Source organism: Pongo abelii, chromosome 1 (genome assembly GCF_028885655.2).
Source record: "Pongo abelii isolate AG06213 chromosome 1, NHGRI_mPonAbe1-v2.0_pri, whole genome shotgun sequence".
In the NCBI taxonomy this organism is placed as follows: Eukaryota; Metazoa; Chordata; class Mammalia; order Primates; family Hominidae; genus Pongo; species Pongo abelii.
In genome coordinates, this window is record NC_071985.2 from 18,310,932 (window position 1) to 18,455,110 (window position 144,179).

Genomic DNA, 144,179 nt, shown 5'->3' on the forward strand with positions numbered 1-144,179 from the left:
CCCTTAACACTTACAGGCTCCATCTGGTGGTCAACGGTCCTCTCTGTCCTGTGGCTATTTTGAGATGTTACTCCAATTAATTTTTTCTAATCTTTGGATTCTTCTGTTTAACTAGCTGTGCTGGTTTCACAGTCCTTGGGGACAAATTACAAAAGGCTCTTCATAACCCACATTTACATGACTTCCTAGTGTCACTGTAAAGCCCCCACTGCTGAGCCTCGCCCAGGTGTCTATGTACTTTCAGGCCCTGCACACCCCCCGACACACTCTCCACCCTCTAATTCAGCATGTGTTCTTGTTCTCTCCAGCAGGGATATTGGAAAGTTCCTTTCCTTTCCACTTCCTCTCCAAAGCCCTCCCAACTTCAAATGCTGCAATAGGTGTTGCTACTCTGTACTGCCCGAGCACCCTAACCCCACCTCTTCATTGCACTGCACTGTGATTCTCTACTCATACTTCCAAATCCAGCACTGCCCAGTAAGCTTCAAGGGGACCATGTCTTATTCACCCCTGTAACCACAGGGTCTGCCACAGAGATAGCAGGTGCTCAGTAAGTATGTGTGGCATGAATACTAGTGAAAGAACAAATGAATGAAACAGGGAGAGTGGAAAGGGGAGAGGTGTTATTTGTTTTTAATTACAGCTTTATTCAGATGTAATTTACCCTTGCAAAGTCTATAACTCAGTGGTTTTCATTATCATTTATTTTTGGATCATCCAATTTTAAAGATTACCTTAATTATTGAATTGAAAATTTACAAAAACTTGGTTTATTCTGAAAGACTTTATTAAAAGCGTTTCTATTATAAGAACACAAAATATTTTAAGCCAGTAACAACATTTAAATTAAAAAGATATAAACATGTCAAAGGAATGAAACCTAGATGTTTTATTATGTGTGAACTATGAGCGCTTACCTGGGCTTGTGTATAACGTATAAACCTTCCACCTGTTGCATGTCATTCAGTCTCTGCAGCAACATTCCTTGTGTCCATGTGGGTGTTTCTATGTGTGACTGTGAATATCTGTATGTAAATGGCTTGTCTCTTGGGTGCATTTGTGGGCGTGGGTATCCACTGCTATTATCATTGCTTTCTTTTTCAGAAAGTGTTTCCAATGTTTGCTTCATTTTACTCAACAGAAATGAGGAGGTTGGTTTATATTTCATGTCTTTTCTCTTTCAGATACAGCTGGTCATGCCACAGACAGTAAAGAAGAATAAAACTGTGAAAAATAAAGGATGTATTTAGAATGACACATTCTGCTGAAAATGAAATGGACAGACACTTACTAGGGCAGGCCCTGAGTTAAGGTGGATACAAAGGAACCAAAGGCATGCCTCTCCCAGCACCAGACTTCTGAACAGGCTGGGAGAGTGAGGCATAAACACATGAAATTTTAATACCAGACAGACATAGATAAGTATAAAACATGAGATAATAAAAAACAGGGTAATGGCTTTCAAGTGATTCAAGATATGTGACCTTATTTTCCTAACTATAAATTATAATTGACTGTCAGACAAGCAGATGCACTTATGAAAAGTAGAAACCAAAGATCTGACCCTGGGGCAATGTCAGAAGTTCTTGGGCACGTGACTGCTGTAGGTGTTAAGCTGAGCACTAGGAGGTCAACGGAAAAAGTAAGCACTGCAAACCGGAGTTTTTGGGAAGTCTTCACTTATTCCATGGAGAGGCAAAGCTGACCGTATCTGGTTAGGTGGAGACAAGGGCCCTGCAGGACCTAAGGAGAGCACAAGGCAAATTTGGAGAAGAGAGGACCTGTGGTGGATGTGGAACTTAAGTAGGAACATGCCTGGGGAGAAGAATGAGGATGATGACATTATGGAGGGCCACACTAATGCTCAGAGAAAACTAAAGACATTCTTCAGAAAGACACAAGAAACTCCTATGTCAGCAATCAGAAATTATGGAAAAATTCAGAAGGCCCCCAGGAATGGTGCTCCATGAAGACTTACATGGCAGCAATATGGGTTGCAGGCTGGTTTGGAGGTGTTAGAACCTTTAGGCAGGAGAGGGTGAGGTGTGGGTGAAAAGAGATGAGGAGCATTTCAAGAGAAACGCTATCAGAAAAGGACTCTGCTTCAACAGGAGAGTGCAGGTGACACCGAATTCCATATCAGACCCGTGGACACTTGAGGTAATGGCAGGACCGTCCTGGTAGGAGGCAGGGGACCTGGCAGAGAGGGGAAGCTGGAGGTATGAGGCCTGGAAGGAAAGTGCACAGTTATGTGCCCAGTGAAGGGAAGGAAGAGGGCTGAGGACAGAATCCTGGCACAGGCAAAGAAGTCAGTGAAGAAAGATCTAACGGGAAGGGACTCGGTGGCCTGTTTCAGGAGGAGCCAAGAGCCAGAGGTTTCTGGAGCAGAACTAAGGGAGGAGGAGGACTCAGAAAACAAGCAGGAATTGGCTTCCTTGTGTATTTTTTTGTTTTTGAGACAGGATCTTGTTCTGTCACCTAGGCTAGAGTGCAGTGGCACAATCACAGCTCACTGCAGCCTTAACTTCATGGGCTCAAGCAATCATCCTACCTCAGCTTCCTGAGTAGCTGGGAGTACAGGTGTATGCCACCATGCCCAGCTATTGTTTTTTTTTTTTTTTTTTTTCCTGTAAAGATGGGGTCTCACTATGTTGCCCAGGCTGGTCTTGATCTCCTGGGCTCAAGCCATCTTCCTGACTTGGCCTTCCAAAGTGCTGGGATTACAGACATGAGCCACTGTGCCCTGCTCTCCTTGTGAATTTTAGGAGCATAGGTTCAAGAGACTCTGGGTGAAAGTATGTTTTACAAAGAGGAAAGGTAGTGAAGAAACAGGGGAAGCAGGCTTACTTACATCAACTGTTCTGGAATGAAGAGCTGTGCATGTACATAGGCAGAGGGGAGAGAGCTGCTATACAGGAGAGAGGATCAATGAAGCAGCGATATGTCTGAAGACCCAAAAAGGAGGATTAGCTGGGCATGAAGAGAGATTGAGGCAACGGAGTGGAGGATGGCGTGTTAGGACAGGCAGAGAAGCTTTCAGCCGCTACTTGCAAGGAGGATGTAACAGCGAGGAGGGAGAGACCAAAGCGCGCCTCAACTCTCCCTGACGGGGGTCTGCGTCCCTCTGCTCCAGTGTTTTCCTCACTCTCTGGCCCAGCCTTCCAGGATCCTGCCTAAGGTCCTGCTTCCTAACACAGAGGCTGCCATCCACAGTCTGGTTGTGACTGGAGGGAGGGGAACACCCACAGGTCAGAAACAGCCCCAGAGAGGAAGCTGAGCACAACATGAGATAGGAAGGAGAGAAAGAGGAAAGGAGGAAGACCGAAGAGGAACTGACGTGAAGAGGGAAGCTTAAGGAACTTGCAAAGGTCTCAATTCTCAGCAAAGTCAGAGCAGACAAAGGGGACGACCAGAACAAAACAATCGAGGTATGGCCCTCTGATGGGAGGGTCACTGGAGGTGACTATGAAGGCACAGGAGCAGCATGACATCTTCTGAGGTTCTGTGCACTGGCAGAGGTGGCTGCTCAGGAAACACTGCGAGGCTCTCTAGGAGACAGGTGGCAAGACTCACCCAAACAGCCTTAGCAAAGCGTGTATGATGGAAGGCAAAAGGCTGATGGATGTCAAGGTACTAACAGAGAAGAGCACAACACAGCCTATAGGTTCTAGGTGTGGTTAAAAAAGAGGCAAGGCAGGTCAGAAGTAGAGGAAAGTGAGAGGTCAAGAGACTAGAGGTGAGATAGGCAGCAAAAAGCTGGCATGGGGGAAGGGAGGGTGGAGAATGGTTGGGAAGGGTAGGAGACAGTTTTAGAGTCTGCAATCCTAGTAGAATGGGTGGGAGTGGAGGTGTTAGAAAAATTGTGAGGATAGGACCCTAGAAGCAACAAAAACATGGATGTTGATGTCCCAGAGGGTGACAAAAGGAAGTAAAGACCCCTGGGGGCCATGTAGTAAAGTCCTCGAGGAAGATGAGGGTGACCTAGAGGCAGTTAGATGCTAGAGAATGGGTTATGTAAGGGCACCGACTTCTTCTACAATGATATCTGTCTAATTTGAGAAGGCTACATGTCTGAATGCATGAACACTACATGCTTTCAGTACCTCTTCAGGAGTCCTGAGATTTATAGATGGCACAATCACTTCCAACATCCCATTCCATACTCTGGAAGAAGTAGACCATGATGCTTTCCAGCAGTAAGCCACTCAACACAGCCAAGAAGGAGAGCTTACGGTTGATGTTTAGGGTCACTGGAAACGAGAAGGCAGCCAATAAGTTCAGAATTAATGAAACGATATTGACATGTAAATTTTGGGGTAGTATGAATTGTTTTGTAAAGCTGTTTTTAGAAAAATCAATGTTTGTTCTTATTAATCTATGCTGTTACCTTCTCCCACTTTTCCATCTACACGTTTTTAGAGAACCAAAGCCTCTGCTTACAACAAAACACTGAGCCCCTCCTCCTCATATCAAGCGGCAGATTCTCGTGAATATCAAAGGAGAAAACAAAAAATTCCAAGGCTATAAGAGAATAACGACAACAACAACAAAATGATACTTTCAGTATCACAGTTTGCAAGATGACAAGCATTCTGATAAAAAGTATCAGGTAATAAGTTCATTTAAAATAGGACTTCGGCCAGGCACAGTGGCTCGTGCCTGTTCCCAGCACTTTGGGAGGCCAAGGTGGGCAGACTGCTCGAGCCCAGGAGTTCAAGACCAGGCTGGCAACATGTCGAAACCCTGTCTCCACAAAAATTTAGCAGGGTGTGGTGGCATATACCTGTGGCCAGCTTTTCAGGAGGCTGAGGTGGGAGGATCACTTGAGCTCAGGAAGTAGAGGCTGTAGTGAGCTCTGATCATATCACTGCACTGTAGCCTGAGTGGCAGAGTGACACCCTATCTCAAAAAAATAAATAAAATAAAAATAAATAAAATAGCACTGTGTACAATATATGGGAAAAATGAAGACACACAGGGCTGCTCTTCCCGGTATAGTAGAAATTGTCCTGGATTGAGAGGCAGATACTCAGCATTCTCTCCTGACTTGATAACTGCCCAGCCATGTAACTAAGGACAAGTCACTTAACCCTCAGGGCCCCAGGAGCTCATTCATAAAATCAAATAATGGCTGTTCTACTAACCTCACAGGACAGAGATGATGCATATGAGAGCATTTTGAAAACTATAAAGTACTATGTGGGTAAATGTAACAAACACTGAGTACCTGCTATGTATAAGGTGCTATAGAAGTGTTAGGTATTATTACTATGTGATGAAGAATTCCAGTGTTCAACAGGTTATATAAAAACTGCACCCCAGAAACAAGGCTTTAAGCTTTTTATGGGTTGAAAGCTGAGAAGGCAGAATAAACACATAAACATACCTCTAATTGCCTGGAAATTTGATGTAAGAACAAATACTTTAATGAGTTTGAGGCACAGAGGTGTGTAGTCATGTTCCCAAATGACAGCTGGAATCAGCAAGAGTTTTCCGTAGCTAGATAATAATAGTGCTTTCAGCAGCAAAATGAAGTTGGACTTTTTTTTCGCCGTCATGGGCCGTTCTACCCACAGGAAGGTAAAAATGCCAATAAAATAGGCAGTTTGTTCTAAAGAAGAAATGGAAAATAAAAGTATGAATGTCCCAATCCAAAATATATCCCCTTAAAAACAAATAAACCACCATTCTAAAATACAGCTTATCAGCTGACTTCATAAGAAATACTTTCTCAAGATCACAATCTCTTTTTCTTCTTCTTTTTGTTTTTTGTTTTTTTAAATAAACCCCTGGCTTTTGTATCAGATCCTGCTGGTATAATTTCAGAAACATTATCCACTGAAGAAAAAGTAACTCCATTAGAATTGTAATCATCAACTTTCTGAAGTTCCTTGAAGGAAGGAAGATTCTGCTTAAACATCTTCAGTGTAAGAGATCTCCAAAGAATAAAACAGGAGAATGGAGGCTTTTCAGTCTGAAAGATGGGACCTATCCTAAGAATGGGATAACACAGGAAGACATTTTTCTTTGTGCATTCTTCCGTTACTTAAGTGCCTATTATCCACATGATTTTTTAATATTGTTAACTGAGACTTCCTTTACTCATTTTAACAACATTTTAAAATGCAATTCCTTACACTTCCAGAAAGTATTCATATGACAGAGTCCAGATCAGCAGCAGCAATAGTTCCACTGTGTCCTACAGTCAGAACACAGCACAATCTGTTCAGCTTCTATTAACTAGGAATTTAACATCTCTTTTAACTGTGCTGTAATTTTTATTAGGATTGTTAGTCATCTGATTACCCAACTGTATCCATTCTGAGTGGCCAGTCCCTCATTTTATTTTTTCCCATATAAGCTATGTTATTAGCAGTTTAGGTTTCTGCAGAATCAGGTTTCTCTGGACACACGTATTATATTACAGCAGAAACAACTATCCTCTTTTTTAAACTTAATAAAGCCAAACTAAAGAGGTTCCAAATGTAGGTGATTAGGATCAATAAAAATAATTTAGGGGCCGGGCACGGTGGCTCATGCCTGTAATCCCAGCACTTTGGGAGGCCGAGGTGGGCGGATCACAAGGTCAGGAGATCGAGATCATCCTGGCTAACACGGTGAAACCCCATCTCTACTAAAAATACACAAAACAATTAGCCGGGCGTGGTGGCAGGCGCCTGTAGTCCCAGCTACTCGGGAGGCTGACGCAGGAGAATGGTGTGAACCCGGGAGTCAGAGCTTGCAGTGAGCCGAGATTGCCCACTGCACTCCAGCCTGGGCGACAGAGCGAGACTCCGTCTCAAAAAAAAAAAAAAAAATTAGGATGGTTAACCTCCATGAAATATGATGTACTCTTCAAGGGAGACATGCTATCTCCCTTCAAAATAACTAAAAGGCTTGTCAGCTACAAGAATCTACTCAGGTAGATTGTAAAGCTTGGATTTTGGATAGAAATAATAATAAATAATTCCTTGAATGAATAAATAGTGAATGAACAGCAAATAACAAGAACCATCTAACAATGGTGGGTTGACTCCTGTCACTGGAGACACTCAAAGCTACAACATCTCTCAGGAATCTACACAGAAAGATTTCTTGCACCAGACAGGCTAGACTAGATAACCTCCGCATCTTTAAAATTTAGGATTTACGAGATTATGGAACTACACCAGCCCTCAGGCTCTCATCAATCAGGTCAGTTCAGAAGGAGCTGCTACCTACCTATAGAATACTCCAGTGTGGAAAACACTGAAGGGGGTCAGGAGACTTTCCAGTCTTAGCGCTGATAGTGACCCACTGTGAGACTTCGGGAAAATCTATGCATCTATGTTTCTGCAGCTATAGATGGGGGAACCCCTAACCTACCTACCTCAGAGGATGACTGTGAAAATTAAATAATTCCTGTAAAAGCAGTTTTTAAATTATAAAATGCTTTATTTATGTAAGATATTCTTTTATTTTTTTCAGACAGAGTCTGTCTTTGTCATCCACGCAAGAGTGCCGTGGCATGAACATGACTCACTGCAGCTTTGACCTCCTGGGCTCAAGCGATCCTCCTGTCTCTGCCCCTCAAGTAGCTGGGACTACAGGCACATGACACCATGCCCAGCTAATTTTTGTATTTTTTGTAAAGACAGAATATTGCCATGTTGCCCAGGCTGGTTTCCAACTTCTGAGCTCAAGTAATCCACCTGTCTTGGCCTCCCAAAGTGCTGGGATTACAGGCGTGAGGTACCATGCCCGGCCAAGATATTCTTTTGGACTATATAGTCTAATTAGGGATTAGACTAAGACACATAAAAAAGTTAAGTAATAGTAGAAAGGAACTTCTGATTAAGCATCAAAATATCTACTACAGAGTAGCTGCTATAGGAATTCCAACCCATTTAAAAACAAGCCTGGTTTTTAATAGTATATACAAAATATGGACATATAACAGTTTATCTTTGGAAATTTTAAGAAGGGCCAGGAGCAGTGGCTGATGCCTGCAGTCTTAGCACTTTGGGAGGCCCATATGGGAGGACTGTTTGAGCCCAGGAGTTCAAGACCAACCTAGGCAACAGAGTAAGATACTGCCTTTACATAAATTTTTTTTTTTAAATTAGCCAGGCACAGTAGCATGTACCTGTAGTCCCAGCTACTCAGCAGACGGAGGCAGGGGGATCCCTTGAGCCCAGGAGCTCCAGGCTGCAGTGAGCTATGACTGTGCCACTGCACTCTAGTCTCGGTGACAGAGCAAGACCTTCACTCTTAAAAAAATAAAAATTAAAAAAAAATTTTAAGAGGCTTTGCTTTAAAGTTTAAAATCATATTAGGTTCTAGTTCTTGGGCTAGATGATGTGCTCAAGGATGTTTTTAGTAGTATTATGTTTCATCAGATAAAAAGGTTAACATATTCTTTTGTATATTTCAAATATTTTAAATTGTTGCAAAGTCCAAATTGTATACAAAATTATCGATAGACTGGACATCATGGCAGTTAAGCTGTCATAAGCCTTAGTAATTACTTAATAATGGAGGCGGAGATTTTTCTATGTATTTTCCATGGATATATCTCTAGCACCTAAAGTAGTAACTGGCACCTAATAAGTATTTAAAAATATTTCTTAAGGGAATGAATAATAATGAATAGTGAATGAATAATCACCGAGTGTAACTGATGGTGACTTGCTCAAGTTAGAGTGCGTGGATGAATGTATGCAATCATTCATTCAATCAGCTGAGCAAATATTTATTAAGCACCTGGGCCAGGCACCTAAGTGCTTGAGCTACAACCGTGACTAACACAAAGAGCCCTGACCTCATTCAGTTGATATGTTAGTGGGGAAAGGCACTAACAAAAGATAACTTCTGTGATACGTTAAATGGTAAGTACCATAAGAAAAACAAAGTAGAGCCGGAACAGGAGATCAGGAGTGTCAGGGGAGGTGGTAGTGCTGATCAGGGTACACTTCATTGAGAAAGTGTCATTTTAGCCAACTCTTGAGGGGTATGCAGGAGTCAGACATCTGGGCATCAGGGGGACAGGCATTCCAGGCACAGGAAGAGCCACTTCAGAGGCCTTAAGGTGGAAGCTCATCCAGTGTTTCTGAAGCAAGTTAACTAGATGGGGAGGGTCAGAGTAGACATGGGAGATGACAGCTGTGGATAAAATGAGAGATGTAGTGGGAGGGGCAGATTCCAGTACAAGGCCTGCTGTAAAGACTTCAGCTTGCACTCTGAGTGAAACGGGGAGCTACTGTGTTCTAGCACAACAGTGACATGATCTGATTTGGTTGAAAAGGACTACTCTGTGTTGCGTGCAAATACACAGTTGGAGAACTGGGCTAGCAAACAAGGAGGCTACTGTAGTCATGCCGGTGAAGGATGAGGGTGGCCTGCAACAGGGTGGCAGGCCTGGAGGGAATGGAGAGTAGTAGTAGTATAATAGTAGAAGTGTGGCTGGGCGCAGTGGCTCATGCCTGTAATCCCAGCACTTTGGGAGGCAGAGGCGGGCGGATCATGAGGTCAAAGTTCGAGACCAGGCTGACCAACATGGTGAAGCCCTGTCTCTACTAAAAATACAAAAATTAGCTAGGCATGGTGGTGCGTGCCTGTAATCCCAGCTACTTGGGAGGCTAAGGCAGGAGAATTGCTTGAACCCAGGAGGCAGAGGTTGCAGTGAGTCAAGACCGCACCACTGCACTCTAGCCTGGGCAACAGAGTGAGACTGTCTCAAAAAAAAAAAAAAAAAAAAAAAGTAGAACTACTTTGAAGGTGGAGCCAATGGGATTTCCTGATGACCTGACTATGGGGTATCAAAGAGGCATCAGGGATGACTGCAAGGCTTTCTGGTTAATGCAACTAAAAGAATGGAGTTACAACCGAGAAGGGGAAGGCTGTGGTAGAGGCAGAGAGATGAGGAGCTTAATTATGGGTATGGTGATTTATTAGATATCCAAGTGGTGATGTTGAGAAGGCAGATGGATACAGAGTCTGGAGGTCTGGAGAAAGGTCTAGATTAGAGATGGACATTTGAGAGTTCTCAGCAGACAGGTTACATGACCAAGAGAGCGAGAGCAGATAGAGAAAAAAAGAGGACAAAAGAAGACACACAGCCCAGAAATGTGATATTGGAGTGGACTGGAGACTTAGTATTATTAAAGTAAGATTTCATTATAATCAAAGAGTTGAGAAGCAGAGAAGCATGGAACTAGCAATAAAATAGTCACAGAAATTAGCTCAACACAATTCTGACAATAGGAGAACAATAACTTATGAAGTGAAATTCTGAAAAGCACTTCCTGAACTTAAGGAATTTTGAGGAGTAGCCAAATTCCCTGCATGCGCTCAGATAAGTAACAAGTAACAAAAAATACCAAACCCTATTAAATACACTGCATTAGTATAATGCAATTAGTACAATACATTGGGTAATGTCTGGCAATTACCTCTATTAATAAAGATAGGACCTAGCTAACTTTCAGACTGGATAATCAAAACTTAAACATTAAGAATTTTATTGGCCAGGCACAGTGGCTCACACCTGTAATCCCAGCACTTTGGGAGGCTGAAGTGGGAGGACTGCTTGAGCCCAGGAGTTCAAGACCAGCCTGGGCAACACGGAAAGACCCCCCCCATCTCAACAAAAAATACAAAAATTAGCTGGAGGTGGTGCATAGTGTGGTGGTGCATACCTGTGGTTCCAGCTACCTGGGGGGCCGAGGCAGGAGGCTTGCTTGAGCCCAGGAGTTCAGGGCTGCAGTTAGCTGTGACTGTGCCACTGCACTCCAGCCTAGGCAACAGAGTGAGACCCTGTCTTAAAAAATATATAATAATAAAAATAAAAGAATTTTATCAACAATTTTGTGCTTCAAACTATTTTATGAAACTTTCTAATCCGATAAGCATAACTATTTCTATACCATATATGTGGTAACAAATTTTTAAAAAGCAGGTGATTCAAACACACTCACTTCGTAGGTTAGTAGTGGTAGAGCTGAAAATTTCATCTTAAGTCCCGTATTAACTAGCTCTTCTTACCGACGATTAAGACTACATGTCTTAGTTTTAACCAGATTAGTTAAGTAAGAATAGTTAACTAAGAATGGAAAGCGTGGCATCTCCTTACCTAAAGCAGCAATCGCAAACATTCTATAGAAATCCCATTCCTTAGCATATCTGATCAAGTCGTCAGGGGCAGTATTCTGGTTGGAATCTTGAAGCTGCCACCACCTCAGGTATGCTTCACAAAGCAAACAAAATATGCAGAGTTTTCCATGGATCTGATAGTCAAAGACATTGCCATTCAATTAGGTAAGGAAACAGTTGCACTAATTTCAACAGGCACAGAGTATTTGTGGCATCCCACCTAGTCACTTTTCAGATTCAGAACTGCCCAATTAAGTGGCTAATTGTAGTCATTTTGTAATCAGTGAGTTTTAATCAGCAATGTCCATCAGAAGTACATGGGGAGATTTTTTTCAAAATTTAAATGTCTCAGCCCCGGTCCTGATTCAGAATCTTCATAGTACAACATAGACATCCATATTTTGAAACAGTTCTGGGGGGATTCTAATGTGCACCCCTAGTTAAGAATCACTGCTTTAAATAATAGTTCACCTTTCATTATACATTTTTGACTTCTGTCCTTTACACAGAATCAAGCAAAAAATTTATGTGATTCATGTATATGTGGGAACAGCAATAAGAGAACAGATTTAATCTGAAGATTCCATGATATTGAATAAGAAACTATTAGTCTGAACATCAATTTTAAAAAAATATCTCCGGCTGGATGAATATGACTCAATATATTAAAAGAGAACAATTAAAACCTGGAAGTTCTTAAGAGTCTGAAATTTTGGCTAAAATAAAAAATACTAGGCAACAGAAATTGGCTTTTTTCTATGTATTCCTCCTTCAGATTGAACTTTCTCCATCAATATAAAGTGAGGAAGAGGCTGGGCACAGTGTCTCATGCCTGTAATCCCAATACTCTAGGAAGCTGAGGTGGGAGGATCACTTGAGGTCAAGAGTTCCAGACTAGCCTGGTCAACATGGTGAAACCTCACCTCTACTACAAATACAAAAATTAGCTGGGCATGGTAATGCGTGCCTGTAATCCCAGCTACTTGAGAGGCTGAGGCAGGAGAATCACCTGAACCCAGGAGGTGGAGACTACAGTGAGCCGAGATCATACCACTACACTCCAGCCTGGGTGACAGAGCAAGATTCCATCTCAAAAATAAATAAATAAATAAATAAAATAACGGGACACCCAGTTAAATTTGAGTTTCACATACACCATGAATAAATTTTTATTGTATAAGTATGTTCCGTGCAATATTTGGGACATTCTTATACTAAAAAATTAATTCATGGTATATATGAAACTCAAATTTAATTGACTGTCTTGTATCTTATCTGTCAACTCTACCCAAACTATTAAAGAGTTCACAATTCAATAAACTAAAAGTTTATTTTGAAAAATTCAATTTTATAAATCAGGACTTTGAATAAACTGAATGTTATTTACCTTATACATTCCTTTAATAGCAAAGTATAAAATGCAATAAATTATGTTTTTTAAAAAATTTCTCTTTTAATGTTTGCTTACCTCATTTAGGTATAATTCTTTCCCTACCTGGATATGTCTAATTGTATTCTGTTAAAAACCAGTGATGATTGTTTCAATTTATTAGCAGGTAATTCAGATTATGGCTTGTCAGTTTCCTGCCAGTGACCACATTCTTAAACACTCACTAAGCATTGTGCACATTTTAAAATCTACATCTATTATTTCCAGAAACTTCCAGATATGTTGCAATAAAAGACCCACTCTCCCATTACAATTTCTTTTCCTCTTTTATAATATTCTTTACTTCTGTTTAAAATTCTTATTATTCTTTTAAAATGCAACAGCATCAAATAAACTTAAAAAATAAAATTATCACAACTTACATTTATTTGAGTATTGAAAAGAATATGTCTGTAGGCCTGAGCTTTGCACAATATAGCATTAATCAAGATGATAACAGGATCATACTCGATATATTTGTCTACAGGTTTCTGGCAGGATTTCTGAAATAATGCAAGATAATATTAGAACAAGCAAATGTATACTTTCTGAAATCCTCAAGGATTTCAAAACAGCAGAGTCTATTTTGGACACATATAGCAATATGGCCATATTAGCAATTATTTATATAAACTTCCATTCAGATACAAAATGTTCATCTATATAAGAAAGGGTTTCAGAAAGGACTAAATATAATCTTCTAGGCTAGGAATATTAATATTTTAACCTCATATTCAAGAAGCTAAAAATATATCTAATTTAAAGACTGAGTTTAGGCAGGAAAGTATTCCAGAAGATTTTACTTTCAATCTATAGAGACTCTATGTCCAATTCCACATTCAATTTGTAGGAATTATTATAAAATAAATATATTTATAATGCACTTTCATTGATAAATTGTTGCCTCTTGGCTAGATGCCCCTGACTTTATGGTTCTTGGCACATGATTTGGAGAAAAGTACTCAGCAGTTACCTTGTCCCCAGAACTACTGAGAGCTGCAAGTAGGTGAAGAATGGGGCATGATCCCAAAGATCCTAAGGTGGCCAATAACAGGGGAAGCCTGGGTTTTTCTCCAGTAACATCAAGGATATGGAAAGAAAATGGTCTTTCTCTGCTAGAGTAGCGACAATGGAGATGGCTGGGCTGTGTAAGGAACTGGGCTGTGCAGCCTAGCTCTAGGTTCCAAAATCAAGGCTCCCTTGGCTCTTAGCAATTCACATTAAATGGCTTTATTCCCCCCTGAAGGGTCACCAATTTAGAGTTCAGATTCTCTAGACACATGTGACTATAATGTTACCAAATTCCAACATCATTAGAACATAAAAAATGCAGGTATACACAAAAAAGCTCATTAGAAATGTGACCTCTAAAGCAGTACTATTCACAAAGTTGCATCAATGCTACTATGCACTTTATAAAACTACAGCAGTCCTCCCTGAAAGCCACAGTTTTGCTTTCTGCAGTTTGTAACCCGAGGTCAACAGCATTCTGAAAATATTATATGGAAAAATCCAGAAATAAGTTTTAAATTGCATGCTGTCCTGCTCCACTGTCCGGGATGTGAATCATCCCTTTGTCTAGTGTGTCCACATTGCAGATGCTCCCCGCCTGTTAGTCATCTAGTCGCTGTCCAGGTTAACAGGATTGAGGATTGCAGTACTGCAGTGCTTGTGGTTCAAGTCACCCTTCTTTGACTTAATAATAGCCCCAAAGCACGAGAGTAGTGATGCTGGCAATTTTACAGCCAAAGAGAAGCTGTAAAATGCTTTAAGTGAAAAGGTGAAAGTTCTCGACTGATAAGGAAAAACCAATCTTATGCTGAGGTTAAGATCTACGGTAAGTGTGATGTTCCCCTTCTAAAACCTAAAGTATAATAATAATAATAATAATAATAATAAAAGAAAAAAAATAAGCCAAAAAAAAAAAAAAAGATCTACAGTAAGAATGAATCTTCTACCTGTGCAACTGTAAAGAAAAGAAATTGTGCTAGTTTTGCTGTGGCATTTCAAACTGCAAAAATTAAGGCCACAGTATGTGAGAAGTGCTAAGATGGAAAAGGCAGGGCCAGGTGCCATGGTTCACATCTGTAATACCAGCACTTTGGGAGTCCGAGGTGAGAGGATCGCTTAAAGCCAGAAGTTTGAGCCCATCCTGGGCAACAAAGCAAGACCCTGTCTCGGTCTCTCTCTCAAAAAAAAAAAAAAAAAAAAAAAAAAAGATAGGAAAAGTATTACATTTGCGGGTGCAAGGCATGAACAGAAACGTGTTCCAACTGATGGTAATTGGTTTCCATACTATCTGTGGTTTCAGGCACTCACTGTGGGTCCTGGAACGTATCCCCCAAAAAGAATGGGGACTACTGGAATGGCTACAATTCAAACGCATAACATTTGGAAACTTTGAGATGATAAAATAGAAGAGTTGCGAGTATAAAAACATTCTAGGCTGGCCTTTTAATTACATTAAAGTGGTGGAAGAAAAATGAAGTGCACTGAAGAATACTGACCCTGCAATTCAAATGTAATAAAACATTGGATGTGTTCCCAATTTAAATAGCTTCTCCACTTCATTTGTGTCATTACAAGAATAGGTATGTTTTCCAGTTACCGAGTGATCCAATGAAGGGAGATGTGCTGTTACCTCAAACTTAAATGTGCTTAATCAGGGCCAGGTGTGGTGGCTCACGCCCATAATCCCAGCACTTTGGGAGTCCGAGGCAGGTGGATCACGAGGTCAGGAGATCGAGACCATCCTGGCTAACATGGAGAAACCCCATCTCCACTAAAAAAAAAAAAAAAAAAAAAATTAGGAGGGTGTGGTGGTGGGTGCCTGTAGTCCCAGCTACTCGGGAGGCTGAGGCAGGAGAATGGGGCGTGAACCCAGGAGGCGGAGCTTGCAGTGAGCTGAGTTCACGCCACTGCACTCCAGCCTGGGCAACAGAGCGAGATTCCGTCTCAAAAAAAAAAAAAAAATCTGCTTAATCAAACTGAGGCATAAGGAGTTAATGTTTTTGCAGTTCTTTACCTGAGCAGGGAGTAAGCCAGAATCGAAACAGAAGCCCCAAAATCAGAAATTCCATGTCCATGACAAAGAGCTGTTTGATAGGTCTCCCTTGGCTACTCACATGGAACACATCTCCTTCCTTTCTACATGCAAGACTGGGACACCAGAGAGGCTGCTTCATGTTAAAATGGAAACCCTAAGAAGTCAGGGGTCCTCTCTCTGTCCTTTAAATATTCTCTAAAACCCGTTTTTGGACAGCATCACAAGTCTAAGGCTGGGGATCTGCACAATACTTGGAAGGAGGCAGGCAGAAACCAGCACCAGGAGACACAGCAGCTGTTATTCCTTTTGCATTTATTTGTTTGACAAATGTCTTTGGAGTGGCTATTACATGTATAACAATCGCTCTCTTTTCTTGGCCATTTTATGGACCAGGAACTTCCAAGGTGCTAGATATTCACCTTCAGCCACAGTTTCTATCCTCAAGGACCTAACAGTTTAGAAGCAGAAGACAAACATGCCTCTATGATATGGTCTGATGACCAGTCATCAGACTATGTAACATCCAACGGCTACGACCGGATAAGCACAGGGTGATATGAAATCAAACAGAGGAGGCAGCTTCTGGTAGTATGTGATATGCTATGTGCTTTGCCCATTTCCCTTCTTAGCATTCGGCATGTTTTATAAATGCTGAGAAGTCATTAAAGTTTGCTGGTTCCCTCTCAGTCAGTTTGAAATGCCTAACCTTGTTTTCACTCTAACTCGTTACTTTGAATTTTGTCCTGCTTGTCTCTTCAATCACCTAGCCTTGCTTCTCATGTAAATAAGACTCTCTCTAGCTGGGAAGGCCGGACAAACTCCAATTGACCCCTTAATTTACAAGACACTAAGGGCTCCTTACCCAACCCCCTTCCGTAAGGAGTTGGCCTGGGTAAACAGATCCTCAGCATTTCAAGAGAGCCCAATGAACTTATAAGGTACTAACACCAACAATGTAGGAAGTTCCCAGGATTTTTCTCAAAGAGATAACAACATAAAACCTTGAATTCGTGTCCGGCATAGACCCTATATCTAATTATAATGAAAGATTTAGAACCTTGCACCTGGTACCGTTGCTCTTCTTGTAACCATTTGTCTTTTAAGTTATCTCTCTGTAACCATTTTGCTTCTTTTGATTCTTGCATGTTTTTACTTCTGTAGAACTATTGCATTTGAGTCCCCCTCCCCTTCCTAAACCTAGGTATACAAGTTAATCAAGCCCCTTCCTCGGGGCCGAGAGAATTTTGAGCATTAGCCGTCTCTTTGGCCGCCGGCTTAATAAAGGACTCTTAATTCGTCTCAAAGTGTGGCGTTCTCTCTAACACCCCTGGGCACAACAAGTTTACACCTCACTTTCCTTGTTCTCCCTCTATTATTTGCTTTTCCCTTAAGTGCTGCTTGCAACTTCCTTTCCCTCTGCCTTCACCTTGAATGTGAAGAGGAAAACTACACACACACACACACACACACACACACACACACACACACACACACGAAACAAACAAATGTAGACATCCCAAAACAGACCACTGGGAGTTGTATTTATTCAATTTAGTATATATGTTTCTTTTCTTTTCTTTCCTTTTTGAGACAAGGTCTCACTCTGTCGCCTAGGCCTGGAGTGCAGTGGCGGGATCTTGTCTCACTACAGCCTCTGCCTCCCGGGCTCAAGCGATTCTCCCACCTCAACCTCCTGAGTAGTTGGGGCTACAGGCGCGTGCAACCATGCCCAGCTGATTTTTGTAGTTTAGTATAGATGGGTGGGGGGCAGGGGGTGGTCTCACCACGTTGCCCAGGCTGGTCTTGAACTGACCTCAACTGATCTGCGATTTAGCCTCCCACAGTGCTGGGATTACAGGTGTGAATCATCATGCCTGCCCAGATTTAGCAACTATGTTTCTTATGTTTCTTATTTTGGCAAAATTGTTTCATTTACTACTTTACAGGCAAGTATCCTGAAAAGAGAAAAATCTTCCTCTAAAGAACCCCTACAACACAAGGACCAAGCATACTCTGGGAATTCAGGCTGCTTCCACCACCTGTCTAAACATGGATATGACTTCCTGTGTCCTGCTGTGTTCTCCAACGCCTAATGAATCAGATATCTTTTAGAATATAAATCGGCCAAACCAATTTTTTTCTTAAATATTCCTGCTGTTTCCTTCCTGTCATCTCTAGGAGCATTCCCTTCCCTTCTTTAAGTCTTTAAGCTCCTCAAGGGTAGGGCTGTGTCTTATTCATCTTTGCATCTAGGATCCCAAGGGTGGGAGCCGAATGCTGTAGTGCTGAAGGAAATGGAAACTTAGGAGACTCCTACAGGAGTTTTGTTTTGTTAACATAATAATGAATTTATTAAATATCTGTGCACTTAAAATAAGCCAAGCCCTATAGCAAATAAAAAGTACTGTATCTTTTTTTTTTTTTTTTGAGACGGAGTCTCACTCTGTCGTCCAGGCTGGAGTGCAGTGGCGCAATCTCAGCTTCACTGCAACCTCCGCCTCCCGGGTTCAAACGATTCTCCTGCCTCAGCCTGCCGAGTAGCTGGGATTACAAGAGTTCGCCACCAAGCCCGGCTAATTTTTGTATTTTTAGAGAGATGGGGTTTCACCGTGTTGGTCAGGCTGGTCTTGGACTCCTGACCTCGTGATCCGCCTGCCTTGGCCTCCCAAAGTACTGGGATTACAGGCATAAACCACCGTGCTCGGCCGAAAGTACTGTATCTTTAAGCATACTTATAATAAATTGTGAAGAGCTGAAGCAGCAGGATTGGCTAAAAGCAAGGGACACATGATGTATTAGAGGAAAGTCAGAGAAACACAGAAAGGCAAGCTGGGAGGAATGGCAGTGAAGAAACAAGCAGAGCAAAAGGCAAGGAGATTGGGATGAAAAATACAGGTGGGCGATCAGGCTGAGGACCTTGCTGACTCCAAGTTTGGCAGGGAAGAGACCAAAGTATATATGAGTAACCACTTAGAAACTCTGGAGATTATGTCACAACACATGGTCTAATGTCTAAAAACTTCTTACTTTTTGTATCTCAGAGGTTGGAGAGCCTTTACAATAATTCATCGCTTCATGGTTTAATTTTTAGTCTGGCATCAACAAAATGATTTTCCCTGAGTCGTGCTATTATGGCCTAAAGTTTAGTATGCATTAGCATGATAGCGACAAGGCCATTAGACACTCCGTCTCATTATGGAATGACTGTGGACAATAACGAATCCATAAAGTACTGTGCCACCATTCAATATTCCAAATATAACTCCAAAGTCCATCTCTTGGGAGAAAGAGTATGACGTTAGGGAACAAAGTGGAGGGGGGAAGTGAATGTTGACCTAAACAGCTATCCAATAATTATTTTGCCTTTCCATAAACAAAATAAACACCTGTTGTTCAGCAAAGGGATTTTGTTAGCTTAATGCCAACAAAAAGAGACTTTTTGTATTATTAAAGACTACTAACTAAAATGCATATACAAATACCAGCTTTTCTTCAGACCATATTCAGTTATGTGGTTATCATCTTCCAAATGGACCATTTAATTGGACCAGTCCAAAAGTTATTAAGTTTAGACCACATATAAGATCTTGTTCTCTTCCTCCTACCTGGATGGCCAAGCATATGCTAATCTAAAAACCTGGAAGTGATACATTTATTCAACAGATATTTACTGAGTGGCTACTAAATGTCAGTCGCTGTTCTGGGTGATACAGATACATTAATGGATAAAACAGACAGAATGTCTGTCCTTGTGTAGCTTACTTTCCAGTAGGAGAAGACACACAACATTAAGTCAATTATAAACAAGATTACAAGAAGATAGGTGCTATAGAGAAAGATAAAGCTGGGAAGCACATCATACTTTTCAATAGGGTAGTCAGAGTAGACTCTCTGAGATGTTTGAAGGAGGTAAGGGAATTAGTCATGCAGATACCTGATAGAAGAGTGCTCCACGCATTGTGCAAAGGCCTTGAGGAAGGAACCTGCCTGGTTTGAGAAACACCAGGAGGCCAGTGGGACTGCTGTAAAATAAAGAAGGGAAAGAGTAGCAGGAGACTCTACAGGGTCTTATAAGCCAGTTCAGGGATATGGGCTTTAACTCTGAGATGGAAAATCATCAGAAAGTTTTGGTCAAAGAGATGATATGATCTAAATTACATTTTTAAAGGATCAGTCCCTGGCTACTCTGTGGAGAGAAGACTGAAGAGGTGCAAGGATGATGTAGGGAGACCAGATAGGAGTTACAACAATAGTTCAGGTAGACATGATGGTGGCTTGGATGAGGATTGTAGCAGCAGGAGTAGTGAGTAGTAGATCCTGAACATAATTTGAAGACAGAACAGGATTTGCTGAATAACTGAATATGGGATGTGAGAGGAAGAGTAGAAAAGTAGAAATAGGGATGACACCAAGGTTTCTTGGTCTTAGGAGTTAAAATGGTAAAGTTGCCACTAACTGTGATGGGTATATTTGAGCTGTCTATTGAAATCCAAGTGGAGAAGTCAAGTAGGTAGTTGGACATTTAAGTCTGGAGTTCAGGGAAGAGGTTCAGGGTAGAAATAGAAATTTGGAAATTGTCAAAATTTTGACGGTATTTAAAGCCATGAGACAGAATGAGGTCTTCAAGGGAAAGCATGCAGACAGAAGGAGGCACGATGACTATGCCTTGGAATACACCATGATTAAGAGGTAAGGGAGGTGAAGCAAAAGCAGAAAGGAGATTGAGGGGTAATAGCCAGTGAAGTAAGAAGACAAAAGGAAGAGCACTGAATCCTGGGAAGCGCACACAGCATTTCAAGGAGGAAGAAGTAATGAGGTAAAATGCTGCTGATCATTAACTGAGAATCGACTACTGGATTTAGCAAAGTGGAAGTGGTGATCTTAACAAGAACAGTTTCTAATGAAATGCGGGTGGGAACGTGACTAAAGCAGGTTCAAGAGAAACTAGGAAAGGAAATAGTACAAACACACCTTAGAAGGTCTGCTTTCTAATTAAGAAGAAAAAGAGCAGAAGCTAAAGGGGGAAGTGGCAGCAAGTGTATTTTGTTGGTGGTGTTGGTTTTTTTTTTTTTTTTTTTTTTTTGATGGAAGAAGTAACAGTATGCATGCTGGTGGGAATGATCCAGCAGAAGGCAGAAGACAGTACAGTAAAGAAATAACAAATGCTAGTATTGGGTTTATGTTGTTGCAAACCTGGTGGAAGTTCTCTTCTGTTTTCACAGTGGCTCATGCCTGTAACTCCAGCACTTTGGGAGGCCGAGGTGGGTGGATCATTTGAGGTCAGGAGTTCGAGACCAGCCTGGTCAACATGGTGAAACCTGGTCTCTACTAAAAATATAAAAATTAGCCCAGCGTGGTGGTGTGGGCCTGTAATCCCAGCTACTTGGGAGGCTGAGGAAGGAGAATCGCTTGAACTCAGGAGGCAGAGGTTGTAGTGAGCTGAGATTGCCCCACCGCACTCCAGCCTGGGTGACAGAGGGAAACTCTATCTCAAAAAAAAAAAAAAAAAAAAAAAAAGAAAGAAAGAAAGAAAAAAAAACCCGAAATAAGATTGCCAGAAATCATGAAAGGCTTACATGAGGTTAATGGTCACAAATTTGTTTTCCCCCAGCAACGTGCTGCTGCATGGGTACAGGGACAAGACCAGGCAATATGTTGGATTTAACAAGGGTTGACATTTTGACAAAGGAGGGAAAGCATTTGAGAGAGGAACAGGAAATTGAGGGTGTATGCACCAGAACGTTATGTGGCTGACAGATTATATAGGTATACACTCAGTTTGTCAATTCTCTTGTATATTACTACAGACCATAATTTACTAAAGAGATTAGAAAATCACAAGATCTGAAATGGGACAAAAATGTACTGTCTATTCTGTGACAGGTTCTTTGCTAATTAATACCCCCAAAGAACCTCCAACTTTGTAGACTCTTTAAACATAAGATTATTCTCTCTGCCGTAAAATAAAGAAGGGAAAGAGTAGCAGGAGACTCCATAGGGCCTTATAAGCCAGTTCAGGGATTCGGGCCTTAACTCTGAAATGGAAAATCATCAGAAAGTTCAAGGTATTCTACGAACACCTTGAAATGAGAATTTTTACTTCCTCACTTTTGGGTTTTGTACCACCAACGTCTAGCATAGTGCTTTGTACACAGTAGACATCCAATAACGACAATTGATGAAACCTTTAAAAGGCATCGTAGGTGAATTCAACATGGGTTGTGGAGGGTAAGGATGGTACCATCTCTCTGTCAAAGGGAGAAGAGCTAGAAGGAAGTAGCTTTGGCATGAACCAAAATGTCAACCTAATTGATCTTTAAATTTCTCTGCAAAATGCTCACATCTACCTCTGTGTGTCGGTCCGGTCCGTTCTCCGGCTTAGGTCATATCACCCAAATACGCCCCAGTATGAGAAAAGCGCCGTCGAGTAGCTGAGTTCTCTATCAGTACAGATATTCATGCAAAGACCCCGGGCGGGAATGTCAACTACCGAACTAAAGACTGTATCAGAGGACCCTGCTCCTCGCGGTCCCCAAATCCCGCCGCGCCATTTTCTTCTCAAGGACACCCCACACCTGACAACTCACACAGATGGTTATCTTCAGCACACCGTGGTTATAGTCTCGGTACAACTCTTTGGCCTCCTGGTTGCATTCGATGCACCTGTACTGGCAGGAGGCCGAGGCAGCAGTAGGAGTCGCTGCCACCCCATCCACGTTCCCCTTCCCCTGCTGCAGCCCGCTCCGGCCGCCGTTGCCCATTTCCACTCAACTGCAGTTTAGAGTTTCCGATTCTGTGGCGAGTAAGTCGTCAGACGCCAGACCGGAAGACTTGCGCCGCGCGGGGCTTATTGGGATTCGTAGTCCCAGCACCGGCAAGGCGGCCCGGGGCTGGCCGAGCTGGGACTACCATTCCCAGCACACAATGCTTCTCCCCCTTGCCCCGCCCCCTTACACGGTCCACCTGCCCGCAGTGGGTTACAGGCGGGGAGGCCTGAGAGCCGGGCAAGGGCTGTCGCACATGCGCCTTGAGGGAAGATGGCACCTGCAGGCTGCTGCTACTGCTGCTGCTTCTGGGGCGGCGCTGTGGCCGCCGCGGGCGCCGCCCGGCGTGTCCTGCTGCTGCTGCTGCTGCTGCTGCTGGGGGTTCTGTCCGCCGGGCCGCGGCCGGGCGCCCTGGCCACCGAGCACTACTCACCGCTCTCCCTGCTCAAGCAGGAGCTGCAGCACCGGCAGCAGCAGGAGGCCCCGGCGGGCGGCGGCGGCTGCAGCCCGCAGTCCGGGGACTGGGGGGACCAGTACTCTGCCGAGTGCGGCGGTGAGTGGGCGGCGGCGGGCGTCCGAGTCGGCTGGGGCGGCGGGGCGGCGGGGCTGGGGTCCCGGGCCGGGGTACGGGCCGCCCGGGCCTCACGCCTCCGGCTGCGGCGCGCGATCCACGGGAGCCGGCTCAGCCAGGGGTCCTGTCGGGCAGCTTCCCGCCGCTGCCACCCACGCCGCCGCGCGCCCTCCTGCAGCCGCCTTTGGGCAGGGCGGCGAGTCGAGAAATGAGCTGACAGCGTGCTCCTGGGGCCAGGGCGGCCTCTCCTGAGTCTGAAGCAGCTGTTGGAAGGGTGGCGGAGGAGATGGCAGGTGGCCCGGGGCAGCCCTGTTCCCGCCGCCGGCCTCCCGAGGATGCCGAGGGGGCGAGGGAGGGGCGGGCGGACAAGCAACCAGCTCGGTGGCTGGCGGAGCCCGCCCCCGGAGGGAGACGCCTGGCCCATCTTAGGCCTGGAAATCAGGCTTCCTGACCTCCCGGGTTAATGTCTCGTATAAAACAGTTCCTAAAAATTCGACCCCTGGAATGGAAAAAAAGAGCAAGCCCATCTTATCTGCTCGTTGACATCTTGCTTCCAGTTGTTTAAGATTAACCTGCGATCTGTCAGGTGTCTCTCAGAGGGAAAAAAGGCCCCTGCAGGCCTTGAGCCTGTGTGTCAGTGCCGTGTGTGTATTGGAGCTACGCCAGCTCATTCATTAAGAATGGGCGCTATTGGCTTCAGTTTAATAAATCATAGCAGATGTCTCTGGGACAAAATACATGTGTACTTTTTTTTGTTTTGAAATTCTGTCGTGGGTCTTTTTACCCATCGATCCCCTCCCTTTCTCTTTCCCCCTTCTCTATGTGAGTTCCCTTATGGCTTGCTTTGGGAAGGGCCTGGGTCTACCAGGTAACCCACTAGGAGATGGTTGCTTTTAAGACTTGGCAGCGGTTTTCTTTGGCATTGTGTACCTGGGAAAACAATACTTTTTTTTTTTTAGTTGAGATGAGACGTCAAGATTAGCACAATCTGATTTCCTTTTAGCACAATCTGACTTCCTTGAGGAAGTGTCACTCACTGAGAGGTTTGTGACTTTTTTATTTTGCGGTAGGCCTTAGCTGGTAACAGCGTAAGTAACACGGCCAGCCTTGCACGGTGGAAAAAGAATGGCGTTTACTTACCTCTGTCACTTTCTGTATCTCTGAGCAAGTGAATTATCTGTCTTTGTAAAATGCCTCCTCTGTAGGTGGAAAACACTGTTCACCTAATTGTGGGGTTTTATTTTCCTCACGAGGGTGCTGTGAGGGAAATGAGAAGTAGCTGACATATATTGAGTGCTTGCTGTATGCCAGGTGCTGTTATAAGTGCTTTAGGTCTATGAGCCTAGTATATTAGTCTATCAGAAAAACAATAACCACCTCATTAGATGGTGACTCATTTTCTCAGATGAGCAAACTGAAACATAGTGAAATTGTCATCTTCTTGAGATGACACAGCTGCCAAAGGAGGAACCCATGTAGTCGGGCTCCAGACAAAACCTTTGTCTTAACTATTAAGTGGTTGTAGGTAGGCAAACCACATCTGTAGTATTTACTTGCATATGGTGCGTGTTGGGTAAATTTTCCTTTCTCCTTTGCTCACGTGGTGCTCACTGGCTAAAGGAGCCCCAGCGTTTAGACAGTAGAAGGTATGTATTGATTAATGTTATGAAATCTATTGGTATCATTGATGTTGGTGGCTCATTTGATTCTTTGGCATCAGGCTAACCACCAGTATTTAAGAACCCTTGTTCAAGCCAGCTCTGACTTGTATTACGATTTTTCCCTGGAGGATGAACACTGTATCATGAAGCTTTAAATATAATTTATTTAGATGTTTCTACCTTCTTTTTGTCTCTCCCATGTAGTACTTATTTTTTCTAGCTTGGGATTTAAAATGTACTGTTGCAAATGAACGACCTGAGTCTTTCAGATCACCTCCCCTGGCTTTGTGAGTAGCTACCAACAGGTGCTAAAGGCAGGCAGCTGCCGCTGTGGTCACCCAAGAAGTCATTTCCAGAATCAACTACTTGGAGCTCCAGCTGTTTCCCTCAGCTTTCCTGGCTGCAGTATGCGACAAAAGCCAACTCTGTTGTTGTAGGGGCTACTGAAATACTTCTCATTTCTCCCTCTTCGCCCTGGACAACTATGTAGAAGCTGGACCCTATGAAACCTGCTTCATTTCTTCTCTGTCCTAGGATGTGGGGATGAATTCAGGATTTACAACTAACCATGTCATAGCCTAAGGGGCAGCTGATGCTCTGTATCCGGAGACCCATTTGAGCAACATTAGGGTCTAGACAAATGTCAGGATCCAGAACTAGTCAGTTCTTCAGAATCATACAGACTTGGCTTTACTAAGCATTGATCATGCCATCGTCTCTTGCTTGCCTGTCCAGCCACAAACCTGTTCATATCAATCCAGCACATATACTGAGGACAAACACAGCAGCACAACCACTTTTCAGAATCTTTCCCACAGCTTTCAGGTTCAAATGGCTGAGCTGATGCCTGCTTGGGTCTAAATTTAAATCTGCATACCTTCTTACAAGCAGTATATGTATTCCCTTGAGACAGAACCACCAGTGATTGTACATACAAGGACAGTGGCTGGTGGGAGCCCACCAATCCAAAGACAACACACTGGCAATGGCTGGCCCAGCTATGCACACCACCATCACATGGAATCCATGTCCCAAGGAACAGCCTAATGCTCAGTGGGCTGAGCCCCATCCAGATCTACTGCAGAAGTGACAGGCGTGGATGCCCCTCTGGTGCCATATGTTTCAGCCTGAGCTTTGCATGTTTCCTGATCCCGCCTTAATATTTTCTACTCCACATTTTTACATTTTACCTTTTTGATATTTTATTTATTTTTACCTTTTTACTTGAAAAGCATATAACCACAAACTTGTCTTCTCTCTTTGTTTACTTGTAGAGAAAATAATATTATTTTAAAAAAATGAACACTGTATTGTACATATTTTAAAAATAAAAGTAAATTTCCTGTTGCCAAAGCCCTATCTTTAATTTGTAACTGTCGGAGGAAATGATGAACAGAAGTATTTTTCCAATTCTTTCCTCACTTTTTTAGTTATATCATCATAAACACTCTGCAATCTTTTTTAATCCTTTTGATACTGAAGTAGGTGCTGTTGTTTTTTCTATTTTTTTAGAGATAGAGTCTTGCTCTGTTGCCCAGGAGGTAGTTCAGTGGTGCTATCATAGCTCACTGCAGCCTTGAATTCCTGGTTTGAAGCCATCGTCCTGCCTCAGCTTCCCAAGTAGCTAGGACCACAGACATGTGCCACCATGCCCAGCTGTTTTTTTTTTTTCTGTAGAGACAGGGTCTGGCTACGTTGCCCAGGCTGGTCAAACTCCTGGACTCAAGCAGTACTTCCACCTCAGCCTCCCAAAGTGTTGGGATTACAGACGTGAGCCACCGTGCCTGGCCAATGCTGTTTTTAATCCCCATTTTACAAACTGAGACAGAGAAGTTAAGGTTATACAGTAAAGAGTAGAGCCAGGATTTGAACCTGACCTGACCATTTGTGTGTTATCTTCAGTAATTGTTGCATATTAGTATAATTTCTTACTAATATTAATGATAAAGTCCTATACCTTCAAGCTTTGTTGAAAGTTATATTCTTGGCCGGGCGCAGTGGCTCACGCCTGTAATCCCAGCACTTTGGGAGGCCGAGGTGGGCGGATCACCTGAGGTCGGGAGTTCAAGACCACCCTGGTCAACATGGTGAAACCCCGTCTCTACTAAAAATACAAAAATTAGCCAGGTGTGATGGTGGGTACCTGTAATTCCAGCTACTTGGGAGGCTGAGGTACGAGAATTGCTTGAACCTGGGAGGTGGAGGTCGTAGTGAGGTGAGACTGTGCCACTGCACTTCAGCCTGGGCAAAACAGTGAGACTCTGTCTCAAAAAAAAAAAAAAAAAAAAAAAAAGAAAGTTATATTCTTAAATCACTGTTAGAATTTTGAATTTTGTCTTTGACTACAAATACAAGGATGCTTCACTGAACCTAGTGTTTAGAACTGCAGGGCTAGAATAGGTCTGTTCTTTCATTGAAAAACTATTTGTATACCTGCTAGATGCTACTTAGTATTCTGGACCCTGGTGATGCAGCACAGCTGACTGAATTCCTAGTGTGGATCCTGTGTCTTGGTGACGGAAGAAATAAGTACAGTTACATACCATTTAACAATAGGATATGTTTTGAGAAATGTGTCGTTAGGCGATTTCATCATGGTGTAAACATCAAAGAGTGTATGTACTTAAACAGACCTAGATGGAATAGCCCATTACACACCTTGGTTGTATGGTATAGCCTATTGCTTCTAGGCTACAGACCTGTAGCATGTTACTGTACTCAATACTGTAGGCAGTTGTAACATAGTGACAAGTGTTTGTGTATCTCAATACAGAAACTGTACAGTAAAAATATGGTATTACCGTCTGATGGGACCATTCTCATATATATGTGGTCCATCATTGGCCGAATCATTATGTAGCACATGACTCTATATTGTAGAGCCCCGTAATACATGCCTTGAAAATAAAGCAGTGTGAGAGGATAGAGAGCAGTGTGGCATAAAGAGCAGTGAGAGGATAAAGAGCAGTACTTTAAGAGGTGGCCCGGGATGGCTTCTGGTAAGGAGACATTTGAACTGAGACTTGAATAGAGTGAGATTTGGAGAGATCTTAGAAATGTCTTAATTTAACACTCTATAGATCTGCTAAATTAAGGTCTTGTGAAATTGAACTTGTTCATTGATTTAAAAATTCAGGTTCTCTGCTCTTCTTTTTTTTTTTTTTGAGATGGAGTCTCGCCCTGTCACCCAGGCTGGAGTGCAATGGCATGATCTCGGCTCACTGCAACCTCCGCCTCCCAGGTTCAAGCGATTCTCCTGCCTCAGCCTCCCAAGTAGCTGGAATTACAGGCGCCTGCCACCAAGCCTAATTTTTTGTATTTTTAGTAGAGACAGGGTTTCACCATGTTGGCCAGGCTGGTCTCGAACTCCTGACCTTGTGATCCGCCCACCTCGGCCTCCCAGAGTGCTGGGATTACAGGCGTGAGCCACCACGCCCGGCCCCTCTGCTCTTCTTACCAAAGCTAAACTGCATCTCTTTCAAATCATGTATTAAATTATATATTTATACTCTTTACAGACAGTATAAGGTGTATTTTATGGTTCAAGTGTATGCATTTCTAGAAGTTGTTTTAAAAATACTTTTGTTTTCTCCTCTTGCCTTGAAAATGTAGTAGTAGCAAGAACAGGGAGTTTGTGTGAATCTTTTTTTCCAATGCCTTCAGCCTTTTTTCACTGCTCTTGAGTGATGCAGCCCTGTACTCGATGTCTTAATTTTCTTTAGTTTGTTGAAATCAATGAACCCAGAATTTCATTTATTTTATTTTTCCACAGTTCTTTATGGGAAAAGGCATTTAGAATCTGTCTGTCCAATTTTGGAATTGTGAACTGCCAGAAAAATAAGGAAGTAGCTATGAACCTAGCTCTGTGTTTTTGACAAAATTGGTGACACTGAGATTGTCCACGTATATGGTAGCTTCCTTAATTAAGGAATTGGCCATTTAAATACATGAAGTCAGTCTTTTTGCTCACAGCACATAGATCACTGCTGTGCCTAGAGGTGGCAGAGAATCAATAGAAGGAAACATAATATGAGAGCTATTTCCTTTTTTGCTCTATGAGGAAGTTAAGAACCACATTTTGTGCTCAGTCATAGCAACTGTGGTAACCATTACTGTGAGTGTATCTGGTCAATCCTTTCATCTCCTGGCCCTGATTTTCTGTGTTTGTCATCATACTTAGTTTCATAGCAGACCTCTTCATATCTTGTTTTTCAAGGCATACCTGAGTAAATTTGCCAGTGCAAAGTCGCTGTGCTCAGAGACTAAGGCACAGAGTGATGAAGAGATTGTGATCTTGCCACATCCTGGCCCCTCTGGCATTGCCAGAGGGTGTTTCCCTTTTGCTCACTGAACAGCATCTTTCAGCAAATCCTCTGGTTTAGAAGTAGCATTTTATAGCATAAGCCCTATGACGATGGCAGCCTGTGATTCGCTTTTTCACGTATATCTGTTGTCATTAAGAATTACATCTACCTTTTAAAAGATCTACACACTGCTAAACCTGTTCAACTTCAGGTGATAAGGGTTAATTATTATTTTTTAATCTCTGGGTGGAGGCAGAAGTGGTGTGACTTGGGTTTTAGAACCTACCTGGAGCATGACTGTAGGAAAGTCAAGGCTCTTCAATGTGCACCACTCAGTGTATAGACAGCTTAGCTTCACTGCACTCATAAATACTTGACTGACTTTTAAACCTTCTCCCTTTCACAATGAGTTGTTTTAAAGAGGTCATTTTGTTTGGGCTCATCTTATCTTGCAGATAGAATAAATACACGATTTATCAAAGTAGCAGAATTTTAATACTTTTAACTTTGGGTGAATGCTTTCCAGCATTTTCCTTTTCTTATGTTTTGGTTTTACTTTTTAATCAAAATACAACATATATACAGGAAAGTGCATATGTCCTAAGTGTAGATAGCTCAATACATTTTCATAAGCTGAACAACTTATGTAATCAGAAAGAAGTGAAATCAATAGCTGTCTGTTTTTAAGATTGCCAGTAGTCTCATTCCATGCTAACCCTAGTTTCATTTGGGAAATGTTTTGTCTGATTTAGGGTCCAGCACCATGCAGTGGACTTACACTGCACATGTGCTGGCATTCTTTCCATAGACTCTCACTCAGGAATCAGTTGGTGCATCTCAGGACCACCTCTACACGAGAAGACCAGTTGTCTTCTCTTGCAACTCTTCCCTGCTGGTGTTTGCAGTGTTCTCAGTGACTCTGTGTTCCCTTGTCACTAATCTTTTCATGTCAGTGCCTAGCTCTGTTTCAGCATTCCCTGTGGAGTTGATGTTGTCTGCCAGTATGTGTGGGCTTATGAGAAAGTTTTTAGCTCTTAAAAGTATGTGTCACTTTGAGCATCTAATGCATCTTCAATCTAGTTTATAACCTTATGCTAAGTAACTGGCCTTTGTGGGGAAGGCCTGTTTTGTTGGTTAAGGCATCCTTCTTCTGTTCTGTTCCATGTAATTTGCTACTGTGCCTGTTTTTCCATCCTGTGCAGTGAATTCCTTTTCTTTTGATTCTTTACATGTGTTTATATTTGTATGTGGGTTAAGATACCTTTGATCTGATTACATTCAAGCTTTGTTAAAAAAAAAAACAAAAAATTTCTGTCTCTTTAAGATGGCTTTTGTGGATCCTTAGTTCCTGTGGATTAATTATATGTTTACTTTATAATTTAATAATCAGCAGGCAGTCTCTATTTTCAGTTTGCTTTACGATAACACATCTCAGGTACCAATGAATATTTCTTTTCATTAAATGAAGCATATAAATTCTTCAGAGCATTTTTCCTGTTATTACACTCTAAAAGGAATTTACCACTTGGGACCATATTTCGGGGCCATTGAGCAATGCAGTATACGATGTTAACTGTGGTTGTCTTTTTTTTTTTTTTGAGATGGAGTCTTGCTCTGTTGCCCAGGCTGGAGTGCAATGGTGCAATCTCGGCTCACTGCAAGCTCTGCCTCCCGGGTCCATGCCATTCTCCTGCCTCAGCCTCCCGAGTAGCTGGGACTACAGGCGCCCGCCACCACGCCCGGCTAATTTTTTTGTATTTTTAGTGGAGACGGGGTTCCACCATGTTAGTCAGGATGGTCTTGATCTCCTGACCTCATGATCCGCCTGCCTCGGCCTCCCAAAGTGCTGGCATTATAGGCGTGAGCCACCGCGCCTGGCCACCTGTGGTTGTCTTATAAGTGCAGAAATTGATAAAAGCAAAAGGCACTACAAGTTGATACCACATAGCCACCTGGCCTTCAGGTAGTTCTTTCAGCCACAAGAATTCTGTCTTCTCTTCCCAGGTTTACCCTATACTTGGGGTTAGGATTGTCAATAAATATCTGGCACTCTACTTTTAAGTTGTAGCCCATCCAAGGGAAAAGCCCAGTCATCCTTATTTTCAAGTAGCTCAGTGTGCCGTCTATCATAACTAGGTGGTCGAGTGATGAGTGCTACCGAGCAGCTGTTGATTTCCTTATAAATTGGCCATGGGTTTGCTGCTTATAAGCTTTCAGTCAGTTTTCTCACACACATGGATGTGTGAGAAATACATGCTACTGCCAATGCCACCTTCTCTCCTTCCTTGGAGGTGATGACTGTCATCTTATTTGACTAAGAAGCAGTGAGAAAACAACTTCCTTGCTCCCCACCACCCCAGCTACTGGCCTGCCCGCAGATGGACTGGTAGATTTTGCCTTCTGTCCTGTTGTGGTGGATGAGTGGCCGGTGCCTCTGCCTAGTTCAGCTCTCTGTTCACTGGCTCTCATTTCCTCTTGTCTTCCGTCAGCATACAGATGGTCTTAATAAAACTACCATCCTGAAAATACAAGCAACTAAGATGACCACACATCCCTCCAGCTACTGCCCCATCCCTCTGCCTTCTTTTACAGCAGAATTCCTCAAAGGAGATGTTCATATGGACTGCTTCCACCACTCCACTCTCTCTTGGACCTTCTATGGTTAGCTTTTGTCCTTGTCAATGTGCTGAAACTGCTCTTCTTAAGGTCAGTTGTGTGTGAGATTTAGGAGGAGAGGAAAGAAGTTTCAAGACACTGCTATACCTAAACTGTTCATTACTAGGACCCGGCATTGGCAGAAGGAGTTGTGACAAATGTACCATGTTCTTCATTGCTGTGGCAAGACCTGGCTGTGCTATGTCTTTGTTTTGTGACCTTAAACATGTTCATTAACATTGAGTTTATTTCCCCATGTGTACAGTGGGCACAGTGTGCCTTGTACCTACCTTGGAGGATGGAGAATCAAAAGAAATAAGGTTTGTGAAGGCATTTGGAAGCTGGGAAGTACTGTGAAGGCCAAGATAAGCTTAAAGAAAGTAGGTAGAAAAATTTAACAAAAAAACACTGCGATTTTAGCCTATAAGCCTATACTAACATTTAACAATCCTTTTCTGTGCACAGGGCTTTATACCCTTTATTCTTTACAGTAGCCCTGTGAAGGTATCTGGGGGTGGTTATTTCTATTTTACAGATGAAGGAGCTGAGGCTAAGACGTACTAAAGGACTTGCTCTAAGTCAAACAGTCAGGGAAGCATCTAATCTGGGTTAGTCTGACTCCATAGCCCTGCCTTGAGCCACTGTTATATTGCCTTCAAACTAATTAATTAAGTTTGACGTCAGAGAAATACTAGAATTAAATATAAGACCTAGTTCTTTGAAAATACTGCTTAAGATTAGACAGTTATCTAGCAAGCCTAATCAAGAAAAATGAGAAGAAACAAGTAATTGGCTTGAGGAATAAGCAAGTATAATAAATATGAAAATCATTACAATAACTATGTCCAGCTTTATGGCCCAGATGTAGAACCTTTCAAAGAAATGGATAGTTCTTTTAACAAAAGATAAATTGCTAAGTTGATTCTCCCACTATCTCTTAAATACTCATCTTCACCAGGTCAACTCTTCTCTTATTAAATGTAAGCTTCTTAAGCTTTCTTTTTCTTTTCTTTTTTTTTTTTTTTGAGATGGAGTCTCGCTTTGTCATCCAGGCTGGAGTGCAGCGGCGCAATCTCGGCTCACTGCAAGCTTCGCCTCCCGGGTTCACGCCATTCTCCTGCCTCAGCCTCTCGAATAGCTGGGACTACAGGCGCCCGCCACCGCAACCGGCTAGGTTTTTGTATTTTTAGTAGAGACGGGGTTTCACCGTGGTCTCGATCTCCTGACCTCGTGATCCGCCTGCCTCGGCCTCCCAAAGTGCTGGGATTACAGGCGTGAGCCACCACGCCCAGCCCCCTAAGCTTTCTTATTGTACTTATAGTACTATAAGTACTTATAGATTGTACTTATAGTCTCAGCTTATCATCCACTATAAGTTAATGATTATCAAATCATCACATCCATATCTGTAGCATTTACCTTTCTCCGGACTTTCTTAACTACATGCTAGAGAGCTTCCAGCGTAATCACTTGACTCAAACCCAAAGTTAGCTCTTGAGTTCCCTCTAAAATCTCTCTTCCTCTTAAACTCCTTGTTTCCGTTGATGGCACCACTTCTTCCCTCATTGCACAAACTGGAAACCTGTGTCTTTTCCCTCTTTCTGTGCCTAATTCTTCCTCAAGGCCCTCTCCTTTTTACTTGCTGTATCCTTTAGACCGTGATCCTCTATTTCAACCCGATGGCTGCTGCCTCCATTCAGACTTTGCTCATTTTAACTGGCCATGGCCTCCCACCTGCCCCTTGCTCTACTTGCCCCTTCTCTCCTTAGACACCTGTTAGTGATGTCGCCTCCTGCTTAAACCCATCCTGCCTTCTTAGTTTGATGCTAAGAAGAAAGGGAATAAATGAACTAGATACTGAACTTGAGCTGTGAGAAGAGGTAATAAGGGAAATTAGAAGGCCTAATACAGCAAAACTGGTATAAATGAATTAGAAATAGAGCAGCAGTGGAATTGAGAAATAGACCTGAGTTGTTTTTTTAAAAAAAGAATGATTAAGAAGTTCTGGAGGTCTGTTTCACATCAGTGTGCATATACCTAATACTGCTGAACCATACAACCTAAAAATGGCTAAGGCGGTTGCTTTTATGTGATGTGTGTTTTTTTTTTAACCACAATAAAACAAAAAGGCTCCCCCACCACCACAGGAAAACAAATTCTTAAGTGATAAAAAAAGAAGAATAAAATAGATAAGCCTGATGAGGCGACTACAGAAAGAGGGAGCAGGTGCAAGTGTCAGTTGTGAATGAGAGGCATGCGCAGAGCTCTAGAGGCCATGAGAACTTAAGAGACAACTGTGCAGAAATCTCTGCTAAGACATTAAACTCTGAAGCAGTGAAGAAATGTCCGGAGATGATGTAGAAGAACAAGATAGAATTCTGTGACGCATTTTCACACAGTTTCTATAGTAATCGGCACTAACTTTACTTGTACGACGTAAGCAAGGAAGAAAACTAATGCTTTTCCTATCCAAGGAAATTTATACTATTTAAGTACAGCTGGTTGGGCTGTAATTATTTATTATATTAAGTAGTTATCCTTTAATATAATCATTTATGATAGTAAAGTAATTAAAGCCATAGTGAGTTAAATATTTTAAGATCGAAGAACAAATTTAACCTCCTGTTCCAAACAACTATAGTTATAACTCTAGCAACTATTTTTTTATTGCAACCTTAGAAGATACATACATAGTTATAAAGATTTTAAGTAAAATATAGCAAGCAATTAAAAGAATAATCTACCTCAATCAGAGTTTGTTTTAGAAGTACACAGATGGTTCAACTTGAAAAAATTAAATTAATTTGTTTATAGGCCAAAGGAGAAAAATCGTAGAAACATCTTAAATAAATTTCAAAAGGTGCTTGATAAAGGTCAGCAAGCCCTCCTGATTTAAAGTTTCTGGTAAAAAAAAAAAAAAAGAATAGGAAAATACTTCTTTTATATGGTGAAGTACATCAGTCTCAACCCATAGCCGACACAGAGCAGCTTTCCACTAGATGTTGATAAATGTTAGGTGAAAAAGTTTTATCATCAAAAGTTGATGAAATCTCAGTTATTAAATGAAGTATTAATGTCAGGAATAAGCAGGGGTGCCTGTTAATCACTGGTGTTATTGAGCACTTTTTGGAAGTTTCACCTAGTATAATAAGATGCTAAATGAATATAAATATTTTAAAAGACCTTGATAAAATTACATGCAGATAATACAGTTACCAGCTGACTAAATGGAGACATTAATAGGGCTGTAAAGAGTTCAGTAATGTGGGCAGATAAAATATTCAGCACTAGGCAGTTAGACAAAGGATTTACCATGTGCTGGTATTTCTGTCTGACTGCTCTGCTGGTGCCATAGCCTCCCATGGTGAAATCCTTAACTTCCCTCAGGTCCCCGTTCACTTATTCATGGCTAAGAGCACAGACTCCAGAACCAGACTGCCTGGGTTCAGATCCTCCCTCCACTGCTTTGCTAGAGGGTAGCCTCAGGAAGATTACTGCAGGTTCCTCGGGCTCATTTTCCTCATCTTTGAAATGGGGATTCGAAGGTTGCCTGTACACGGTAACTATGTGTTAGCTGATGTTATTCACGTCCTCAGGAAACTGACCAGGCCACATCTTCTGACTGTGCTGTCATATGTAGCTCTCACACTATTGTTGGTTTACGTTTCTTTGTGTACTTTGCTATCAGTTTTCCCACAGGGAACTATAATCTTTGTGTAGAAGAAGAGTCGTTTCTGGTTTTGCTCAATAGAGGCTAACACAGTGATGGGAACATAGTAGATGCTCAACAAATATGTATTGAATCAATGGTTATCAACCCAATTTAAAAAATCACATGTAAATCCTATATAAAATTTATGAAGTTTCACATAGTTTAATAAAATATTTAAATAAAGAGATCAAATTTTATAAAGAAGTATTTCTTCTCCTATTAATCTACAATTTTAATGCCATCCTAACACAAATAGAGAGATTTTTTTGTTTTGGAACTTAAAAAACTGACTGAAGTTTATCTGAAGAAAGAATGTTTATACAAATAGCCAAGAAAGTTTTGGAATAAAATTGATAATGGCTTTGCTTTACACATTTGCTTTAAAATGTATGTATTGTGAATCAAAATATCACCCTCTACCCCATATGTACAATTATTATGTATCAATTTAAAATACTAAAAACCAAAAAACATTTATTTATTGTGAGTCTACAATAATTGAAACAATGTGATACTGAAATCAAAACAAACATCATTATAAGGGATTAGAAAGTGTGGAAACAAAAGTTTCTTATAGAAAACTAAAAATTTATTTTAAAAATATTAAATGAAAAGTGATGTATAATCCTACCAAGTTTAAGTAATTAGGAGAAAATTTAAGTCAGGTGCAGTGATTCATGCCTGTAATCCTAGTACTTTGGGAGGTTGAGGCGAGAGGATTACTTGAGTCCAGGTGTTCGAGACCATTCTGGGCAATACAGTGAGACCCTGTCTCCACAAAAAATAAAAATGAAAAATTAGCCAGGTATGGTGGTGCACGCCTGTGTTCCCAGCTACTAGGGATGCTGAGGTCAATGCTGCAGTTAGCCGAGATCGTGCCACTGCACTCTAGTCTGGGTGTCAGAGTGAGCTATTGTAAACAGTGCTGCAGCAAATATAGGATTGCAGATATCTCTTCCATATACTGATTTCCTGTCTTTTGGGTATGTACCCAGCAGTGGGATTGCTGGATCATGTGGTAGCTCAATTTTTAGTTTTTTGAGGAACCTCCAAACTGTTCTCTATCGTGGTTCTGCTAATTTACATTCCCACGGCAGTGTACAAAGGTTCCCCTTTCTCCATATCCTCACCAGCATTTGTTATTGCCTGTCTTTTGCATATACACCATTTTAACTGGGGTGAGATGATATCTCATTGTAGTTTTGATTTGCACTTTTTGATGATCAATGATGTTGAGCACCTTTTCATATGCCTGTTTGCCTTTTGTATGTCTTTTTTTAAGAAATGTCTGTTCAAATCTTTCCCCATTTTTTGGTTGGATTATTAGATTTTTTCCAATAGAGTTGTTTGTGCTCCTTATATATTCTGGTTACTAATCGCTTGTCAGAGGGGTAGTTTGCAAATATTTTATCTGATTCTGTGGGTTGTCTCTTCACTTTGTTGCTTGTATCTTTTGCTGTGGGGAAGCTTTTTAACTTGACATGATCCCATTTGTCCTTGTTTGCTTTGGTTGCCTGTATTTGTGGGTGTTACTCAAGAGATCTTTGCCCAGATGAATATCATGGAGAGCTTCCCCAATGTTTTCTTGTAGTAGTTTCATAGTTTGAGTTCTTGGATTTAAGTCTTTAATCCATTTAGATTTCATTTTATATATGGTGAGAGATAGGAGTCTAGTTTCATTCTTTTGCATATGGATATTCAGTTTTCCCAGCACCATTTATTGAAAAGACTGCCTTCCCCAGTGTGTATTCTTGGCACCTTTGTCAAAAATGAGTTCACTGTAGGCGTGTGGATTTGTTTCTGGGTTCTCTATTTTGTTCCATTAGTCTGTGTGTCTGTTTTTATGCCAGTACCATGCTGTTTTGGTTACTATAGCTGGATTTAAATAATCTTAAAGATTTCCTTTAAAAGCAAGTATAGAAACAGATCCTAATGTCTATAATGTATTTTAAAGGTGGCATTCAAATTGATAATTTAACAAGTGGTGCTGGGACAACTGGCTAACCATTTGGAAAATAGATAATTAGGAATTTTTTTCAATATCTTATGCAAGGATAGGTTTAGATGACTTAAAAATGAGCAAAGGATATAAGTGATTTACAAAAGGGGAGATACAAATGGCCAATAAACCAAAAGTTTAACTTTATTAGTGCTATGTTCAGATTGGGAAAGATTAAAAAGAATGTCAGTACTCTGGAGGGAAATGGACCTTCTCAAGCTTCTAGTACGAATGAAATTGTTATTATATGCTAGGAAGGAAATTGGGGAAATATATATGAAAAATATTAAACTTGTGCACACCCTTTGACTTGGCAATTTTATTTGTTGGAATCTATCGTAAGTGGGTACATTTTCAAAAATATAGGTCAAGAATACTTACTGAAATACTGTTCGTATTAAGAAAAAAGTAGGGACATCCTAAGTATCCAGTGATAAAAGTATGGTTAAATGCAGCCTTTTAAAATTATGTAGGTGTATATTTATTGAAACTGAAATGGGTTGCACAAAGGAGAGGGATTGTTAGAATAAGGCCAGGTATACACATTGCTTAGCCCAGTGCCTGGCATATAGTAAGTTCTCAAATCTTAGCTTAGAAAAGGCAGGAGAAGCAGGTTATAAATGTGTATGTTTCCAAAATATCTTTCATTGAGTCATTATTCTCTAACCATCTGCCAGGAACCATTACTATCTTCATTCTTATGGGACTAAAGCCTTTCTCTGGGGTTCAGATCAGACTTTCTGCAGTCTGACTCCTCACCTTCCAAACTCATACTTTTTCTTTTCCAACACAAACTCCCTGCTCTAGCCAGGGAGTAGGAGTCTCCTCGCTGCCCTTTGCGTTTCCTTGCCTTTGTACCTTTGCGTGTACCACTCATCGTCCTATCTGGAATACTCCTTCCCTTTCTCTGCCCCAGTCTAAATCCATCCATTGTTTTTTCATTTATTTATTTATTTATTTATTTATTTATTTATTTTGAGACAGGGTCTTACTCTGTCATCCAGACTGGAGTGCAGTGGTATGATCATGGTTCACTGCAGCTTCCACCTCCTGGACTCAGGTGATCTTCCCACCTTAGCCTCTGGGTAGCTGGGACTACAGGCATGTACTACCACACCCAGCTAATTTTTTCTTTTGTAGAGATGGTGTTTTGCCACAATGCCCAGGAAGGTCTCAAACTCCTGGGCTCAAGGGACTGGCCTGCCTCAGCCTCCCAAAGTGCTGGGATTTCAAGCGTGAGTCACCGCACTCAGCCTCCAACCATTCTTTTAAACCCTGCTTATGCCTTGTGAAATTTAACATTGCAGCTTCAGTAATTGTTCGCCCCAGGGCTTCTTTTGCCATATCATGTCTTGTTTCTTGTTGTTAAGACGTACAACACGTGAGAATTTAGCTAAATTATACGTTCTTTGAGGACACAGACTGATTTTGATATAATTTATTCTCTCCCTCAGATGGTTCCTTGAACATAATTTAATGCTCTTTAATGACTGCTGAATTAGAACATATCTTTTTTTGCAATAATCTATCAAGGTGAGATGTTTTAATATAAAATTAACCATTTTAGAGCAAACAGTTCAGTGGCATTCACCATGTGCAACCACCCCAAGTTGTTTTCAACACTCCAAAATAAAACCCCTTACCCATTAAGCAGTTTCTCCCTATTCCCTCCTTCCCCTATCCCCGGCAATCACCAATCTGCGTTTTGTCTCTATGGATTCACCTATCCTGGACATTTCATATAGATGGAGTCATATGATAAGTGACCCTTTGTGTCTGGCTTCTTCCATTTAGCATAATGTTTTGGAAGTTCTTCCACGTTGCAGTGTGTATCACTAGTTCATTTTTTTATAAATGAATAGTATTCTACTCTGTATACACCACAATTTGTTTATTCATTCGTCTGTTGATGGACACTTGGACCGTTTCTCCCTTTTGGCTACTGTGATTAGGGCTACTATGAACATGTATATACAATACTTGTTTGAGTCTCTTTTCAATTTTGGGGGTATATACCTAGGAGAAGAATTGCTGCATCATATGGAAATTCTGATTCACTTTTTAAGGAACTGTTTTCCATAACTGGTGTATCATTTTACATTCCCACCAGCAATGCACAAGGGTTCCAATTTTTCTACATTCTTGCTACCGCTTGTTATTTTCTGCTTTTTGGTTATAGCCATCCTAGTGTGTATGTGTGAAGAGGTACCTTATTGTGGTTTGATTTACATTTCCCTAAGTAGTAATTAGTAATGATGTTGAGCAACTTTTCATGTGCTCAATGGCCTATACATGTCCTTTGCCTGTTTTTAAAATTGTGTTGTCTTAGTTGGGTTGTAAGAGTTATTTATATATTTTGCATGCTGGACTCAGTGTGTATCGTTTTTTTTTTGAGTCAGAGTTTTGCTCTTGTTGCCCGGGCTGGAGTGCAATGGCGCAGTCTCGGCTCACTGCAACCTCTGCCTCCCGGGTTCAAGCGATTCTCCTGCCTCAACCTCCCAAGTAGCTGGGATTACAGGCACCTGCCACCATGCCTGGCTAATTTTTGTATTTTAGTAGACACAGGGTTTCGCCATGTTGGCCAGGCTGGTCTCGAACTCCTGACCTTAGGTGATCCACCCACCTTGACCTCCCAAAGTGCTAGGATTACAGGTGTGAGCCACCACGCCTGGCCTAGGGTGTATCTTTTAACATTTAAGTCTCCCTGGTTTGACTTATTCTCCCTTTTGTGATTTTTTTTTTTTTAATCTGTGGCAAATGCTGCCCCATAGATGTTCAACTGAAGGATCTCAACAACAATATTAGTTCCACATGTGTCCTGAGACAAGCATTGTACTAGTACTCTTCCTGCCCTGTTGCCTTTAGATAAGTTACAACCTATTTAAACCTCATTTAACCATCCAGGAAGCTCACTGGCTTTGCTCATTTGAGAATGGTGGTGAGGACCATCACTAATGGTTGTGCAAGATACTTGCAAACTGTAAAACATTACCCAATTATAAAGGTAGGATACAGGTTGCTACTTCTATTTTTTGTTTTCTAGAGACAGGGTCTCACTGTTTGAGACCCAGGCTGGTTGGTTTGCTGTTGCCCAGGCTGGTCTTGAACTCCTTGCCTCAAGCAAGCCTCCCGAGTTGCTGGGATTACAGGTGTGAGACACTGTGCCCAGCTGGTTGCCACTTTTAGTGTTATTCACACCTGTTCTTATTTTGGTTCTGTGGAGTCTAAAAATTCTAATTCATAGTTAAGCACCTAAGAGCATAAATTAAGGTGTAGAGAATAACAAAGAATGCTTGCCTTTCAGAGTCATCCTTTTTGAACTTCCATGACTCAGACTGCGAACCAAAGGGATCATCACCCTGTGACTCCTTGCTTTCCCTCAACACTGAAAAGATTCTGGTATGTATCTTCTCTCTGTGTTCTGTTTTTGTAACCCGAAGCCCAGTGATAATAGTTCCAAAAAGTGGAAGTCGCCTCTGTCAACTAGAAGTTGGGCCTGGTTGAGTCTACATGCATAGTATCCTCGTCTGGTATTTTGTCACATTGAATTATGACTTATGAATTGGATGGTTGATTATTCTGGACATAGAACTTTTAATTTGCAAGTGTCAAGAAGTAAAGGGGACATTATAGTTAAACCTTATTTCTAGCGGCCTTGTGTATTTGGAGGTATAGTAGACTCTTATTTTTCCAACCTTTGCATATGTGGGTATCTTTTGTATCTGTGTTTTCTATCAGTACCAACTAAACTATACCGTGGACCTCTCCATTTCAGGGGTGAATACTTGATGGTAGCTAATGTTTGCGTCTGCCTATCCATGTTAGTGCATCTCCTCCTCCAGCCTGGCTGCCTCAAGGGGGATGGGTCTTCTTTTTGTTCACACTTAACTCTATGAAACTGATTGTTCTTTCCGTGTCCAAGTTTAATATATTTTTTCTCCAGGCCTTTTCCTTCAACATCTGCATAGATACTCTTTGCATCTTCAGTTTAAAATTTCCTTTTAAGATACTCTTTTTTTTTTTTCAAACAAAGCCTTGCCTTTTCATATGAGAACTACTGAAGATGGATTGAAACTGCAAACTAGAGAATGATCGTCTGCTTTTACCTAACTCGCTGCGTAGTAATCAACTTGATATAGGGAAAACTCTTGAATTAGACTTGCCCAAAACCGAAGGGGCTGTCTTGTAAAGCAGTGAGTTGGTCATCTCTGAAAGTGTTTAAGTAGAAGTTGGATAATCCCATCTTGTATAGGCAGTTAGATTGTTAGAGTTATGAAAGTCTTCTTACTGAGAGTAGTTAAAATATGTTCTACTAGTTGCATTTTCAGTTTAAGCTAGCGCTAGCTAGTGACCTATGGGATAAAGTTCATTAGTCTTGGCCTTTCCTTTTCCCGAAGTTGAAATATGGGACTTAGACTATTCATTTATTGATCCATTCTCCAGATATTTATTTTGCACCTATTATGTGCCAGGCATTGCACTAGGTGATTATTAGGAATACAGCAATAAGCTAGATAGTGTTGGTCTCTGCATTATGTACCAGGCATTGTACTAGGTGAGTATTGGGAATCCAGCAGCAAGCCAGATAGCGTTGGTCTCTGCACCATGACTTCTATAGTCATCAACCAAATCATTATGCAAATAAACATAAAAGTGTGATTGTACACATCATATGAAGGAATAGCAAAGGGTCAACATAAACTCCCTTTATTTAGGGGTATCAGGCAACACAGCTTTCAGGAACTGAAGTGTAAGCAGGGATGAGAAAGTTGGATTGAAATTAGTCTACTAGTGATGTTGAGCTGTGTGTTCAAACTTACTTGAGCATAGCTTCTCAACTCTGTCCAGAGGAGATACTATAGATGCAGTATTAGAACTAGGAAAGGGTCTTTTTAATCAAGAATTTGATTTGTTGTTTGGCTGGGCATGGTAGCTCACGCCTGTAATCCCAGCACTTTGGGAGGCCAAGGCAGGTGGATCACCTGAGGTCGGGAGTTCAAGACCAGCCTGACCAACATGGAGAAACCCCGTCTCTACTAAAAAATACAAAATTAGCAGGGGTGGTGGCGCATACCTGTAATCCCAGCTACTTGGGAGGCTAAGGTAGGAGAATCGCTTGAACCCGGGTGGCGGAGGTTGTGGTGAGCCAAGATCGTGCCATTGCACTCAAGCCTGGGCAAAAAGAGCGAAACTTTGTCTCAAAAAAAAAAAAAAAGAATTTGATTTGTTTGTACTGTACTTCTCCTGCCCACTTTCTAGTGAATACAAACAACTTAAAATCAAATATATTCTTCAGTGTGCTCTTGAGGTTGCTTAGTAAATGATTTCTTCTTTTTGTAGAATTTCATTTCTGTCCTCGTCCCCATATCTTTTTGCAGAAAGGCTTGGCAAATGGTAGACTCTCCTCAAATATGAAATAAAGCAATATTTACAGACTCTTTTTCTTGCCTCTAAGCAATTTACTTGCTTTTTTTTCCAGCTTCACTGAGGTGTAATTGACAAATAAAAATTATATATTTACAATGTACAATGTGATTTTATATACATATATATTGTGAAACGGTTGCCACAATCAAGCCATCTAAGCAATTATTTATTTATTTTTGAGACAGAGTCTCACTGTTTTGCCCAGGCTGGGGGTACAGTGGCACAATCAGGGCTCCCTGCAGCCTCGACCTCCTGGGCTCAAGCCGTCCTCCTGCCTCAGCCCTGACCAAGTAGCTGGGGCTATTGGTGTACATCACCATGTCCAGCTAATTTTTTTGAACTTTAGTAGAGACGAAGTCTCACTGTGTTACCCAGGCTGATCTCGAAATTCCGGAGCTCAAGTGATCTTCCTGCCTTGGTCTCCCAAAGTGCTGGAATTAAAGGCGTGAGCCACCATGCCCCGTCTATCTAAGCAATTTATTAAGGAGAAAAATCTTTTGCATCTGTGAACTTGTCTGTAAACATTCGACAAAGAGGAAGGGCTCATGTTCTGGTCACACCCAGCTGTGTAACATCAGTAACACCCTTACACATTGTTAAATCTGCCACATCTTGAAGCTTTACCAGGTTCCAGGTGTGGAAGCTCCCAGCTGCATAGCAAAACTAGAAGGAGCTGATAAGAGTTTCCCTCTCGTCATCAAGGTTCTACTGAAAGCCATAAAGTGTAAAACATTCCCACAATAGTGGCATTTTCTTGCTTCCACTTAAATCAAATGTAGCCTTAATTTTAATTTTTTAAAATACAGATTTTAATACAAGTTTTCCTTCATTTGTCATAGCTAAAATGTATGGTTTTTTTTTTCTTTTTTTTTTTCTTTTCCCAGAGCCAGGCCAAGTCAATTGCAGAACAGAAGAGATTCCCGTTTGCCACTGATAATGACAGCACAAATGAAGAGTTAGGTAAGACTTGAATCTGGTAATATTCCTGTAATATTTGCCTCAAATTTTTGGTTAGATGCATAGCAGGAAGACAGGATGGTAAGGAGTAGAGAGACTGGCTTTGCCAATTTGAGCTGTTTGATCTTGCATGGAGCATTCAGCCCTTGTGACGTTCCATTTATTATATGTCAAAAAAAAAAAAAGATTTGGATGGAATAATCTATTCCAACTCTCCATTTCTATGGAAATTAATAATTATGGTAATGAGCTCTTATGAGCTGTTCCGATTCAGTAAAAGATTATTTGTGTGCTGTCATCAGATGTGAGTAATGAAGAAGTGAAAGCAGACTACCTACTTTTCTGTATAGTGAAATAGCTATGTTTAAGTTATTTTACTCATGAGGCTAGTCAGTTATTTTTGGGTCTAAGAATGTGGGTGTAGAAAAATTGAATTCATTCGTATCTGCACGAGTCACATAGTTTGGTGTGTTCATTGCATGTTTTAAAACAGACTGGTTTTGTCAGTGTCAGATATGCACTGGGCGTGTTTCCCTCACTGTCTAGTGAGTTTACATTTGAAGAAGTGGAGACAAAATTGAATACAGGGCTGAGCAGTGCTACTGGGCAAACTATTGAAGCACATGTTCTCGCATGGGGCCCAGTCGCCAAAGCACCTGCAGGAATTCTTCTCTATCTAATTTATGCATAATTATTTTATCCTTACCATGGTCATATACGTTTGATATTAAGACTAAGTGCTCCTTATTTTGGCTTCTTTCCTGTTAGTGCAGGGTCTTGCTCTGTGGCCCAGGCTGGAGTGCAGTGGCACAATCATAGCTCACTACAGCCTTAAACTGGGCTCGAATGATCTTCTTGCCTCGGACTCCTGAGTAGGTAGGATTACAGGTACACAGCACCGTGCCTGGCTAATTTTTTAAAATTTTTTTGTAGAGACCAGCACTCACCATGTTGCCCAGGCTGGTATCAAACTCTTGGGCTCTAGGGATCCTCCTGCCTTGGCCTCCCAGGGTGCTATTTTGAAAATGCTGATTACTTTATGGTGATATTCTTTGTGGAGGCTTTGAGGACTGCCCTTTAAGGCATCAGATCTGGTCTTTTCTGAAGTCCTTGGATTCTACTTAGAGTAGTATTTATTTATTGAATAATGAGTTCAGAGCCTGATATGTGCCAGGTCTGTTTTGTTCTCCAAGAATAATCCTAGTAGACCCTGGGGTAGTGTAGGCCCTGAGCTGGCCTACGATCTTTTGTAGCCAGTATTTTTTCTTGAAAAAATGACATCTGTGAACGTATACGTTGCTCAGAGATGTGGGGTTGCTGGTGAGTAGAGATTTCTGAGAGAAGTCCAGTTATACCAGCTTTTCCTTTATGTCTTTAGACTCCTACAACAAAATTTAGATCCTAATAGTTATTTGTATTTGCACAAGATTTGGATTATGATTATTCTTTTATTAATGGATACTTCTGCATTTTGTTCACAAAATGTTGAGCTGTAGGTGGAGGGATTTGAAAACTGCATTTCATTTTAAGTGGAATTCAGTCACTTAGATGTGGACAGCCATCTAAATATGTTTCTAAAATACAAAATTTATCTCTAAAAATCATATTTGTTTTTATGGCTCATTGATTGATTTGTTCATTCAACAGATATTTACTGATTATGGGATAATAAATAGGAAATAAAAATTTAGATTTGAAAGGAAACTTTAAGAAAGTTTTCTACAGGCTTATTAAGTAAGACCCAGACAGTTATGAGAAGTGACTGAGGTCCCCATGATCACACAGCTGGTGAGTGGCAGAGCCAGAATCCGAGCTCAGATCTTGGCTTTCTGATCAATCGTCATCTTCCTGCATTCAAAAAAGTACAAGTTTATGTTTTTATCCGTGTTCATCTGACCATTAAGGAATTTCAGCCACTTGGCCATCCCTCCATTGCACAGTGGTTTGGGAACTGACTTGAATTTTCTCAGCGTACCGGGCTGCCCGGGAGGTTAGGCTCCGGAGCCAGGCAGCTTGCTGCCTTCCTCTCACTCACTGCTTATGGTCCTTGGACAGCTAGTTTAACCACTTTCTACTTTATTTCCTTGTCTGCAAAATGGGGTTAATAATTGTACCTACCTCATTGCAGTGGAGGAGCAAATGAGTTAATACTGGTAAAGGATATTACTATGCCTGGCACATATTAAGAATGCAATGCCTGTAGCCACTGTGATTCTTGCTGCTGTTTTTACTACTAATATTACTGCCCCCACCACCCCCGCCAAAACTAAAGGTATCATCTCGTTACCTGGAGGTTAGCTAACTGAATGGTATCTATTGTCAGCATTCTGAACATGAATTTGGGCTTAATTTATCTTTTCAAAGAAAGTAGGGCAAAAGGGCTCTCTTTTTATTTTGAAGAATGCCCCCAGAAGTGCTTATATTATTATGGTGTTCAATTTGAACTTTATTTTATTGATTTATGAATGTATTTTAAACTCTTCCTGCATTTCATTTCTGTTTCTGCTTTAATTTTTTACTCCTTTTTTTTTTTTTTTTTTTGAGACGGAGTCTCGCTCTGTCGCCCAGGCTGGAGTGCAGTGGCGCCATCTCGGCTCACTGTGAGCTCTGCCTCCTGGGTTCATGCCATTCTCCTGCCTCAGCCTCCCGAGTAGCTGGGACTACAGGCGCCTGCCACCACATCCGGCTAATTTTTTTTTTTTTGTATATTTAGTAGAGACAGGGTTTCACCGTGTTAGCCAGGATGGTCTCGATCTCCTGACCTTGTGATCCGCCCGCCTCAGCCTCCTAAAGTGCTGGGATTACAGGCATAAGCCACCACGCCCGGCCTATTTTTACTGCTTTTAACTGTCAGAAAATATAAGCTCTTAATGACAGTAAAAGTTTTCGTTGCCTATCTTCTTGAACACCTATTATGTCCTAAAGGATATTGCAGTAAAGCTTTACAGAAAAGCTTTTTTGCAAATAAATGTTATCAAAATAGTGATGTTGAGTGAGGAATAAAATGTTTTTCAGGGATTTTGGTGGGGCTAAGGGTTAAGCAGTCAGGGCAAATTTTATAGATGGTAATGTAATCTAGCATATTCAAACATTGGTTTTTGGATGGGTGGCAGAATTTAGTCAGAATATTGCTGTGTTTTCAGAGATTGTCCTGGCTCTAATTTCAAAATACCACTTTCCTAAACAATGTGACACAAAGTGGTTCATTTTTAGTGTATATTTTGAGCAGCGTTTTGACTATATTTTGAATGGAAGAAGTAGGAAAAAGACTGTCATTGCGTTATAGTGGTTTGTATTATCCACAGTTAAGCATTATGTTAATACATTTGAGTCCCTGTTTTTGTTCTTACTAGGTAATTTGCGGTAAATTCAGCACTCTCAGGAATTGAGATTTGTGATGCTATTTGGGTATTTCTCATAACATTCACAGTAAAAATCACATTGCCATGTTATGTGGACATTATTTAGGCTTATTACTAGCTTTTGTAATAGCTAGGAGACATCACAAAGGTTATTTGGGATTTGAAAATGAATGATGGCCTTAGAAAAAGATCAGTATCTCTTGTAGGCAGATATTTTATAGATGACTTTAACAATTTAAATCTAGATGGAATTGGAAGGCTGATTAGCAAGTGTGGAGTAGTGAAAGTAGAAGAATTCAATGACACCTTATTAACTTCTAGGTTTTCTTTAACTGCTTCCAGTGCTTGGAGCTGCCTTTGGAGATTTACCAAAGCATTCAGTTATTGATTCTAGTTAGAGCTACTTTATTCTTTCCTTTAATATTTTTGTATTTTGTTTCATAGCTATTGCTTATGTCTTGATTGGCAGTGGTCTGTATGATGAAGCAATACGGCATTTTTCAACAATGCTTCAGGTAAATTTTCTTCTTATTTATGTAATTTTGAGTTTATGGTCATGACAAAAATATGGACTAATGCACAGCTGAAGTGCTGTAATGCAACATGTTTTTAAATTATACAAGAAAGCGAAAGAAATTGGTATGGATTGAGCACTTTCTTGCTGCCAGGCCTTGTGACATGCTTTCATTTAATCTTTTAAATGAAAGATTTTAAAGAAAACTTCATTTTAAATGAGAAAAGGGAATCTAATCAGGTCAAGCAATTTACTCATAGTCTCCCGACCATCAAGTTGCAGAGACGGGATTCAAATGCAAGCTTTAAAAAAACATTAGCTTCAGTTCACTTTCCTCTCTACCACAATATCTCCCGTGAGATACGGACACTGGAAATTCTTGAAATTCCAACTTATTTTCACACAAGAGTTGATCTTCATGATTAACTTAATTTCTACTCAAAGGTATGTTTCTCACCTTAAAGTATAATTATGAGACTCCTCAGTGAAGTATTGGGTCTTTACTGATTGGTGGCTGCGCTGAAGTCTAGTTAAGATAAAGCATGCAAGCACTACATGTGTAAGAGTTGCAAAGAAGGCTGGTAGCTGCCCAGCATCATTGGCCTTTAATCTTGTATCATTATTTAACTGTATGCACTGTTGGTGCCTAACCATTTATTGATTGTTGATGTGTCTTTCCGGTGAAGAAGACATGGATTTTAGAGCTAGAGATGCCTTAATTCTAATCCACTTTGCTTCTTGCTACCAAGTTATTTAAACTCCTGAGTTATGGAGATAATAATAACTACCTCCAAAAAAATTCTTTTTTGGTTTAAATGAAATGTCCTATTAAAGTACTTAGTACCCAGTGCCTGGCACATAGTAAGTGCTTAGTAAATTTTGGCTAGTCAAAGTACCATTCTGGTATATTCATTGGTGTTAACCATAGCAAGTGCCAACAAATACCTTCCAGTCTAGCAGGCAGACTTAATTTAAATGATTCATTTTGAAATTTTAGCTCTGCTTTTGTTTTCTCTTTAAAAATAAGGTTAATTATACTGATAATATCTTCATTCTCAAACAATTGATGAGATATTTTAGTTATTACTTTGAGGTCTTTGGATCCAAGGAGTGGTATATTTGGGTGGTCATATGGAACACTATTCTTCAGTGGAACTTAAAGTACAAAGGGTAGATTATAAATAGTTTTAAAAATCACCTTTCTGTTAAGTATTGGCAATGTTATAAAAGGTAAGCAAACACTTTTACACAGTTAACACTTGACCCTGGTTTGAAAGGGAGGTTTTGATACATTTATAGGAGCAAATATCAGTTAATTTAAGGCAACCAGGCTGGAGTGTAGAATCCAGCAGAAAATAGGAATTTGCAGATGTATTATTTTATTCAACTTTTTGAAAATGTTATTATCATTGTGGTTGAAGACAATATAATACTCTTAAAGAAAATATTTTAAATAATAAAAAATTTCCGAATTCTGCCACTTTAACATTGTTTAAATTTTTTATTTATGCCTTTTCAAAGTATGCATTTGTTTTATAATCTGAATATATGTACTGTTTTGTATTACTTTTTCACTTAATTCTATGCTGTAAATGTTTTTCAGTATTTTTCTACAATCTTATTTTTAATGGCTCTATAATATGCCTTTGTTTTGTCCATTTATAGTTGTAAGACATTTCTCTTGCAATTGTGTTCAGAAAGTATATTAGCATTTTTCTCTTTGTGCAAAGAGATAATGTCTTGAAATGTGATATCACATTTTCATCAATCTCTGATACAATGGGTTGCTTTCAGCTGGGAAATCTCTCTTTGAGAATGTGTGGATTATAAGGTTGGACTGCTTTGCTTGTAGTTCAGACTATTGATGGGGCAGGGATGAAGGCAGTGGAAAGTTCAGATGCAGAAGAATAAACTGGGTGGTCATTTATAACATATTTTTATTGGCAGCAAGAATGCCCTTGGCTTTCCTGCTGGTGCTTTCCTCAGTGATTTCTCTCTCCTTACCCTTTATCTCAGTGCTTCCCAGCTCCTTCCACATCATGGCACATGTGGAAATAATATTTGCATGGCACATGGGTAAACAAGAATAATTTGGAGGCATCCAGATAAAGCTTTGTGAAAATCTGTCACATTTTCTTTATATTATATGACTGATAAGAAATAGAAAATTCGAAGATTCTATACTCCAGCTAGAGAGCAAGAACCTGTCTCTGAAAAAAAGAAAGAAAATAACGAAGATTCGATGTTAAATGCTAAAATTGTTTTCAAAAGTTCTAATGAGAAACTTGATCCTACTTTTCTGGACAAAACTTTTCTATATTAGAGTTTATGTTTGAAATTGATGCACGCAGTCTCTGTTTGAGTTTTCTGTTGATTTCATCAAATTCTCGATAGCCAGTGTCATCAAGACACTGTAAAAGTAGGTATTAGCAAATGTCCAAAGAATAGTTATTGCTTCTTCTCCAATTGATTGAAACTCCTTTTTTCATCACGAATCATAATTTGCATAAATTATTCTCTTTAAATTATGTATTACACATATGATTATTCTCTAAATCTAATTACTCTTTTCTTTTTTGTTTGTTTATTTTGTTGGCAAGTGTAGTGATAAAATTTCTTGCAGTATGAAATACATTTTTATCTCAATAATACTTTTTCATATCCAGTATTTCAGAATAGTGATGAAGCTTTTCTTCAAGCCTACACAGATGTTGCTCTACTACTTTTCATTCTTTACGTTGCACCTGAGCTAAATATCACTTGAGAACCATTTTCCTCTGTATATGCTAATAAATTTTTACCTGTTCCTTGCAGGACCTTCTAGATATGCAAAAGTGCAGTGTTTTTAAGCCAGTAAATGTCCTTTAACAAATCTACAAAGTGGTAGCTATTCATGTACAGACTTTTTGGTTTTCCTGAGTTCATTAACTCTTGGCAATTTTTTTTTTTTTTAGACAGCTCATGAGCTCCAGTACGAAGCAGCAGAGCATGGAATATGATTCTGTTTATAGAAGCAGGCAACAAATGGGGACTCGGGGGCTTGGATTTTATTAGAATCACTATTTTGATAAGCTCATTTAATAGGATTTTCAAATCTACATGTAAAGAGTACTTTAACTCCAGAATGACTTTTTGATATAAAGCTCTTATACCTTTCCTGTTGTCTTGGTTTCACCATCAGGTTACAAACTTGGGAAATATTTCCATAATCCTCGGTGTTTCAAAGTGTTTATTGGAATGTTTATTCCCTGTGGTTTGATTTTCCTTTACAGAAGTATCAAGGTTTCTAACTGAGCACAATGACAGCGTTTAATAGATGTCAGTCTGCATTGGAAACTCTTGATTTTTTAAGGCTTATAAGTTAGTGTTGCCTCTATGCCAATGCCCTGAAGTCACTTCCACATGTGTCAATGCACAATAATAGTGTTCTTGAGTTGAAAAGTAGAACTTTTTCCTGATTTCTGTGCTGCTTTGGTCCTCATGCAGGGATGGGTATAACATAAATACTTCAACAATTTTATGAGGTAATTTGGCCTTTGCTATTCATTATGTGACCTTGAGCTCATCTGATTTTGATCTGATTCCAGTGGAACTGAACCTGTAAAAGAACATTATTTCCTATTTTACATTAGCATGCAAAATTGAAAACATTCCTCTGCATAGAATTTTAAATAACATCCTTTATGCAAATAAGTATGTTCGTCACTTAGGTGAAATCTAATCCTCATTACATTGCTTATCTACTGACTGTTTCGACTTGTTTGTTTTTAGATCCAGTTTTAATAAAAAAGCCAGCCTTGTAGTGGTAAATACAGTAAATACTGTAAAATTTAAAGTCAATATATAAGTAATGAAATGAGGATAATATATTAGACTCTTTTTTTTGAGAATTGAGACATCTAAGTAGACACAACACCATTTAGGCAACTGTTATACCATGATTTTGCAGTTGCATAAAGTAAAATTGGAAGATTGAAGTATTCATTTTCATTTCAGTCTTTTTAAGAGTATAGAAACTTTTTAAAGAAACTTTTCAAAAAGTTTCTGAAAACTTTATGAAGTATAAATATTATAAAGATATTTTGAAAAATTGCTCTTCAGAGCCTAATTTGTTTTTAGGAATAAACATTGGTTTTTCTTTGGAAAAAGCCAATAATTTACTATGGCATTCCATAAAGAAAAGTTTTTGGCTTTTTAGCTAATGATAGATAAAATAATAAATAAAGTTGTATCAATTTTTAAAAGTAATAAAATCTGTTATTTAAATTTAGGAAGGCTTAATACTAGACTGTAGCTATAACAGCCACAATAATTATATGTCCTTCTTGACTGTTAGGAAAAAATTCTAAAAAGAAAGATAAATTGGGCCAGGCGTGGTGGCTCAGGCCTGTAATCCCAGCACTTTGGGAGGCCGAGGTGGGCGGATCACGAGGTCAGGAGATTGAGACTATCCTGGCTAACACGGTGAAACCCCGTCTCTACTAAAAATACAAAAACAAAATTAGCTGGGCATGGTGGCTGGCGCCTGTAGTCCCAGCTACTCAGGAGGCTGAGGCGGGAGAATGGCGTGAACCCTGGAGGTGGAACTTGCAGTGAGCCGAGATCGCGCCACTGCAGTCCAGCCTGGGCGACAGCGAGACTTCATCTCAAAAATAAAAAATAAAAAAAAAAGAAAGAATAAATTGAATAGAGAAAACCTAAATACTTTACAGATAAGCACAGTAATCAATTCAGTGCTGTAGTAATGATGAGACCATGGGATGACTTGAGGGGAGGCCCATGCGAGGGCCTCTGTGTGGGGCACACGTCCAATCCTGCAGTCAGGATCATGATGGCTACCTTTAGGAAGTTGTCAGTGTTCGGATATTTCAGCTGTTGCAAATTTTTGAATGGCTGTTTTTTTTTTTTTTTTAATTTAAAATTTTTATTACTATAAAAATGTTCCAGCTGCAAGAGCTGGAGGCCCACCATACGTCATTCACTGTGGCACATCTGTCATAGAGCTTTGCCTTCCTGTTACCCTGGATCGGGCTCTTGTTTTCCATTGACTGCACCCCACTATTATTAGCCGTGTTGTCCTGCTTGCTTCCCCTTTGGGAAGAACAGGCTTAGCAGAGCTGACTTTGATCTGATAGGCAAATCCTTGTCTTCTGTGTTGGTTTTTGCTTGCTATTCCTGGTATGTGGCAAGAATAGCATGGCTTTGCATGGTATTCCTAGCACATGGAACCTGAGATAGCTAACAGTAGGCACTGAGTAAATAATTGTGGAATGAATGGGTGACATCCATACAGTGAACAGTGGGAATAAAGGAGAAGGAGCATATTTATTTTCCAGGGGCGTCTGGAAGGAATCCAAAGGTGGTGTTTGAACTGAGACTTAAGGGATCAAAGGAATTTCTTGGGGACCGAGGCAATGGGTGAGTGTTTCAGACAGAGGGGATAGCATTTGCAAATGCACTGCATTTGGGAAAGCATCTTGTATGTAGGGAATTATTAAATGATTCTGATTTCTAGGGTATGAAATGAAGCTGGGTGTGGTGGCTCACGCCTGTAACCCCAGCACTTTGGGAGGTTGAAGCAGGAGGATTGCTTGAACCCAGGAGCTTGAGACCAGCCTGGGCAACAAAGTGAGACCCCCATCTCTATAAAAAAATTTTAAAATTAGCCTGGTGTGATCGTGCACTCCTATAGCCTCAGGTACTCGAAAGGCTGAGGTGGGAGCATCACTTGAGCCCAGGAGTTTGAGGCTGTAGTGAGCTAGGCTTGCACCACTGTACTCTAGCATGGGTGACAGAGTGAGACCCTGTCTTTATGAAAAGAAAAAAAAAAAAGAGGAAGGAGATGAGGCTGAACAGTAAGCAGGAAAATGATTAATATTTTCTGCAGAGCCATTTAGATGTTACCTTTTTTCTTTTTTGTATTGTGAGTTGCTACCCTTTAGTGGGTCCTGAAATTAATTGGCAAGTCAAGATTAGCACTTTTTTTTTTTAAGTGAAATATGCTGGACTAGAAAATATCAGATTCCATTGTGTATAGGAAGTCCTAGGTGTAACCTAGTGAAACTGTTTTCTGATACATGTGTGTATATATTGTGCACATGTGTATCTGTATACTGGATTGTAATGTAAAATGTATTTCAGTGATTTGGAGTTTAAAAAGTTTGAATGTCACTGTATTAGGTGTTGGGGAGTCACTGAATAATTTCAGTTAGGGAAGTGATACGATGAGACTTTAGTGTTAGAAAGATAACTCTTGGTGTATATCTGGAGAATAGATAGGAAGAAATGGGAACAGGTAAGGTGATCACAGTATCCTAGGTGAGAGAGGAAGGCTTAGGATAGGGCAGGGGCTGATGGAGTGGGTGGGAGGATGCTGATCTGTTCAGGAGGTGAGATGGCCAGGATTTGGTGAGGGGTGTGTGAGCTGGAGAGCAGGAGGATGCCAGAGCACCAGCCCCAGCCACGGGCGTGCGGGGATGCCAGTTGTATTTGTAGAATAACTGCTTATTTACATCTTTTTCTGATTCACCTCTTGGTCACCTGGAGTAAACTTTTTTCTCAGTTAGGAGAAAAGCAGCTTGGATAATATATTTTGAACCATAACAAATCTGAGCATAGGTTTGGTTCTTCCTGGAGATGTATGTTATCCTAAAGCAAGCTTGTCCAACCCATGGGCCAGATGCAGCCCAGGATGGCTTTGAATGTGGCTCAACACAGCTTTTGTAAAGTCTCTTAAAACATTATGAGATTTTTTTTTTTTTTTAGCTCATTAGCTATCATTAGTGTTAAGGTATTTTATGTGTGGCCTAAGATAATTCTTCTTCCAATGTGGCCCAGGGAAGCCAAAAGATTGGACACCCCTGCTCTAGAGGATGAGCTCACTGGGCTTACCACCTCCCACCCCAGCCTGGCCAGGGTTCTGTTCGACTGTTGACTGTCCTGTCTTCTGCCTTTTTTGCTATGGAAAAGCATAAAGCCAGTCTTACTTTTAATTCCTCATTAGGTTCCCTTTTTTCCTGCTCCCTTTTTCCCCCTGACACCTGTATCCTTTCTCCATCCAAACCACTTACTCTGCCTTCCTTTAAGCCAGGAAGAATACTTAAATGTTTAAAGTGCTTATCTTTGGGGGGCAGGCTTATAGGGCTCCTTTACTTTCTGCTTGGTGCTTTTCTTCATTTTCTAAAATTTTTACAGTGAAACATGTATTACTTAAAACATACTTTTTTCTGACTATAAATGAGCATGTCTGTTTTAAACAATTAACAGGAATATAACAATATATTAAGTACAATGGGAATATATCTAGTAATCTCACTCCCCAGAGGAAATTCTTGGTAGCATTTTGGAGTGTTTCTTTCTGTACGCATAATGGCTCACATAATCACGTATAAGTATGATTTATGCAATATGACTACCATCTTTCTGTAGGTCTATAACATGTACTGTTCCCCGCCCCTCTTAGAAAATAGCATGAGCAACCTCTATGCCAGTTACATATAACTCATAAATCTAGCACTTTGTATGGGCCAGGGAAGTAACGTGAGTAAAGAGAGTTGGTGCAGTGTGGCTGTGATGAGTAGGCCCTGTGGTGAACTGATGGACTTGTACCTCTCATCTAAAGAGACAGCCAGTGCTTAGCTCTAGTCTCTTATTTATTGCTGTGTGAGAATGCGAAAATGTGGGCCCATGTTTGTTGGATCTTTTGATGTTCTAAGAGAAGCTAGAAACCTAAAATTGTTTAGTTGAATTTTTGCAATTTTTCATACACCATGTAGTCCAATCTGCTGTCTGGGTTGTGGCCAGTGATACGCCAGTTTACCACTGGATATAGATGCATCTCATTCTATTTTGAGTAGCCTTTAGGAAAATTTAAATGCGTGTTATCTTCTCCTTTATTTTTTCCCATTTACTCATCATTGAAGTGAATGTGTTCATTTTCTATAATACTGGCAGATACCCTAGCTCAGATTTGAAACTGAACAATAGATTAATCTATCAAGTTTTTGCAGAGTTTCTTTCTGGAGAATCCAGTGCCATTCTATTAAATCCCTTAGCAGTGCAAGACTTCCACCCAGGACCTTATAGCCAGAGGCAGCTGTTTATTCTTCTTTCTTAACTGTATAGCGAACCATTCAGAGAAGTAAAAATTGTAGAGGCTAAATGTAGATGAGAGGCATTTCATTCACTCACCAACTAACCTGTGTGTAAGGACTCAATGGCTGGGGTCAACAGATGTTTTGTCTTTGGTCCTGATAGGTGTTTCCTCCACCCCATCTGGATTGCAGAATAACGGGAGAAAGCATGGGAGCAGGCTGCAAAAAGAGTCTGGTTTTTTATTTCAACCCATTAGTATGAAGGGTTGAATTAATCTCCAACAGATATCAATGCAGCCTCATTTTTAGTTCGTCATTGTGTTGGCACTGAGTGGTTCTTTCCTTTTCAGGTTATTTCATGGATATATGAAAGGAAACACACTAGTTACAGGCATTACCTTATCCTTTGCTCACATCTCTTTACCCCTCTGAGCCTCCTTCTTCTCTGTAAGACATGATTGCTGATGCTGCCAGAGTTGTTGAGAGGATTGCATTTTAAATAAGATGACTCTATGAAAGAAACCAGCATGTTGCTCTGTAATGTTGGTTCCCTTCTCTCTTTATTATTTTTTTCAACATGAAACTTTTATCACATTTCGTACAAATGAGCTTTAAGAACATAGACTTTTCAGGTTGGAGACTGCGTATTGACTTATGAGTGGTAGTAGCATAAAGAAGTAGAGCTGTCACTTGCGGCATTAACGTGCTTTAAGCAGAAACTGATTTTTTGTTTTGTTTTGTTTATGGTTTTTGACGTGTTTTTGTTTTGGTCTGACTAGGAGGAGCCTGATCTGGTTAGTGCAATTTATGGCCGAGGGATAGCCTATGGAAAGAAGGGACTACATGTGAGTATGTAATAGTTACGATTGCCATAGCGCCTACATGACCTGACACAGACCAGGGTTTTGCTAGAACTGCTACTGTTCATTGACCCTTGATGGGATGTGGAGTGGTATCTATCATTCCAGTTCACAGATGAGAAAATGGCAGCTAGTAAGTGGTGGACTGGGGATTTCCACCCAGATCTTCTGAAGTCAACTTTGATGAACTGGATAGACTAAGAAAAGCATGAGACCCTGCTTGCATTCCTAAGAGATATTCAATGGTCCAAGTGGAGACTGGGCATCAATAGTGCAGTAGGACTTACAGAGTTTGAGATCCTTTCACAATTATTAAAGTTTGATGAAAGAACAAAAGGTTTTTTTAGGCGTGTAAAATTTATTTTTATTTGTTATATTTTATACTTTTTGCACATAGGTGTAATATCTTTGTAGCTGTAATCAAATTATTCCCCTTATTTCTCTGAGGAAGGCTGGAGGACGACTATGATAATCATATTTTACACAAACAAAGGTACTATGGTATAAAAATGAAGACTCCTGAAATTATATAGTAAATCACGAAATGGTGTAAGTTCAGCTTTCCAAATTTTTAGTCTAGGACATTATATGCAAACTTTTTCTATTGTCTTATTGTATACTAAAAATATTTGTGTGAAATTGTGCTTTGAGAGAAATACCACTTTTGCAACTTTTACATTAAAATATTAAAAATGTTTAACATTTTTATTTTATTACAATTTATAAAATATTACAATTAATATTATACTAACCTTGTGCTGGCCTATTGGAGAAACTTTGTGTATTTGTATACTTGAGACATAGAGGACTGAGAATGAATTTAGAATTGGGAATGATGGAAGTGCTTAGGAAGGAAATGATATTTTACTCAGAGCATCAATAAATGACCAGGTTGAAGTTGCAGTAGTAAATTTCAGAGCTGCCTCTTCCTAATTCTCATCTTTTAAAATTATATATCTTGAGATTAAATTTGCATGTATATTTAATAAAAAGTTGCACATGCATTTTTAATGTAAAAGTAACATGCAAATGTTAAAGAGAACTTACCTAAACTTCTTAAGGTATAGATTTATAGGCTTATGTTTTTGATAGACACTGTCTTGACCCATTTCTGTTCCCCTGTTGCCACAGGTCAGCCTCATTTCATGTGCTGGTATCCACGTACTCATCCATTGAGATTCGTTGATTCCATGTTTAAGTAGATTAAGTTTAGATAATATCCTGCCATCTGTGGAATTTGTGATAGGTAGCCGGGTCTAACATGTTATTGTTGAGTAAGTAGGTAGACTTGAGTGAGTTAAATAATTATAATATCATGACTGATTTGACATGGCACATCTCTTACATAGAAGTGAAGTTCATATTTATTTTTAAACAATTGGTTATATCATTACTAAATTATTAGTTTTCTCAGAAAATTTTTTCAGCCTGGTTTTGAGTAACAGTATGTCTCATACTAAGCTAATGCCTTTTCAAGGACATTAAGAATGCTGAGCTTGCTCTGTTCGAACTAAGCCGAGTAATTACCTTGGAACCAGATCGTCCAGAGGTATTTGAGCAGCGAGCAGAAGTGAGTGTGGCTTTCTTTTTCCCTCTGTCGTTATTGGATTAGTTGAATCTCAATTTTTTTCCTATTACTTTATTACTTGTAAATTTTAATGCTCCCTTAAAACTCTTATGTTTTTCTATGTCGGTACTTAATGCCTTTAAGCATGGTTGAAATTAATAGAAAACTATGGACTGAGTGATATTCCTGAACTAACATAGAAGAGTAATATTTAGTATGAAAATATGTGGTTGAAAATATTTAGTATGAAAATAGGATGTATACTACTTCTATAGATATTCATCGAAAAATATAACACATAATATTTGTGTTATATTTTGAAAAATATAACACATAAAAATATAACACAAAAAAAACACAGTTTCATCCATGTCCCTACAAAGGACATGAACTCATCATTTTTTATGGCTGCATAGTATTCCATGGTATATATATGTGCCACATTTTCTTAATCTAGTTTATCGTTGTTGGACATTTGGGTTGGTTCCAAGTCTTTATGTAACAAACCTGCACGTTGTGCATATGTACCCTAAAACTTAAAGTATAATAATAATAAAATTTAAAAAAACACAAAAAATATAACACAAAAGAAAAACACATAATATTCATTGAAAAATATAACACATAATATTCATTGAAAAATATAACAATATTATAGATATTCATTGAAAAATATAACACATAATATTTACTGTACATGTGACATACTTTAGCAAGACTTGATATGACTGTTAGGTCAAACTGGAATTCACAGCCCTTGGAAGCGTTCATTCTGCTGGTGTGTATGTGTGTGAGCACTTAAATGTAATTCTTATGATACAGACCTAGCTGCATGGATACATAGATCAAGTGAGGATGATGACAGCCACATCTTAAAGGAGCTTGACATAGAGACAGATAATATGTGGTGAAGATGCCATGTAATACTGGCTCAAGTAGACAGAGGAGGCGCTTCTTTGGGAAGAGAAGAAGGGGAATGTTGGGAATGATGCTGAGGCCATCAGAGGAAGCGAGGCTAGAGCTGATCCAGTCCCATGGTGTGGTGGGGACAAGATGAAGGAGAGTGTTCAGCGCAGGGAAGAGAGTCTGTACAAAGGCATTCTGTTTTACGTTTTTAAGTGAAATGTGTTTATTTTACTTCCTTAAAATAATAAGCTATCTAGGCTTCATATGTGTTAATGTATTTAGTCTGAATAAAACAACTTTTAATCATCTGATATGATCTCATAGTTGAACTAAAGAAAAAATTACTTTTTATTTTCTCTTTTGGGAGAGAAAACTAGTAAAGGAAGTGCTAAAGGTGTAGGAATTTAAAAACTGTATTTATGGTATTTTTGTTCTCAAGATTATTGTGTCTTACAGTTCAGTCTCTTAAAGTGAATTTTTGTTTTGTTGGGGATTTGGCTTTTTGAATAAAATCTTTCTCAATGAATGATTTAATTTCTTACCTCTTATCTATTTTGAATTATAACCCTAAGGGTTAAGTGACTGTAGTTTATCACTGCATGAGACTTGCTGGTATTTAGTTGGTGTCTAGTGGCTAATTTGGTGACAAATTTGGTAATCATCTGCTTCTGGGAGAGGGGACTGATGTTTTTTCCCCTATATCACTCTGGTTTATGTTAAAATCTGGCAAATCATGAATTAAATTAAGTATATTTAGGTAAGAATTATTTAACAGGTCTTTACAATTTGCATATCTAATAAAAAGCTACTGTTTATCAAAAATGGCATTGGTAATTAGAAAAATAATTTTTAATTGTCTTAAAAATGTATAATAATATTCTCTTTTTCTGGCATTATTGGGCAATAATGTTGCTACATACTGAATTTTCCAGCTAAATTATAACATACCATTTATATATGTCAGAAGTCATTTTATGAGAAATCTTTCACTTTCATGCTTTCTGAAATATTCTATATTCGATGAACATAAGTTAACTTTTTAAAGTTACTCATTATTATCATATTGATTGTTGTGCTAGGGTATGATAATTCAGTTATGTACCTAGGGGTTGATAAACTAGGGAGGGATGATTTTCCTTCCCAAATACAACCCCAGCCCACTGTGCTTTTTGAATTCTCAGACATATATTCAATTTCTTTCCTCTTTCTGAGCTATCATGCTTACTATTGGTGATAGGCCTGCCTGAATCCTCTTTCTTGCTGGTTTTAAACGTCTGTAGAGTAGGAAATTATAAAATTGGGTAGAAATAACCTGTCTAATAAGGATAGAATAGGCTGGGCATGGTGGCTTATGCCTATAATCCCAAAATTTGGGGAGGCCAACACAGGAGGATTGCTCAAGGCCAAGAGTTCAAGACCAGCCTGGTCAATGTAGTGAGACCCCTACCTCTGCAAAAAATTTTAAAAAATAAATTAGCAGGACATGATGGCACAACCCTGTAGCCTAAACTACTCAAGAGGCTGAGGTAGGAAGATTGCATGAGCCCAGGAGTCCGAGGTTACAGTGAGCTATGATTGTGCCACTACATTCCAGCTTGGGTGACAGAGTGAGACCCTGTCTCTAAAACAACAACAAAATAAACCCTAATTTAAGGACGTTCATTCAGGATAAAGTGCTTGGGCTTGATTGCGTGAACACTGATACCCATTTTGGATTTTCTTATGTCTTTTTGGTTTACTTTTGCATTCTGAACTGTCTTCTGTATTTTCATGTTGCCTGAATACAACTGATTGCTGGCTCAAAAGAGCTTTTCCAAACAGGCTTGCAGATATTTTTCCTCCTACTCTGCAGATCATGACTCATGAGTTAAAAGTTGTTACACAAAAGGGCTTAAAGAGCATCTGGAATCTTAGAAGCTGTCATTCAGCTCTTCTTACCATAGAGGACAGAGCTAAAGACCATGGAAGACTCTAATCTGTGTCCAATAATTTGTCTATTTTAATGGTTCAACATTATCTTTCAGGTTAATTTTGACATCTTTGTGTATATATGCCAAATTTTGATTTAAAAGATAAAGTCAAGAAAAAAAATCACATTGCAAGAAAAGCAACATCTGGTACAACCCAGAATGTGAAATAGTGACAAGGCAGTTGCTGCAGTCATAGTTCATCAGCCTCCTGCTTGACTGGACAAAGATTAGTGGCACCTCAGCTGGTTGACTTTGAACCCCACCGCATAGTATATGGGGTCAAGGATTGCAGCCTGCTGAGAGTAATTTTGTGAGTGGAGTATGGTGAAGTGGAATTGAAGAGTTAAAAACATTGGGATTTTAGGGTTGGTCATTGGTATTCTTCCTGATTACATGTTTGGGATTTCTAGATTCTGTCCCCTCTGGGACGAATTAATGAAGCAGTGAATGACCTCACTAAAGCTATCCAACTGCAGCCCTCAGCACGGCTGTACAGACATCGGGGAACCCTGTACTTCATATCAGAGGTGACTGGTTTTTGTCTTGAAGTATTTCTTTTTATGATGATGAAGATTTCATTTTTCCCTTGACCTCAGAAAGTGACTCTTTGATAGATTTGGGCCTTGACTGTTTAGTAATATGTCTGTGTCATAAGAGTTATAAAAGCATTTTCTGTAGCTGAAATTAAACTCAGTGGAGAACATTAAGTACTAAAAACATTTTCTTGTTTGAGCTGTCAGCAATAACTAATTCTGGACTGGCATTAAAAAAAAGAGAGAGAAAGATAAATTTAGTTTGTGGATTGTATGTCAATCTTTCTCGCAAATGTCCTCATAGGGAAGCAGGTGTGCATGTTGTCAATGTGATTATTAAACTCAGAGGTAAAATTTGAATTTCTTTGGGTTTCACAGCCCAAGAAACACACCCTGAACTAGCATGGCTTTCCAGACTGTAGCTTCTCTATGTAAGTGACCCAAGCCTGACAAGGTTGTCTTTTATCATCAGAGTGGCATTTATGATTGCTGCAATTATTTCTGTGGCTTATAGTACTTTAAATAACAATTTTCTGTGCCAAAGAAAATATATTAAAAGAGTCTCAGCATAACACATTTTAATGTTAATCTGTGGCATAATTATTTTGGAAATATCCAGTATGATAAAATGCTAGTACCAGAAATTTCTCTAACAGATTATTACCATAATACTATTTGAGATAAATTTTTTTGTAGTTGAGACAGAGTGCTTAATTTAAACCTTTGTGAGTTTTTCTCACCATCACTTTTCTTAAAAAACTCCCAACTGTTTGAATGAGTAGTATAAGCATTTAACCAATATATAGTGGCATGAAATGTTTCCTTTAAAGCCGAAAAGGGCAGAGGACGAATTGAGATTTTTTTTTCTCTACCAGTCAAAAATTAGGAAATGTTCACATATCTAATGAATACTATTTTATTTTCCCCCCCACTCTCCTTTTTGTAGGACTATGCAACAGCCCATGAAGACTTTCAGCAGTCCTTAGAACTGAACAAAAACCAGCCTATAGCTATGCTATACAAAGGTTTAACTTTCTTTCACAGAGGACTTCTGAAGGTGAAAGTGTTGTGCATATTGTACCATATGATGACTCTGCTTCTCTTGTGGGTGGGAGGAAATTCGTTTGATTGATGGCTGGTATTTATTATTTATTGAGCTCCTACTCTTCGATGGGTTCTTGGAGGGAGATACAGAAAGGGAAAGGATCAAAGGTTAATAAGTGGGAGAAATGATACTTTACCTTTATAGAGGATACAGTTTGCAAAGCTTTTTCCACGTATAATTTATCATATGGTAAACATACTCAAGAATGTAATATAAACAAAGTGCTTTGAAAACTTAGATAAGAAAGATTCATTGGAACTGCAGAGTTAGAGAAAGCTCCAAAGAACAGGTGGACTTTGTCCTGGAGCTGGAAGACTGAGTAGGATTAGGGGGTGGAGGTGGGAGAAGAAAAGCCCTTCAGGCAGAGAGGAAAGCGTGGGTGATGACTTGGGGAGATGGAAATATGGGCAGTTCACAGAGTGGGAAGTAGTTGGGTATGGTTTAAGGGAGATGAAGCTGGAAGGTCGGTGGAGGGCAGGTCCTTATCCTGGAGTACTGTGCTAAGCATTTTGACTTAAATTTGCAGGCCAGAGGATCTATAAATTCTAGGTTGCCAAAATGCATAGATTCCAGCACTGAGACCAAATGCGTAATTTAGGAAGTAGATTCAGACAGCATGGTGGCTGAGGAGATGAGGGACAGAAGGACTGACCAGGTGACATTGGTTGGGTCTAGGTCAGTGGGCATGAAACTTGACCCAGCTCCTTGAGAGACCACAGGAACAGGTTGGGAGACCCTTCTGAGATTGACTGTATTAGTATTACTTGAGGACTGCCTGACTGCTAGGCAGAGGAGGTAGAGGGAAACAGGAAAGCTATCTGAACTGACTGAAAGTATGGGCAGAAACGTGGCCTCCAGCCTGGCCCTTCCTCCTGCCCGGGCACTTGATTCCGTGTTCTGAGTCTGTGCAGGGAACCCACTGTGAGAAGGCTTGTGCCAGGAGCCGGGGGCCTGGAACTTGACAGGGAGCTGCCTCTCTCACCTGGGCCTCCTTAGTGCCGCTCAAGGCCTGGCACATAGCAGGTGCTCTCACACAGGACACATCCAAGCTACCCGATGGAAGACAGACGGGCCTGAGAACGAAATAGAGTCAGCCTGCACAGCCAAAAAGCAATTCATTCTGATAGGAGTCCCAGAAGGTGGTACTTAACAAGAACTTTGAAGGCTGTGAAGAAATTCAGTAGTGTGTGGCAGGGATATGTATTCTGCAGAAAGAACGGACATTTTATTATTGAAAGTGGTTTGAGGATCTGACATACATATATTTGGGTTGTGGGGAGAGTGTTTACCTGTGAAAAGGCTGCACATTGCAAATCCTCAGTGTTAAGGGCAGTGCCTGTCACAAAGTAGGTGCTCAATACGTATTAGTGCAATAATGAATTTCAAGGACAGAGCATTGAAGTTGGTGTTGAATGGTCTTGGTTTGAGTTCTCGCTCCAAGCTCCATGGGCAATCAGTTTCTCCTTCCATGTCTATAAAGTGGAAACAGTTCTACTTTCTGCCTCTTGGAGTGATCATGAGGATTCAATAAAATACTCTATGTGAAAAGTACTTTGTAAGCTTTAAACAGGAATCAAATATTAATTATTATAGATTATTTTATCTGTGAAAATTTAAAGTTTTACAGATTCTAAAAGAAAAACCCCATCCCACTAAAAACCAAACCAAAAGGAATTTTGCAGATTCTATTTCATAAACCTCACATTCCTTTTGGAAGTATGTGGAGGATACTCCTAATAAAGACCTCTCTCTCCCCTCAGGATTCAGACTGGCAGCCGTAGGCTTTGAGAGCAATTTCTTAAAACATGCTTTGAGCAGCTGCCAGATAGACTTGTCCAGTTTATTTTGTATCTGCCCCCTGTTCCTCTCATCTTCTCTGACAGTCACCTTAAATTTAAAAAACTCAGAACCTCGGTACTCTACTCAAATTATATCCCTTGGATAACTCATGGAGGAGAAAAAGATTACAAATACAAAAAATACCAACCTATTCGTATTAAGAGGTTGAAAATATTTTTAAAAGTAAGCAAATGCAAATGGTTTCGCTTTTAACATTGTTACTGTAAAGCCAGGTTTAGGAAGATGAACAGGGCTCTTTGGGGTATTTGAAAATGAGAATTTTTCAGAAAAGAGAAACTAACTACAAATTGCACAAGAACTGAAATTCAGTTTGATTTGCTTTAGATCTGCATGGTAAGAACCTAGAAACGGTGCTTTCATTTTGAGCATTAAAAGCCCCTCAGCAAACTAGTCCTACCAAGTTATTTGGTGCTCTGTCCTTTTCACCATGCTCATAAGCACAGCATCAGCAAGTACAATAGATGGGAACTCTTGCTTTGCGTTTTTATAGATCCGCTGTCTGAGGAGGTTAGAGTGGTTACTTACTGTCTCCTTCATCCCAACGGCATCCACATGAGGTATAGAAGGAGTGGAAGGTGTCCCTGTTACACAGATTGGAAAACTGAGTCGGTAGTGAAATGGCTGAATTAATAAATGAACTTTGTCTAGATTTTTCTATTTCTCTTGTTAACCGTAGAGACAAGTATTAAATGGACCAATGAGTTTGAGCTATCTTTATATCCTAAAGGTGGTCTCTCTTGGCCAACAGCAATTTAGAAATTAATTGAGTGGGTGATTGCTTATTTACTATATGATGTAATACATTAGAAGTATATTAGGCAATATTACGTTACAAATTTTACAACTATCTAATCCAGCGGTTATATCAGGCATTTTGGATCTTCCTAGGGAAACAACAAAAACTTTTCTATTGAATCCCATTGTTTTATCTATGTTGTAAGGATATTTCACAAACCGTGTGTCCCAAACACCATCAGTCTTCACTTTGAGAGTTTTCTGAGAGTGTTCTCTTAGTTACAAGGAACAGCCCTAGGGTGGTGGTTGCCTGTCAACTAGTAAGAAAGATGGGGACTGAAAATGGTGGGATGGCATTTGCCAAGCAAATTAATTCAGAGCCAGTTCATGTGCTTAGAGATTGATTCATTCAAACGTAGTTTCTTTGTTCCCAACGCCTTAAAATCTTGATTCTACTATGTCCCCTCTTTGGCAGAATGAGGTAGAGAGCTGTGCAGTGATTAGACAGGAACCCCGAAACCAAAGACTCTTAAAAGCTGAAGAGAAATCAGACTTTGAAGAACTGTGGCGTCCAAGCATGCTGTAAGTGGAGTGGGCAGCCCCCTGGGCGTCTCCACCTAGCTGTCCACAAGCACTCCAGACTTAACACGCCCCGATGGGCTCGTTATTCCCTCCTGCCCCACCCCATCCCCCCCTGCAGCTGCCCTTTCTCCTGTACTTCCTTACTTGGTTAATGTTCTCGCCACCCACCCAAGCTCTTCAGCTTAAAAGCTTCCTACCCTTTCTTCTCCCTCATCTCCCATACCCAGGCAGCCACCGAACTCTGTTGTAGTTTGCCTTTCAAAATGTCTCCTGAGGTTGACCCTTCTTTTCTCTCCTCAGAGACACTTTCTCAGTTTGAGCTTTCATTATCTCTTGCTCCGACTACTGCAGCAACTCCCTAATTTGGCTCCCTGTCTCCATTCCCTTCCGTCCCTAGTCTGTCTTTGTTGCTGCTAGTAGTAATCATCTCTAAAAAGTACATTTCCTGAGGTCATGCACCTGTGTGAAGCCCCCTAGTCCTCACTGCCTACACAGCTTGGCCCAGGAGGCCCTTCCTTTCCTGGCCCAGCTTCCCATGTTAGCCTGGTCTCCCATCTTTTCCCTCACCGCTGCACCCACCCATGCACCCTGCACTCCTGCACCATTTCTGAGTGATCTGTGCCACTGTACAGCACTATTTCCCCTCTCCAAAATGCCCTCTTTCTTTACCAAATTCCTTTTCATTCTCCAAGACCCAACTCAATTGTCACTTCCTCCCTGAAGCCTGTTCTGTTACCCCAGGCTCAGTTAGTGGTTTCTTTCTCTTAATTCTCAGAGACTTACTTATATCTCTATTGTAGCTCTTAATTTGTATTCCGATAACCTGGTGACACAATTGGCTTTCTAACTAGACTCCATTCTTAGAGGACAGAGATAATGACTGGCTTATCCTTGCCTTCCCTGCACCTCACACTGTCTCTGGCACATAGTAGGCGCTCAATATATGTTTACTGAATTAAGAATATAGTGGTAAACTCTTAAAAGATCAAGGTTACACCATGGCAAGAAGCCTAACTAAAAGTGATCTTTAACATTTCTTAAATGTTAAAGTTTCTCCATTCTTATCTCTCTACCCAACCATAGATATTCAGCAGGAGTCCTTAATTAGTAGATTGTCATCCCATCGTTGCCTTTGAAGAGTTTGCACACCAGCCTGTCTTGTCCTACTGTCTCCCTTCCAGAGAAAATCAAGGTGCAGGGAATGATGCCTTTTTGAAAAGAATTAGAATTGTACTGCTTTTGCAAAACAATTTTGTGTGCCTTACCAAATCATTAAATATTTATTGAGTGCCTACCATGTACAAGGTATGTGACATCTTCAGTAGTTTTCTTCTATGAATTATCTAATCAGGTGTAAAATTATCTAAAGTCATGTCTTTTGCATTAAAGCTATTAGAGATCATGATGCTTTATAGCAGGTAACTTTAGTAAGATATGTCTTTTCCTTAGGAAAAGTGTTAGTAAGCTAATATAGTCATAATTTTTTTATTGCAGTGTATAAGTCACAGTGAAAAGTACATTTAATGTTGGTTTAAGCCTAGGTTGTTTCTACTTAAATAGAATGGTACACTTGATTAATAGTTTTCATAGATGGAGAGGGAGTTAGGCGGTAGCCAAGTACACCATGCATTTCCAAGGATAGCTTCCCAAAGGATAGTGCCTGCTTAGGAGTTCTCACTTTCTTAGCCACAGACTTGGTGTTAGGCCGACGGAAGCTAACCCCAAACACCTCCAACTTAAGGTTTTTGTTTTGTTTTGTTTTACTTTTTCTTTTTCCTTGTAGATCATGGGAATCCTTCAGTTGGTGAATCTAGGAGCCTTTTTGCTTGTTTTAGAAACAGTTTCACATTGGGCTTTCTTTTTTGTCTCTCGGTTCAATTTTAAATGTTGCCAGTTATGATCATTTTAAATTATTTCACACAGCTGTTAGGCTTGCTTTTGGTCCTAGGGCCTTTCTTAATTAAGGATATGATATTAATAATATGAAGGTGAAATGATTAGTATTCAAAGTTTTAATGAAGTAGCTAGTAATAAAGTAGAGAAAATGGAAAGCTGATTTCCCATTGTAAAGGGGAGAAATCTAAGGCTCATATTTTTCATAGTAATGCATTTGTTTACTGAAATTAAATCCTTCTGACTTATAGTTTATTGCATTTTCTGCCTCTCTTTTTTAAAAGTCCTCCTATTTAAAAGAAAATCTGTCAGAGACCAGGATATATATTTAAATCCTTTTATGATTTAAGTGAATCTCAATTTTAACAATTATGCAAATGAAATAATTTTCTCTACACTTTTTACAGGAAGCTATTGAATCCTTCAAAGAAGCTTTGAAGCAGAAAGTTGACTTTATTGATGCATATAAAAGTCTAGGGCAGGCGTATAGGTGAGTAAAATAATAACAGTTGGGGTAGGAGGGAGGCTGAAGGGTGGGGAGACAAGATAGCTTCACGTAATATTTAAAAGAAATAGTATTTCTTAACCAAAGGAGATGGATATTTTGAATTGTGCAAGTATGTATAGACTTGTTGATATTTTCTCTGAAATGCAGAAAAAAAAATTGTATCAGAGGATGTCATGATGCACAGTATTCTCTCTTAACTTCAGCGTGTGTATTGGTCTAGAAAACGTTCATCCTTCAAGGGTTGTTGTTTTGAATAGTGGCATTGTAAGCTATTGGGGTATAGATGCTGCTGCTACTTTCTTAGTAACTAAGGTAAATTTCCTATGATCTCTTTGAAGAGTCCTAGAATGAAGGGATGGAAAAGTTGTGATTATAATGTACATCTACTGAGAATGAGAAGTTGTAACTAGAACTTGGCTTCCTGACCCCATGCATTGCCCTGATGAATAGAGCTATTGTGACTTTTGGCTTAAAAAAAAAAAAAAAAAAAAAAAAGTAAGCCGGGAGTGGTGGCTCACCCCTGTAATTCTAGCACTTTGGGAGGCTGAGACAGGCAGATCACTTGAGGTCAGGAGTTCAAGACCAGCCTGGCCAACATGGTGAAACCCTGTGTCTACTAAAAATACAAAAATTAGCTGGGCATGGTGGTGGGTTCCTGTAATCCCAGCTACTTGGGAGGCTGAGGCTGGAGAATCGCTTGAACCCGGGAGTCGAGGTTGCGGTGAGCCGAGATTGAGCCACTGCACTCCAGCTTGGGCGACAGAGCGAGACTCTATCTCAAAACAGGAAAAAAAAGTATATTGTGTTATGAAAAGGAGGTAGGATGGCATGAGTGAAGGAGCTCATGACTTAGTTCTGCCTTGGTCGTTCTGCAGGTATGAGTGCTTAACTTCCCTGAGCTTCTGGCTTCTCACTTGTAAAGGTGCTACAAAAGCTAGAAAAGAAAGATAGTGACAGAAAGTCCCTTTATTAGGTACCTTATTCAGGAAGGATTACATTCAAGAGCTTATTTATCTGATAGTTTGAGGAGCTCTTATATTAACTTGGAAAAAGTGTGTTTGGATTTGTTTGGGGTTTAAGGGATGATATTTATGCTTCCTGTCTCACAGAATTATTGAATATAAATTGAAAACAGATTTGAAAGCACCTTGTAAAGTGCTGTATGAATGTAAGCAGGAATTATAGTTTTTAAAAATGTTAATTATTTATAGAGAATTGGGTCCCGCTTTTCAGGAGGTGAAGTGGGAGCATCGCCTGAGCCCAGGAGGCTGATTTCAGCCTGAGCAATGCAGTGAGACCCGGTTTCTAAACCTATTTAAAAAGCAAATAAAAAGCAGATTGATCCATAACAACCATTTCCATCCTGGAATGGTTACAATTCTAAAATACACTTCTTTTTTCAGAATTCTAAATTATATAATGATTTACTAGATTTTAAGCAAAGCAACTTTGGTGACCAAAAAAAAAAATGCATTTTTAAGGCTATGAATTTGATTGAGAATGATGAACTGTTTATGATTATAATTGGTATATTTTCTTCCAAATGGGAAAAGTGTGTTTTTATCCATATATTAAAATTTACACAGTTTTTTAGGGTTTGGGACTCATTGTGAATAATCAAGGAGAGGGGTTTGAATAAGCGACTGCCTTTGGAAATCAGCAGATGAATTTTCCCCACAGAATTTCAAGAGCTCTGTGGTTATCCTATGAGCTGGTGAGATTTAGAAGTAAGTGAAATGTAATATGTCAGAGGCTATAAAAAAGTAACAAAGGGAACACCCCCATCAAGGTATCTTGTTTACATATTGGTCCGTAATTCTGAGGATAGCTTATTCTGTATGTTTCCCGTAATATCTATACTGTATTCATAACTATTATTAAATACCTAGAGAACTGGGCAATTTTGAAGCAGCCACTGAGAGCTTTCAAAAGGCACTGTTGCTCAACCAAAATCATGTGCAAACCCTCCAGCTCCGGGGAATGATGCTCTACCACCACGGCAGCTTACAGGAAGCCCTTAAGAACTTTAAGGTGAGCATCCATAAATAAGAACACCGTAATTGGAATCATTGGATTATTCTTCAGTGAAGTTTAGTGAAATGAATAGAGAAGGGGGACTGAGAATAGTGTTTCTGCTCCAACAAAAAGAAAGAGAAGAAATCATTGCCCTTGTCCTGTAGACTAGCTTACAGGTCTGGTTGAACCTGGAAGGAAAAGTAATTCCAGAGTAAAGAATAAAGCATTTCAAAGTTTTCCTAAACTGTATTGCTACTAATGCAGCATTTTGTCCTCAGCGGTGTCTGCAGCTAGAGCCATATAATGAAGTGTGCCAGTATATGAAAGGGCTCAGCCATGTTGCCATGGGACAGTTTTATGAAGGGATAAAAGCACAAACAAAAGTTATGCTGAATGATCCTCTCCCAGGCCAGAAGGCTAGCCCTGAGTATCTTAAAGTGAAGTATCTCCGAGGTAAGTCAGAAAATCACAGAATTGTTGGATTTTCATGCTCAAAGCTGTAGAAATCATATTGCTTGACTCTTTTATGTTTCATATGAAACAGTGGAGTCTGAAAGAGGCTAGGTGACTTGTCCACAGCCACACCTTGTCAGTGCTAGTGTCGAGACTACATGTTTATATCTTCGAAAGATCAGTCAAATGCATTTTCTACCACTTTTAAAATTTTTACTTTCTAAAGTTAAAACATTTTTTACTTAAGTCTAAAAGCCATATTTTGAACTAAATGTGACAAGCATCTGGAGTATTTGTGTCTCATCACATCTCATCCAAGAATACAAGAAAGGCAGGAAACTGACATTCTGTGAGGTTCTTACTGTTTTTTTGTTTTGTTTTGAGACGGAGTCTTGCTCTGTCACCAGGCTGCTGTACGGTGGTGCAATCTCAGCTCACTGCAACCTCCGCCTCCCAGGTTCATCCCATTCTCCTGCCTCAGCCTCCTGAGTAGCTGGGACTACAAGGGCGCGCCATCATGCCCAGCTAATTTTTGTATTCTTAGTAGAGACAGGGTTTCACCATGTTGGCCAGGATGGTCTCGATCTCTTGACGTCGTGATCCGCCTGCTTCGGCCTCCCAAAGTGCTGGGATTACAGGCATGAGCCACCACGCCCAGCTGGTTCTTACTGTTAAATGTGAACTTGGTATCTTTGACTTGTCATTCCTTCATATCAAAATTATCATATATTTTGGAGAAATATGGGTGAGGAAGAAAGCAAATCTTGCAGTTACCCTTTTATTAGTTGTACTTTTACTCGCCTTTTATCTCCTGTCTCTGAAGACAGTTTTTTATTAAAGCCTACATTCTTATTTGTATTGTTATACATGGTATAAGCCCTTTATACCATGACTGTCCAAAATAAAAAAAAATGGAAAGCTGTGTATGTAATTTTAGATTTGTAGTAGCCGCATTAGAAAAGTGAAAATCAAAGAAGTGGAATTAATTTTAATAATGTATAATTTTAAATTCAGTATACCCAAAATAGCCATTCAATATATAACATAATTAATATGAAACTGCTATTCATTAGATACTTTACATTATTTGTTGCACTAAGTCTTTGAAATCTGATGTATAGTTTATGCTATAGTACATCTTAATTTGGATGTTAAATTTTCATTGGAAATACTTGATCTGAACTTAGAATTTATAATATTTATAGTTAAAAAAGTAGGTTCATATGTGCAAGTTGTTCCAAACATACTGAAGTTTTCTAATGATTGAATCAAGTGTCAGTTTGTAAGTTTAAATTAATTCAAATTAAATAAAATTTAAAATTCAGTTTCAATCACCCTAGCCTCATTAAGTATCCAATAGCCAGGTGGCTAGGGGCTACCTATTAGAGAACATCTTTCTTCTACCTGAATTACAATTCCCTTTTTACTGGTTCAGTGGAGCTTGCACTTGTGAATTATAGGCAGAAGGGGCAGGTACTCTGTACTTTGGGTTTTTTCCTACACTGCTTTCATAGAGATAAGCAGCAGTCCATTAGTTGGTGAAATCATATACCCAATTAATCTATATACCAGTTGACAGAGTACCAGGCTCTATCTGACACTGAACTTGGATTCTCAAGCTCTGGAATTGAAAACAATGAGATTTTTGGTGGTTTTCCTGGAAAGGTGATTAAAATTTAGCCAAAGTAGGCCGGGCGCGGTGGCTCATGCCTGTAATCCCAGCACTTTGGGAGGCTGAGGCAGGCGGATCACGAGGTCAGGAGATCGAGACCATCCTGGCTAACACGGTGAAACCCTGTCTCTACTAAAAATACAAAAAATAAGCCGGGCATGGTGGTGGGCACCTGTAGTCCCAGCTACTCGGGAGGCTGAGGCAGGAGAATGGCTTGCACCCGAGAGGCGGAGCTTGCAGTGAGCCAAGATTGCACCACTGCACTCCAGCCTGGGCGACAGAGCAAGACTCTGTCTCAAAAAAAAAAAAAAGAAAAAAAAATTTAGCCAAAGTAGACCCAGACTGACTGACTTATATTTGACCTTGTTATCTCAAGTCAATGGCAGGTTACCTCTATCATATACTAATAGTGACTTACTGAAATTTAGAAACTCTTTAGAATTCTTATAATTGAAGAACAGCTTGTTATAAAGTATTTGTATGGCAGCTAGCCATAAGAAAGTTTCTTTAGCAGTATTTGGATGTGTCAGATCTCATTTCCTTTCTGCAGAGTATTCTCGATATCTTCATGCACACCTTGATACCCCCCTTACGGAATATAACATTGATGTGGATCTGCCTGGAAGCTTTAAGGACCACTGGGCTAAAAATCTGCCTTTCCTCATAGAAGACTACGAAGAGCAGCCAGGGTTGCAACCCCACATAAAGTAAGTGCTTTAAATGAAGATGATTTTTTTTTCCTTTCTCAAAACTGAGCTATAAGCTGGGCATGGTGGCACGCTACTCCCTGCTACTTGGGAGGGTGAGGTAGGAGAATTGCCTGAGCCCAGGAGTTCAATCAAGCATGCTATCCTTGTGCCTGTGAATAGCCATCCATCGCACTACAGCAACACAGCAAAGACCCCATCTCTAAAAACAAAACAAAACAAAAAACACCTATAGCAAACATCATTTTAACTAATGAAATGGTAGATACATTAACATTACCATTGGGAGTCGAAGCAAAAAGCCCAGAATCAGTGCTTCTCTGTAATACTGAACTACAAGTCCTAGACAGTGCACAGAAAGAAGAAAAAGAAATCAGTGATATGGATTAGAAAGGAAAATAGAAAGCTGTCATTGTTTGCAGATCACATAATTTTCTACAAAGGAAACCTAGAAGATCTACAAATTATAGGAAATGATGAGAGTTTAGCAAGCTCATTGTTTATAATCGATATAAAATAATCAGTTACATTTCTATATATATATGCAACAAAAATATCATTTATAATAGTAACAAATACTTAGAAATAAATCTTACAAAATCTGTATAAAATCTGTATGGAGATCACAAAACTTAATTGAAAGTTACTAAGATAAAACAAATAAATGGTGAGAAATACTATGTTCATGGATTGGAAGTTCAGTAACATTAGTAGGCCATTTCTCTGCAAATTAATTATATATTTAATAAAATGCCATTCAAAATCCCAAGTTTTTTTGAGGCACTTCTTAAGCAAATTCTGTAAATTCTATGGAAGAACAAAGGACCAAGAATAATCAAGATACTCCCAAAGAAGAGGATGCTCAGGCTTGAAGAGGAAGCTTCTCATCTTACCAGGTAGCAAAACTTAATATAATAATGAACAGAATGGTATTGGTGCAGGGATAGACAAGTGGACTAAAGGAAGAGAATAGATAGCTTGGATAAATGGTAAAAGTATGTTAGAGATCAGAGTGGGACTGGTCAAGATGTGGGAGTGGGCCAATTAGGTTATTTTATGGATAAAATAAAATTGATATTTGTGATGGCATAGTAATCTAATTCCAAATGGATGAAAATCTGAAGTATGAATGGCAAAACATTTTAAACTTTAGGAGGAAATACAAATGAAGATGTTTATGACTTTGGAGTAGACAAGGATTTCATAAGAAGCACAAAGCATAGATCTGAAACAAAAAGATTGATAAATTGGACTACCTTGAACCTAAGAACTTCTATTCAACAAATGACACCATAAAGAAAGAAAAATAAGCCCAAATTGGATAAAGGTACTTGCAAATTTAATAACTGACCAAGAATTAGTGTCCAAGTTTATGAAGTATCACTACAAATTAAAAAATAAGAGACAACCAATAGAAAAGTGTGCAAAAGACATGAACAAGTAATTTTACCACAGGGAAAACATGAATGACAAACATGAAGAGATACTTTAGTTCATAAATTAAGGCCTCCTGAGATTTTTTTCAGCCACTAGATGAGCAAATGTTACAAAGTCTGATAATAGTAATATTGGTCAGAAGGGAGATTATGGAAAACTTTTATACTCCTGGTTAGAGTATAAGTTGCTACAACCACTTTGGAAAGCAGTTTGTCATTATCTAGTAAAGCTGAATATTCTCATACTTGATATAAGATTCTGTTCCTATGTCTATTCAGAGAACTTTGTACTTGTGCACATATCTACCAGGAGAGATTTATACAGGTCTGCCAGCAGAATTTGTTCACAGCTGACACTGGAAATCAACCCAAATGTCCATCAACAGAAGAATGGATAAATGTGACACAGTCACACAATGGGATATTATACAGCAGTATAAACAAATGACCGAGGCAACAATGTGGATTAATTTTAAAATGTAATGTTGAATAAAAGCAGCAAGTCAGTAAGCTGTGCTCTCACATATTTTTTCTCCCAAAGCTCATAAGCAAAACTGTAGAGTATACTGTATATATATATATATGTATATAACAAACCTAGTTTTTAAAAAGGTAAGTGAATCAGGAGCACACATTTCAAGAGACAGGAGGATGGGATAGGAAAGCAGCATACAAGTAGATACAACTGCATGAATTGCTCTAGTTCTTAAACTGGGTAATTTGACTTTGTGTTTTCTATGTGTCTCAACTATTAAATGAACAAAAATAATAAAAAGAAAATTGATTGCTCATGGAGATTATGCATGTTCTCTAACCACTCCTTTTTTGAGAAATATTTCTGTGCACAAAAGAGTTAACATAGCAGGTCTGTGACTGCTGTCCTTAGAAAGGACTGTTTGCAAGAGTGACCCTTGGTTGGTATCTGGGAACTTGGATTTTGAGGGGATTCCTACCACTCCCAAAACTAATAGGAGAGGCTTCCTGTGCCTAAACTGTGTGTTCAAACAGTGTGGTTTCTATTCAACACTTGCTTGCTTTCCTTCTGGGTATCTGGAATTTGGGAACTTGCCAGGCATAAGGTGTCTATAACCCTGGCCACTGAGTCTTTAATGAGCTTTCCTGGTTGGCAGCATTTTACACGTGTTTGCAACTAATCGCTGGGAGAATTTAATGTGTCATATATGACTTCCTTGGGAGAGGACCCTTGGAAGCTTGTGACTGGTTTCCTCCAGACTTCTCCCAATGTGCCTCTTCCCTCTGCTGATTTTGTTTTGTAAAGGACACAAAACAAAAAATGATACTTACTATTGTGAGTATCATTATGTGCTAAGTCCACTGAGCCCTTTCAGCCAATTTCTGAGCCTGAGTAAGGATGGTCTTGGAGATCCCCAGAACAACCTGTAATTTAGAATTTCAGTCTTTGTTATAAAAGCATCAAGCAGGTTGGCAGCTAAACAGTAGTATTTCCATGTATCATTCCAAGTATGCTTGTTCTAATACAACTTGGGCAGGGGTGAGGAATGGACAAAGGGCAGAGATTTGGTTGCTTGTTGAAAAAGGCAGTCCATTCAGGAATGTATTCTGGAGAAGTTTACAAAGCAAATAATGGAAAGAGGTGTCTTCTGAATTGCACGCTAGTTATCATAGTTTTCACTGTTACTAACCAGCATGTGATGGCAATTATGCACATGCCGACATAAAGATTCCCTTTTAAGCTGAGGTATGGTTGGGTGCAAAGGACTGAAGTAAGGATTATGTGGTCATAGAATGCTTCATTAGTTTTCCAGTGGAGGAAGTGACTGCTTCTCAGGTGGAATTGGATTACCAAATGTCTGTTGTAAAAGTCCTTATCATGTACATGATGTTTCTTCCAGAGATGTGTTACATCAGAACTTTGAGAGTTATAAGCCTGAAGTACAGGAGCTGATTTGTGTGGCTGATCGTTTGGGATCCCTGATGCAATATGAAACACCTGGTTTCCTGCCAAACAAGAGAATACACAGAGGTATTCTGGAAACCACCTGAAAATGAAAATATTCCTGGCATAAGAGGAAGGGTGGTTAAGCCATGTTGTGCATTTTAATAAATTAGTATTTATTGTGCTTATTCAGATTCTCCATGTGATCAGAATAGAAATGTGTAGAATCATTCAAACTGAATTCTGAAAGAAGACTGCTTCCATCCTTGGCTTTTTTGCTATTGCTGTACTATAAACTAGAATATAGATCTTAAGTCCTTACTCAAAATCAGACAGCTGATCCAGGGAGCTATTTCCTTATTATAGGAGTGAGGAAGAATGCAAACCTCCACTTGTTTCAGTAGGAAGCAGAGTTGGGAGCAGACAACTTGAGTTGTCTCTAGTTAATTCTGATGGGTTTTAATTTTAGTAGGACTATCATGACTGAAACGTGCCTTGGGTCTTGTTATATCACCAATACTTCTGACCCTTTATGTGCTAACTCTTGAGTTATCACTGAGAGTCTGTAAAGTAGGTGGAACTCAGTCCCTCTAAAGTGTACTAACTCTTCTTGATATTCCTTTCTCGTAGCTATGGGTTTGGCCGCATTGGAGGTCATGCAAGCCGTGCAGCGTACATGGACCAACTCAAAAGTTCGAATGAATGGAAAGACACGGTTGATGCAGTGGAGAGACATGTTTGACATTGCAGTTAAATGGAGAAGGTAACTAACATCTCAGTGAAAATAAACTATAAGTCTTATCATTGTCAAATAACATCAGTCTGTTTTAGCTAACAGGCTATGAACCCTGTTTTGCTTGCTAACACCAGGCCTTCCAAGTTAGGTTTTCCTCTCTAAAGTTTGTTAGAAATTGCTGGCATCTTTATTATTTGACATACACTTAACTAATATTTTCAAAATAGGAATTGATTGGCTGGGCGCTGTGGCTCATGCCTGTAATCCCAGCACTTTGGGAGGCCGAGGCAGGCGGATCACGAAGTCAGGAGATCGAGACCATTCTGGCTAACACGGTGAAACCCTGTCTCTGCTAAAAATACAAAAAGTAGCTGGGTGTGGTGGTGGGCACATGTAGTCGCAGCTACTCCAGAGGCTGAGGCAGGAGAATGGCGTGAACCCAGGAGGCGGAGCTTGCAGTCAGCCAAGATCGCGCCACTGCACTCCAGCCTGGGCGACACAGCGAGACTCCACCTCAAAAAAAAAAAAAAACGAATTGATTGTTGTCACATTTTCAATCACCTATTTACATGAAGCATTTTAGAAACAGTCTCTTTGAAAGAACAGATCCATTACCTGTGGTACCTCTGAATGAACTTCGCTGGACCAGTCCCTTTATAGATAATGGTGTGCCTGGCAACTAGCTAGTTTAGAGTAACCTTTGATATTCATTTGCATGACAAAAACTGTGCTCTGCTCCTAAACCTTTACCTTTACTTGGCTTCTCGCCTGGTCCAGCTGGAACATCTGTTTGGAATTTGTAGGTATGGACATCACATTTTTAGATATAATGGACTAGCTGTTGCTTTATCCCCACCTTTGCAAACACTTCTACATGTTTTATTTGGAATGCTTCTGAACACTTCTGGTTTTATAAAGGTCTCTGTTTTATAGGATTGCCGACCCAGACCAGCCCGTGCTGTGGTTAGATCAAATGCCAGCACGAAGTCTTAGCAGAGGTTTTAACAACCACATTAATTTAATCAGGTACGAACCTTTTGTGCATCTTTCTTCTTTTCCTAGGAGTTTATTCTCAAGACACAGGCCATGGAGACCAGGAGTGACCCATTGCTTCTTTCCTGGTGACTTTTTGACCAGGGAACATACTGATTGACTCTGCACCTGCGGAGACCTGCCTGCATTCCTTTCCTCTAGCCCAGCTGCAGAAAGAAATGTAGCACGTGCCATACTCCTTCCCCAGGCCCTTCTGTCTGGTGTAGAGCACAACCGAAGGGTAGATTGCAGATGTTTTCCTAGGGTGTCAGTCTTTAAGGAGTCTTAAAACATAGAAAATTATTAGATGGAGAACATTACATTTACCATAATATTCTGTTAATAGTACATGGCTCAAATAAATTATTTGACAAGTCTCTCATGGTGGAGTAAAGGCTCCCCATTCCACCCCAACACACAAAGAGCTTAGATAAATAACACTGTCTGGTAACTAAGCTGCCATCTGGAGAGGGCAAGTCAGGTTGGCTGGAAAACTTCTGTTTTGTCCAGAGGCTCTGCTAGTTGGGGACATGGGTGAAATGCTCACTTCTTTGCTCTTTCTTTATGTGCCTAGCTGCCTTCTAAATAAATGGTGAACAAATATTAAAGAATATCAGTTTCGTGGAGACCTATATTAGCCCGTCTTTTAATGAATTTAATTTTAGATAAAATGTATAAATATGGTAGTTGTGTCACCTCTAAAATGCTTCTAGTTCCAGGAAGCTGCATTAAGAAAATATTATTCTATACACCTTTGACATTTAAGTTTAGGTTTTAATGGAAATATAATTTGTATGTATATTTATTTTTTTAATTTCTAGAAAACAAATTTCTTTTCACCTTGTGACTTGTATATTCCTATTTCTCATGGAATAATTTGTGGCATAGATAGGTAGACTCAAGCAACTAACTTTAATCGAAGGCTACTGTGGATCAGCCAGTGTGCTGTGCTGTGCTGTGTGATGGGGATACAGAAGGGAGATACAGCCCCACCTGCTGAACACTCACAGCAGACAGACCAGCAGACAACTACTGTGCAGTGTGTTAAGAGTGAGGTGATCACATGCACAGGATGCCATGGGAACCTGGAGAAGGGGTGCCTGATTCAGCCTTCTGGTGCTACAGGGCTATTTGGAAAAATGGAAAACAGAGAGAGGTGGGGTGATTAACATGGACCCATGGATGAGTTAGGTATGGTCAGGAAACTGTGACTAACTCGTTACGCCTGGTGGTGAGTTTGCAATTAAGGGAGTATCAGGAATTAAGGCTAGAAAGATAGGCAGAAGTCAGAACAAAATCATTTTATAGTCCAAGCTAAGGAATTTTTTCCCCTGAAGACAATGGTGAGCCATTCAGGGATTATAAGCAGAGAAGTAACAGGAACAGATTTGCACATTGGGAGAAGATGGCAAAATAGATTGGAGAGGAGGCAGGAACCTCGGAGGTAAGGGAGGAGGTTGGAAAATTGTGTAGCTGTTCAGGTGGACAAGTGCAAAGGCCTCAAAAGCTGTGTGGTAGTGAGTTGGAGAGGAAGAGCTAGACTCTTAAAAGATAGGATCAGGAGCACTGGTGCTGGGCTGCAGTGGGAAGGGCATGGAGCTAGAGGAAGGCCACCTTCCCTCAGGTACGTGGTTGTCCCATTAGGCCAGAGAGCACCAGAACGAAAAGTAGGTGGACACATTTAGTGGAGAGGCTGGGAGAAGTGTGGGGTGCAGGAGGGAATTCTTATTTGACAGTAACCTTTGAGGTTTGGGATGCCTGGTGGGAACCCAGGGAGCGATGTCCCGGGAGCAGTCAGCTGTGTCATGTGACTCAGCATGTTGGCTGAACATGGAGTTCTGGGAGAGAGTTTAAAAGGAAAAGACCAGAAGGGATAGAAGTGTGAGGAAAAGAGTATTCAGAGTGGGTAGAGGAAAGGAGACTGCTAGTGAGCTAGAGAGCAAGACAGGGTATTGGATAATGCTGTTGGGAGAACTGAGGAAGGGGAGACGGCACACTGCCCACAAGTGATGGGATCCGTCAGAGGATGCTGATATGAACGTCTGAACCTCACTTCAGTGCTGGGGGATTTGTCTCCCCATTGTGGCTGATCTGGCACTGAGTTTGATGCCTCTCCTGCGAGAATAGGCCCTGTGAGCTGGCAGGCAGTCTTGCTAAGACGGAGCTTTGCTTCACCACTCATTGACTATGAACAAGCGAATTTCCCAGACTTTTTTTTTCTACATTATTCTCATAGTTTCTTGTTTTTTTAAATTAACTTTGAAATTAGATGTTGGCTTGAGCATATTCTTCTATAAAAATATTCTTAATTTTATTATTTTTGCCTTATAGGGGTCAGGTGATCAACATGAGATACCTAGAATATTTTGAGAAAATACTTCATTTTATTAAAGACAGAATTCTTGTTTATCATGGGTAAGCCTTTAATTTTCTCCTTCTTAGTAATGAGTTGATTTCATGTATTTTATATTTGTTGTATTTTTGAAACTTGAGAACTAAGCCTGTTGACAGGCTGAACAAGGTCTATCAAATTTTTACACAGTGTTTAGAATCATAAAGGCTTTCATAATCACTTTCTTTTTAATACAAAATCCATAGACCTCAACTGAAGTGTTTTTAACTTTACATGCACTATTGTGACTTTTCTAGTCACTTTCTTCTATAAAGCAGGATGTTTCTTTGGATTTATCTTTTAGGGATTTCAGCTTTAATACTTATTCTCCTTCACTTGAAAGGCAGGATGGGATAGATAAAACAATGAGCAGAACACTAGGAGAAAAAAAAATCTGAATGCTTAAATATCACCAAGTAAATATAAAATCGGTGGAAAAACCTAGCAGAATACTTTCATTTGAGCAGCTTTAGAAAGGAAAAAAAACAAAACAAAACATCCACATTTAATTTTAGAGCTGGAATAGGAAAATCAGGGTTTAAGAACCGAACTCATAACCATACATGTTCACACAAACACTGGGTGTTGATCCATTCTGCTTTTTCCTGTTTTGCCTTCTAGATGTTTCCTTAATTCTCATCTGCTGCTGTTTCCTTAATTTTCATCTGCAGTCCAAAACTCATTAGAATTGAACTATCCTGTTATTTGGAAGCTTTATTTGTGGCCTACCATTTTGAATGTTGAGCTACTCAAAATTGAGGTCAATTTATTTAAATTAAAGATAATAGCATGATTAATTGTTACAATTCTGCATTAATCTCAGTTGTTATCTCTCTCTGTCTCTCTTTAAGAGCTAATAATCCTAAAGGATTGCTAGAAGTTCGGGAAGCCCTGGAAAAGGTACACAAAGTAGAAGACCTTCTTCCGATTATGAAGGTAACTTTAGCATCAGAATGGCAGCCCATGTTTTTAGAGGAAAAGAAAACCAACAGCACTTTTTTAAAAAGAGCTCAGAATTATTAAATGCTATTTGAAATCACTAGTATGAACACACTCTGAATAATAACCAAAATAAAAGAACCTACAGGCATCAGACTCAAACAGAAAAAACAGCTTGCGAGAAAGCAGTTAATATAGAAAAAAGAAAACTTAAAAATACATATAATTGAATTCCGCTTCTGGCCACAGCTGAGTAACTGGTACTCAGCTGCCCTTCTACATGATTGCAGTTATAAAACTGGACAAAATATAAGTCAGTTATTTTCAGGCACTGGCTAAGTACAATAATGTGAATCCCACTGTCACCCCAGCTTTCTACTGGGAGTATTTATTAGACCACTGCACGGTAATGTGGAGCCCAAGCAGAGTACAGTGGTCTTGCTAAGCTAAGGAGGTAGAGAGTGGAGTTTGGGTCTGCCAAAGTGGCTGGAATTTGCAGAGCAGAGTATAGAAGAGAAGGAGGCCATGTAGGCTGGGGAGTGCTCAGGGGTCAATGTGAGCACTCCTTTTCATCCTTGACTAAGACCTTGGTCATGAACATGCAATGAAAGACCATGAGAGGCTCAGCAGAGAGTGGCTGCTGTGGGAAAGAAAGCTGAGCAGAGGTATCAGAGGTGTATGTGCTGAGAGACATTGGAGTTTCGGCCTTGCCAATGTGGATGGATTCTGTGAACACCTTGGGCATTTAGTTAAGACCCCAGAAGGGACACAGTGTAAAAGTAAGACCACACTCTACAGTAAGGCCCACAACCTAGGACTAAGAACAATTTCTAAATAGACTGCCCTAACAAAGAATAAAGCTAAGTCTAAAGGATTAAGTGGATCTGCTAGTGATTTGACTACCTGTCAAAACTCATTACCCTTTAAAGAAAGGCAAAATAACCTATACTCTTTAATTACTAGAGAAGTAAATGCCATCGTTTGAATGTGTTACCCTCAAAATGAATGTGTTGGAAATGGAATCCTCAGTGCACATATGTTGGGAGGTGGAGCCTAACAGGAAGTGTTTAATGGCAGAGCCCTCATGAGTGGATTCATGCCGTTATAAAAAGGGCTTCGGGGAGTGGCCTCTCTTGCCCTTCCAGCTTCCGTCATGTGAGGCAGCAGTAAGAAGGCTCACATCAGACGCTGGCACCTTGATCTTGGACTTCCCAGCCTCCAGAATAAATTTCTGCTTTTTTTTTTTTTTGAGACAGGGTCTTGCTTGCTTGCCCACACTAGGTGACAGAGTGAGACCCCATCTCCTAAAAACAAACAAACAAACAAAAAGCTAGATACAAAAGTATGATAGTATGATCCAAGTATACCAGGCAAATGCTAATGAGAAGAAAAGTATGTGTGGCAATATCAATAATGGAAACATTTGAATTCAATGGGAAGGACACTACAAGGGACAGAAATTATTTGATTAAAGTATAATCCATTAAGAATTATAACTGTGTGAACCTTTCCTCCATCTAGGAGTAAAACTACCCCAAAACATGCCAACAGCAGTTAGAATTGCTTTTCCAATTAGTGGTTTAAACACTAATGTGGAACTTCAGTAAATGTTTTCCTTGCAGCTATAGTAGATGAGATTGATTCATATAAAATTTAGGAAATTTGTATGAATAAGCAAAGTGTATCTATTTCTAAGGAATAACAAGGAAGTAGCATGTCATGAACAGAGCTGAGCATCTGACCCAGGCCCCATATCTGCCTGGATGGGTGTGGATGAGCCTATTTTACAGTTATTCCAGGTTTTTGTCTGCTGAAGACCAAATATTGTGGCCAGACCTACCTTGGGTAGTTTATTGTGAGGGTCTGATGCACTAACACAGTGCCCCTCAACCTTCTCAAACCCACTGCATTGACTCAGTAAACATGTTCAGATGCCCCCTTTACTGACTCCTTTATTGCACTAGGATGAACTTCACAGAGAATATGTCTCACCTACTAAAAAATGTCCACGCAAAGTCATCTCAGTATCTCAGTCCACACAATGTCCACACAGTGTATCTCAGTATGCAGAAATTCGGGCATGCCTTCTCTAGAAGCCGGAAAGCAGTAGCCAGTGCTTCACACCTGCATGTAAAATCATGGTGAATGTGACAGTTACAAGTGCAGCCCCATATCTGTGTGTTATTTGGTGAGCTACATTGTCATTGGCGATGTGGTTTTCTGAAATGGTAAACCAAGCTTAGTAAAGCTCCAAGCTATATATAGTATACTGCTTACTCAATGTGTATGCTATTTGCATTCCTGGCAAATTCAGTGTGTAAGAAAACTATATAATAAATAGTTAGTGTTTAAGTGCAAAACAGAGTCTGGTTCCAGGCCCACATATTGATTAAATGATAAACATGTTCTTCATCTACATGAAAATCCAGTGGGACATTAGAAAATCATACATTATGTGTGACAATCCCCTGTACTGTGGGACATATAGTAATCTTGGCTCCCAACTGTCCAATCCCTGTAATAATCAGTCTCCCATAAATTTCCCCAGTGCCCCCCAGGGGGCAGAATGGCTTCACCACAGGCCCTGAGATGTACCATATAGAAAGGAAACTGATTTGTGAGGGCTCTTCAGCTGCCTTCCTGTGGGTATTCTACTTAGGCATTTAGATGCCCTGTGGTATTAAGCAGAATACAACATCAGCTTAGGGAGATTTTAATATTTTATATGTCTTTGTTTAAGAAGCAAAACAGAGTGGGCTACAAGACTGTAGTCACTTAGCGTGCAGCCTGAGACGTGGCATCGCCAGCCTCAGTGTGCCTCTCGGTGTGAAGTCACCAACTGTTGTCTGGAAGATGTAAGATGTTTGTTCTCTGTGGTGGGATGACATTCCACTTCAGCGTTATACATCTAGCTTTTACCCCGGATTACGGATATATTGGTACTTTGCAAGGCACACACAGCGGAATATACAACAAGATATTTGAGTGTGTAAAGTGCTTAGTGAAATGTACCAGGTCAACTTCCACTGAAAGGCACAACGGTACTGTTGATGAAAAACCAAGTTAACGTGTATGTCAGCGCCCCCTAGAGGCGGTTTATTAGCACGTAACGCGGACTGGAAAGACCTTGGGCCCACATTCCCACTCTGCGGCTTCCCTGCTGGCTGGGACTCAACCAGACTTTGCCTCAGCTAGTTCGTTTCTCATCTGTAAGACTGAGACCATACCTAGTGCTCTCAGTATGTTGTGAGGATTAGATGAGAATTGGCACATAGTGTGTTAGCGCATTTCTTCTGAAAGTCGTTTTTTTTTGCGTGAAAGATGCTTGCCTGTTCAGTGCCTGCTGTGGGCCTGATGGCCTGTGCCACTCATCCTCTGGCTTCTGGGCTGCTGGTGACACCTGCTGCATCTTTCTGTTTCTAGACAAGCTCTCCTCTCATGAAGCAGCAGCCTCTTTTACTTTACGGTTGCTTATCTTAACTTCCAGTCCATCAATTAAAAAAAAATTGGCAATATTAAGTTAACTGAATTTGGGGGTTATTTTCTGAAACCTATTTATTGCCATTGCAGGTTTGTCCCCAATGTTTTAAACAGAAAGCTAACATCTGAAACTGTGTTCATACATTTATCACCCCGAAGGCCATTCTTAACTCCGAGTAATTCCTTTAACTTAACCGACTTATCTGTGGCCCACAGAGTTGGGTGGGCATGGGTGTGAGTGTGAATGAAATTTTCCAGTTAGTGGATATAATCCTGGGTACTCTTCAGAAAAATCAGACTCTGCTTTGAGCACTAGTATGAGCATAAGTTGCATTTTTGAGTTACGGGATGTTAGGTACAACTATTCTGCCATGATTCAAGGTTGCTGCCTACTAAGATGGGCATGAGAAAACATTCAAAGGGAGCTCTTAGAAATGAGCAGTGCCCCTTGTTGATGAAGAGAACCTGTGAGCTTTTCGTGCTGAAGTTCTCTGCTGGCCTCTGGTAGGAGCTGTGGGGAGTGTAACCTGGGCTCTGTTGGGGCCTGAAGACAGGCAGAGATGTCCTTGGCCACCAGGACACCATCTCTTGTATCGGATGACCTCCTTGGCCCTTTTTAAAAACATGTAAGGTAGAGCCAGCACTACAGAGTTGCAGTTGGGGTTTACAGTGAATGGAACAGTAGTAACGTGAATTTTCTTTTTCCATGAAAGCAGTTTAATACTAAAACGAAGGATGGGTTCACCGTGAACACAAAAGTTCCCAGCCTTAAAGACCAAGGGAAGGAATATGATGGATTCACAATCACGATTACAGGAGACAAGTATGTGTGCTTCTTAATGTGGGTGTAAACTAGAGACGAGGCAGGAAGGGTGCCTGTGCTTGTTGTTGCTGTGGAGTTTTGTGGTGTTGAACTTTTGCTCCATCCTGAAATGAAAAGTATCAAGGTCCAGTGAGCAGTTATAACCAGTTATTTAAAAAAATGTGATATCTAAAGTATTACACCAGCAGATACATTTTCTGACTGTCTAAATCTAAGGACTTTCTAGATACTATGTATGATGTAGTTTGTGGAAGACATTCTTCTGGGTTCTTGAAGTTCCTTGGGGGGGCGAGGGAGGCTTTTACTAATAAAATGAAAAAAGATGAGCAGTTGGCGGATTGAAGTCCATTGTAGATTTAAATATATATATATAAAAAGCTGATCTATATATATATAGAGAGAAAAACAGCTTTAATAATGAGTAGTATAATCTTATTGTAGAAAATTTAGAACATACAGATAAGCAAAATTAACAAAATAAAAATCAAGTTATTTTCTTTAAAAACTGAGGTTAGACTGTTCTATTTACCCTTACCATTACATTATCACAATCATTTCCCCAGTCATATTCTTAAAAGTATTTTTAGTAACTGCATAATATTCCATTGTATAGATGTAGAATTTCTCTGACTGATCTTTTTGTTATTGACCACTTAGGGTATTTCTCATTGTTTTACTTTATAAATAGTACTGCAGTAAACATTTTTATTAACTCTAGTTTTATTTACATCTGAAATCCAAGCTTTGTCTGTCAGCCTCCACATTCCTTGAATTGTGGGTGGAATTGCCTTGAGCTGTACACACACACACACACACACACACACACACACACACCCCATCTTCAGATGCATAGCCTTGGGAAGTGCCATGCCCTCCCCCTGGTTTCCACCTGCTCAGTAGTGAGACTGTGACTCACATTCTCCAGCCCCTCTGCCTCCTGGGCTCTGGCTTTCTCACATACTTTTCCTCTAAACTATAAGGAGCCACCTCTTCAAGTTCCATGTCAAAACTTAAACAGGCCTTCATGAGTAAACACCAGTTCAGCAACTTTCAGATTTCGGGGCTTTTCTATATCTTTGAAGTCTTGATCTCTACCTCAAGCTTCTTATCAAAGTATGTTCCCAATAAAGATCATTCTCCCCTGATTGCAGGTTGTGCTATTTAATATAAAAAGTGTTCTCCTACCTTTTCACACATCCATGATGTATATCCTCAGATCAGATTCCTAAGCAGAAATAAAATTACTATATAAGTACAGTTGATCTTTGAATAACTCAGGGGTTAGGCGGATTGACCGTCCCACCCCTAGCAGGCAAAAATTTGCATACAACCTTTGACTACCCCAAAACTTAATAGCCTACTGTTGACCAGAAGCCTTACCAAAAACATAAACAGCTGATTAACACATATTTTATATGTTATATGTATTATATTTTGTATTCTTACAGTAAAGTAGGCTAGGGAAAAGAAAATGTTATTAAGAAAGTCAGCCGGGCGCGGTGGCTCACACCTGTAATCCTAGCACTTTGAGAGCCCAAAGCGGGCGGATCATGAGGTCAGGAGTTGGAGACCAGCCTGGCCAATATGGTGAAATCCCATCTCTACTAAAAATACAAAAAATTAGCCAGGCCTGGTGGCACGCACCTGTAATTCCAGCTACTCTGAAGGCTGAGGCAGAAGAACCGCTTGAACCTGTGATGGGGAGGTTGCAGTGAGCCGAGATCGTGCCACTGCACTCCAGCCTGGTGGCAGAGCGAACTCCATCTCAAAAAAAGAAAAAAAGAAAGAAAATCATAAGGAAAATATACTTAACTATGTATTAAGTGGAAGTGGATCCTCATAAAGGTCTTTGTCCTTATCATCTTCACGTTGAGTAGGCTGAGGAGGAGGATACGGAGGGGTTGGTCTTGCTGTCTCAGGGGTAGCAGAAGCGGAAGAAAATCCTTGTATAAGTGGATCCATGCAGTTCGAACCCATGTTGTTCAAGGGTCAACTGTACATGAAATTTCTCCCCCTGAAACGTGACGTCTTTCCTCAATTGCCTGCTTCACCCCACTTGTTGCCTCCCTTGCTCTGGGCCTCCTGACCCCTCGAGTCGACTCTGCCTGGCATCCCATCTCCTGTCTCCTGCTTCACCAGCACTTCACCAATGTTGCTAAAGCTCCACCTCACTGGACGTTCCCCTAGCTCCACAAACCTCTCCCCTCTCCATACCCAGCCATTGCCTGTGGCTACCCAAACCAGCTTCCCTGCCAGGCATTCACAGCCTCTCACAAAGTGGCCTCAGACATTTCCTGCTTGACCTGGACCATCTCCCTGTTGGAACCTGGCCTGCTAGTCCGACTAAAATGCTTGTTCCCCAGTTCACCCCTGCTTTCCGATGTCTGGGTCTCTCACTCCCATCCCGACCCACGTTCAGGCCACTTCTCCCATGAGACCTTTCCTGCTTTTCTCTATGTTGTCCAAATTAGATTCCTTTTTTGAACCTCTGATGAGCTACATTATGACCTGAGTCATGGTTTCATAATAATTTGTGGCCCTTGGCCAGAAGTGGTGGCTCATACCAGCATATTGGGAGGCCAAGATGGGAAGATTGCTTGAGGCCAGGAGTTTGAGACCAGGCTGGGCAACATGGTGAGACCCTGCCTCTGCAACGGATTTTTAAAAATAACTACAGGTGCATACCAGTAGTCCCAGCTACTCAAGAGGCTGAGGCGGGAAGATCACTTGAGCCCAAAAGTTTGAGGCTGCAGTGAGCTATGATCATGCCAGTGCTCTCCAGCCTGGGTGGTAGAGCAAGATCCCATCTCTTATAATAATAATTTGTGGCCCAGTTTCTTCCTTCCTTCCTCAATCAAGGCAGCAGCTGGGCTTTTCTTTGTAGGCTCCAAGGACTAAATGCAACACTTTGCTAGTGGCGTTATACAAAAAATGCCTGTTGTATCAAACTTATAGTCTCCATAGAAACTCAGTGGAGCTTAAGCTCCACTTTTTTTTTGTTTTGACAAAAAACAAAACCATGGTGTAGTCCCTGAACTTTCTTCCTACACACAGTTCTTGCTTCTGACCTTTAATCCTAATGGGGTGGCTTAGAAAATATTTACTGGTTATTTAAATGCATTCTTTACTATGTGTCATTGTTTTCCCATATATTAGCTTAAGTTTGTGTAATAAGTACATGTAGTTAGACTTAACTGTGAGCAAATGAGTTACTGGTCACTTAAAGGTGAGGCAACTATCACATTTTATGAAGAAAGAATGCATTCTCATGAAACCTACCTTGCTTGTCTATAGTTAGAAAGGTAAGGTACATTCTTGTATATGTTTAGTGCTACGTCAGTATGCTATTTGCTTTTTAAAAAAACTTTCTGTGTTTGGCTGTTTGAACTTATAATACATGCCTTTGGCACTTATTTTTGTATTTTCAGAGTTGGCAATATATTATTTTCTGTGGAAACTCAAACCACGGAAGAAAGGACACAATTATATCATGCTGAAATAGATGCACTTTATAAAGATTTGACAGCAAAAGGAAAAGTATTGATTCTTTCATCAGAATTTGGGGTAGGTTTCTCTTTGTTTCCATTTTTCTGCTCTTCCTATGATTCTTTTGTAAATTTTTTGAACCTCTGCCCTTTCATTGAGATTGTACATCTTATGCTTGAAATTGGGTTGAATTGACCTAAAAATATTTCTTATTTCTTATAGGCAAAAATTCTTGTATTTAGTAACTACAGTAATGGGGAGGATAATAAATTAATAATTTAGTACTGTACTACGACATTATCATAAGTTTGGACTTTGACAAGATATAAAAAAGCTGGTCCATAATGGAAATGACCTGGGCTTCACCTTTTTCTTCCATTTTCTTCCCTTCGTTGCGGTTGTTGCTTATAACCGTATATTTACAAAGAGCTTTTGAATGTAAACTGGATGATGCATTCTAATGAGTTAATGGCAAGGAAAGTATAATGAAGTTGTGTATACTTTGCACTTGGCGGCCCTTTCCTGTCTGTGGCCTCCTTCTTTGGTTGTCTGCTTGGACTCAAGGTGGCGTCGTTGCAGGCAGCAGGGTATGGTGGACATTCTCTCCCCAGCACGCCCCCTCCCTGTGTTCTGCAGTGGACGGGTGCCCCTTACCCTTGAAAAGTCACCTTATTTCTCCAACATTTAATCACTGCATCCATATAATTAAACATCTAAGTTTATACACATAATTGAGCATCATCCAAATCTCAATGCGGAGTAGGGGAAGGGGCTTACCCAGATCTTTTGGGGTAAGGATACATGTTGTTTGAGAGAACATATTTGGTGTTAATAAATGCCTTTTAAAATTTTAGTCACAATGTATATTTTGACATTTCAAATAACATTAAAGGAGACTGAGATTTTTATGTTTATCAAAGAGTTGCAGTTTAAGAAACAGCTGGGAAAACATTGCTCTAAATTGAACTAAATTGGAAAAAAAAGATACAAAAGGGTATAGAATATTCAAGAATTTGAAAAGTAGGTTCTTATGGGGGAGGAAGAAAACAATTGTTTTCTTGATGTAAATTATTCTTGTATGTCCTGTCACCTAATGAAAAATTAGTTTGTAATCTAGTATTTAAGTTTATGAGTCTGTATCTTTTTTCCTAGGAGGCTGATGCTGTCTGCAACTTAATCTTATCCTTAGTTTATTACTTTTATAATTTAATGCCACTCTCTCGAGGATCCAGGTAAGTAATATCCTGTCATTAAAATTATTTTAAATTGAGAAATGTGTTCTTTTTTGCTTATCCTTCCTGTTATGGATATAGGTACAGAGTATACAAAGAAATGGTAAGGAGCTCCCTATTTTTTTCCAAAATCTGCACAAAAAATATTTCCTTAGTCTATCATATCATCAAAAGCATTATAGAAGACAGTTCTAATATAGTGTTCTTATGTTTAATAGGATAGGGATTCATCCATTCAACACAAGTTCATGGAAAGTTTACTGTGTACCGTGTGCCGTGCTCAGTGTGTTTTAATTTTTTGTATCTGCCAGCCTCTTACTGAACCTCCTCCTCCTCCTCCTCTTCCTTTTCCATTTTGGGTTGTCAGGTGACCCATAATCCTCATGTTTTATACTTTTGGGCCAACAGTCACTCTGTACTATTATTATTTTGGATAAATTCTTGCTACTTGTATATCAGGAGTTTTTTAGGTATCATTAAAACAAGAGCTATGACTGTAGAGTTTTCATTTCATTCTCCTTTTCCCAGTACTGTCTGCAGTAAATTATGTAAGTGGCCTTTTGCCATTACTGGCACATAGTTGAACTTAAGATGTTTTGGCTAAAAATAATACACTTGAATGTCTTTATCTTTGATTAATGGCTTAGAAAGTAAAACTCCCCTAAACGTGGTAGTAAATTTGGTTGTAGAATTTAAGACTCATTGAAACAAAATAGAAACATAAATGTTATCTTATCAGCATAATATTGCTAGTTGTGTCCACTGAATAAGGGATGTGAGGCCTGTGCACATCACCACTTGTGGGCCCCACCGTACTCAACAGCCAGCATCCGTCCTTTGTCCTCACAGCAGCTCTGCTGGCTCACGTGTGACATTGAAGGAAGTGCAGCTCTGATTGTCCTCAACTCTGCTTCATCCCTACATCTCTTCAATCCTAAATAGTCTGTTGATTCTGCCTCCCACACTTCTGTTTCTCTCTTCCCTGTACCCGCCGCAGCTAGCTTTGCTCCTGCTCCTCTCTGTGCCCTACGGCTCTCCAGCACCTTCTGAAAACCATGGGCTCAAGCCGAGCTTGGCAGCACGCACAGTGCGCAGTGCCAGCCCTGCCCTGCCTTGGTTTGCCTTGGCTGCGGCACTGCTCTCTTCCGCGGCTCTTTCGCCTCCTCTTGGCTTTCCGCGTGGGCTCTCTGCCACATCTCCCTGCCTTCTCTGCCCCTTTCATCTTCAGCCCTGGGACCCTGGAGGATGCAGGGCACGTGTCTTTAGCCTCTGAAGTCTTCCCTGCTGGAGAACCCCATGAATCACCTTGACTCGCTTTTCTTGGTGTCCACCCATGGCACTTGTTAGCTTTCTCTGAAGGTGCTCGTGCCATCCTTTCCTCCTGCTAGGATGCATTATCTCATGGGCGAGAGCTGTCTTTATCTTGAGCCGATTTGTTATGGGAAAAGCACAACACTGTGATTATAATAGCGGGTCCCATGGCCTTTTGCCAGCCCCTTCCACCCAGAACCAGCCAGCTCCCTCTCTTCCCTCACCAAGAGCAGAAGCACAATGCCTTACAAATGCCTCCTACCCCAGACCTGCACACTCGCAGCTCTACACTCGTTCTGGAGTGACAGGGCAGCAGACCTTGCCCCACGAGCCTCCAAGCCAGCAGGCAAAGGTATCCCACAATCTCCTGGCCTCTAACAGCCACCTTGGAGCCCTGGCAGTTCACACACATGCCCAAAGCTCCAAACCATCTGTCCGTTAGTACCTTGTGAGAATGTATTCTGCATTTCTTCTTTGAAGGCCAGCATTTCTAATGCTTAAAAAGTAAGACTAACATATGTATTTGTATTTATGAACTTTATTGTATACATGTATTGCTGGAGTGCGGTGGAGCGATCTTGGCTCACTGCAACCTCTGCCTCCCGGGTTCAAGCAATTCTCCTGCCTCAGTCTCCCAAGTAGCTGGGACTACAGGCACACGCCGCCACTCCTGGATAATTTTTTGTATTTTTGTTACAGATGGGGTTTCGCCATGTTGGTCAGGCTGGTCTTGAACTCCTGACCTCAAGTGATCCACCCACCTCGGCCTCCCAAAGTGCTGGGATTACAGGTGTGAGCCACCATACCCGGCCTAATTTTTGTGTTTTTAGTAGAGACAGGGTTTTGCCATGTTGCTCTCGAACTCCTGGCCTCAAGTGATCCGCCCACCTTGGCCTCCCAAAGTGCTGGGATTACAGGTGTGAGCCACCTCACCTGGCCAGTAAATACATTCTAATAGTAAATTAGTAACTATTCTTAAACGAATAGACATATTTTCATGTTAAATGAAACATTTAGTGTTTTATTTGAAAGAATTTTTGAATAAATTTTATCTTTCACGATGGGAAGTCCATGGTGAAATTTAACCTGGTAACTGTAGACCGTCCAGGATGGATTGACCTTTGTTCTTTATTTAAATAGTGTAATCGCTTACTCGGTCATTGTGGGAGCACTGATGGCAAGTGGAAAAGAAGTAGCAGGAAAAATTCCCAAAGGGAAGGTACGTTGGAGCGGGAAGGGAGAAATGCTTGGTTATGTATTAAGTCCCAATTTACGGATTTTTATTTTAAGGTGCACGAGTTACATAGATCTCCAGCCAAGCCTGTGTCCTCCATGTTTAGTAACATTCCTAAATGTCTTTCTTTTTCAGTTAGTCGACTTTGAAGCTATGACAGCCCCTGGTTCAGAGGCCTTTAGCAAAGTCGCCAAAAGCTGGATGAACTTGAAAAGGTAACTACTTGAGGGGGGTCCACACAAGGGTATCATAACTGGAGGAGGAAAGGGAGTTTCCTGTTACTTTGGAGTGCTATGAAAACTGGAATCATTATACTCATTTTTATAAGTTAATATGTAATACAATGAATTTAATCCACTTTTTCAAGGTTAAAATGTTTTGCTGTTGTATAAGATAACCTTTTAAGGGTGAATGTATGGATAAAAATGGACTATGAAGGCCAGGCACAGTAGCTCATACCTGTAATCCTAGCACTTTGGGAGGCTGAGGTGGAAGGATCATTTGAGGCCAGGAGTTCGAGACCAGCCTCGGCAAAATAGTGAAACTGCTCCCGTTTACAAAAGATTTTAAAATTAGCTGGGCATGTTGGTGTGTGCCTGTAGTCCCAAGTACTTGAGAGGCTGAAGCGAGAGGATCTCTTGAGCCTAGGAGTTTGAGGCTGCAGTGAGCTATGGTTGCACCATTGCACTCCAGCTTGGGTGACAGAGTGAGACCCTGACTCTTAAAGAACCATGAATAAAAAATTTAAAAAGTAATTGGTGAAAGAAAATTACCAAAGTCTTACTTATATGATCAGGTATTCACTTCTCTTGGCCTGTTTACTCTTAGGCTCAGTATTCAGGAGTGTTTGAACTTGTAGACAGAGCCCATTTTACATTACTCTAAGTGGTAGCACTTAGCCTACTTAGTTGCATTTTATTGCAGCCAGGAATTTTATAGCAGCCAGGAATTATCCCTGACGGTCACTGTGTGTGAGGAGTCTAGCAGACCGTGATCATTCCTGGCTCTTGTTTCCAGAAGCACTGGAGAGGACTGTGTGAATTTGAAGTGTGTGAAATTAAACTCATAGATGCCTCAATAGTTAATGAAGAATAAATAAGCCTCACTGTTCAACTTTAGTTATTTTTGCCCCTTCTCCTGGTTTTTTACATCCCAACCACCCTCAGTTTTGCCTTTCACATCTATTTGACCATAGCAACCACTCTATTGCTGGGTAATTTATATTCTGTTTAAAACAGAAATATTTGTGCCTGTAGTCCACCATTACTCAATTTGTAATTTAGCTTTGCAATGAAAGCTTCTAACAGTTACACCTTGTCCTGGTACATTGTTGTTTCAGGCTTACTAGTTTGCACATGTTTTAGTAATACAACCACCAGGCCAAAGGTCTTGCTTCTGTTCTTACATAATTGTACAGTGTGAATCTTTTGACAATTCTTTAAGGAAAGAATAACAATGCTACCTTACATCCTGCAGTTAACGCTTTACAGTGTACCTTGAAATACCTTATCTCATTCAGAGCTCATGGTAACTTTGCGAGTTAAGAACACTGTCCCTGTGACAGATCAGGGAAGTAAAGTAAAGAAAGCTAATAAGGAGTGAAGCTGGACCTGAAACCTGTGTCTTTTGATTCCAAGCCCAGCATGCACCACAGCTGGACATGTAAATCAGAGTTTAATTTTCTTTTTCAAAGCTCTGGTTTAACTTCCAAGCGACTTGTAACGTGTCGGCTGATACCGCAGGCTGTTGTTGTGAGAGGAGCCATTCTGTTCACAGCTCCTCCCTGCCTTTCTAACATTGTTTGATATTACAACATGAATATAATAAATATAATGATAGGAATAAATATAACATAAGCTCTGCCCTTGTTTTGCAAATTTTGTTAATTTTCATACGGCTACTTTGTGTTTTTCTTTTTCAGTATTTCACCTTCTTATAAGACTCTTCCATCAGTATCAGAAACGTTTCCAACGTTAAGATCGATGATTGAGGTGCTAAACACAGACTCTTCTCCACGTTGTCTTAAGAAACTCTAGTTCTGCTGCCGTATTTATACAAGTAAAGGGCCGGACCTCTTGCTTCTTAAGTTATTTTTTAAAACATGGAATTATAAAGAAATTAGGTCCTCTATTACTTTTGATACCAATTTTTATAGGAATTGAATACTTGAAATCATTTTCTTTACTTTTCTGAACCATCATGAAAAAATCATGAAGGAGGCTTTCGGGGGGAAAAAGCTACTTGACTTGGAAGGAAAGTGTATGTATTAGCCAGCAGCCTGTTGGTTCCCACTTATAAAGTCATATAACTCCTTCCTTACAGCAAAAAAAATTTTCCTCCACAACTAAAAAATAATAATGAAGATGAACAAAGCCAAAACCAAATAGGAGTGTTTGTATTCCTTTAGAGATTTGGATATTTTTCAAAGACGTGCTTTTTACGCACATTGTGATAGAACATCTTTTGTTGACTCACGTAACCTCCATGTGTGGGTCCTTTGTTTTATTAGAACCATGGAAGAAGGTTCCTGGGCCATCAGTATGTGTTGCAGAGCTCACAGCCAGGAACACTTATTTTGAACAATGCAGACAGTATTTGCCAGTGTCCCAAATGCTGAATTATTGAATCATGTTTTTTTTCCTTTGTTGAAAAAAATAAACCAGGGTGATTTCTATAAATCACCAGTTTTTGGCATTGGATTATGTATGTGTTTATTTTGTGAACCAGTTTCACTTTCAGGTATAAGAACATTCAGAAAGTCTCTCTTGTTTTTTTTTCCCAGACAGGGTAAATGACAGTGAGTAAAATGGGTTAATTAAAACTGTTGCTGTTTCCAAATGGCACCATCCATTAGCAAGCCTGCTCTTCTCTCCCTTCTACAGGATGCACCCCCATCTCTTTGCTTGGCCACTTCTCCCTGTCCATTGTAATTTCTCTTGGACCACTTCCGGAGTCTCCTGACTCATCTTCCTGCTGCTGCTCTGTTTAAACCCCACAGCCTCCTTTTGTCCTAAAATGAAACGCAGTCTCCTGCTGTAGCCTAGCTGACGTGACTGTGTTTCTCTGACTGAATCTCTTACTCCCCACACTGTCCTTTGTTTGCACCATTAACTCCCCTAGCTTTTTCCTTCCTTGAGAGTCTTACAGTTAGCTTGACACTGTCCGATAGAACATTCTGTGATGACATTCCAGAATGTTCTGTGTGCTGCCAGTATGGTAGTCAGTAACCTCATGTGGCTACTGAGCACTTGAAACAGGACTAGTATGCCTGAGGAGCTGAGTTTCACATTTAGTTTTAATTAATTTAAATTCAAATAGCTGCATATAGCTAGTGGTTATTATATTGGCCCATGCAGCCTACAGAGTTCCTAGTGAGACTTTAAAGGTTTTTCCACAGAAATAATCCAGAATGGTGGTCTCCCAATGTAACTTAATATCATTTTGAATTCGTGGTTATAGACTTGCCTGAGTAGCTAAGCTCTTACTATGATCTGTTTTTATTCACAAGAGTTCCGATACCAGATACATGGAGTTTTCCCCCCATACCAACCAATTATCCAGCTTTCCATATATCAGCTGGAGTGGGGAGGGATCCTGCAATTCACATCTGACACTAACTTCCTGAAGTTAACACAGACCCCAGAGGTTAAGGGCTCAGTCTCACAAGACTGCCCCCTTTTCAGGTGCCAGTTGCAAGTCAGGGCCTCCTGTACTTCTGACTGATTGGCTATAACTCGGGGGTTCCCATCACACCCTCCCTCCTCATGTTTGATAATTTGCAAGAATGGCTCACACAATTCAGGGACACCCTTTACTTACTATTACTGATTTGTTATATCGGATACACATGAACAGCCAAATGGAAGAGGTACACAGGGCAAGATATGGGGGGCAGCATGGAGCTTCTGTGCCCTCTCCAGGCCCGTCACCCTCCCTGTACCTCGAGGTGTTCACCAACCAAAAACCCCCAAACCTTTTCACTTAGGGTTTTTATGGGGGTTCCACTGCATAGACATGGTTGATTAAATCATTGCCAATTAGGTCAATCCTCAGCCCCTCTTTTCTCTCTGGAGGCTGGGGGTTAGGACTGAAAGTTCCTCTAATCACATGGTTAGTTTCTCTGGCCCCCAACCCCTATCCTCCAAGAGTCATCTCATCAGCATAAATTCAGGTATGGTTGGAAGGTGCTTATTAATAACAAAAAACACTTCTCACCCCGATCACTCAGAAAATACCAAGAGTTTTACAAGCTCTGTGCCAGGAACTGGAGGGCAGAGATCAGATACAGCCTCCTTATTACCTCAGTGTCACAGTTCTATCGGTAAAATTGCTCCTGTGAATCAAGATGTTCAGACTTTTAAAAAACTAACTTTAAAAAATCTAGAGCAAAATTTGCTAGTACATTAAGAACTTTAGTGTGGAATTTCTTTGGTATAGAAACTGTATGAGGGACAGGAAACTGACCTCCGACTCTGTGATCATTACTCTCTGATAATTTGGAAATATGGAATAAAATTGATATGCCTCAGAAAGAGAGACGAGCAAAATCACCTAAAGAAACCCACTGTGTCCCAGACCAGCAAAATCTGAGTGTTCATGAATACATCTTAAGATGTCTGTAATGGAGCCCATCATTCCTTCACCCAAAGTGTGTTTCTCCCCACGCTTCTCTGTGTCAGAAATGGCTCCCTCTTCACTCAGCAGCTTCAGCCAGACACCCAGGCAGCCTCCAGAGTCTACACTGCCCTCCTCCAGTTTTCAAAACATCACCATCCAGTCCGATTCTGTTTACCTCTAAGAATATCCCAGATCCATTCATGTCTTACCATCTCCATTGTTACCCCCAAGCCCAAGCTACTTAAAGCTAAACTAATCAATATTAAACTAAATCGAACGCTTGTTTCTGTCTCCCTAGCTGCCTTTCAAGTGCTCAGTAGCCACATGTGGCTAGCAGCTATCACATTGGACAGAGCAGACATGGGACAGCTCCATCATCACAGAACATCCCACTGAGCAGCACTGCTATCCTGAAAGCAAACACACTGCTATCCCCCCAACCCAACACACTGCGCATCCCTGTGGTCTTAAGCAAGGGTCCAGGGGGTTTTAGGGTCAAAACCACAGTGTTTGGTGGCAGCACGGGGGCACAAATTAGAGAAAGAAAAAAAAAACACTTCTAGACTGGCTTGAAACGTTTCCTTCTGTTTTCTGATCCAAGGGGTCTGTGGTTAGACCCGGGATCTCCATCTTCACCTAAACCTCACGTGCTTCACACAGAAGTGGTCTGGGAACCACACCTGAGAAACATCAAACTAGAATATCATGAAAATCTACCTCACTGCACCAGGGATATTTTTTTTCCTCCCTAACTGCCATCATGAAAACAAGTATGTTCTTGAATATTAGAGCTGTGATTAGATTTACAGTAGTCCTTTTTGCTTCAAACTATGTTCCCATAAATATAGAATCCCTTTAGTTTTATATGTTGTAAACATAAATTTTACCAGTTAAACTAGTCTACAGAAAGTTGGATATAAAAATGAGATCACACTACACTGTGCTTAATTTTTAAAATTTACTTTTTTCAATTAACACGTAATATGTCAATAAATATATTTGTAACATTTTAAGTTGGATATACACATATATATGTAATTAAGTCTCGTACACAGGCAGCTTAGTTGAACACAACTCGGTTCACAAGCTCCAATAGTTTAACTTGTGCCCATTCAAGGTAACTCAGACGTGCATTTTAAATTGCCTTGTTTAAGTTCCCAGCCTCCTTGCCTTCGCCCTTCGGGGGACAGTCTGATTTCCTGAGCCAGGCGTCTCGGCCACCCTCGGGCCTTTGCCCAGATCCTCCGCACTGAGGTTTAGCTCATGCTCCCTGTGCTAGGGCAGCAAGCCTTGGTCGGTACAGCGGCTACTGTTGATTGACCTCTGCCCGCTCGGGTCCGCTGGCCAACAAACAGCGCATGCGCTGCCTCTTCGGCCTCCGTCTCGTCCGCAGACTTCTCTACCTCCAGAGCCCTGGGCTACCGGTACTGAGCGTGCAGAACTCCTGCCATTGTGGAGGCTCCCTGCGGACCCCCTGCTCTATTCTATGTCACACTGGGCTTGGGCTTCCCTATAAGGCTTGCTGCCACCTCTCGAGGGATGAGGGGTTGCAACCGGATGCTTCCGTCTCCAGGGTTTGGGGCCCTTTGGGAGCTAATGTGTTTTAAGCACTTACTACGGCTGGTACTACGGCTGGCATTTTTCTTTCCCTTTTTTTTTTTTAATCCCGAGACGGAGTCTTGCTTTGTTGCCAAGACTGGAGTGCGATGGTGCAATCTCGGTTCACTGCAACCTCCGCCTCCCGGATTCAAGCGATTCTCCTGCCTCAGCCTCCCGAGTACCTGGGACTACAGGCACACACCACCACGCCCAGCTAATTTTTGTATTTTTAGTAGAGACGGGGTTTCACCATGTTGGCCAGGATGGTCTCGATCTCCTGACCTTGTGATCCACCCACCTCGGCCGCCCAAAGTGCTGGGATTACAGGCGTGAGCCACGGCGCCTGGCCAATTTTTTTAAAGTGTTGTACATTGTTTCACTCATTTAATCCTTTGAAGAGGCCTGTGAGATAAGTGCTAGTATTATCCCCACTTAGGTGACAAACGGGCTCAGGTGGAGGAAGTGACTTGCCTGTCATAGCTCTTGAATGTTGCCTAGTGTGTTTGCCACGCGTAGTAAGTCCTCAGTGGAGAGTGGTGGTGGGGCCAGCGGGGATTTGACTGCTGCATTCTTGGCCTTAAACAAATAAGCCCTTCTGTCAAAGAGCTTGATTGCTTTCGGCTGTCTACCAGGTAGAAGTGCCACCATATTACTCAAGGGGCTTCCAGCAGTCATCCATCAGGGGCCAGGCGGATTGGCTTGTTGTGTAACACAACTCTAGAGATCATGTCAAAATGATCAGATTTGTCAAGGCTTATGTATAAGCCCAACAAAAACTGGAAATTGTCACTTACTAGGATCAGAATTTAAAATAATACATCTCTGTCCAAAAATAGATTCTGAATCAATGAATCTTTCCATTAGTAGGCTTCTAATGCAAAGAACTAGAACAATTTTTACATGCAAATTAACTCCTCGAATTACCAGTTTGGTATAGAAGTAACTTCTAAAGTGAATATAGCACTTTCTGTTTCAGGTAAGTACATAAATGTTAACCATCCAGTTTCACAGCTGGATAAAAAAAAAATACAACATGTAAGAAAAACATGAGTGGGAGAATCAACTAACTCTAATACATGTATACTTGTTTTATACACATGCCTTTCAATGCTCATAGCACTTGAGAGCTAAGGAGTTCTCAGATCATCTAGTCAAGCTCCTGTAATTTGCCGTTGAGGAAGCTGGGACAAAAAGAGGTGAGTAGCTGCCCAGAGGTCACTCAGGGAGTGCCACGGAGCTGGCGGTCAACCTAGGTAAACACCATCATTGAGCAGAATGCACAAAAAAACTTCAGACAGCTCCCCCGCCGGGCCTTCGCTTGTTCAGCCTAAATAGCTCCTTCTGTGGCTCCTCCCACCACCTCTTCATACTCCTTAAAATGAAATAAATGTTCATAACTAAACATAATAGTCCACATGTGGTCTGTCCAATGAAATATTTTAATTGAAGTACAACATACATACAAAAAATGCACATGTGTGTGCACATTGGTGAATCTTCACAAACCTAACATAACCAGCTTTGAGATCAAGAAACAGAACATTACCAGCACCCCAGAATGTATATAAACATATGTTTATACATATAAATAAATATACATCACAGATTTCATATAAATACAGCAGACTACAGTAGCTCTCGAAGGCAGCTTCATCACACTATTGACCCAAGTCAACTAAAAATCTCTAATTTCAGTCTTCCCTAGCAGCTGTGTCTGTTTAATAAAGCTTTACCATTTAATCTTTTTGCCTCCACCAAGTGTCATCTAATTAATATTGGTCCATTCTTATAGCCGTTTTCTTTTGTATTATAAAATCTGATTTTCATCCATTATATTTATCACCCCATTTATTTTGTGTCAGCCCATAAGTGATTTCTGTTAAGATTAATCCAATAAGAAAAATCACCTTATCTCAGGCTTACTCCAGCCTTTACACCTCCAATTTTTTTCCAGAAACACTCCTATCATTATAACAATTGATATTATATTTCTGTTTGTGATTTTAAAAATTATCGTCTATGAACACTTATATTTTAAGAGCCTTAGAAGTAAAATCTTGACTTTGTAATCCTTTTATTACAAGAACATTTTCATTAAAATAATCTTCATTCTTCTGTTCCTATGCAACTTGACCCTTTTCTTTTCCCTTTCTGTATCTGTTACGTTTCTTCTTGCTCTGCCTTCAGGGCAGCGTTAACCAATACTCTGATTTTGGTAATGTGTGTGGGTAGAAGCACAGCTCTGGCCCTCTGAGTGAGATGCTAGCTTGGCCATTGAGCAGCCCGGTTCTGTGCTCCACATCCTTGGGAGACCAAGAATACTGAAATTACATGCTGGCACATTCCTTCCAAAAATTATTTGAGCAATCGAAATGCCTTAGATAAAGGGGGAAAAAACTATTTTGTCAAATTCTTCCCTTCAGATAGTATAAATGCACTAGATTCTTACATAGTGATGTGCCTTTTTCCAGTAGTCTGGATTGTTTTTTTCTTTGCTTTGTTCCAATTCAAGAGGTTCTCATGAATTAGCATGGCCTATGTGACAGCTGCACGTGGTAACTTCAGATATGCGGGTCTAGCCACAACACGTAAAGCATGATGCCAGTTCTTCACCCTGGCAACCAGATGGACATCGAATGCTAGAATTGCAAATAATTTTTATATTTAAAATTGAAATTATATTTTTAAAATAAAATTTAGCTTTAAAGGTTTGAGTTTTAATTTAATATTTGCAAATTATAATCCGCACACTGCCTTTAATTTTAACAATCATATTGAACACTTTAAAAGTAAACATTTTTTAAAAAATCAAGTTTAAAAATGTTTACATTTATTTAAATTTTTAAAAAATATATTCAGATTTGGTATATTTTTACTACAATTACATCTTTTTTAAAATTCTTTTTAATCCATTACTCATGATAGAGCACAAATTCAGTAAAAATCTTGAATATAACCACATTAGTGATTTTGCTGAAATGAAGGCAAGAATGATACATTTTAAGAAATTAATGTAAAGATATGCATAAAGAATCATGCATATCTTTATTACTCTGGCTGACGTCAGAGCCTATCGAGAGCATCAGATGTGTAATAATGATTAAATTCACTGGTCTTAGGCATTTTGCAAACTTTTGAATATGTTAAACCTGTAGCTTTACACATGTTCCATATCCATTTTTTTTCTTATGAAGGTACATTTATTAAGGTAGGAAGACAGGATATGTTTTATTTGACAATGGATTTATAACTTCCAAGTCTTTAGATATGTGATAGGTGGGTCCATTTATATTCTGGCCCTGGACCCTCAAAATGTTTCAGCTGTGCTGGAAGTGGGCTCTTTCTCTCCTTTCTGCTCCTCTCTCCATCTGCAAACCTGTTCTCCCAACGTGGTGGGTGCAGGGCTACTACCAGTGTTCAGCTTTGCATCCGCGACCCAAAGACAGCCCATCCTTCACAGTTCTGGTCCCAGAATCCCAGGGAAAGGACTCGTGATTGGGCCAGGTTAGGTCAGGTGACCACTTGGACCAATCCAGGGTGCCATAGGGTAGAGTCATATGATACCATTGGTTAAATCATAAAAGGGATGGTGATTTCTAGACTAACCATCCCTTCATTGTATATTATACTTTGACAGAATGTAATTCCTTTATTTGAACAGACCTCTCTTTTAGTGGTTTCAAGTCATGCATTCACTTAATGTTTCTTTTCTTATTGTACATAATTTCCAGAGCTAAAACTTTCCAAACCTAGGTTACAAGGAAGACAGCCCTATACCCCAATTTGCTCAGAACAGTCCTGATTTATGCCTGCTGTCCCATTGTAATTATTAATAGTTCCACTTTCCATTCAAAAGTATCCTGGTTTGGATAATCATTCTTATGGTGCCCCTGACTGTAAGTGATCTTTTGTTTGGTGAGTGTGAAAGTTCACTTATATCCCTGTTTGGTCTACATGGCGCCTTCCTCCCAGACCCAGCCATCATTTGGACCCAGCAACTGCTAGAGGCCAAGCTGTGTCCTAGATGTTGGAGATATAGTTGAGTAAGACAATAACCCTTTCCAGAAGGAGCTCACAGTCCTAACAGGGGAAATTGTACAAATTAGGTCATGATACAGCCTAAGAAATCTGGGTAGGAACAGAAGAGCAGGGAGTGGCTCTGCCTGGGGAGACTGGAAAAGACGCCAGAGAGGATGCAACATTGGACCGGGTGGCGTGAACTTCCCAATTGCTGACTTTGGCATATTAGAATATACCTCTTATTTTTATTAGCTACATAATCCAAGGCTAAGATGTTTGTTATTCATAAAGCCCACAGATGATTACTGACTCGGGAGAATCCCATCAGGGATGCCTTTACGACAATGAAATCAGGCCACTTCATCCCCAGGGTGAGTCTTGGAGTAGGTGTCTCAGGTGTGCATGCAGGCATCAGGAGAAAGGAGGGGGAAGTGCTTGTGCCACATGTGAACACCAGAACATCCTCAAGTCCCTGGCAGAGGGAACTGCAGGATTCCAGGGTCAGGCCTCCCTGATGCTCTAGAAGGAGCTGGAGTAATGACCAGCTGTAGAGTATTCAGTCAGGACACGTGGGCTCCAAAACCAACCCTGCCGCCTACCACCAAGCAAAGGATTTAATCTCTCTGGCCTTACTTTACCTGGAAAAGGAAAGTGTGAAACTGAGTCATCTACAGTGTTTTATCCAGCTTTACAGTTTTGATATGTTGTATAGTGGGCCAATTACAAATTCTTAAGTTTTCTCTAACTGATTAGCCAATTTGAGAAGATTCAGAAAAACCAGAGTTCATTTAAAATAGTTTTTCTTTTTTCATGCTTTTGATATAATCACAGAGGCTTTTACACTGATAAAGACTTATCAAAGGATCTCTGCATTTTGAATCCCATGTGGGAGAGGTAGGGATAATTAGAGAAACCAGCCAAGGAACGCTGGCCAGTACAGGTGCAGTGGCTCATCCGTGTAATCCCAGCACTTTGGGAAGCCGAGGTGGGAAGACTGTTTGGGCCCAGGAGTTCAAGAGCAGCCTGGGCAGCGTAGCAAGACCCTGTCTCTACAAAAAATTAAAACATTAGCCAGGCATGGTGGTGCATGCCTGTAGTCCCAGCTACTTGGAAGGCTGAGGTGGGAGGATCACTTGAGCTCCAGAGTTTGAGGTTGCCATGAGTTATGGTCATGCCACTGCACTCCAACCTGTGCAAAAGAGCAAGATCATGTCTCAAAGCAAACAAACAAACACATAAAAACTGGCCAGTAGAATAATACAGTTTCTGGCTCTTGCTTTCCCCGTACCAGACTGTCTTGGTCACGAGGGCTGAAATAATTTCATAATGTAAACTTTGCTGTTTTTTCCTGCCTCTTTAGAGTAAAAAAGCAAAACTCAGAAGCACTCTCAGGAAAGCCTTTCAAATTGTTTTTTGTTCTCTGGCTCCCAGTGACAAATACTTACTCTGTCTTTAATGTCAAAAGTTGAAGGCAAAGCTTTGCACTATTTGATCCCTCCAGAAGCACAACTGGGAGAGCAGCTGTCCCTGCAGAGCTGCTTCCTCTTGCTTGTTGGTAGAGCTACGATCAGCTTTGTCTAGGGTTTCTTTCTGCTGGATCTCTCACTCCTCTCTCTCTCCACTTTCTCCTGCCCCAACCCAACTTAAACAGCTCTTATGTGTTTATTGGCCACTTGTATTTCTTTTCTTTTTTATTATTTATTTATTATTATTATTATTTTGAGATGGAGTCTTGCTCTGTCACCAGGCTGGAGTGCAGTGGCACAATCTTGGCTCACTGCAACCTCCGCCTCTGGAGTAGCTGGGACTACAGGTGTGCGCCACCATGTCCAGCTAATTTTTTGTATTTTTAGTAGAGACGGGGTTTCACCATGTTGGCCAGGATGGTCTCGATCTCTTGACCTGGTGATCCGCCTGCCTCGGCCTCCCAAAGTGCTGGGATTATAGGCGTGAGCACGGTGCCTGGCCTTTTTTTTTTTATTTTTTGGAAGCAGGGTCTGTAGCCCAGGCTGGAGTGCCATGGCGTGATCATAGCTCCCTGCAACCTTGAACTCCTGGGCTCAAACGATCCTCCTGCCTCAGCCTCCTGAGTAGCTGGGATTACAGGCATATGCCACCACATCTAGTTATTTTTAAAACTTTTTGTAGAGATGGGGTCTTGCTCTTTTGCCCAGGTTGATGTCCAACTCTGGCCACAAGCAATCCTCCTGCCTCAGCATCCTGAGTAGCTGGAATTACAGGCGTGCACTACCACACACAATGATATGGTTTGGATGTGTGTCTCCTCCAAATCTCATGTTGAAATGTGATCTCCAGTAAGTTGGAGATGGGGTCCAGTGGGAGGTGTTTGGGTCATGGGGATGGGTCCCTCATGCGTGGCTTGGTGCCCTTCCTGTGGTAATGAGTGACTTCTTGCTCTCTTTGTTCACATGAGAGCTGGTTGGTTGCTTAAAGGAGCCTCACATCTCTCTCCTCCTCCCTTCTCTCTTGCTCCCTCTCTCATCATGAGACGTGCTTGCTCCCTCTTTGCTTTCTGCCATGACTGGAAGCTTCCTGAGGCCTCATTGGAAGCAGATGCCAGCACTGTGTGTCTTGTACAGCCTGCAGAACCATGAGCCAGAGAAGCCTCTTTTCTTTATAAATTACTCAGCCTCAGGTATTCCTTTATAGAAACGCAAAATGTATTAATATTCACCCAGCTAATTAAAAAAAAAACTTTTTTAGAGATGAAGTCTCACTATGATGCCCGTGCTGGTCTTAGAACTGCTGGGCTCAAGCACTCCTCCAACCTCAGCTTCCGGAGTTGCTGGGATTACAGGCGCAAGCCACCAGCTTGTATTTCTTTGTTGAACCGTCTTCATGATCTTCAGCTGTTGCTTTCAATGTATTAAGAAAAATTTGAAACACATTATTTTGTGGTTCATAAATGTGAAACACACTTACAGTTTTCATGCTCATGTGTGAGATATCCCTCCTTCAAACCTTGTTACAATGTTGGCACATTACCTGTCCGACATGAGAAGGAAAAAGAGAAATATTTGAAACACACAAATAATATAAATAATGATGCACAAAAACTACGTGAAGGAAGCAAGCTTCACCAATGCAGTTGGAGCCCTCCGTGCACTCTCCCCTGATTCCCTGCCATCCCCAAAAGGTAACATAACTGTGGCCCTAAGTTTTGAGATCATATGGCCCATGCATCTCTTTATAATTTCACTGTAGATGTACATTTCTCTACCATTTCCTTGTGCTTATGGATGTATCTGTAGCAATTTGCATCATTAGAAAGCATCCTCTAGAGCCACGCTTATGATGAAATAGCTTAACTGCTATAGCTCACTACTTATGCTAAAGACCACAGACTCTTCAGCTCCCCCATGTAATGGAAATTAACACGGGGCCAAGCAGATTTCCCAGACGTGGCTTTATTTTGGGGCTTGTACTCGAGTAGAAAGGAGACAGTGGAGGTACAAGGATTCTCCAGGTAGCTCACTGGGAAGAGCCAGTAGGGCTTTTTTAAATCAGTCAAAGCACGGGACTTGGCATCAGGGGTAGGGTGTGCAGGCTGGGCTGGGCGAGGCACCTAAGGGGAAGGGCATGCAGGTCAGTGCACCCTACCTGGTTGTGATGGCAGGGGCTACCTGGTGGTCTGGCCAGCAGCAACAAGGCTGTACATCAGTTTTTCAGCATTCCTTTCTAGGGTGGGACATTTTGAATCCTTGGTTCAATATTTGGATCTCCTAAGGCCAGTTTCTGGAATTATTTAAGTAAAAGGCCTATTTAAACATTATGATAGCACAGAAGAACACTATAGACTGGCTATTTTCCTTGTATGACTGAAGCCTCGGTGTTGGCAGGCATAGTGTCAGTGAGGTGGTGGTGTGGGTTTTGTGATCAGTGGGACAAGAGAAGAAGAAAAAAGAGAAAGCATGTGAAGGAGGAGCCACATCCCACTTTTATTCTATCCCACTTATTCTAGTTTTATTTATTTTATTTTTTTAATTTTCACTATGTTGTTCAGGCTGGGGGACAGTGTTTATGGTGGTTGTTCACAGGCACAATCCCACTATTGATCAGCACAGGAGTTTTGACCTGCTCTGCTTCTGACCTGGGCCAGTGCACCCCTCCTTAGCCTGGGTGACCCCTGCTCCCAGGAATTCACCACATTGATACTGAACTTAGTACAGACACCGGATCCGCATAGCACATTCCAGCCCAGCACGCCTGGGCTCAAGCGATCTTCCCGCATCAGCCTCCTGAGTAGCTGGGCCTACAGGCACACCCAGCCTTCTATTTTTTTCAATCATAAGTGTAGATTGTTCATTTTTTGTTCAGGAAAAAGTATATTGGTGACTGGCAAAAAGATGATTCTCATACCATCACATAGGAGACAAGGGTCATGATGTCTATGTAACAGAGATGAGAAACAGCTTCTGCTATGAAAACCTTTCTCTACACTCTTTTTTCAATGTTACAAGAGTCTTTCCAATACAAGAAAAAGAAAAAGGAACGAGATGGTACACAGAGCACCGACTACATAAGCCTGTCTGTTTCCAGCTCATTCATTCATCCCATCCATCCAACTAACAAATGTTTATGGAGAACCCACCATAAGTGCCTGGCGCTGAGCTAAATGCTGGGGAACAAGAATAAGAAAGGCACAGTCTCTGCCCACTCATAGCCAGATTAGGAAATAGACAAGTAAATAATAATAATGACAACAATAATGATAGCTCCTGGTTGTTGAACACTTACTACTAGCCAGGCACTGTGCTAAGCACTTATTTATGTTATCTCATTTAATCTTCATGTGATATGCATTGAATGGGAAATAAAACAATACCTGTGGGCAAACGGATGAAGAGAAAACATAAGAAAATTACCTGAGATCAAATGGTGGAGCTGGGATTTGAACCTAGGCAGTCCGACTCCAGAGCCTGGGTCTTTACCAGCTTCACCTATTATAGAAAAAATGAATAACTGTGATCGAGTGAGGTAAGAGCTAGGACACAGGGGCAAGAGGGACCACGGGACACTGACATCCTGCAATCCTTCTTTGAGAGTGCAATCTTAGCTCCCTGTAGCCTCGAACTCCTGGGCTCAAGCAATCCTCCTGCCTCAGCCTCCCGAGTAGGCAGGACTACAGGCATGCACCACCATGCCCGGCTAAATTTAAATTTTTTTTTTAATACAGATGGGGCTTGTCATGTTGTCCAGGATGGTTTTGAACTCCTAGGCTCAAGCTATCCTCCCACCTCGGCCTCCCAGAGTGCTTGGATTATAGGTATAAGCCACCATGCCTGGCTTAGTATACTTTTGTTAGTTTTGTGTTAGAGCATTATAAATAAGCTAGTTATAAAACCTGGGCGAAAAGGCATCCACCAACTTGGTAACTCAGGGCCACAGAGAGATCACTGATGTCAAATAGGGTGGTTCTTTGCCAGGTGTCACTTGGCAGATCCCTGAGGGGCTGAAGAGCAACAGAGGAATTTCTCTTTTCAAAGTGACGTGAAGGGCTGGGTGTGGTGGCTCACACCTCTAATCCCAGGCACTTTGGGAGGCCAAGGCGAGTGGATTACTTGAGGTCAGGGGTTGGAGACCCGCCTGGGCAACACAGCAACACCCCGTCTTCTACTAAAGATACAAAAACTAGCCAGGCATGGTGGCACGTGCCCCTGTAATCCTAGCTACTTGGGAGGCTGAGGCACAAGAATCGCTGGAACCCAGGAGGCAGAGGTTGCAGTGAGCTGAGATCGTGCTACTGCATTCCAACCTGGGTGACAGAGCGAGAGACTTCATCTCAAACAAAACAAAACAAAACAAAAAGTGACGTGAGGAAAGCAGCCAGAGTTGTATGGTCCAGCCAGACCTTAGGACTATTGCCTCAGTGTAGTGTCAAAGTGCCCAGCTTCTCAACAAACAGCTGGTTAAAAATCATGAGAAGCAAAAGACACCAAATTAACAAAAGAGCAAATCATGGAAGGTTTGAGTATGAGGAATCGTGAGCAATGGGGAAATAACATCTGTTGTCCATACTGTGGAGTGTGGCTACGAACCCCTCAGAAGAAGAGTGAGGAGAAACTTTCTGCAGAAACCCCCTTCCACTTTCTTCATGCTTCAGTCCTTTTCTGGACAGACTTCTTACCAGGAAGTAAGGATTTAACATTTAGTTGCTGACATGTTTAGATGATGGCAACAGACCCCTAAGTCTACCGCCTCCTTGCAAATGGGGTTAGATTACCGCAATTTACAGGAACTGTTCTCTGTTTCAAATTAGTCAGAAAAATTACCCTAGCCTCAGCCTCTCAAAAGGAAAATTGCACTTCTACTCAGGTCCTGTGCCTATGCGCATCAACTGTGATGGACAGCACACACCCAGCCCTGTAAATCCAAGCTAAGTCTCTGTTGATACCTTGCAAATGGACATACTTGCTTCTTTCCCTTTGGGAGCAATCAACTTTAAACAGTGGACTCTCTTCCAAGCAATAACTATATCCAGAAGGCGCCTCTGTACCAAAATTCAAGACGTTTAAAACGTAGAGGTGATTTTTTTGGAAGAAAGCTTTGCAATAGGTATCAAAATCCTTTAAAATGTTTACTTCTTTATTATTAGGTAGAACTCTTTGGGTGGCAAGAAACCTATTCAAGCTAACTTAGGCAAAAGGAATGAACTTCCTGCAAGGGCACAGCCTGGCCTCAGGCAAGGACAGGAAGTGGATGTCTGTAGAGAAGCCATGAACTTTGAGTCTCTCCCTCAAAATCACGTTCCAAAAGAATAGGATTCTCTCTCTTTTTCTCTTTCAATCCCTGCTGCACAGAGATTGTCTGGCCTGTCTCTGAGTCGCAGTTTCAGGTTCTCAAGTAAAGTCCTTTAACTGGCGCTGGCCTGTTCCAAGAGAATCAGGGTTGCATGGTACAAAACCAGCCCTGGTCACACACTGAGGAGAGGGAAGCAGAGTTCCAAGAAAGGTGGGTTTTCCTAAGGGTCTCCCTTCTGGTGTCTGTAAAAGCCCCCAAATATAGGTTTGATTAAATAAATTATATATCCTTTTATTTGGAATACTATACAACTATTTAATTAGAATATTTAACAAAGTTAGGAAAATGTTCATAATACTATTGATTGAAAGGGGAAAGTTACAGTGTAATATTTATTTTTATTATATAAGGATAACTTTCTTATATAAAAAGAATTTTATTATTATTTCTTGTACATATATAGGTATGTGGAGAAAAGACCAGAAGTGTATATAGGTATGTGGAGAAAAGACCAGAATGTTTGCAAAATTATATTTTGTTTGTGTCTTCTCTATTTTGAACTTTTTTTTTTTTTTTTTTGAGACAGAGTCTCACTCTGTCGCCAGGCTGGAGTACAGTGGCACAATCTCAGCTCATTGCAACCTCCGCCTCCTGGGTTCAAGTGATTCTCCTACCTCAGCTGCCCAAGTAGCTGGGACTACAGGTGTGCACCACCACACCTGGCTAATTTTTGTATTTTTAGTAGAGACAGGGTTTCACCGTGTTGGGTAGGCTGGTCTCGATCTCCCGACCTGGTGATCTGCCCACCCTGGCCTCCCAAAGTTCTGAGATTACAGGCGTGAGCCACCATGCCTGGCCTGTTTTCCACATTTTTAATGACATTTATTATTTTGATAATCAGAACAAAGTTAATTTTTAAATTAACTGACAAATAAAATTATCTGAGATATAAAGGAAGAAAACTCATAATTTATGTTCTGCATTTGATATTTTAAAATTTTCGTTTTTTAATCTTAAGAGACAGGATCTTTCTCTGTCACTCAGGCTGGAGCGCAGTGGCACAATCACTGCTCACTTCAGCCTCCAACTCCTGGCCTCAAGTGATCCTCTTGCCTCAGCCTCCCAAAGTGCTGGGATTACAGGTGTGAGCCACCGCACCTGGCAAGTACTTTATAATTTCTGAAGCCAACATATAAACAAATACAATAAAGGTTACCTAAATAAGTGGCTCTTTTTAGAAATAGTTTGGAGAAAATAATTCAATACCTCTTATTTATAATTTTGTAATGTTCTTTTTAAATGCTTCTTACAATATCTTGAAAGTTAAGATATTTCAAGGAAAGATTTTGAAAAGTGTCCTGGCCTGAAGTCATCATGTTTTAGAAATCAAGTTTTTAAAACATCTTAAAAAGCTGTGTCTTTAGTATTGGGTGCAAAATTTAAACATTGCCTGCAATTCCGGAATAACAATAATCCTAACGATAGATATGATTGAAAAAGATGGCCAGGTTCAAAAGAGAAACTTCTTTGGGGGAAAATGGCCATCCCATCGTTCTACATCAACCGCCGGTTTTTCTTTAGCGTGAAGTGAGAGGCTTGAGGGCAGGGAAGCATCCGAAGGGAATTTCTCAGTTGGTAATTTCCTAGCAGAGAGGTTGAGTTAGGTGCTTCTCCCTCGATATGGTTCGGATCTGTGACCCTGACCAAATCTCATGTTGAGTTGTAACCCCCAGGGTTGGAGATGGGTGGGGTCTGGTGAGCGGTGACTGGATCATGGGGACGGTTTCTCATGATTCAGCACCACCCTGCCTTGTTACTGACATCCGGTTGTTTGAAGATGCGTGGCCCCCGCATCCCCTTCCCTCTGCTTGCTACTGGTCTGGCCATGTGAAGTGCCTGCTCCCGCTTCACCTTCCATTACTTTCCTGAGGCCTTCGCAGCCATGCTTCCTGGGCAGCCTGCAGAAACGTGAGCCAATTCAACCTCTTTTCTTTATAAACTACCCAGGCTCAGGCGTATATCCGTTCGAGAATGGACTAATAAATACATCCCCTTACTTAGCCAGCACTTGAAGTTTCAAAAACGAGGATCAAGCCGTTCCTGGGAGCATCCTATGAGACATTTGGACACAGGTTTACTTGGAGTCTCGGAGATATGACGGAATCTGGAAAAGTCAAAGGAAAAAAAAGCCAAGGTGAATCAGATAATTATGTTATCAAATCTCAGGAGAGATGACTAGTGTGTCAACACCAGGGCAGAGCTTCCGGAAGCTTCTAGAAGCCTTTCCCACTAGCTACCGTCAGTTTCACTCAAACTGTTACCCACTCCCACGTCTACTGGTTGTGGAACCTGCTCCGGCATTGCCTTCCACTCATTTCTACCTTAGCCTCTGATCTGACCCCTCCCCACCCTCCGTCCATGGACCTAGCCTTCCCCTGGCTTCTGCTCTCTTCTGTCTGCTTTCTTGTTGACTGTCTTTTTTTTTTTTTTTTTGCCTTCCCTGCCCTGGATTGCTTGATCTCAGGCTCGATTCGGAAAGAAGTCATACGTAATAGGACAAAGTGATAATGATTTTAAAAGAGCAACATCAAAGCTGCTGTGGGAAAGCCAAAAGGCCCCAATTATTTCCACCCGAGGTGGATAGCTGTGCGGCGGCTATGTGTGCGGCGGCTATGCTGAGGAGGTGTGGAGAGTGTGGGACCGCAGAGGCGGAGCAGAAATGTGCCAGGTAGCCAGGACCTTCCCAGCAGAGGCAAAGTTGGGAGAAAATGTTCAGAGAGGTGAACGTGCCTAGTGTGCTTGGGATGGCTTGCAGATGCAGCTGGAAAGGGAGTGTGGGGCAGAGGTGCGGGTCTTGCCATCATCCTCAGGAATTTGGACTTCATTCTCTGTATGTAGATGGTAAAGCTTGGGAATGATTTGACTAGAATTAGAAAGATCATTTGCCATCAACACCAAGGATGGCTTAAAAGAGGGCAGGTTTTGCTTCTGCCCCGACGTGGTTCCTGTCTGCAGCCTTAGCCCTCTCATGCCTCAGTCCCATCCTTAACTGGGACCACATTCCATGGTTGTCCTAGGTCTCTCTCTCTCTCTCTCTCTTTTTTTTTTTTTGAGACAGAGTCTCGCTCTTGTCGCCCAGGCTGGAGTGCAATGGCATGATCTCGTCTGACTGCAAACTCTGTCTCCCGGGTTCAAGTAATTCTCCTGCCTCAGCCTCCCAAGTAGCTGGGATTACAGGCTCCCGCCATCACACCCGGCGGGATTTTGTGTATTTTTAGCAGAGACGGGGTTTCACCATGTTGGCCTAGCTGGTCTCAAACTCCTGACCTCAGGTGATCCACCTGCCTCGGCCTCCCAAAGTGCTGGGATTACAGGCATGAGCCACCACGCCCCATCAGGTCTCTCTTGTTTCAATTATTTCACTGACTGTATCTGTTCTCATGGTTTTAACCATCATCTCTGCACCATTTCTAGTGCTAGCTTCCCTGCCAACTCTAGCCTTGCATTTCCAGCTGGCTGCGAATCCTCTGTACCTGCGTGGATCACCAGCCCCTCAAACGCAAGTTGTGTGCAGCCAGACTCTTCAAATCCTTCCCCGAAATCAGTTCTTCCTCCTGACTCATTTCTGCTCTTTGTTTCACCATTCTCCAGGTTATCCAAGCTTAAAACTTGAAAGTGGTGACCTCTTCCTTTTCTTTGACTCTCATCTTTAACCTATGTCCAAGCTCTGTTGAGTATTTCTTTGTGATATCTGACACCTCTATGTTCCCAGACCTACAACCACCATCCTACTCGAGACCTGTTCTTTCTTGTTATAGAAGCAACAGCCTCTTACCTGGTCTCCTGTCTCTGGTAGCTCTCCTGGGTCATCCTATTTTGGTATAGTTTCTAAAAACTGTTCTGATTATATAGTGCCATGTATAAGGTAATACTGAGCATAATCAAAATTACCCTTAAAAATCTCTTAAGGAAGTCTAGGTGTGGTGGTTCATGCCTATAATTCCAGCACTTTGGGAGGCTGAGGTGGGCTGATCACTTGAGGTCAGGAGTTCAAGACCAGCCTGGCCAACGTGGTGAAACCCTGTCTCTACTAAATGCAACAATGACAACAAAAATAAATCAGCTGGATGTGGTGGCATATACCTGTAATCCCAGCTACTTGGGAGGCTGACGCAGGAGAGTTGCTTGAACCCAGGAGGTGGAGGCTGCAGTGAGCTGAGATCACGCTATTGCACTCCAGCCTGGGGGAGAGAATGAGACTGTTTCTCAAAAAAAAAATAAATAAATAAAAATAAATAAAAAATAAATAAAAGAAAAATCTCTTAAGAAAATGTTATATTAAAATCTAACAAACTATGTCTCCAGAAATCCCACAACAACAAAATGCATTTCTTAGCTGACCACAGTGGCATGCACCTGTAGTCCAAGCTGCTTAGGAGGCTGAGGTGGGAGGACAGCTTGAGGCCAGGAGTTCTAGGCTGTAGTGCGCTATGTTTGGACCTGTGAATAGCCACTGTGCTCCAGCATGGACAACATAGCAAGACCTCATCTCTAAGAAAAAACAAAAAGACACATTTCTTGTCTCCAGCAGGGGAATAGATTGTGCTTTCTTCTGTTAAATACCAGATAATGTAATTGACCTGCATTTAGAAGGCATTTTTGGAAAAAAGATGTATTTTTAACACTCCCTCCATGCAAGGCAAACAAGAGCTGAAACCGACTAAGAGACTAACAGCAGATTTGTATATCCTTACCCATGCTCACTTCAGGTGTGAGCTTATGCAAAGTTCTTCTGTCCCTCTCCTTTAAAAAACAATTATCAGGCCAGGCGCGGTGGCTCACACCTGCAATCCCAGCACTTTGGGAGGCTGAGGTGGGTGGATCACTTGAGGTCAGGAGTTCGAGACCAGCCTGGCCAACATGGTGAAACCACATTTCTACTAAAAATACAAAAACTAGCCAGGTGTGGTGTCAGGCACCTGTAATCCCAGCTACTCAGGAGGCTGAGGCAGGAGAATTGCCTGAACCAGGGAGGCAGAGGTTGCAGTGAGCTGAGATTGGCCACTGCACTCTAGCCTGGGTGACAGAGCAAGACTCTACCTCAAAAAAATAAACAAAAACAAAAACAAAAAAAAATCATTACTATTACGTTTGCTTTTGCTGAATATATGTAATCCAATGGGTGGAATTAAGTGCAGATATGACAGCACTGAACAGTGGTTCAGCTGTTTGGGCCAGAGTGTCCACACGTCCATACTGAGGCCCTCCCCAGTGCCAGTCAGGGCTGGGTGGGAAGAGAAGGAACCTGGGGCCTGTCCCCTTGAATCCTCAATTCAGTTGAAAGTCCAAGGATTCAGAAGCTTCTCAGTTCAATCCAGGACACCCAGGTCTCTGTGAAGGTATATTTTTCAAGTCAAGTTAGTAACTTCTAAATATTTTGACACATGGTATAGGACCCTCTGTATTCTTGCTTTGGTCCTACACTGAATATGTAGCATGTTTTCCTGAATTGGAGGGAGAAGCAGCAGTGGGGGCTTTCCCACACGCCTGCACAGTGCAAATAATTTCAAATTGTTGGGAAGGCCTGTGGCCATTCCCACTGTCTCTTTCCAAGTCTCCTGGGCTCCTGCTGTCTCCTTCTCCCAGGCAGTCTCATACTGTACTACAAGTAAATCCCAAATGCTTCTTGCTTTCTGAGGTAGAGAATTCCGATGTCTGCCTGGCATCTGTTTTCTAGAACCTGCTACTTAAAGTGTGGATCACAGGCCGCAATAGCAGCAGAGTCAGGAAGCCTGGTGGAAATGCAGCCTCTCAACTGCCTGTGAAGCAGCATTTCCTATTCCATGGAGCCCTAAGGAACATAGCAGGGAAAAGCTAGCAGAGTAGCAATGGATGCTACAGGAAAATGTGAGACAGGGCAGGCGAAGAGAGGAGCAAAGACCGGGCCTTCAACCTTGAAGAAGGATAAGAAAATGGAAAAGAAATGGTGAGAAAAGCGAAAACAAATCCAGGACAACAACGAAAGCCTGAAAGAAGAGAGTTTTCCCCAGGGGACCAGAACCACCACAGCCTCCTGTCTCATTCAGCAGAGGCGCTGAGGAGGGTGAGAACCAGAGGAAGACCCTACCTAGGCTTGGCAGTCAGGAGGCAGAGTGAAATATGGAGGTGTGTTGAGGGGATGGCCTTGGCTTGTAGGGACGGAGGGTGAGAGGAGAGGACCAGAGTCTGGAGGTGGTGAGAAAATGGAATGGAGGGGAATCTGTCCACTTTGGAGAGACAGAGGAAACAGGTAGGAAATGCCCTATGTGTATTTGGATGACAAATGGACAATACTGGTTTCTTTCCAGCCAAGCTGCCCCAGAGAGGCGGAAGGAGAAAACACAGCCAAGCAGCTCCAGGCAGAGGGAGAGAACACAGCCTGGAGGTGGAGGGGTAGCTTTGATCTCTTCCAAGACACAAGGACCTGACCCTCCTAAAATAGCCCAATGCCACCCCACAGTCCTCTGCCTCAGGCTGCAGTGTCCATTGCTGGCTTCTGTCCTGTTGGGCCACATCTCTGATCCTTCAGAGGTGCCCCCAGCTAAGCCGCAGGAAGCCCCCAGAGCGCCTTCCTTCCTTCTCAGCCTTCCTGGGCTAAGTAAGGACATGCTCACATTAGGAGGAAGATAGGACAAACCCCAGGGCAAGAGGTAGGTGCCATCTGAGGGCCTCTCTGGTGCCATCTCCCTTGCCCAAGGTGCTGAGACCATAAGGATCCTGGAGCAGTAGCAACTCTCAGGGCAAGCCTGGTCACTTCCAACCCAGCATTCTTGGAACCCAGCCCCTTTTACTGTTGTTGTCTGATGGGTTTTTCTTGCCTGATGCACAGATACAGCCAATTTACCAGGACGGCAGTATTGTAACAGAGAAATAGTTGAATAAATGGAGCCGGCTAAGCAGAAGACTGGGGTTTATTACTCATATCAGTCTCCCCAAAAATTCAGAGACTGAGTTTTTTAAAGAATGATTTGGTGGGCAGGGGGTGAGGGAATGGGTGCTGCTAGTTGATTAGGGATGAAATCACAAGGGCTTGGTCTTCATGCCCCTCTAGGTGGGAGCCACAGGGCCCAGTGGGGTCAGTCAGTTGTCAGAAATGCAAGTTAGAAAGTTGGAAAAACACCTTAAAAAATCTTAGGTTCTACAATAGTGATGTTATCTGCAGGAGTAATTGGGGACGTTACAAATCTTTTGACTCCCAGAACAGTGGCTGGTTCCATTTAACTATGCCTACATCCCTCTCATGATCCTAGCCTTGTGGACTTTCATTAGTTTTACAAAGGCAGTTTAGTTTTGGGAAGGGTTATTATCATCCTTGCTTTAAGGTTAAACCACAAATTAAATTCCTTTCAAAGTTAGCTTGGTCTATACCCAGGAATAAACAAGAAAAGCTTGAAGGTTAGAAGCAAGATAGAGTTAGCTATGTTAGATTTATCTTACTGTCATCATTTTGCAAAGGCGGATTCATTGCCTCCAGGCACTCAGCTCTGCTCTCCACTCCCTCCCTGTTGCTTGGGCTGGCGGGCTTTCACCCTCCCACTCTCAGCCTCCCTTCCAACTATTTCCCTGGACTGCTCGCTCCTTCTCCCCACACAGCTGGCTTCAAATCTAAATAAAAAACTTAACCTAAATAAAAAAAAATCCTGCAGTGGTTTTTTTGGAATTACTATCCCATTTGACATATGTAGAAACTGAGGCACAGGAGGTAGTCTGTTGGCGTCACACTCCAGAACACTGGTGCTGGGCTTGGAATGCAGGTGGCCGGGCTCCAGAGCCCCCTCCGTGCCTCTTTGAGGAGACACTTTCCTCCTCAGCCTGAGAACTCCACCACGCACAGGCATAAACCTTCATGGCTGGGGAATCATTTGCCCAGGGAAGGGAGGGTACAGAGGTGCTCAGCAGAACACAGAGGTCAGCTTCCCTTTTCAACACATTTCTAAACTTGGCCACAGCAGCGAAGTGGCCACCCAGGATACTTTGGACTTACATGTGCTTGGCTCTGTGTCTGTAGGAGAAAAAGAGGTGGTTTCTTTTTTTTTTTTTTTTTTTTTTTGAGATGGAGTCTCGCTCTGTCACCCAGGCTGGAGTGCAGTGGCGCCATCTCGGCTCACTGCAAGCTCCGCCTCCCGGGTTCACGCCATTCTCCTGCCTCAGCCTCCCGAGTAGCTAGGACTACAGGAGCCCGCCAACACGCCCGGCTAATTTTTTTTTTTTTTTGTATATTTAGTAGAGACGGGGTTTCACCGTGTTAGCCGGGATGGTCTCGATCTCCTGACCTCGTGATCCACCCGCCTCGGCCTCCCAAAGTCCTGGGATTACAGGCGTGAGCCACCGCGTCCGGCCCGCTTTTGGTTTTTAAGTTTCACAAGCTTAGCCGTGACCATCATGAGGCAAACACAGGAGAGTCAGAGACAGTGTGGTGAGATAAAGCCAGTTCTTCACCCCAAAAGGAGTGGAGCCAGGGGAAGCAGACAAGGAAGCAATAGAGGCAGCTTCTGATGCAATGTGGACCCTCGAGGTCTCCGCCACTCCACCTTCCCCGCCCACACTTCCTCTCCTGTGAGTGCCCTGTCCCGGCTGTCGGAGTGATCCCTGGCCCCATGCTTTGTCTCTTCTCAGGGCTGAGAGACTCTGCCGCCTCTTTCTCACCATGCTTCCTCTACCTGTGTGCCAGGTGAACCTCCTTATCCTTCACCCTTTCTTCTTTTCCTCCTCCAAGAAAGTTATGCATTTCCTCTGCAGAGCCCACTGTGGCTTCTGCCTATTTCCAATGTAGCCTTTATCTGCCTCGTTATTATGTTACCCAGGGCAGAGAGAACGTCTTTCCATTCTAGGGCGTGGTCCCTGGCTAGGGCTGGCTCCACCTCCGGACCCATGGCTGCAGACCTAGATGAAGACAGGGATTTTTGTTCTCCTGCCCAAATGTTGCATTTCCCAAGACCACCCTGGCCTGCCACATCCCCATCCTGTGCCTATAAAAACCCTGAGACCCTAGCAGGTAAACACACAGGCGGCTAGATGTTAAGAGCACACTGACAGGTACCGGCAGGCCAGCAGGCCACTGACCAGCGGAACGGCTCGGAGTTTAGCTGGGCTGGTCAGAGAAGAGTTGGCCGCTCAGTAGCCCGACTCCAGGGGAAAACCTTCCCACTCCATCCCCTTCTGGCTTTCCCCATCTGCCAAGAGTTATTCTCACTCAAAACACCTGAACTCATTCCCCAAGTGCAGGTGTGATCTGATTCTTCTGGTACACCAAGGCAAGAACCCCGGGACACAGAAAGCCCTCTGTCCTGGCGATAAGGCAGGGGTCCAATTGAGCTGACTAACACAAGCCGCCTACGGATGGCTAAACTAAAAGAGCATCCTGTAACACACGCCCACTGGGGCTTCAGCTGTAAACATTCACCCCTCGATACTGCCATGGGGTCAGAGCCCCTCAGCCTGCCCATCTGATTGCTCCCCTAGAGGTTTGAGCAGCGGGGCACTGAAGAAGCGAGCCATACCCCATTGCATGCCCTGTGAGGGACAAGGGAACCTTTCCCGTTTCAGAGGGACTTGCTAATGCTTCTTCTTTTTTATTTTCTTTTTTCTTTTTTTTTTTTTTTTTGAATCTCACTCTGTCACCCAGGCTGGAGTGCAGTGGTGGTGCGATCTTGGCTCACTGCCACCTCCGCCTCCCGGGTTCAAGCCATTCCCTGCCTTGGCTTCCCGAATGGCTGGGATTACAGGCACGCACCACCATGCCCTGCTGATTTTTGTATTTTTAGTGGAGACAGGGTTTCAACATGTTGGCCAGGCTAGTCTCAAACTCCTGACCTCAAGTGATCCACCCACCTCGGCCTCCCAAAGTGCTGGGATTACAGGTGTGAGCTACCACACTGGCCCCTACTAACGCTTCTTAACTCTGCTGTGTATATACTGCTTAGAATGGACATATTCTTTGGAGCAGGAGTTTAGAGAATGTCTCACAGCTTCCTAAGCGTTGAAGACAGACACCATTCCTTCCTAAGGCTGTGCCACCCACCAGCCTCCTCTCCTTGATGAACAGGGAAGAAGAGACACAACACTAGAAGGAAAAGGGAGTTCTGGCGCAGTCCTGGTGTTTGTCTATCCTTCTGAGATTGGCTCTGGGAGTGTGTGGATGCATTTTGGCTCCATGGTGAATGGCTGTTGGAGGGAAAGGGTAGTGTGTTTAGATTCCTGCTCTGCCACCTGTGAGTGGTGAGGCCTTGGGCAAGCACCTGACCTTGTTGAGATTCTGCTTTCTTACTTGTAAAATACTTTCTTCATAGGGATGCTATGAGAACAAATGACAGGCACCGGTAAGGATTCAGGGGATGCTTATTTCCTTCATAGCACTTAGCACAGTCTAGTGATTTTGTCTGTGTGCTTTTTATTCTCTGCCTCATCTATTAGATGATACGCTTGATATGAGCTGGGTCTTACGCTCATTGTTGTTTCTGGGAGCCTAGCACAGTGTCTGGCACAGAATGAATGAATGAATGAATGAACAAATGAATGAGTGTGCATTGAGTAACATACTGTGATAGTACACTAGTTTGAGATTCCAGCCTCTGAGTTTTATTCTCGTCGCTAACACTGATATATTCCCTGAGCTTGAGTAAATCACTTTTTCTCTGTCTCTAGACTAGTTTCCGCAACCATTAGGTGAAGTAAATTTAACCTCTTTGTTCTTAACAGGAGTGTTATTAGGACCTACGTGCTAACGTGTCCAAAGTACTTAGTGCTTCTCAGATGAAAGTTTCTATTAAGTAGGTACAATTAACCTCAGGGAGTTCCTTGATTTTCCGCCAAATACAGGATACATGGCAAGTGTGGTTTTTGCTTTTTCTGAGGAGATCGGGAGATTTTGCAATAGTGGATCCCATCTAGCGATTGTTTATTGATATAGGAACATAACTAATGTTTCTGAAATGTAGCTTCCTTGATTTGGTCTCTGTTTCATGATGTTTTCAAAAGAGCTTAATCAGAGCCCTCCATATTTCTGTTTGTTGGCAACAGGAGTGCCATGTCGCTAGGAAGTTCACACGGGCATTGTGGAAGGTGACAGCCGCTGTAGGTGCCAGACCCAAAGGGAGAAGGGGATGGGGACAACATGTGGCAAGGAGGTTCTCTGGGGACTGCTTGTCCATGGGTGGGCACACTGCCACCTGTGTCATCAGGTGACCTCCTTGCAGCAGCTGCTCAGGGGTTGCTGGAGCTGTGTGACTTGTCCTTTTGTGGCAGTCAGTACCCACAGTCTGCTTCCTGCTGTGGCCATGGCAGCAACAGTGACCATAGCAGAGAGGAGAGGGGATGTGGTAAAGGTCGGTGAGATGGCATTTAACCCAGACCTTCAGAAATTGGTAGAACTTGGACAGGTGGGCCTGAGGAAGAGCAGCTTTCTAACCAAAAGGCCTGATGCAAACCAAAGCACAAAGGTCGCAATGAAGATGGACTCTACCCGGGGCTTTGGTGATGTGCTGTCACTGGTGATGCTGGTGAAGGCCAGAAAGAGCTGCTATCTAAAGTAATAACAAAAATAAAGACACCCAACCAGAGGGTCTGTGAAAGAGGAGGAGGTCAGGAGAGGGGTGCAGGGTGATTGGAGAGGGGGAGGCCTGCAGAGGGACGCAGGGTGATTGAGGAGGGGGAGGCTGGCAGAGGGAGAGCAGGGTGATTGGAGAGGGGGAGGCTGGCAGAGGCGGGGCAGGGTGATTGTGAAGGGGGAGGCCGGCAGAGGGAGGCAGACTGATAGAGGAGGGGGAGGCCGGCAGAGGCGGGGCAGGGAGATTGAGGAGGGGGAGGACAGCAGAGGGAGGCAGACTGATTGAGGAGGGGGAGGACGGCAGAGGGAGGCAGACTGATTGAGGAGGGGGAGGCCGGCAGAGGCAGGGCAGGGTGATTGTGGAGGGGGAGGCCAGCAGAGGGGGGACAGGGTGATTGAGGAGGGGGAGGCCAGCAGAGGGGTGCAGGGAGATTGGAGAGGGAGTAACCTGGAGTTGGGAAGGCCAGGCACACCAGATAGACAATTAGACCTGGAATATGCTAGTGGCAGCGGAAGAGGAAAGAAAAGGATGGCATACTTTGAAGACCGTTGCAAGCATGACATAATTTTTTCCTTGAGTAGACCTGCAGTATGAAGCCATGAGCTGAATTATTAACACAACATGACATTTGGGGGCCAACTTGTAGGCGAGATGCCCTCTCCATCCACCTCTCATTCATTTAAAAAAGATTAACTGAAGGCTCCCCTGAGGCTCTGGCCAGTGGTTTTCATGGACCCGAAGGTGGGGAGCCATCTGAGAGGGAAGGCTGTCCTCCCTTACTTCTCATCTGGCAGAAACTTCACAGGCAACTGTTTTCACTTTTCTATATTTGTTCCTGTTCTTCATAACATCTTGGTATTTTGATATATTTCAGGTTAATGGAATTCAAGAACATACATTCAAGCAGGGACGATATAGTGAAAATACTACTATCTCCATAAGTCAGTCTTTTTAATTGCCTAAAGTTTTAACCAAGTCCCGGAGCTTTGGCTAATGATGAAAGAGGTAACAGAACAAACTCAAGTCTCTTGTCGAGCAGATGGAGCTGGTGGATTCCAGGACACTCCCCAAGGGAGCCAGGGATGACCATCTACGGATCTCAAAGTGGCAACATTTGCAAACCAGGACCCGGGAGCCCATTTAACAAATGTCAGGGCAGCCTGCAGAGAGGAATGGAAGGAAGAAACATGCATTCCACATCTGGGAGTGTTTAGAAGTTGGAAACCGATCATTTAGAAGAAGACAGAGAGGAATTCCCTTTACTTTTCAATCAATAAATCATTGCCACATAGTTTAATAGCCTCCTCTCCGTTGGCCTTATTTTTAAATCTCCCTCATCCTCCCTCTCTCTCTAACTGCATTTATACATGGTTATTAAACCAAAGATTTATATGAGTTTAAAGCCATTTCCACATGTATAGTGTGGAAATGTTGGCATTATTCTTCCCAGGACACTAAAGTTTATGTGAGGTCAAACTATAAAGGAGACAAACTGTCTTTTTTGTGCCTGCCCTCCCTCTGTCTCCAGGGAAGAGCTCTTTTGGGTGGAGGTGATCATGAGGACTTCCTGGAGGAGGGGGCATTTGAGCAAGGTCTTAAGGATGGGATTACTGTAGTTAGAGATAACCAGGTAGGAATTCCAGGTGAAGGGAAAAAAGAGTAAATAACTGATTTTAGAGTTGTTTACAGGTATACCTTGTTTTATTGCATTTCACTTTATTATGCTTCGCAGATACTGTGTTTTTTACAAATTGAAGATTTGTGGCAACCCTGCATCGAATGGTCTATCGGTGCCATTTTCCCCAAGAGCATGTGCTCACTTTGTGTCTGTCAGCACTTTTTGTCAATAAGGTCTTTTTAAAATAACGTGTGTACTTTTTTTTAAAGACATAATATCATTGCACACTTAATAGGCTACAGTATAGTGCAAACACAGCTTTGATAAGCACTGGGGAACCACAAAATTTGTGTGACTTGCTTTATTGTGATATCTGCTTTATTGCAGTGGCCTGGAACTGAACTTGAATTATCTCTGAGGTATGCCTGTGTATTTTTATAGAGACTAATAATCTTAAAGGCCTGTCTAAATGTAAACATTCAGGTAGGTAGAAGATGTTTATTGTTTTTGAGAAGTTGTTTAGCATTTTTCACAGAGCAGTTAAGCCTGTGTCTTTGCTAAGTATGGTATAGACAGCAAGAAGGGTCCAGCTTTGAGCCTCATGTGAGTCACGTGGTTTTGCCCAGAGAAGACGATTCTGTTCCAAGCTGTAGATGCAGAAAGTGCCCTAGACCCAGCGTCACCTGACTTGGTGACAAACCAGTGTCTCAGGGAAAACTCTCTCTACAACTGGAAAAATAATCCAAAATATTCAAAGCACATTTGATGCCGAGAGTAGTTTGGAACATCATCTTCTCATCTTCCCTTACTTGCCCTGGCCCTCCTTTGTCTTGCCACACTGCTCTCCAATTACGCAGTGACTCCCCTAAAGAAACCAAGGCTCACTCTCATGCATTCCCGTGCTGTACCGGTGCCGGGGGTGGGGGGAGCAGAGAACAGTCCCATTGCAGGGCAGCATCTAGAATAACCAGTCACAGATGCAGGCCTGAGTCATCGTCTTCTGGGAGCCTCGCCTGCATCCCTGCTGAAGGCCCACGCAGGGCAGGCCAGCTTGATCTACTGCCCATTGCTCTGCCAGGGCTCAGGGCGTCAGAAGACTTCCCTCCCCAAGCTGCCATGTGTTTGCCACAGAGCATGGCACTTCACCAGCAGTTTGGCAATGGGCTCACGCAATGTTGGAGCTGGTCTCTCAGCTGTAAGAAGCAGGCTAGGACGCTGCCCTGGGACTTCTCCACGGCCTTGCAGGGCATCTCCATGGAAGAGAACAGGCTCACAGATGACTGTTTTGGGACAGCAAATTCACTCGACACCCATTTGTACCAAGGACCTACTTGGCATTCAGCTGTGTGGTAGGCACTTTGAGATGGGTGACAGAAAAAGAAGGGAAGAACCTGCCCTTATCTTCAGCTAAGATAAAAGACCTGAAATAGCCATAGATAACACTGAGGGACCATACCTGCAGGTAGACATGACGAATACAACAGTTGTAAGTGTCGAGTGGACACAGAGTCAGGGAGCTGGGGTGGCTGGCATGTGCTGAGGGAGGGGCCTTTGCATATGTCATCTCTGTCATTTGACGCTACCCTAAAATGTGGATAGTTACCCCATCTTAAAGAGGAAGAAACTGAGGCACAGACAGGTATTTAGCAGAAGATTTTTGTGAGCCATACTTCACCCTTAGCCCACCTTTGTGGTGGGCAGGTGGGTGGTGACAGTGCTCCACTTCCAGCACACCTCACTTCACTGTCTCAGGGCTTTTCTCGAAAGCCTTTGAGTCTTATCAGCCCCCAGTGGTGCCCCCAGGGCAACCTTCAACCATGGGGAATAGGAGTTGAGTCAATAGATAGAGATCTCAGCCTCCCGTTCTTTGGGGGGCCAATTCTGAGGGGCTTTGAACACGGTTCACAGAGAGTGCCCCGTGTGACTGATCTCCAGTAGCCCACAGGAGCAGTGGGCTCAATGACACATAATTGTTTCATTTTTCCTGCTTCCCACCCTTCATTCCGGCTTCCCTGGATCACTTCCCAAATTAACTACACATATCCAAGTCCATATCATAGTCTCTGCTTTTAGTGTAGCCCAAAGTAAGATAACAGGCTAAGGAGCTTGTTTAATGTCATCTATGAGGCTGCAAAGTGTCTGAGCCAGAACATAAACAAACCTAGGGCTTCTGCCTCCCACCAAGGTTCTCTGTGCTCTGCGTGATCTTGTCTCCCTGGAGGGGAAATTTCCCGAGTGCTGAGTTTTTTTTTTTTTGAGACAGAGTCTCGCTCTTTCACCCAGGCTGGAGTGCAGTGGTGCTATCTTGGCTCACTGCAAGCTCCGCCTCCCAGGTTCATGCCATTCTCAGGCCTCAGCCTCCCGAGTAGCTGGGACTACAGGCACCTGCCACCATGCCCGGCTAATTTTTTGTATTTTTAGTAGGACAGGGTTTCACTGTGTTAGCCAGGATGGTCTCAATCTCCTGGCCTCATGATCTGCCTGTTTTGGCCTCCCAAAGTGGTGGGATTACAGATATGAGCCACCGTGCCCGGCCGAGTGCTGAGTTTTGAGTCAGACCTTGAAGAAAGTAATGGATGTCACTGGCATGGGAGAAAGAGACAGTGTTCTGGGCAGCATGAAAGACTGGATCAAAGGCACAGAGGAGAGACCCAGAAAGCTTTGAAAAGGACAGCAAGAGGCAGGCTCCCTGGGCGTTGTCTGCACAGAGGTGAGGGGAGGAGGTGACAGATGAGACAGTGACTGCTCTGCTCTTACCAAAGTCACCCGCAGCTCCTGAGTCATGAAATGACATGACACTAACAATATCTGGGATATGATGAGGTGGTGCAGTGCAGAAGATGGATTTGAGTAGGTTGGGACTCAAAGGCAGTGATGCTGGCTCTTGTCCTTATGAACAGTTGTCCACCAGGTCATTCTGATTTCCTCTGAGGCAGCAAAGGGTACCCTGAACACAAGTTTTGTTTTAAGGCATCCTTGTTTGTGCTCCTGGATTGCTGGAGGCTCCGGTCTGGTAACCTGTCCGTGAGTCACGACAGGGAGCAACACTGTATTCAAGGGTGGTGACATGTTACCCTAGAACACTGGTACAGTTATCCCCATCTTAAAGAGGAAGAAATGGAGGCACAGACAGGTATTTAGCAGAAGATTTTTGTGAGCCACGCCTTAGCTTTTAGCCCACCTCTGTGGTGGGTAGGTGGGTGATGACGGTACCCCACTTCAAGCACACCCCACTTCACTGTCTTGGGGCTTTTCACCAAAACATTTGAATCTTGTCAGCCCCCAGGCCTCCCAGGGATGCCCCAGGGCAACTTTCAACCATGGGGAATGGGAGTTGAGTCAATGGATAAAGATCCCAGCCTCCTATCCCACCAATTTCAAAGTGTGGTCCCAGGACCAGTAGACCAGCATCATTTAGAAACTTGTTAAAAAAGAAAGCGTTCTTGTCCAGGCACGGTGGCTTATGCCTGGAATTCCAGTGCTTCGGGAGGTTGAGGTGGAAGGATTGCTTGAGTTTGAGACCCACGTGGGCAACACAGCAAGACCCTGACTCTATTAAAAAGAAAAAGAAAAAAAAAGGATTCTTGGTTCCTACTGGGGACCTACTGAATCAGAAACTGTCAGGGTGGCACCCTGAACTCTTATTTAACAAGGCCACTCTGCCATGCTTGAGCTGTGGAAGCACAGCTCGAGGAGCTGAACGTCTCTGCCGGTGTGTTCTATTTTAGCTGCTGTCTTCATCCTTTTGTTCTGAGTCCTAAAGTACTCCTTCAAGCCAAGCTGGGAAAGAAAACAGAATTTAGTTCTTTGATAGCAGGTTCTCATTAAAACATAGACAAAACATCTAACTAATAGAAAAATGTCTAACTAATGGACAACATCTGACTAATGTGATTTCACAGTGCCTGTTGCAGAGGAGACGCTCAATAATGTCAATTTCACTTTTCTAAGCAGGGGGATCAGATAAAATGTGAGAATATGGTAAGCACAAATGCCAAAGAAACAAATATAGAATTAATTATTTTAAATGATAAAGTGAATTTCTACTGGAAGACACCAGTAAGACATGAGTAGAACAGAGAGCATTTCCCTGTTGATGTGCTCTGTGAACAGCCAGGAGTGCAGACAGAAGGGGAAGACAGTCATTCTGTCTTTGAGGGTGAACAGGTTGGGCTCAAACAGGGTGTGGCAGTTTTCTTGTAGAGGTTTATTTCTCTTCCTCGAGACCAGCCAGCCTTGCTGTCTCTCTCTCTCAATAAAATTGTTATGTTTTTTTAGAGACAGGGTCTTGCTTTGTCACCCAGGGTAGAGTGCAATGACATGATCATAGCTCACTGTAGCCTCAAACTCATGGGCTCAGGCAATCTTCCTGCCTCAGTCTCCCGAGTAGCTAGGACTACAGGTGTGTGCCACCATACCTGGCTAATTATTTTATTTTATTTTTGTAGAGATGGAGTCTCACTATGTTGTCCTGGCAGGTCTCAAACTCCTGGCCTCAAGCAATATTCCTGTCTTGGCCTCTCAAAACACTGGGATTAATGGATTTTTTAAATGGGGCTGGCCTAGGGAGAAGAGTTCCAGGGCTATGACTGTTAGTCAAGATGTCAGATGTGTAATGGGAATGTTGGCCATCACTTTGGGTATTCGATTGTTACACTGACAAATTAGTGCTACGTTTGACTTGACTTACAAGTAAGTGACTTGGAAACTTTAATAAATTGTGCCTTTAAGGTCAGTTTTTAATATCATTATTATTACATCCAATAGTTAACCTTAGATACATCAATCCAATGTTACAGATTTAACAAAAGACAAGGGAACCCTGTTCCGTGATCTCAATTCCGTCCCAAACTATGAGGTGCGCAGGTGGTCAGGGACAAGCTTAGGTGAGTCTCTTCTGCTGATGCCTCAGTTTTCTTTTCTGTAGAGAGGGAATTAATGATGCCAATTATGGAATACTTATTCATTCCTTCATAATTCATAATTCCTTCACTATGAATAAGGCATTGTTGTTTACAACAGTAAACAAGACAGATAAGGTTCTCCTTATTGTAAAGTTTGCATTCTAGTGGTCACTCAAGAACATTTCTGAGGAAAATAACTGAAATGACACTTGCCAAGGAAGAATTCCACAGCTCAGGACACCAGAGACAGTTTGACTCAGTTAAAGCACTTGTTGCTATGTCTCCCTAATATTTTTTCTTTTTTTTGGGTGGAGGCGGGGGCAGGGGCGGTGGGGACAGCTCTGTCACTCAGGCTGGAGTGCAGTGGCGTGATTTTGGCTCACGGCAGCCTTGACTGCCCCGGGTTCAAGTGATCCTCCCACCTCAGCCTCCCAAGTAGCTGGGACTACCGGTGCACACCATCACACCTGGCTAATTTTTGTAATTTTTGTAGAGATGGGGTTTCATCATGCTTCCCAGACTGGTCTCAAACTCCTGGGTTCAAGTGATCCACCTGCTTTGGCCTCCCAAAGTGCTGGGATTACAAGCGTGAGCCACCATATCTGGCCTCCCTAATTGCTAAGAAAAGCATTCCAGGAACGAATGCCATGTTGTCTTAGTCCACATTCTGGTTAAAACAGTACACTTGAAACTAGGTAATTTATAAAGAAAAAAAAAAGGTGGGAGGGTACGTGATGAGAAATTCCTTAATGGGTACAATGTACATTTTTCAGGGGATGGTCATCACTAGGTGATATATCCATGTAACAAAACTGCACTTGTACCCCCTGAATTAATACAAAAAGAAAAAGAAAAGGAATACACTTCTTACAATTATGGAGGCTGACAAGTCCAAGTTTGAGTGGCTGCATCTGGCGAGGTCTTTCTTGCTGGTGAGGACTCTCTGCAGAGTCCCCAGGTGGTATAGTGCATCCCATGGTGAAGGGGCTGAGCATGATTGTTCATATTTCTCTGCTCTTCTTATAAAACCACCAGTTGGCTGGGTGCAGTGCCTCACGCCTGTAATCCCAAGACTTTGGGAGCCCCAGGTGGGTGGATCACGAGGTCAGGAGATCGAGACCATCCTGGCTAACACGGGGAAACTCTGTCTTTACTAAAAATATAAAAAATTAGCCAGGCGTGGTGGCAGACACCTGTAGTCCCAGCTACTCGAGAGGCTGAAGCAGGAGAATCGCTTGAACACAGGAGGCGGAGGTTGCAGTGAGCTGAGATCGCGCCACTGCACTCCAGCCTGGGCGACAGAGTGAGACTCTGCCTCAAAAAAAAAAACAACAAAAAAAACAAAACACATACACACACACACACAAAACAAAAAAGCCAAAAACAAAAAACCCACCAGTCCCACTTCCATGATAACCCATTAATCCATTAACCCAGTATTGGTCCATGAATGGATTAATCCATTCATGAGAGCAGAGCCTTCATAACCCAACCAGTTGTTAAGGGCCCCACCTCTCAATACTGCCACACTGAGGATTTAATTTCAACATGAGTTTTGGAGGAGACAAATATGAAACCATAGCACATATGAAAACCTGAGGTTGCTTACACAGACCCAGTAGAGTGCGCTCAAGGCCCTGGAGAGCCGATCTTGTGTGGGACCCCGATCATTCATCACCCACGGAAATAATGCTGTTCCCACACCCTTTTCATCTCCCCCCATACTGCTTAACATAAAGTAGCAAATGCCTCAGTAAAATGCTGATGATTAAAGGGATACCCTTTGGACCACTGCAAGGTTTGAAAGCATTTCCGTGGGTCAGGGACCACGTGTTAGCCTCTTCATTGTGTGAACAATGTGATGGTATTAGGAGGTGAGGCCTGAAGAAAGTACTTAGGACTAGATGAGGTCATGAGAATGGAGTCTTTAGGAAAGGGATTTGTGCCCTACAGGAGTCATGAGAGAGCTTGCTGTATCCCTCTTTCCACCATGTGAGGATATAACAAGAAGCTGGCAGTCTGCAACCCAGAAGAGGGCTCTTACCAGAATCTGATCACACTGGCATCCTAATGTCAGACTTCCAGCCTCCAGAACTGTAAGAAATACATGTTTGTTGCTGAAGTCACCCAGTCTATGGTACCACGTCCCAAAGAGACTGAGACAGGTGCTTAGCACTATAGCCATCCCGCACTATTTTACTTGAAGTCTTGGTCCATTCGGGCCACTATAACAAAATACTATAAACTGAGTGGCTTATCATCAATAGAAATTTATTTCTTACAGACCTGGAAGCTGGGAAGTCTGAGATCAAGGCACCCGCAGACTTGGTGTCTGGTTCTGCTTCCTGGCTCATAGGTTGTGCCTTTTGATGGCACCTTCTTGCTGTATGGTCACACGGTGGATGGGGCAAGTGAGCTCCCTTAAGTCTCTTATAGGGGCACCAGTCCCATTCATGAGGGCTCTGCCCTCCTGACCTAACCATCTCCCCAAAGGCCCCACATCATCTTACCAGTTAGGATTTCAACATATAAATTTTGGGGGGACATAGACATTCAGACCATGTAACCTAATTACATATTTGGAGTTTGGCTTTTTTTTTTTTTAAAGACAGAGTCTCCCTCTGTCGCCAGGCTAGAGTGTTGTGGCGCGATCTTGGCTCACTGCAACCTCCGACTCCCTGGTTCAAGTGATTCTCCTGTCTCAGCCTCCCGAGTAGCTGGGATTACAGGCATGTGCCACCATGCCCAGCTAATTTTTGTATTTTTAGTAGAGCCGGGGTTTCACCATGTTAGGCAGGGTGGTCTCGATCTCCTGACCCCGTGATCCGCCCATCTCGGCCTCCCAAACTGCTGGGATTACAGGCGTGAGCCACCGTGCCCGGCCGGAGTTTGGCTATTTTTATTCCCTCCAGGAGTAGATAAAGATATATGTAAAAAAAAAATATTTCTAATTTCAGCCAAGTCATCTGTTAGAGCCATATTTTAATTCCCCTGAGTGTCTTCTTATAATCTGGAAGCATTTTTCTTTCAGTTACCCCCTTATCATCCAGATCACGGACTTTACATACTTTGGCCAATGTTCCTGAATTATCTCACGCTTTTATTATCTTGAAAACTTCTTTGACAATCAATTATTGCCAGACCCAAAACACCTCATGGGGTTGTGCTTTTTTTTTTTGAAAGCAACAATTATTTTCACAACTGCTTTGAAAACAGCATGAGACCAAGTTTCTAAGGGTACAGACAGCTTCTTATATGAATATCAAAGCAAGCCTAGGGATGTTAATTAATTTCAAGAATATATCTTTAAACATTACCTACATTATTAAGCAAGGATTAGAGGAGAGAAATCAGTGGGATTCAGGTCAGTGTACTGAGCCTCTCTAGCATCGACTCAAACAGAAGATCATACTCCAAAAAACTGTCCTTAAACTTCCGGTCTCATAAATAATCCGCCACTTACTGTGGAGACTATATTTGGTGGTTCTTGCCTTTCCCTGCTTCAATATATTATGTTGTGAACACTGTTGATAATAATGTCTTTAACTGTAGAGCCTGCCACATTCATGACATTCCAAAAATATCCTGAGGATTTCTGGGCCGGAAGATGAGGCCATCTCACATTTAAAATAGGACTTTGCAAGTTATTTCTACTTTTGTGTTCTGAATTATCCATGCAAAGACCCTGGATAACAGCTGAAATGCTGGTTTTTGTTTTTGTTTTTTTATTTTACGAGTGGACACAATTCTCACCAGAGTCCTGTTAGTCTTGTTAAAATTAGTCAGATGGAGAGAGGGGACTGGGGGAAGCAGGGGCTCTCTATAATTTTAATTTTGTGGTCTGTCTGGGACACAGCTCAAAATTACAAACCCTGGCCCCCTACCTGTTGGGATGTCGCCTCTGAGTCTGAAAACTTTTTGCTCCTCTTTGGTTTGTTTGCAAACATCGAACTGCCAAGAGTTCTGAGCTCCTTGGGTTGGGGAAAGGCACCTGGGTCACCGGCTACTTCATGCACCCTCCTGGCCCTGAGGGGCGGCGGGAGCTGACTTTCCTTGAGCACCAGACGCCCCGCACGGGTCCAGCCTTCCAGGTCGCCCTCCGGCCTCCGGGCTGCCCTGCGCCCCCGGCTATCTGCAGCTCCGCGCCAGGCTCCGGGCCCAGCGTCCTGGACGGGCCCAGAGAAAGCAGAGAAGGTGTGGCTCGTCCCGGAAAGGGACAGAAGGAAAGGAGTAAAAACAGAAGCCAGGCAGCCAGCGGCTCGGCCTGAAATGCTGGGGCTTTCTTAGGCTCACTGGAGGTTGAAAAAAGTTTCCTTTGTCAAGCAGTGGCCACGTGGCGCTATGGCGGTCACTACTGGGAATTAACCACGGCCACCCTCTCAGAGCGCCGGGCGCGGGCTCGGGGACACGCCGGCTACCACCTGAGCCGGCTAAGGGGAGCCCGAAACCTGCGGGCACCGCGGCAATCCACTATGGAGGCGTAAAGGGGGACTCGTCGGGGTCCGCGAGGGGGTGGCAGGGGGAGAGGCGCGGAGGGAGGAGCTCCCGGGGAGGGGGCTGCGGAGGACCGAGGTCCCGGGGCTTGGGGAGCTGGGTTGGCTAGGAGACCCGGGTACGCGGCGGTGCAGGGCGGGGTTCCCGGAGGGGGCGGGGCTCCGGGCGGCGCGGGGCGGGGCGGGGGCGGGCACAGCGAGGGGCGGGGCGCGGGCCGGGAGCGGCGGGCAGGCCGGGCATGGCGTCCATGGCGGCGGCGATCGCGGCCTCGCGCTCGGCGGTCATGAGCGGGAACCGGCCTCTGGACGACCGGGAGCGAAAGCGCTTCACTTACTTCTCGTCGCTGAGCCCCATGGCCAGGAAGATCATGCAGGACAAGGAGAAGATCCGCGAGAAGTACGGGCCCGAGTGGGCGCGGCTGCCGCCCGCGCAGCAGGACGAGATCATCGACCGGTGCCTGGTGGGGCCGCGCGCCCCGGCGCCCCGAGACCCCGGGGACTCGGAGGAGCTCACGCGCTTCCCCGGCTTGCGCGGGCCCACGGGCCAGAAGGTGGTGCGCTTCGGGGACGAGGTAGGTGCGGGCCTGGCCGCGGACCCTCTTCCCCGCCCGGCGCCCCGAGGCGCCCCGGCCCGGTGGGCACCTGCCGGCGTGAGGCCGCCCCAGCTGGTAGGGGCTGGAAAGGAAAAGGCAGGGATGGCAGTGGGTGGGAGGGGAGCCCCGGAGCCGAAGTTCGGGGGGTGGGGGCTCCGCTGGGGGAGTTGGTTAAGAGATCGCCGAGAGGTGGGGTCGTTAAAGAACCTCCATCTAGACCTGATCTGCCGGCTCGCACGGACTCCAGAGACTTCTCCCGGAGCTGTCGTAGGCGAGGCTGACCAAAGTGGAAACAACAAGCAATTTTAAACCAGACAAGCCTGGGTTTTAATCCAGCTCTGCTACTTACTACCTGTATGGCGGTGGGTGAATTAACTTCTTAGAGCCTTAGTTTCCACTGTGTAAAACAGGGATAATAACGCCCACCCCGTGCCTGCCCGTGAAGGCACTGAGCAGATGATATATACTAACATGAATACTTGTGATGAGATGTATGGGGAAAGTAAAATTGCCAAGCCAGGTAACAAGAAAGAAAAGGTGTCTTCCAAGATAAGGAGGGAAACCCATCCATCACCCTAAGATGTTTTCCAAGTGAGCACAATGCCCAGCGTATGTTTTAAGGGTGAGCATGGTGGCCCTGTTTTCCACCAAAAAACTGAGGGATGATAAGTTTAAATGAGCTCCAGTAAGTCTTGGCCACATAACAGAGCATATTTAGGTCTCAGATCTAGACATTGTCCAGACTGCTAGAGGGGCAGTCATTGTGAAGGTAGAAGCGCTGAATCTGTTCCAGAAAAAGCTCAGGGATGACCCACACTTAGTCACAAACGCCTGAATCTTCTGTGGGGTTCAGAAACTTGGTCTTCTTTTTCTTAGAAATGTGTTTAACCGAAGCCTGTTTGGTGCCATTAGAATTTGCACTGTGACTCTTTGGCGTTTCAAACTCAACTTTTGCCGTGAGGAGCAAAGTCAAGCTGAGCAAAGAGTTTAAGAATGAAATCGCTCGCTGTTAAGGCTGTTTCTTGGGGTAGAGGAAGGAGAAGCTGGGAGAGTTTTTTTTTTTCCGAGGAAGTTGTGGATTGTGGATGGAATTCAAGTTAAGGAGGTTTAGATCAGATTTTCAGGCTTGGGTGTGCTGAGACATTTATTAATACGAAGTGTTCATGGTCATAAACCCACTTTAATGTGAGGGAAAAGTGAAATGACTGAAGGATGCTGCCAGTGTTTCTTTATTCTGATGGAATCAAAAGGAAATTCTCTACTGGACTTCAAATTCTGATGGCTTTGCCAGGAAAAACAAGGGTGTGGTAAACTGGGGAGGGGAAAATATAGGTTTTAAAATGTATTCCTAGAGCTGAAACATTTTCAGTGGGAAAATATGTGTATTTATAAAGACATGTGTGCAGTGTTTGCGCCCAGATTTGGGAGATGAAAAAGCAGGCAGCACTCCTTTGGAAAAGTCACGAATAAACATGACAGGAAGTAAACTTCTAAGTACTTACAAATGTTGGAGAGTGACTGTCATTTTCCCTTAGCTTGGTGTCCAGCTAAGAATATCTACACACCTACTCATGATCAAAAAGCCTATGTCATAGAAGAGCCCAGTATTACTGACGAGGAAGAATGTGGCCAAGTTAATTTTTTATTCTCATTCCTCATCTGGTGCCAGACTGAGCTGTTTCTGAATTTGTAAACTCAGTGTGATTTAAAAGCAAGTGGAACTATGCCGTGCTGTGGTGCCTGCATGTCCTTCCAGGAGCAACTCAGGAGAATTGAATCTCAGCTTTGCAAAACCAGCTGAGAGCATGTTCTGAAATGCCCCTGACCAGCCTCAGCTCAGACAGCAGAGGGGCAGGTAGACCCTGAATTTTAACAGAGGTACATAGGAACGTGGCCCAGGGTACATTTTTGCCTGCAGTGGCTGCGTAGGTTAATAGCAGTAGGGAATTTAAATTCCCCTGGACTGCACCAGAGGTTGGCACCAAAGTGGAGTCAGTTGTCTCATTGTTGTCCCCAGGAGATCATTCATGGAGGAGGGCCAGCTCCTGGGCATAGGGATGGTGGATAAGGACAGGATAGGCTGCTGAACAGAGGTACCCCCAAATAGGTGACCCCAAGTTTGTCCTAAAGGACTGTAAACTAGATAGAGTGGGGCCCAATGTCTCTTCCCACTGATCAGTCTTCTGATGTGGTCCTGGGGCCTCCACAGCCGTTTCTGCTGCCCTGAAGGACACTGCCTATTTCTTTGAATGGTATCCTCTCCCCCATTGCCAGTAATGTTTTTCTATCTCACATAGCAACATTTTAAGTCAGAGCATGCAAATATAGCCTCCAAATGTGGTGATCATCTTCTAGACATTTCTTGTGTATTGCAGGAACAAATAGAAATTGATTATATGATGCTGATCACAGATCTTGGTGGTTTTGATGTGGTCAGGGGCAGTTCACTCACTGAAGTTGCGTGTGCATCTGACAGGTGTGGCATCTGTGTGTGTTTTCATCCTCATCCTCTCGCCTGAGGCCCAGATGGTCCCTTGCCTTGATAACTTAACCTGGTTCTCCTCAGGGAAGGAGGCTGCTGCCTTTGAGTATTGAAGCCGTGAAGGGACCTATCAGTCTTTAGGTTCTTGCTTCCTTGGAAATCAACAAAGCAAATATTTCTCAAGGCCTGTTATATTAGAGACAAGGCATTTTAGCTTAGAGTACTTTATCCTCCCATAATCTTTACCAACTCCTTTAAAAATCCCCATGTGTGAACATATGATCTCAGTAAAAAAGCACAGAAGTATAGCTTCACCCTAGGCCCCAGCCACTTCCCACAGCCCCCAACCCCCTTTTGTGGAGAATGTGGAGCTGCTGCTGGAAGAACGCTTCTCAACCAGCAAAAGGAGAGGAGCCTTTGGAGCCCCAAGTCCTGGATTCTTGTCCTGGCCATGCCAGCAGCAAGGTGCCGCCCCTCTTAAGGGGTAGTTTGCCTCTCTGTGAAGTCTGGTGGCAGAACCAATGGCTCACAGAGTTTCTTTCCAACTCGGTGGCCTGGCTTGGAGCAGGCCCAGACATTGGGGACGTGCACTTTGGGTCCAGTATTTTGGTAAGAACATTAAGGCAGGTTTACAAATGGATGCTTTTGACAGTCTTTCACCCACGCTGCTTGATTGCCACGTTCTTCCTCCAGCAGTAGGGTTTCGGGAATGGCTTACTTTGGGAGGGGAAAGGTTTTTATTTTAGAAGGATCACCCTGTGTGCTTCTACTGTTTCCTGTTATCCACAAGGAGAAAACCCCACACACCTCTGAATTGTTAGGAATGTGTTGCTCCCTGCTCCTGCCCCCAATCTCCTTGTCACTGATCTAGCGAGATCTGAGTACATGGTGAGAGTTACAGGGTTCTGCGTTCTGTGATACATTCTTGGCTCCAGATGGGCCCTAAGCAGATGACTGGGGAGCTTTGGCAGCTGGTGTGTCTTGTTCGCGTGGACCTACTTGCCTCTTCCATCTCTCCATACGGTGGAGCTGGGCAGGAAGGGTGTTTCAGTATCCTTAATCGGGGTTTCACATGTTGTGGAACGTGGATTTTTAAAGACCCCGGAGCCAGACAGCTCTGTCACCTCTTCAATAGCTTGGCATGATCCACTGCCGTGTCCCTCCAGTGCCTTCATCTCCGCCCCTCCTACAGGAACCTGGGGACTTGCTGTTGCTCTCTTATTCCTCTTGGCCTTAGCTTCCTTTGCTGAAGCTGTTTTTGCCTCCCTACGTCTGCTGCATTGCCTGTGGCTTCTTAGTCCTTAGGCTAGAGGACGCCACAGGTGCTGCGGCTATGGGTACCTATGTTTAGCAAACTGCTGAGCTGCTACACCCGCTCTGTGTCATTAGAGCTATCTGCAAAAGACCTTTCTGCAAACCTAGGGGCCTGTGTGCTGGCCAGCCTAGAGGTTTGCTTTCTAAAGTAAACCAATTTATTATAAAAGTTTTTACCTGTACATTATTGTTAAAAGTTTCAAACCAGGCAGAAGCAGCATTATAAAACAGCTGGTAGAATCAATCGCTTCAGAACTTTCTTGAGCCTTACATCTTTGTTAGATTTGAGTTTGGCTGCTGTGTGGCCTCTCAATGCAGGACTAATGACATGTGAAGTTTCCTCATCCCCTTTCCCTTTAGGAGACTGGACTTTTCTTTTTGAAATCTGACATTAAAACAATAAAATAAAAATAAAAAAAAGAAAAAGAAAATTAGGGAGTTGCTTTCTCAGCATTTTGGACTCATTTTTAAGGAAGGTGGAATGTTTGAATTATGATTCCCACCTTGTGCCTGGTGTATCCATGGATGTTTTAGAAAGGATGGCAGGGTTTTCTGAGTCCCTCTACCTGGGGCCCTGGGCAGGAGCTGAGATGACCCTGCTTCAATTCCAGTTCCATGGGCTGAGAGGAGAGGGCGGTCGGGCCTGTTCTGTGAGCTTCCCTTTCATGTTGTGGGTTCTCTGCCCTGAGTAGCACGTGGCCTGGTGCCCTGGGAGCTAAGGCAGCGGCTTAGGCCTCTCCTCCCCAGGCACCTCTGCCTGCTGGCTCCTGTGGGAGGGTAGCCCAGTGGCAGCCAGGGAACAGGTTTAGCAAAGAATTGAAGTGACTTGGTCACCGACATGCAGGGAGGGAGGACAGGAAGCATGGCGACAGGTGTGGAGTCATCTTTTAATTGATAAGAGTCACTTTTACACTCTAAGCAAGGGATTCCCATAGTACTGGAGAAAATATCTATTTCTTCTTCTTCTTCTGAATAAATGAAGGAAGATGAGACCTATTTGTTTAGACTTCCTGTCATATTTTGCTCATTTCTTTAGCATTTCCTCCACCTACTCTGTATCCTGTTCCCATTACCATGCTCGTGCTGAGTTTTTGTTTTGCTGTAATCTATGGAGGCCTGAGTTTCTGGATTCGTATTCATGATGGAAAACATGCCCAGTGGTTAAATCAGGACTGTTTTTCTGTCTTTGGAACTGCAGTGTTGTATTTCCAGTTATGGAAACCCCCTTATCTCAGCAGAGTTAAAAATATTACAAGTCAAAGGGAAAAGCATGGATTCCATAAATATGTAAACAATACTTGCTAAAAATAAGCAGTTGGTAAAAAAAGAACATATTTTAATCATTCTTCCTTACTCTCCTCTTTTTGAATAGACTTAATTTTTTAGAGCAGTTTTAGATTCATAGCAAAATTGAGCAGAAAGTACAAAGTTCTCATTACCTCTCTGGCTCCCCTACTGTCAGCATCCATGCCACAGTGGTGCATTTGTGACAGCTAATGAACATACATTGACACATCGTTACCACCCAAAGTCCATAGTTTAGGGTTCACTCTTGGGTTGTCCACTGTATGCATCTTGACAAATGAATAATGACATGTACCCACCACTATAATATCACACAGAGGAGTTTCACTGCCCTAAAAATTCTCTGTGTTCCACTTATTTATCCTTCCCTCCCCCCAACCCCTGGCAACCAACGATATTTTAACTCTCTCCATGGTTTTACCTTTTCCAGAATGTAATATGGTTGGATTCATACAGTATGCAGCCTTTTAAGATTGGCTTCTTTCACTTAGTGATACTCATTTAAGGTACTTCCATGTCTTTGTATGGCTTGGTAGCTCATTGCTTTTTCTTGCTAAATAGTGTTCCATTGTCTGGATGTATCACAGTTTACTTATCCAATAACTGAAACACATCTTGGTTGCTTCTAAGTTTTGGCAATTATGAGTAAAACATCTGTGTGTAGGTTTTTTGTGTGGACCTAAGTCTTCAGTTCATCTGGGTAAATACCAAGGAGTGTGATTACCTCACTCCTGTAATATATTTATTTGTAGAGAAGTAAATATAGAAATAACTATAGCAGAAGCACAGTTGTGCATGGAGCTGCGGTTGGGAGGCTCTCAGTTGGTCAACGTGTCCAGGGTGCTGTCATTATCAGTGACAACAACCAGTGTTGTCACTCGGTAATTAAGCCTTACAGTTGATCCACAGGACAGGCTCTGGCATCTCTGAGGGAGTGATGGGCATGACACAGCTCACCAGGAACAACGTGTTCCACCCTGGATGAACCAAGATGGCCAGGCCACCTGGCATCACTACAGGGTGACACACTCTGCAACCTATGGGACTTTCTGTCCTGCTCACATGCTCTGCTCTCTAAGCCTTATTTCTCTAGCTTATAGAATTTCTCAGTTTACATTTCTTACCTTCAAGCCAAGATGCCACAGGTGTCAACCAGAAACTATCCTATTTATGGACTTCAGGAAGACGATGACCATTTCTGGCATCAATACGCGTGTTGCCGTGTTCCAAGATCCTGATGCTGTTTTAGAATCACCCCAGAAAGCCCCTCACTCCCCGCCCAGCTGTTTTTCCTGGAACAGCTTGTGGAGGCCCTAAGGGAGCCTCCATGCTGGACAGCTCCCTCTGCAGGTGCTATCCATCCACGCACCAGAAACACTTGCAGAATGTGATGAATATCAGGATGTTTGTTATGGTTGTAGCCTGTGGTGTGCTGGTAAATGTTTAACAGCCGGTTCTGGGGGAGTGAGGCGAACTAGCATTTGCCAGTTGCCATGACCAGATACTCCACTGTGGCCTGTTGCACGCTGTCAGCGTGACTCACGAGATGCATATCTGGGCACCGCACTATATGGTATTTCCACCTTACACATACAATGGATGCAAATAACCTCAAGACCATGGATAATAGTAAGTGTATTGAAATGATGAGTTTCTAGTGTTTATTACTTTTTTTGGGGGGGGGTCACACTTTAAAAAAAATTCAATTTTTACAGTATTTTTAGGTTCCAGCAAAATTGAACGGAAAGTACAGAGATTTCCCACACAGACCTTTCCCAAAATGTACACACAGATGTGCATATGCACACAGCCTTTCCCACCATCAACATCCTAAACCAGAGTGGTGCACTGATTACAATCGATGAACCTGCATTGTTTTTATCATTGTCACCCAAAGTCTCTGGTTTACACTAGGGGTCGCTCTTGGAGGTATACGCCATGATGGTATCATACAGAGGGGATCCACTGCCTTAACAGAAATCCTCTGTGTGCCACCTGCTCATGCCTCCCGCCTCCCAGGCTCTGGCAGCCACTGATCTTTTTACTGTCTCTGTAGTTTTGCCTTTTCCAGAATATCATATAGCTGGAATCATACAATATGTAGCCTTTTTATATTGGCTTCTTCCACTTAATAATATTCATTTGAGGTTCCTCCATGTCTTTCCATGACTTTTTATTGTGGTAAAATACGTACAACATAAAATTTACCGTTTTAACCACTTTTCTGTGTATAGTCCGAGGCATTTAGTACAGTCGCAATGTTGCGCAATCATCATCACCCATCCATTTCCAGAACTCGTGTATTATTTGAAGTGAAACTATATCCTTTAAACAATGAAACTCTGTATGTATTAAACAATAACTCCCCATTTCCTGGCCTCAGTCCCTGATAACCTCTATTCTACTTTCTGTCTCTATGATTTTGCCTACTCTAGGTACCTTATATAAGTGGAATCATATGATTTTTGTCCTGTGTCTGGCTTAGTTCACTAAGCATAATGTCTTCAAGGTTCATCCATGTTGAAGCATGTATCAGAATTTCCTTCCTTTTTAAGACTGAGTAATATTCCATTGGACGGATAGACCACATTTTGTTTATGCAATCATCTGTCAGTGGATACCTGGTTGCTTTCATCTTTTGGCTATTGTGAATGGCACAGCTATAAACATTGGGGTATAAGGATCTCTGAGCCCCTGCTTCCAGTTCTTTTGGGTGTATACCTAGGAATGAAATTGCTAGAACAAATGGTAATTGTATGTGTAATTTTTTGAGGAACTGCCGAACTGTTTTATATAATGGCTGCATCATTTACATTCCCACCAAGAGTGCACAAGGGTTCCAGTGCCTCCACATCCTACCAATACTTGCTAGTTTCTGCGTTTTGATAGCCATCCTCGTGGGTGTGAAGTATATTTTACCTTTATTTTTAATACAATGGGTTTAATTGCAAGTTTCTATAATTCACCTTTTTCATCACGGCAGTTAAACAAGATTTTTAGCAACAGGTTCAAGAAATTCCTCAAAATTTTACAATCAGCTCTCGTTAGTTGGTGCAGGCCTGCTCCAACACACCTCTGGTTGCAGCCTTGCAGCCTCCAAAAATAAAAGTGTCTAGGAACCACAGAGTTCTTAAGCCCTCCAGTATCCATTTTTTTTATCAACAAGTGAAGAAGTAAACGCTGGCGATATGATGCAAACATGTATTCCAGCACTATGGGCAAAAAATATGTTATTATTTTTAAATTCTGTTTCATTTAGGATTTAGGAGGTACACACTGAATTGAATGAACATTTCCCAGAGAAGAGCAAATACTCAAGGTCTCTGGGATGTTAGGGGAAAAGATTGTTTGTGTGTGTGTTTATCCCGGAGTCCTTGGAGCTGCGTGGGGACTGGCAGAGCCTCTTACATGTAGCGCTGGCCTCTGATAATTGCCAAGTGCTCTGTGTTTCTGGTGGCTTTCTATAGCTTCCCCGCTGCTTTTTGGCTTTCTCCTCTGGGATTTGGTGACCCGGGGCATCTTTCTGTCCTGCACTCCAAAGAAGTCATTGTTTCTGGAGAGATTCAGTGCTGCCCATTTGGTATGGATGCCTCTTACGGAATTTGACTCTGAGGATAAGTCCTGGCCAACAATGAAGCCCGCTCTCTTGTCGTGCAGCCTAAGTAACAGATGTGTTTTGGCACTTAGATGATTTCAGATCCCAGGCGCCAGAGAGGGGGGTGGGAAAGCCTTCCAGGCAGTCCTAGAAAAAGCGTATGTGATTGGTCCGAAAGCATGTGCCTAGCCTCATTTTGGTTGCAGGCTGGTCACCATGGCAGGAGAAGAAAGGACAGCATTGTGTGCGTGTGAGTGGGTGCCGCCACTTTGCAATTCTGATTCCATTTGCATCCAACAGCCCAGGGAGCCTGTTCTTGCCGTCAGTGCTTTTTGTGGCTAGAGCGTGCAGTCCACGGCTGACATCAGAGCTTCCATCACATTTTTGTTTGGCATGTTTATTTTTGTTAAGCACTTTATTGTTTTTTATGAGCTCAGAATTACAGAAACCCAAGGAATCTGCCCCTTGACTTCATTTCTTGCTGGAGCAAAGAAAAGACTATTGACTCGACACTAAGTAGGGGAGAAATCACAGTGTCACCCTTTCTCCTCCTGCGACCCCCTTGGAATTTCAGCTAATATGGATTGCAGTCACTGGAGAGTTGGCGTCCCCAAGCTCTGGGCTAAGTCTTTGTTCCTCAGAGTCTTGTACTGTGCCACCTTCCAAAGCCAAAAGCCTTATTATTTTAATCTTTGCAGATTTCAAAGGGACTTAAGGTATATAATTAATATTTAGAATCATATCGAGTAACAGGGGAGTCCAGCTCCATCATGCCCCACCCTGGCCAGTGGTCCTGCCCTCTGCCTGCCCCACAGGTGTTCATGCACTTCCTCTTTCCATTTGGGTGGCCAGAAGCCTGTCCGATTCTGGATGGAAGGAGCACCTTTGCCAGTTGATTTCCATTTACCTTTTTCCAAAGATCCAAAGCCGGATCTCTACTCTACCCTGTGGATGGCCGGCTCTTCCTCCTGGGACTAAGAGCTGTGAAGAGCCGGTGAAGTCTTAGGGGGAGTGTGAGTGTGGGGTGTGGAGGCTGGGGAGGAAAATCAACCTGTGAAAATATCCAGGCTTGTGCAGAGATCATTTATTCACGAAGAGTTAATGAATGATTAACTAGAATAAATGATACTTACATTCCATCGGCCTCTTTTATTTTTCCCATGTGAAAACAAAGCCCTTCTTGGTTTGATTGCTTCTAAAAGGAACTCAAAGGGTTCTGAGGATTTTAGGGACTTTGGTTATTTAGCTTAACTGTACCCCTAGCATGCACACAGAGACGTGGACCAGGAGCCCCCTACAGCTGAAGGCCGGCCCTCCGCCTCTGCTAGGAGACATCTAATCACAAAGCCTTGGTAACTCACATTCCTCCAGGCATCCATTTCCATTTTTGGAGGAACGAAGTTTGTGCATTGGGAAGTAACTTGAGTTTAACTGAAATTCCAAACAAAAAGGCAGTGGTTCCTCTCATTTTTAAAGGTTTTGCTTGACAGCCATGAGGCAGTGCGTACCAACCAGTTCAGAAGTCAGGATCATAAGCAAATACCATTACAGGAGAGTGACTGTAACACTCTGAGGATGGGGGTCATCTTATTGGGCACATGGTCATTAGTTGCACACACTATGTGGTTCTCAGAACTGAGTGTTTGATACACTTTAATGCAGCTTAACCCAGTTTGTAAGGCTCTTCCCCCACTTTTGTAATTCTTAATATTTATAACTAGTATCTTTGTTAGTGGTGTTTTTTTTTTCCTGATACAAATATATTTAATCCTTTTATATGCACTCCTGGGAAAATAAAGACCTGGATTCTGGCCTTTTGACAGTCTCCTCTCTGGGTTTTCCTTGCTCTTTATCCCCAGCATATGTGAAGTATTTGTGCCACAAATGTATCAGTCCCTACTGCACAGAGCCGAGGCACACAGCACAGCCATCAGGACACAGAACCAGATCTCTACCCTGTCGATGGCCGGCTCTTCCTTCTGGGGCCAAGAGCTGTGAAGAGCCTGTGCCCCCACATTGGGAAGTCTTGGGGGAGTGTGAGTGTTGGGAGCGGGAGATTGTGGGGGAAAATCAACCTGTGAAAGGATCCGGGCTTGTGCAGAGTTTGTTTATTCACATATTCTGAAAGAGTGAGTGAGCGTCTGCTACGGGCAGTCGCTGTCTTCCGGGCACTGGGGATAGAGGAGCAGACAAAGGCCCTGCTCTGTTGCCCTTGTCTTCTAGGGTTGGCCGTGCTTGGGCTGTGCTGGGGAGTCATCACACACTTCCTTCCCCGTCCCCGC

The 144,179-nt window shown here is 42.1% G+C and overlaps 3 protein-coding genes, 2 long non-coding RNA genes and 1 other non-coding gene across 16 annotated transcripts in view; 3 read left to right on the top strand and 3 right to left on the bottom strand.

Moving 5' to 3' along the window:
* Positions 1–769: 769 nt before the first annotated feature.
* Positions 770–22,624, bottom strand: ARV1 (ARV1 homolog, fatty acid homeostasis modulator). Its single transcript, XM_002809314.5, has 6 exons — positions 22,193–22,624; positions 12,943–13,062; positions 11,111–11,264; positions 5,387–5,611; positions 4,104–4,250; positions 770–1,224 (listed from the first exon to the last, which is right to left on the bottom strand). Exons 1-5 carry the CDS (start codon positions 22,364–22,366, stop codon positions 4,108–4,110), a joined length of 816 nt encoding a protein of 271 aa, XP_002809360.1. The 5' UTR covers positions 22,367–22,624; the 3' UTR covers positions 770–1,224; positions 4,104–4,107.
* Positions 22,550–95,709, top strand: TTC13 (tetratricopeptide repeat domain 13). Of its 10 annotated transcripts, none has more exons than XM_024255362.3 (23): positions 22,550–22,922; positions 40,576–40,670; positions 43,583–43,658; positions 47,462–47,532; positions 56,404–56,469; positions 57,962–58,054; positions 61,338–61,454; positions 62,407–62,517; positions 68,043–68,125; positions 70,033–70,174; positions 70,438–70,612; positions 72,835–72,991; positions 76,302–76,432; positions 76,976–77,108; positions 78,015–78,107; positions 80,445–80,528; positions 81,357–81,441; positions 85,638–85,747; positions 89,176–89,311; positions 90,386–90,465; positions 92,917–92,995; positions 93,146–93,225; positions 94,932–95,709. In XM_024255362.3, the coding sequence occupies exons 1-23, from the start codon at positions 22,643–22,645 to the stop codon at positions 95,044–95,046; spliced, it is 2,592 nt and encodes an 863-aa protein (XP_024111130.2). In that variant the 5' UTR covers positions 22,550–22,642; the 3' UTR covers positions 95,047–95,709. The 10 variants fall into 10 exon arrangements, with proteins under 10 accessions (XP_024111130.2, XP_024111140.2, XP_024111134.2 ...); XM_024255366.3 differs by having other exon boundaries at positions 22,565–22,922; positions 85,641–85,747; XM_054561638.1 differs by lacking the exon at positions 57,962–58,054 and having other exon boundaries at positions 22,567–22,922; positions 85,641–85,747.
* A 4,824-nt stretch (positions 95,710–100,533) lies between these two features.
* Positions 100,534–112,264, bottom strand: LOC129061019 (uncharacterized). 2 transcript variants are annotated; one of them, XR_010140198.1, is made up of 3 exons: positions 112,066–112,264; positions 108,133–108,207; positions 100,534–106,122 (listed from the first exon to the last, which is right to left on the bottom strand). It is a non-coding gene; the product is annotated as an uncharacterized LOC129061019 (long non-coding RNA). The 2 variants fall into 2 exon arrangements; XR_008527965.2 differs by lacking the exon at positions 100,534–106,122 and adding an exon at positions 106,416–107,002 and having other exon boundaries at positions 112,066–112,256.
* Positions 106,154–106,262, top strand: LOC112131578 (small nucleolar RNA U13). Its single transcript, XR_002913620.1, has one exon. It is a non-coding gene; the product is annotated as a small nucleolar RNA U13 (small nucleolar RNA).
* An 11,011-nt stretch (positions 112,265–123,275) lies between the features above and the next one.
* Positions 123,276–132,745, bottom strand: LOC134761510 (uncharacterized). Its single transcript, XR_010140199.1, has 2 exons — positions 132,000–132,745; positions 123,276–126,991 (listed from the first exon to the last, which is right to left on the bottom strand). It is a non-coding gene; the product is annotated as an uncharacterized LOC134761510 (long non-coding RNA).
* A 54-nt stretch (positions 132,746–132,799) lies between these two features.
* The window catches only part of C1H1orf198 (chromosome 1 C1orf198 homolog), a 29,862-nt gene continuing 18,482 nt past the window's right edge, over positions 132,800–144,179 (top strand). Inside the window, exon 1 of the mRNA XM_002809315.6 lies at positions 132,800–133,180. Within this exon, the coding sequence (XP_002809361.1) occupies positions 132,848–133,180 (333 nt within the window). The 5' untranslated portion in view covers positions 132,800–132,847. The remainder of the gene's footprint in view (positions 133,181–144,179) is intronic.

Coding starts and splice junctions, on each gene's coding strand:
- ARV1 (XM_002809314.5), bottom strand. CDS start 22,366: ATGGGCAACGGCGGCCGGAGCGGGCTGCAGCAGGGGAAGGGGAACGTG. Junction 13,063..22,192: donor TGCTGAAGATAACCATCTGT/GTGAGTTGTCAG, acceptor GCATTATTTCAG/AAATCCTGCCAGAAACCTGT. Junction 4,251..5,386: donor AAATTTCCAGGCAATTAGAG/GTATGTTTATGT, acceptor TCTCGTTTCCAG/TGACCCTAAACATCAACCGT.
- TTC13 (XM_024255362.3), top strand. CDS start 22,643: ATGGCACCTGCAGGCTGCTGCTACTGCTGCTGCTTCTGGGGCGGCGCT. Junction 70,175..70,437: donor AAGCCCTTAAGAACTTTAAG/GTGAGCATCCAT, acceptor TTTTGTCCTCAG/CGGTGTCTGCAGCTAGAGCC. Junction 76,433..76,975: donor AAACAAGAGAATACACAGAG/GTATTCTGGAAA, acceptor CCTTTCTCGTAG/CTATGGGTTTGGCCGCATTG.